Genomic DNA, 141,050 nt, shown 5'->3' with positions numbered 1-141,050 from the left:
AGCACCATTCACACTGTAGCCTGTAGGAGGGCACCCCTCGGATTGTGCAGTGCACAGCCAGGGAGACCTTATGTGGTGGCCCTGACCCAGGTGGGTGTCTAATGAGCCAGAGCAAACAACCACCAGCCCCTCCTCCATTTTGGGCCCTCTATTTCTATTAATGCTTTCAAGCACTCTCTTGATTCCTGTTTGGTGTGTACTTAGAGAAGACCTTAAGAGTTTTTCTTGGGTGGGTTGCCACATCTGGTCTTCTGGAGTCTATCTGTGCCACTTGTTTTTTTGGATTCAAGGTTGGAAACTGACTTTCTGAATTCTATCTTGTCAGATTAAGACCACTGGCTGGATAGGGTATGTGAGTGTCACCCAAGAGTTACCTGGACCTTGGATATCGGCCCTGGGATGGGGCACCCTGACTGTAAGGCCTGGTTGCAGAGGCCAGGGTTTGAGGCAGGCAGGCGAGGGAGGGATAAAGGGAGGGGGATTGTTCTTACCCCCTGATTCCAGGCCTTCTGCAGGGCAGCCTCAGCCTCAGCCAGGGTGTAGTCCGTCACGATCTTGCCATTGATGGCCATGACCTCATCCCCTTTCACAATGCCACCTGCAGGAAGATAAGGCTGACTGACCAACTGGGCTGTACACGGAAAACGGGGAGTGACTGTAGGGCTGCAGAAGGGGCCTGACTTGGATTCTGAAAGCTCATATGGGCTCAGAAAGCACAAGGGAAACAATCGACCAGGTTGCTCAAGGGGCACTTCCTTCCCACCCCAACCACACACCCTCACCCCAGCTCAGTAGAATCGGGACACCAGTGATGAATTATTGCCACCCCAGCTTTTGTATGGGCCTCTGATTGCAGAGGGAAGCAGACCTGCATTTCCAGGGAGGTTACCAGAAACACAAGCTAGTTCTATGAGCCGTCGTCCCTCTCTGTGCTCTAGCCGTGCTGGTCGGCTTTAGGTCCCTGAGCAGACTGAGCTCTTTCCTGCCTCAGCGCTTTCACATGCTGTCCCATCTGGTGCACCTGCCCTCGCTCTTTCCCTCTTCTTCCAAGTCTGAGATAAAACTCTGAGAGGACTTCTCTGACTGCCCACTCAATCTCAAGAACTTTCCTGTTATTCTATTAAAGTATCCTGTTTTTTTTCTGCACAGCATTTTTCACAATTTGTAACCATATAATCTATTTATTGACTGGTGGTCCCTCCTACCAGACTGTCAGCTCCATAAGGGCAGGGATTGTCTTTTTAGTTCACCACTATATCTCCAGCACTTAACAAAATACCTAGCACAAAATAGGAATTCAATAGATATTTCTTGAATAAATGAGTGATGAGTGATGTTGAAGGTGCTCCTGGATAAGCGGACCTGTGATCTAATAAGTAGTTTGAGAAAAGCTGACGTTATAAGCTTAAACAGAGCTACTCACTGCAGGACTTGTCAGAACCTTGAATATGCTAATATGCCTTGTGGCTCTCTGAGAAGTAGATCTAACACACATCTTCAACTTCAGAACCCTTTCTTCTTTTTTTTTTTTTTTTGGAGCAATTTCTCCCAGTTCTGGTGTCCACAGAACGTTCTGTGCTATGCTGAAATAGTTTACTCAGGAGCCTTGCAGGCATGAAGGTCCACAGGATTATGATGTGTGTTGCTGAAGATGGTGGCTAGGGTGGCTTAAAACACATGTGCTTAGGGAGGGTGGGAGGGAGGGAGACGAAAGAGGGAAGAGATATGGGAACATATGTATATGTATAGCTGATTCACTTTGTTATGGAGCAGAAACTAACACACCATTGTAAAGCAATTGTACCCCAATAAAGATGTTAAAAAAAAAAAAACAAAAAAAAACACATGTGCTCCTGGAGAACTTTCACCAGCTGCTTGTATGTCCAAAGTAGTGTGGAACCGAACTGTAGACAGCAGTTTCCTCTGGACAGTGGGCCTGGGGAGAGGTAGCTTCCTCATTTTCACTTTGTACAAACCCAAGATGCAGCCTCAGGGCCAATAAGGCAGTGGTTGGGCTGGGGCTTTGTAAGGTGGGGAGGGCCCAGGAAGCCACCCGTCCATCCTGGTCCTCTTTCCCTGCTAGACATGGCAGATAGGTGGGGCCAGCATCAGCCCTTCCCTCAGCTGGCACAAGAAATGAGGACAGAGGTGGAGCGCACTGGCCAGGTGGGCAGCGGTGGGCCATGGCAGCTGCCTAGCTGAGCAGGCCCCCCTTCTACGGCGGAAATGAAGGCTCAAGTGTGGCTGTGAGGAGCCGAGGTCACCAAGGCCCGGGGTGGCAGAGCTGGACTCGCCCTAGCAACCCACAGAAGCCTGGCTGCCAGTGTGCCCAGGTGACTGGCATCACTCCACCTCCTGCCTCAGGCCCACACCCACCCTCCATTCTACCACCTTGGCTTGTGGGAGAGACTCCAGCCTAGCGCTGCAGAGAAGGGATCTGACTCTGGGATTCCCTGCTCTGGCCTGCAAAGGTGAGGGGCTCCTCCTTCAAGGGCACCTATTCCTCCACAAAGGACTCAGGAGTACTGAAAAGCTGCCCAGACTTGGAAGAAGGAATCACTAACGGTGGAGTTTCAGACAGTGTCAGGTGAATGGGTTGATCGTTTGAGGCACAAGTCTGTGCTGGGTCCACAAAGGCTTCACTCATCAGCAGGGGTGTTTTTGTTGGTAAGGGGATCAAAGCCAAGCAAGAAGATCATGCCACAGGAGAGACACAGGGTGGGAGGGGGCAGGGCTGCAGAAGGTCCCAAGCAGGGGTGGCACTGGTGCTGGGCAGTAAAGCGAAGGACCAAGCTGCTTGGGTTCAAGCCCTGCCTCCATCCCTTACTGGCTGTGGGTCCTGAACAAGTATTATACTTAACCTTTCTGTGCCTCAGTTTCCTAAGATGGGAAATGAGAGTACTAACGGTATCTATTGTAAGAATTAAATGAGTTAATACACATGATTACTCAGACACAGGTAATGTGCAGGTACTTAGAATAACATCTGGCACGAGGTTAGTTCTTGACAGATGTTGCCTCTTATCATTATGAAAAGGACGGGTAACGTTTTGATGGTTTCTCTCTGCCTTTACTTGTGCTGTCCTCTCTGCCTGGAAAGCCCTTTCCCTCCTTTGCAAGGCTAGCATCAACTTATCTTTAAAGGCTCAGCTCAGTATCACCCTTGTAGGGAGCCCTCCCAGCAGCCCTGTTTCCCTTGATAGGTTAGGGCCCTCAGAGTTCCCACAGCATCCCTCCACCCTCTCAGTCCTCTGCCAGCCCACAGCAGACCACACTGTTATCGTCAGCACCTGGCAATTCTGAGGATGTTTTCACCACTAGATGGGGAGCCCCCGGAGGGCAAAGTGGTGTCTGGTTTGCCGTGTGCCTGCAGATCCTGGCACTGTCATATGCCTGCAGGTAACATGTGGGACTGATGCATGAGTGGGCGGACCCAGGTGGGGGGCATTCCTCAGAATGGTCAGCCCACTCCCAGAAGGCTGCTCTTTGCTTTCCTGGAGGATCCTGTATAACCATAGCACCATCCCCAAACTGGGGCTTGGCTGGTTCCCACTCACCGTGCCGCTCAGCGGCTCCGCCCTCGTAAACAGCTGAGACGACCACCTTCCCGATCGGGGAGTCCACACCGCCTTCCAGGGCCAGGTCTAAGGCTCCCTCCTGGTCAGAAGAAAACAGGCCTTTGGAGCCAAGCAGACAACAGGTTGTGGGCACCTGGGCGCCCAGGAGCCTCTTGTCGGGGCCACAGACAGGGCGGGAGAAGCCATGGGGCAATGGCAGTGCCGTCAGGGAGGAAATGGGGCATGGATGCCAAGCGGGGCCTGGGGGTGTGGTCTTACAATAGCAAGGGGTGTTCCTAAGGGGAAAGAGGAGAGTGGGAATCTGAGGGGTCCTCCAGGAGTCACCTTGAAAGTAGGAGAAACAAGGGACCAAGATGGGAGGGGGCAGGGACAAAGAAGCGTGGTCCCCGCCTGAGCTCCATGTGCCCGGGTACCTTCTTAATGCGCAGGAGCCGGACATCCTTTCCTACGATCTGCTCCGGGGTGAACTAGAGGGAAAAGACAGCGGGGATGAAGGATGCCTGCCTGAAGGATGCAGGTGGGGGCAGGGGTGGGAGGGAAAGCCAGGCACCTGTGGGACATTGGGCCCCACAGAACACACGGTCAAGGGGAACTTGCACAGCCTCATCCCCATCAGTCTTCAGCTGGAGGTCCCAGGCCCCATGGGGGCCCCATGGACACACACACACAGAGATCGTTTTTCCCTGGGATTGTGAGGGCTGGGCGAGAGCATGCCTTGTAAGTACACAGCACAGTGTCTGGTATGTAGTTAGTGCTCAGCAAGTGTAACTGTTGTTGCAAACCACCCCCCCCCCCACACACACACACTCGAGTTCACAATGGAATGCTGTTTGAAAGGAGCCTACAAGGGAAGAGCAGCTGGGGCCTCCTTGGGGCTGTTCACACGCCCTGCCTCATCCCCAGGGCCCTCAGAACCCACAGTGCACCCGCACCAAACACACCGTAATCCCCCACCCCCCACTCCCGGGGTTACTCCCCAGGGGAGGAGAGCTATCTCTCACCATGGAGTAGGGGTCAAAGCCTTCCTCGTATTTCCGGAAATCCTGGAAGCAAAGGGAGGGTGTTAGGGCTTCAGAGCAGAGGCCCTTGAGAGTCACTGCAGGAAAGAAGCTTAGGGCGGAGGAAGACGGTGAATGGCTAGGAGGTAGGGGAGAGAGTGGTGAGGTGAGGGGGCAGTTGTGGACTGCATGGGGGATTCGGGGGGGGAGGCTGGCAGCCCTGACACCCAGAGCACCCCTGCTCGGGAGAAGCGGGAAGCTACGGGAAGCATTTGAAGGACCCTGGCCCTGGATCCTGCACTGTTCCAGAGGGGTGGGCATCTGTGGCTGGCAGGGGCATCTGCTGACATCTAGGTGGTCTGGGCAGCCTTGCTGAAGGTCTCATTGCCCACAGCTTCAGGTCTTTTAGGCCCTTTCTCAGCTCCTCCAAGTGCCCACCTGAGGCCAGGTCCAGGCTTTGGGGGTGAAGCCCAGCTTTTCTCCACCCAGTGCTCTGATCCCCAAAGAAGGACAATACTGCTCAAGAGACTCCCTGGGGAAACCAGTCACAACATAATGGGCATGGGGAAGGGACATCAGGCACCCAGAGGCAAAGGACGGCTGTCTGTGCTTGCCCAGCGCCTGCACTGTTCTTAATGTAATGCTTATCTAGAAGGTAAGGCTCCCCCCAGAACCTAGCCAGGGGAGGAGGAGGGGGACGCTCAGCTCTGGGGACCTGGCTTGGTGGGAGCTGTGGGAACAATATCCCTAATAATATGCCCTTCTCACCAAGCGAGGTGCTGAGAAGGGAGAAGGGGGAGCAGAGTCGGAAAAGCACTGTCTTCCCAGGAGTCACACACAGAGAGCAGGAGCCTGGGGTCCATGGATTGAGGGGCCAGGCATGCTAAGCCTGAGGGCAGCAAAGCCTCAGTTAGTCCCCACGGGAAGGTGGGAGCAAAGGGGAAGCCCTGTGACAGGTGCCCATGCAGCCTCGCTGGACTGAGTGGAGTCACCCGCCAGCACCAGTCACCTGGGCCACACCAAGTGTCCCCTGGGGCCTGTGGTTGGCATCACGGGGAGGTCACAGCCTCCTCTGTGCCCAGCATGCAGCAACCAAGCTCTGGGCTCAAGATGGGGGCCAGATATCCGCAGATGGATCCCCGGGCATCTGCCTGCCCTGCCTCCTCACTCGCCTTCATCTCCCGGGCTCAACCCCGAAAAGCCTGGGGGTCTCCAGCCTGGCCCAGCTCTGAGGCCACCCCAGGTTGGTGTGTGGGTGTCAGGGCAGCAGACAGAGGAAGGGTTGCAGCAAATCCACGGGCAAGGGGAGTCGTTAGGCAGGATGTGGAGTCAATTCTCTTTCACGGAGAGAACCCTGCCTACCCCTGGCTGTATCTTCTGGAAAAGTGAGCAGGGCTGGCTATGGGCCTCCCTCTCTCCTTCCCTCTGAGAATCTGCTCTCAGCGACAGGCCGGATGGCAAGGACTTGTGTCTTATGTGAATTTAGATTAGAGACCTATAAGCCGCTATCGTGGGTCGGCCCTTGAAGAGGGAGTCCAGCCCTTCGTCCAACAGATGGAGACACTGGGACCCAGAGAGGTGACGTTCATGCTCAAGTCACCCCGTCAGTGGGCAGTGAGGTGAAGGTCTGACTCCCAGTCTGGGCCCTTGGATTCCTCACCTTCCTGCCTCTCTCTCCTCGAGACCTATTTGTGCCTTGAATAACCAAACCCTTAAATGTCTATTTCATCCTGAGAGGCAGGATGGCATAGGACTTAGGAGCCCAACTATGGAGGCTGACCTCCTGGGTCAAATTCAAAGCCAGGGTCTGACACTAGCTGTGCCATCAAGGGCATGATTCCTAATCTCTCCGCATTGTTTTCTCATCTATAAAATGGGGGTGATAAAAGCACTTCCCTCCTAGGTTCTGGTAAAGATGAAAAGAATTAAAGTACATAAAGTATTTAGAAACAGTGCTTGAGTGTCATGATATACTTAAAGTGATGAAACGGAAGAACCTACAACCAAGATTACTCTACCCAGCGAGGATCTCATTCAGATTTGATGGAGGAATCAAAAGCTTTACAGACAAGCAAAAGCTAAGAGAATTCACCACCACAAACCAGTTCTACAACAAATGCTAAAGGAACTTCTCTAAGTGGGAAACACAAGAGAAGAAAAGGACCTACAAAAACAAACCCAAAACAATTAAGAAAATGGTCATAGGAACATACATATAAATAATTACCTTAAACATGAATGGATTAAATGCTCCAACCAAAAGACATAGACTGGCTGAATGGATACAAAAACAAGACCCATATATATGCTGTCTACAAGAGACCCACTTCAGACCTAGGGACACATACAGACTGAAAGTGAGGGGTTAGAAAAAGATATTCCATGCAACTGGAAATCAAAAGAAAGCTGGAGTAGCAACACTCATATCAGATAAAATAGACTTTAAAATAAAGAATGTTATAAGAGACAAGGAAGGACACTATATAATGATCAAGGGACCAATCCAAGAAGAAGATATAACAATTATAAATATATATGCACCCAACATAGGAGCACGTCAATACATAAGGCAACTGCTAACAGCTCTAAAAGAGGAAATTGACAGTAACACAATAATAGTGGGGGACTATAACACCTCACTTACACCAATGGACAGATCATCCAAAATGAAAATAAATAAGGAAACAGAAGCTTTAAATGACACAACAGACCAGATAGATTTAATTGATATTTATAGGACATTCCATCCAAAAACAGCAGATTACACTTTCTTCTCAAGTCCACACGGAACACTCTCCAGGACTGATCACATCTTGAGTCACAAATCAAGCCTCAGTAAATTTAAGAAAATTGAAATCATATCAAGCATCTTTTCTGGCCACAATGCTCTGGGATTAGAAATGAATTACAGGGGAAAAAAGGTAAAAAACACAAATACATGGAGGCTAAACAGTACGTTACTAAATAACCAAGAGATCACTGAAGAAATCAAAGAGGAAATCAAAAAATACCTAGAGACAAATGACAATGAAAACACGATGATCCAACACCTATGCGATGCAGCAAAAGCAGTTCTAAGAGGGAAGTTTATAGCTATACAAGCCTACCTCAAGAAACAAGAAAAATCTCAAATAAACAACCTAACCTTACACCTAAAGGAACTAGAGAAAGAAGAACAAACAAAACCCAAAGTTAGCAGAAGGAAAGAAATAAAGATCAGAGCAGAAATAAATGAAATAGAAACAAAGAAAACAATAGCAAAGAGCAATAAAACTAAAAGCTGGTTCTTTGAAAAGATAAACAAAATTGATAAACCATTAGCCAGACTCATCAAGAAAAAGAGGGAGAGGACTCAAATCAATAAAATTAGAAATGAAAAAGGAGAAGTTACAACAGACACCGCAGAAATACAAAGCATCCTAAGAGACTACTACAAGCAACTCTATGCCAACAAAATGGACAACCTGGAAGAAATGGACAAATTCTTAGAAAGGTATAACCTTCCAAGACTGAGCCAGGAAGAAATTGAAAACATGAACAGACCAATCACAAGTAATGAAATTGAAACTGTGGTTAAAAATCTTCCAACAAACAAAAGTCCAGGACCAGATGGCTTCACAGGTGAATTCTATCAAACATTTAGAGAAGAGCTAACACCCATCCTTCTCAAACTCTTCCAAAAAACTGCAGAGGAAGGAACACTCCCAAACTCATTCTATGAGGCCACCATCACCCTGACAACCACAACCAGACAAAGATATTATAAAAAAAGAAAATTACAGACCACTATCACTGATGAATATAGATGCAAAAATCCTCAACAAAAAACTAGCAAACAGAATCCAACAACACATTAAAAGGATCATACACCGTGATCAAGGGGAGTTTATCCCAGGGATGCAAGGATTCTTCAATATACACAAATCAATCAATATGATAAAACATATTAACAAATTGAAGAATAAAAACCATATGATCATCTCAATAGATGCAGAAAAAGCTTTTGACAAAATTCAACACCCATTTATGATAAAAACTCTCCAGAAAGTGGGCACAGAGGGAAACTACCTCAACATAATAAAGGCCATATATGACAAACCCACAGCAAACATCATTCTCAATGGTGAAAAACTGAAAGCATGTCCTCTAAGATCAGGAACAAGAGAAGGACGTCCACTCTCACCACTATTATTCAACATAGTTTTGGAAGTCCTAGCCATGGCAATCAGAGAAGAAAAAGAAATACAAATTGGAAAAGAAGAAGTAAAACTGTCACTGTTTGCAGATGACATGATACTATACATAGAGAATCCTAAAAATGCCACCAGAAAACTACTAGAGCTAATCAATGAATTTGGTAAAGTTGCAGGATACAAAATGAATGCACAGAAATCTCTTGCATTCCTATACACTAATGATGAAAAATCTGAAAGGGAAATTAAGGAAACACTCCCATTTACCATTGCAACAAAAAGAATAAAATACCTAGGAAGAAACCTACCTCGGGAGACAAAAGACCTGCATGCAGAAAACTATAATAAGACACTGATGAAAGTAAAGATGATACCAGCAGATGGAGAGATATACCATGTTCTTGGATTGGAAGAATCAATATTGTGAAAATGACTATACGATCCAAAGCAATCTACAGATTCAATGCAATCCTTATCAAATTACCAATGGAATTTTTTACAGAACTAGAACAAAAAATCTTAAAATTTGTATGAAGACACAGAAGACCCAGAATAGCCAAAGCAGTCTTGAGGGAAAAAAACTGAGCGTAGGAATCAGACTCCCTGACTTCAGACTATACTACAAAGCTACAGTAATCAAGACAATATGGTACTGGCGCAAAAACAGAAACATAGATCAATGGAAAAAGACAGAAAGCCCAGAGATAAACCCACGCACCTATGGTCAACTAATCTATGACACAGGAGGCAAGGATATACAATGGAGAAAAGACAGTCTCTTAATAAGTAGTACTGGGAAAACTGGATAGCTACATGTAAAAGAATGAAATTAGAACATTCCCTAACACCATACACAAAAATAAACTCAAAATGGATTAAGGACCTAAATGTAAGACCAGAAACTATCAAACTCTTAGAGGAAAACATCGGAAGAACACCCTTTGACATAAATCACAGCAAGATCTTTTTTGATCCACCTCCTAGAGTAATGGAAATAAAACCAAAAATAAACAAATGGGACCTAATGAAACTTAAAAGCTTTTGCACAGCAAAGGAAACCATAAACAAGATGAAAAGACAACCCTCAGAATGGGAGAAAATATTTGCAAGCGAATCAACAGACAAAGGATTAATCTCCAAAATACATAAACAGCTCATGCAGCTCAATATTAAAGAAACAAACAACCCAATCTAAAAATGGGCAGAACACCTAAATAGACATTTCTCCAAAGAAGATATACAGATGGCCAAAAAGCACATGAATAGCTGCTCAACATCACTAATTATTAGAGAAATACAAATCAAAATGACAATGAGGTATCACCTCACACCAGTTAGAATGGGCATCATCAGAAAATCTATAAACAACAAATGCTGGAGAGGATATGGAGAAAAGGGAACCCTCTTGCACTGTTGGTGGGAATGTAAATTAATACAGCCCCTATGGAGAACAGTATGGAGGTTCCTTAAAAAACTAAAAATAGAATTACCATATGATCCAGCAATCCCACTACTGGTCATATACCCGGAGAAAACCATAATTCAAAAAGACACATGCACTCCAATGTTCACTGCAGCACTATTTACAGTAGCCAGGTCATGGAAGCAATCTAAATGCCCATCGACAGAGGAATGGATAAAGAAGTTGTGGTACGTATATACAATGGAATATTACTCAGCCATAAAAAGAAACGAAATTGAGTCATTTGTTGAGATGTGGATGGATCTAGAGACTGTCATACAGAATGAAGTAAGTCAGAAAGAGAAAAACAAATATCGTATACTAACCGCATGTATGTGGAAAAATGGTACAGATGAAGCGGTTTGCAGGGCACAAGTTGAGACACAGATGTAGAGAACAAATGTATGGACACCAAGGGGGGAAAGCCACAGGGGGGTGGGGATGGTGGTGTGCTGAATTGGGTGATTGGGATTGACATGTATACACTGATGTGTATAAAATTGATGACTAATAGGAACCTGCTGTATAAAAAATAAATTAAATAAAATTCAAAAATTAAAAAAAATAAGTAAATAAAATTTAAAAATTAGTTTGAAATTTTAGATTCAAAAATAAAAGAAACACTTAAAAAAAAAAAAAGAAACAGTGCTTGGCATACCACAGCTAAGTGTCAGCTGTCACCTGTCACTGCTCAGTCCTCGTTGGGGGCAGCTTCCTTTGCAGACCCTCCTATCTCACTGTACAGCTGACACCTCCCCTTTGTTCCCTGACTGCAGTCAAATCAGCCTGTAGTCAGATATTCGGTTATTGGTGAGGATGTTGGCTGCAAGATCTCCATCTTGGGGTCTCTTTCATCAGCAATGAGACAGTCAATCCAATGGCTGGCTCTGAGGATATAAGCCCCAGGAGGTGGGAGGATAAGTGGCTGCCTGCCTGAATCCACTCATGGACCTGCAAGGACTTCTGTGGGGCCCTGTGCACAGGAGCGTCCCCTGCAGATGGAGGACCTGGGCCACCACTTCCTCCCTGATGGTGGTTTGGGGCCAAGTGCGGTTTGGTGAAGCTATGATCTGCCTTGAGGAGGCAAGACATGGGAAGGGGCAGGGAAACACCTCAGGCAGCCCCTTTTTCTCTCCTAGAGCTGCAGCAACCACCTATCTTGGCCTCTGTGACCCTCTGAGGGGTCCCTCTGCTGCTCCTCTATGAACAAACAGCAGCAAAAGAGGCCAGCCCCCAGGGACCCTGCTGCCTTCTCAGCTTGGCCATGGGGTCTCACAAGCCCAGGATCCCCACCTGATATGAGACAGACAGACACACACACACCCCAAACCCCTGGCCACAGGTAACAGGACACAGTTTTGGCCTGAGGCTCCTGGAAGATGGCGCTTGGGGCCACCTCCAAGCTGACAGGCACTCCCAGAGAGGTCAGAGTGGGAGGGGCAGAGGGTGGTGGGGAGGACCACAGACACACGACGGGTATCATTTTACTTGTCGGAACGCTGTCTGATAAACCACCATCCTCTTCAACATCTCCTGTGGCTGCCAGAAAAAAAAAAAAAGTTCCACGCTGGATGTTACCAATAGGTCTCTTCTGCCCCCTGGTGCCAAACCCTGGGCCTGCCAGCCTGGGGTTGCTTGGCCAACATCCCTCCCCAGACAGACACAGCCTGATTTATGTGAGGGGCCCCTCAATGCCCCCAGATGCATCAGCTACCTAGTCCTAGTCAAGAAGACACCACCCCTTGTCATCAGCCTGAAAACACATTGCGGAGGCATCAGCAGGCTGTCCCAGGAGCGTGAACTGTGCTTTTTGGAGAGCTAAAGCTCAAAAGAAGTATCTGAGCTACTCCACCCTAACAGTTGGATAGGGTTTCCTTGAAAGGGGAATATAAACTCTGGCATGACTGCTCCCTCTGTGGGTGGGAGGCCTGTCAGGGGCCGGCACCCTTGCAGGGGGTGCACCTGAGTCCCAGCTTGCTCAGCCGTGGGCGACTGGGGGTGGGCAGACCCTCCCCCCGCTCAGGGCCACACCCCACATTCCCAGCCTTAGTGAGGAGTGAGACAGGAAGTGGAGAAGGGAAGTGGATCTGCTTTGGCCAGTTCCCCATCTGAGGGTGACACACGACAGGCCTTAGGGGCGCAGGCCAGGGCAACTGGAATCCCTGTGGGTTTTGGCAAAATGGCAAGTACTTAGGAGTTTGGGCTTTGGAGTCTGAAAGACTGAGTAAATTGTCAGTCCTGGCTCTGCCTTGGACAACCTACTTAACCCCTCTAAGCTCAGTTTCCTCAAGTGTTAAACAGGGCTAACGATAGGAACCATATTATTACTTCTAGATGGCGCTCTAAGCTGTTTGGTCAAGTGAGAAACAGGCATTTCTCTGGCTGTGGCAACATCCACTTATACCTATGTGAATTCACCTCTTGGCTAATGAGAAGGTGACAAGATGGCATCTGATGTGAGTTTGTATCCCACCTCGCTCTAGAGGCAGTAGCAGCTAGGGGAGACAGTCCATGTCTGCTCCTCTGGAGATGGCCTGGAGGGGACCCAAGGGGCTTACCAGGACCTCGGATTTCACAGTTGGCCTGTAGACGAAGTTGGGCTCCTGGTGGACCATGACAGGTTTGGAGATGGTGGACACGCCAGGGCCTCGTGGAGGCTGTGGGCTTGGGCAAAATGTCTATGGGGTTAGTTTAAAGAGAGACCCATGTGAGGTCATGGCCCGGGTGGCCCAGGCCAACCACAGCACTTTGACACACAGACAAATTCACACCATGCACTGAGCTGGCCTGGTCCGTTCACCCTGCCGGATGTCCTAGGGATGGGGACAAGAAGTCCATTGGCCACAGTGTGTCCTGAGGCCACAGAAAGTATTGGGTGGTTCTGAGGAATCAGGGACTTGAGCCAGAGCTTGCTATGGGGGCACCAGCAGGCACTGTCAGTCAGAGGATACTTTCAAGGCTCTCTCTCAGTGGCCACGGCTGCCATCCAGCTTCCTCTCTCCCAAGGGAGACAGTTGCAGTTCCCGGACTGCGCATGCAGCATCTGCTGTTCCTGGTGGGTGGGCACAGAGGTGGGGGTTTGGGAGGGAGGACCAGTAAGCGCGGCATCCAGGAGAGCTGATGCAACACGTCTGCTTTGCTCTAACCCACTTGATCATCTTGGGCAAGACAAATCGGGTCACAGCCCTGCCCCAAACCCTTCACGGGTCCCCACTGACCACTAAACTCCTTGGCTCGACCCCCATGGGCTTCTCTACTTTCCTTGGCAGCCTCATCCCCCACTCCTCGCCCTTCTCACACTGCCTAACTTGAGCCTCCAAAATGCCCGGTTTTCTTGCCTTCAGGGTTTTTTACCTGCCCAGGTGTTAGCTTGGGTATCACCACCTTTGGGGACCATTCCCTGAGCTTTTCCTCTCCACCCCCTCCCCTCAACATAGCACCTGTGCTTCCCTCATCTGCCCTGGTAGTGTGGGAGTTTCCTGCTTACTTGTCTGTCCTTCCACCAGACAGTCTCAGACAGGGACTGGGCTGCCTATTTTGTGGTGGTTCTCTGGTGCCCAGCACGGTGTCTGGCATATAGTAGGTGCTCATTAAACATGATACCTGAGTAAACGAATGACTCAGTATTATGGTGGATGTATGGGGCAGTGCCTGGGAGTACACGTGGCTCTGAAAACCTTCCCCTGGCAGGTGCCTGTGTGGCAGGCACAGGTGCCGACCTGACACAGGTGTTTGTTTCCACCACCTGAGGCCTGCTGGCGGCGGGGCTGACTGTGCAGATGTGTGATGGTCCACACGTCCTACTGCAGCACTGATGACCACTCGCCAGTAGCATGCAGGGAGGAGAAGGTTGGGCAGGGTCAGTGGTGCATGGGCCAAAGTGCTGACGCGAGCAGGATGAAGCTAACCAAAAGAGCTGACCCCTGGCCTCCGCATCAGGGACAACACTGGCTTTGATGTCACTTAAGAGATTTAGGGTCCAGTTCTTCAGGGGCTCCTTGTGTGGGGAGAGTCTCTTTTAACCTTCTCTCTGCTCTGATCAGGAACTAACAGTGGGAACTTTGTGATGCCTGGAGAAATCCAAGAAAGTTGGACCCTGTTTTTGAATCTTGAACCTGACTCAAAAGGTTGCAGTTTTCCTCCGATTTCACATTTGCAGCTTCACCCAAATTGTCTTGTACCCTGATCTGTCACTGAGCGTAGGTAATGTCTGTTGAGCACCTCCTACGTGCCTGCCACTCTCCCAAGTATTAACTTAGAATGAATTCATGTACTAACTCATTTGATCCATGTCATAAGTAGGTGCCGTCAGCATTCCCATTTTATGGACAAGGGTACCTAGGTTCGGAGAGATGAAATAACGCATGCCCAAAGTCATCTAGCCAGTGACTGAGCCAGGATTCAAACCTGGGTAGTTCCTTCCTGTCATCGTTATGTCCCCTGCACCTGCAATGCCCTTCTCCCATCCTCCATGTATCACCATCCCTCAAGGCTCAGCTCTACAGAGGCACCTTCAACTTCCCATTAGAATGAATCTCTCCCACAGCACCTAGCCTCTCACAATTTTATAGCTGAATCCTGCCTGGTCAGCTGCTAATCCTTCAGATAGCAAAGTCCTGGAGAGCACAGGTGGGCCAATTGCCTCTGTGTCCACTTCAGGACAGCTCCCCAGTCCCACACACGGAAGCACAAGGAAGGTGCTCAACTGATTACTGAGTTGAATTTGTTGAGGGAAAGCTGCTGCCCCTCTTGGTGGGGGCCACTCACAAGAAGCATGTGGGCCTCTTTGCCAGGCTAACTCAGCCCCTGCAAACTGCGCTGCCTGGGCTCTGGGGCAAGACATCCTTGGAACAGACAGACTTCTCTCTGCCAGAGCTCAGGGCTCAGGACCCCACCGGGAGTCCCTCTGAGAGTGCCCTGCTGGCAGCTGCAGCCTCGTCAGCGTCCGGCACTTCCTTCATTCCCACATTCCTTCCCCCAAGCGCCCCTGAATGCCCTGAGATGCTTATTCTGCACTTCATGCAGGAACTCAAATCCATGCAGGAAAGGTTAATAAAAACAACTGATCGGGAACCACTGACTAGCCTCCCCCCAAATCCCCACTCTTAGCTGACATGCGCTGCTGTAGTTCTGACTAGAGTCTTAGCCTCACAGCTACTGGAGCAGAGAAATATTTTGTTTTTCCTTCCAAAGGATCAAAGCTCCATCTCTTCCTTGGGGATCGCCTCTTAGGCTTTGGGTTAAGAACAATTAATGAGAAACACGTCTTTTTGAGAATGATCACTGTTCTCCCTGCTGACATCCAGGAAAAAGATCCCTAATCTTTTAGTAGTAAATTTGGAGCTTTCTAGGAACTATCCATTTTCATTTTTTCTGTAGCTGGAAGCTGGCCAGAAATTTATGGGCATTGTGCTTCGAGCGAACGCAGTTGGCTGGTGCCACAGAAAATGGCACAGTGATGCCCTAATTACTGGACAGTGTTATCACCTCATTTACAGAGCCTAATACTGCTCCCCTGCTTCCCATCCCCCAGAGAATTCATTTCCCATGTTCAAGGCTTTCTGAGCTAATATCAAGAAACAACTGGCTGTCATATAAGTAGAGCTTTGGCTCTTCATTAACACAGCCTTGCAAATACTACATTGAATGTTACCAGCCCATACTAGCCAAGTGGAGCAAAGAGAGGGCAATCGACACTGATACAGTGTTGCTCATCCCCACTATCACAGGCAATTCACCACACAATACAGCGCTGCAAAATCAGCAGAAACCACACACATGCAGGACATCCATGACATGCAGGCTGGGGAGCTTGTTCTTGGAAAATGGGGTGGGGGGGATGCTTCTTCCCGTCTCCTCACAGGAACAGAGGAGGACGTGGGAAACAGAAGCCCGGCCCACTCTTCCTGCTTCCCAGCATAGCATGCAGAACAGAGGTAGTACCTTTGGGGTGGGTGGGAAGCTCCGTTCAGGGACGGGAGAGCTGGCCGGCTTCCCACTGTGGTTCTTTGCCTCCCAGTCCTCTGCTGGATTGCCTGTCTCCCCAGCGCGGAAGGGGTGGTTGCCTAGTGCCTCTTCCAGTGCCGAGGGCAGTGGGCGGGTAGGAGTGAGGTCTTGCGTAGGAATGGATGGTGGGGGAGGGATGGGAATGGGGGGTGGAGTGCGTTGCACCCAGGGTGAGGATGAGGCACTCACGTGGCCTGATGAGGGAAGGACAGGGGGTGCGGGGACCTTGGGGGGTGGGTTGCAGGGTGGAGGGTGGGGCATCACAGGCAAGGCAGAAGCAGTCTTGGGGGGATAGTGGAACATGTCCAAGGGGATGTCATCCAGGTCAGTGGTGTGGAGGTGCAGCCCACCTGCGAAGCGTCTCAGGGGTGGGGCCAGGGGAGACACAGAAGGCAGGGAAGGCGGGAGCCCTGTGGTCATCTGGGGGGTTGCAAGGAAGTTCTGTAACTGCTTAGTGCCCCACTTCACAATACATCGAGTATAATGCTCATCTATTTATTTCTCTTGCTGCTGAAGACCCACCACCCTCAAGCCAGAACCATGGGGGTGTCACTTCTCTGCCACCTGGGTGCCCAGCTGATCCCATACGAGGTGGCCAGTAGGGAGTGCCCAAATGCAGGGGAGCCCCAAGTTATGTGGGTGGTAAGAAGGCGACCATATAATCCATTAGATGACCAATAGTCATCTAAACTGGAACACACTTGACAGTGAAAAGGACATCTGAGTAGTTATGCCAGGACAACAGGCCTAACCGGGATCATCTCAGATGAGCTGGGACTTAGTGGTCACTCTGGAAATAATCCCAGAAATACAGATATGCCCCCCTCCTCAAGAGAGGAAGGGGGAGTGGGCTGGTTGGCGGCCCTGGACAGTGAAGCTTGCCAGTGGCCATCTTGCCTCCCGCTGTCCCCAGGGTGGGTCTATGTGGAAAGAAGGGCTGTTACCTCTGAAATCTCAGTATCAGCAGAGGAAATCTGCTCAAGGCGCGTCTGACAGAGCCTTTCCACCCAATATTGAATCTTTTCCGATTCCTCAAGGTCTTCCCGCTCTGTCTCCGATACCTGGGACCCAAGGCCGGCGCAAAATGGAGAGGACAGAGGGCACACTTGAGTCACATGTGGGCGGCACACTCAAATCAGTAGAACAGAAGCACTTCTCAAAAAAACCCAGAGAATTGTTGGGTGTGTCAATTACCTAGAAAAAGCCCCAGGCTTGTTCCACCTGGCCCCAGAGGAGGTGGAGATAAGGGGGAGGGGGTGTTAGGGTGTTGGGCTAGCTAACGGCAGGTGTAGGCAAAATCGGAGAAGGAGCTCGTGCATTGCGTGGGCTTAGCTGGCCCCTAGGATCCCCACCAACCCTGAGGCTCTTATGATTCCCCAAGTATGGTCCTTTTATAGGCTCTCAGCACCTCCCAAGAGTTCAACTCTTTTTCATCTCCCCTCCAGGCCGCCTTGTCCTCAGGAGCACAAGCTCAATTTTATCTTTAATCTTTTAGCTAATTTGCTCCTAATGAGAGATCTAATGCACTTCACATTTTTCAGGACTTCTCTGGATTTGTAATCTAATCAGTTTGGCTTCTGATTCATGGAAGCATTAAAGAGAAGCGAAACCAGTTAATATCTCCAACAGCTAGGGAGTTACCTAGGAAATAGGAATATGCTGGAAGACTACTTTTGACATGTCTTGAAGGGGACAGCCTTAGATATATTCCTGGGTTGAAGAGGTCTAGAGGTTTCAGACACATCTCATGTTGATGGGAGCAGCCTCAAACTCACAGCCTGATTAATTGGGGGATAACCTCAGACCCCCCACCTGCCTAAAGGGGTTAGCTTCAGACCCATACCCTCAGACACAAGGCAGACTGGGGAAAACGGGTCTTGGATTCATAACCTGGGTTGGGGAGGGGGTTGTCAAACTGTCAAACTGACACAGATCTAATGACAGGTGGGTAGAAGGCTAACTTCAGATCTACAGCTGAACAGAGGGTTAGCCTCCGACTCAAACCCTGAGCAGGGAGGGCAGCCTCACAGCCACACGGAGGGTGGAGTGGCCTAGCCTTGGGCTCATACTCTGGTTGGGGGTGATGGGAGTAGAGGACAGACTCAAATCTCTAACCACATGTATAGAGGCTAACCCGAGACCTACAATCTGGGCAGAGAGGCCAGCCCCTGAGCAAGCGGGCCCGTCTCGATCCCAAACATACACTAAGCCAGAGGCTAGTCTCAGATGACTCTGGGTAGGTAGGAAGATGTCACTCTCCAGCCTGGGGAGGAGGCCAGGCTCACTCCATCCTTGGACTGCATTTGGGAAGAGCAACTCCATCTGGTTCCCTGAGAGCGTGGTGGGGACCAACCAAACTGCCCCAGGAAAGCTCACCAGGCCTGGGAGCAGGACACATACCTCCTGGGCCAGCCGGTTGATCTTCAGTTGCTTTTCCTTCTCTAGCATTTCCTCTTTCTCTTTGTAAAGCTTTTGCTCAAATTCCAGTTCCTTCTTATTCTTTCTCAACTCCTGAAGGCTATCATACTTGGCTTTCTTCTTATCCTTTCCTTTCTGAGCAGATGTGGCATTGTTTATAAGACAAGGGTTACAAGGTAGTGTTGACACTGGCACAGCACAGCAAACAGGGCATTCAGTCTTCAGACAACAGCAGGCAACCACCCCACGGTGAGCCCCTCCCCTAGCTCTGCCCCACCACACTGGGCATTGGACTTAAGGTTAAGGACAGGCAGGACGCTGCTACCCATCACAGAGTGAGACACATTTCCCTGTGCCAGCCAGAAGAACTGGCTTACTAGTTCACTAACAAGCTGTGTGACCTTGGTTAAGTTCCTTAACCTCTCTGGGCCTGGTTTATCTCATCTCCAAAATGGGGGAAATACCTACCCCACAGGTTTGCCATTCAGAGCCAATGAAATAACATCTATGAAAGAGCTTCGTGAGCTTCAAAGCGCTGTATTTTAAAAAGCATTGTATTTATTTCTTAGTATCTGGGCATATGCCTTCTCCAACAACTGGATGTTCAGACATCACAGGTGCATCTTGGTAGATTCTAGAGAAAATCTGGGACAGATCCCCGGTCCTGAGCTAGAGGAGAAGGGTGTCAGCCTCCGACCTGGGAGCCCAGAGCCAGGGACATCAGATTTTGTCCTGATGCTTAAACTCCAGACCATTTCATCCTGGAGAGTCCAAATCCACTGTTCCCTCTGAACTAGTCTCCTGAACTGAGGACTAGACAGAAACTACAGGACTGGGAGATGGTGGGCAGGAGAAGGTAGGGAGGATGGCCTAACTGCTCTTCACTGGCCATCAGGGTTGAAGAGGACTGGGGGAAGGAGATGCAGGGCAAACAGACTTCTTTTTCCCGTTTGAATGAGACCACAACGTCTGCCTTCCTGGTTGCTTCTCCCATGGGCTTGCAGGGAAGCCAGGGAGTAAGGAATGAAGAAAATTAAGATTTATGGACTACCTATGTGCTAAGGGATTAAAAGCTGATTATCTCATAAATACGTATTATCCCCCTTCTGATGAAAGAGCCGAGGTTCAGAAAGGTGAAGGCCCTTGCTGGACGTCAAACATCTAGTAAGTGGTGGCGCCAGAGTTTGGACCTGAGTTTCCCCACGGTGCTCTGATGAGCTGGGGGCAATGGAGCACGGTAGGAGGGAGCGTCAGACCCCATCACACAGCATGGAGGACAGGGGCCAGCAGACAGAGTCAACACTCTGGGGAAGGAGGAAGCCTGCACGTTCACTGAGCTCACCCCCAAACCCACAAGGCTTCCTGGGGCCTGCTCTCAGAATTCCTGAATCATCCCAGCATCCAAGGCCAGGAAGGAGGAATTGAGTTTCCCAGCAATGGACACACAACTTTGTCCACAGCTGGAGGGGCGTGATGGGTCATTATGGACATGTGACCGAGTCATTCTGCCTCCCCTCCTAAAGACTACCCCCACCTCTGTGCACAGGTTCCCCATCTAGGATATGGGGACTCACCCCCAGAGCAGTCTGTGAGCCACTTGAGAAAATGGTTTTCACTACTTCAGAGTTCTGCTTGATTCCTTCCTACCCCGTTCACTAGATTCTCAGCTCAGTTGATAGATGAATCCCTACTATCATATTATCAATTCAGACAATTCCCCAAGAGGAGCCAGAAACATTCTACCCAATGGCAGTTTGCTAGACTAAGGGCATGGCCTCTCACAGGGACCATCATAATAGGCATGGCCATTCTACTAGTTTAAAAAAAACCACCAGTGTTAAGATTTTAGAGCTAGGGCTCCTGGGTGGGGCAGGCAGATATGAGTTTCTGTCCCATTCCCAAGAAAAAAGTACCTGCTTACTGAAGCAGAAAGGCAAGCTGCCCCACAGCACTGCCTACTGATCACACACTAGCCTTCTCCATACGTGTTACTTAGCTGTGTGTGAATCGGCCTGCCCTGCCAGATGGCGGGCTCCTACAAGTAGGGTTGGTCTCTGTGATTTACTCAAGCCGTCCTGGGGAAAGGATTCGGTCAGAAACATGAATCCTTCAGGCGCTGGAATGGACTTTGTGAGGTCACAGGCCTGGGCGCCTTGAGACCCAGAGGGCTCAAGAAGACACTGAATAGTTATCTTTTCAAATAAGGGGAATTTTTTGCATTGCTGATCAAGGCCATAGAGGGCCACTTGTATTACCTGGGGACTTCGCTCCAGCTGCTGGGAGACAAAGCATCTCACATGACTCTAGAAAAAATGTCAATGGATTTTCAGAGCCAGCATGAGGGACATGATTCTGTTGTCCTTTAGCTGTCAGTTAAATTCATGGCAGATATTCCTTCTGGTCCAGACTGAGAGGAGAGGCAGATGGGGTGGATGCGCTCTTGCTTCTACCTAGATGCAATTTTTCTCTCTTTTGGAAATGAAATGAAAACCAAAACACCAGCTATTTCTGGAATGACTGGACTAATGAATAGAGGAAAATAAGCTTTCCTATTCACCAAGAGTGATTTTCGAGTGACATGATTTCTGATGGGAGGTGTGTGTGGAGGAGATGCTAGTTCTTTTACATTTATCTAGTTATTAGTGCCTGGAAAAGATTTTACCTGTACATCTCCTTTTATTATTTTTTCAAATAAAATCCTCTGTGTGCGTGTCTCATAACCTGCACCCAACTTGATTTTTCACTGTCTGACCTTGGCTTCTGGTCTTGGCCTCTGGTTCTACTTGACAGAGAAACAAAGCAGAAGTTTCCTGCCATGGTTCTGTCCTGTCCCGTGCCCAGTGGGGCTGGTGCCGACCCAGCAGTGCCTGATGGTACCTGGGAAGGTCTCAGCCCATGAATACCTCCCCCACGATGCCGCTGTGACAGCGCCCTGCCATCTGACATCAGTCTGACAGAGAGGCACAGACAGGGTTAGCCCCCCCCAGAGAACAGGCGGTCACACTGTTGAGAGACGACAGGAGAAGAAACAATGTTTGGAAAAGGTCAAAACCAACGGCAAACTCAGCAGCAAACAGCACCCAGTCCTGGCCTACCTTCCGGATGGTTGGGAATTTGCCATCGTAGCGATAAAACCATCCAAAGGCTATAAGAACACAGAGAACAAAGCAATGAGATGCAGTTCAGCTCAGCCAGAGCATCCGTGGGCAGCAGCCAGGAGGAGTTGGGTTCCCAAGGAACTCGCGGCTTTGTGAGATGAAGAGCAGCCTCGGCAAATTCAACAGCAGAACCACACCCTCTATCTGACTCTCCACTTACCTGGCCTCACCTGGGTTGTAAAGCAGGCCCAAGACCACCTGAGAAAGGGCCCGATTCCCAGGCCCCGGGCCACTGTCAGCTGCCTCCCCCAGGACACTGGCTTCAGCAGTCAGTGCCAGAAAGTCAAAGAGAAAGCCCCTTGTAGAAGGATGCGCTTTTCCCCATCACAGCCACAGTCTGCAAACACAAAGTCCCATTGAACAAGGCCTCTCCTGACTGGCGTCAGGTTCCTCCATCCAAGAAACAACCCGAAACAAAAGGGAGCCTGGGTCTCTGCCTAGAACGACTGTCAGACAGAACAAAACTGTCTTGTCTCACAGAGCAGGCCACGTCCTCTGCTTTCAACGGCGAAAGAGAAGGCTCTGGCAGGGTCAGCTCGGGGAAGGACGCTCAAGCAGCAGTGGGCAGGAGATCTGCCCCCAGAAAAGCATATCCCCACCCAGGCCAGATCACCAGCCCCCTGCCTTCCCCAGGCAACAGCATGACGGATGGGCTAATACCTCAAGGCTGAAGCTCCCTGGCCAGAAGTGATGGCTTAATTACCCACCCTTGACCAGCCTGAGCTCTGGAACGGGATCTAGAAAGCCCCCGCTAGACCCAGCACTATCCTCTTAGTTGCTGGATGTTGGGGAGGTCTAGGGAGTCTTGGGGGAGAGGCCAGAGCAGCAGAGAAAGAACTTAGGCTTGGGTAGTATTAAATATTTGAACCAGCAGTTCCAGCTGACATTTCAGCCTGGCCGTGAGTCTTGTCCTTAAGGTATTGTATGCAGTGCTTGGACCAAGCCGGGGCTTGGAGGAGCTTCCCGGACTCCAGGAGTCCCTACCACATATTGGACCCTCAGAGCTGGGTGTCTGCAGGGCTGGCAGGAGGAGGCGGGCAGGGCAGAGCAGCAAGGCCAGGGAGCGAAGCGGGGGCCGCAAACCTGCTCTCCCTGCTTTTCCGTGCCTCCGTCCAGGTCATCTGCTGGGTCAAACTCGGGGTCCACTCCCAGATCATCTACCCAGGAAAAGAGGAGGAAGCTGGTGAACCAAGAAGGACTTGGGAGATCAAGAGGCCAGAGGTGCTTGGGTGTGCCTGGGGGCCTGTGACCAGCTTACTCCATGGGAGAGCTGGGAGGTCAGGGGCGAGAACAGGGCTCAGGAATCCAGAGCAAAGGTTTCTTGCTCTGGGATGGTGCATGCAGTGCTTTCAACCTCGGTAGTTCTCATTTCTCCATCTGTAAAATGGGCTCACAACAGGGGCCTCTGATCTGACAGCAGCATGAGAACCATTTTGCAGGGGGTTTGGTTGAAACAGGAGGTGCAGTACTGATGACAGGAATATCTGAGTACTATACACGTTTGATGCCAAGGGCTTGCAATGGGAAACAGATCCTCCCAGCTTCTTCTCATCACCCTTGGAGCTCTGGGTCCCCAGGGAATGTCAGAACTGTGTGTGTGGGCAGCAGACAGAAGTTTGGGATCCTGAGGAGGTGAGGAGGTCCCAAGGGGTAAAAGGGGCACGTGTGCTTAGAAAGACATGAATTCTGACCTAATGTGGAGAATAGCAAACTGTCCTTTCCAGTGATTTCTAACCTGGACTCTGGCCTCCCTGGTGCCCTGGAAAGTAGTGTTTGAGTCTGCTATGAGCTGCTTATTAATATTTCAGAATATTAATTAGAAGAGCTGGCCTATTAACCTATGAAAAGGCTATACGTAAGTTCCTTTGCTTTTGGCTCAGTTTATATTTACTCAACAATGGAACACTGATGCTTTCTTGCTAACAAGAGGGACTACTTAATAAAACAGTGAATACAAATGATTACTTAATAGTGTAGTAGGAAAAAACTCAACTTCCAAACCATGGGGTCTAATGGGATTGGGGGCTAATAGATGGGGTCCTCGATGAGAAGGCTGGAAAGCTCTTATTTAAACTTCTTATCTTTCAAGCCTCCTTCCAGCTCTGGGAACCTTAATTACCCCTCTGCCCCCTTTTGCTTTTGCTAAGGAAAGCTATTCTGGGGCCTCTGTGACTGTACGTCCTGGCTTTGAGGGCTCAGTGCAATGTTGAGGTTCTGCTCAACATTGAGGTCGGTCGTGGGTAGGCAGGCAGAGCCCCTGGGAAGCAGGCGGGGAGGGGAGCAGTCAGTTCCCCCTGATCATTAGGATGAGTGGCTTCGTTTTCCAGGCAAGAGATGCTTCACACTCTTTCCTGTCTGTTCAAAAATGCTGGCTCCACACAGGCACAAGACACCTGAGTCAGGTAGAACCTGTCAGCTGACTGGACCCCCAGATTGACGAGTGGTCAGGGAGGGGCTGGCTGCAGCCTGGCCTGTCGGCTAAAAGGCAGAGACCATTCCAGCCTCCGAGGAATGGGGGAAAGGTGGGAACTGAGCTGGCCCAGAGGCCTTCCTGCACTTCCTGCCTAATCTCCAAAGTAAAATTAAACTGCCGATGCAGATGCAAATGGATGGCGGTGGCCTGGCTGCCTCAGCTCAGGCCGGCAGAGCCTGGTCCTCAATCACTTGCTTCCTCCCGTTCCCTTAGAAGACATTTACATCTCCAGCAAAGGGAAAGCTTTTGCTCCTTTTATTCAAGAAGCTTGATTTGGTCGAAAAGCACTGAATAAATAGCTAGAGAAAGGGCTTTTATTTTTCACAGTTCCTGAGAGGGTGTGTTTGCTTTGAGGCCAAGACCCAATTTCTAGGAAGGTACTAAATTGACTGGGATTACTTTCATGAGAAGCAATTAAAATCGATTTCTCCCTTTCAGAAGCTCCTATTTCACTCCAAAGAACAAATTAGCTACCTGTCTAAGGCACAGATTATTCGCCGGGAATCTAGCTCTGGCCACATCCTCAACTCATACCGAATGTCATGGGGGCGGCTGATGAGAAAGTGCTTTGTCCTTCGGAGAGGATCCGAGATGACATTGCCCCGGTTCCAGCAAGAAATGTGCTGGGAGATGCTTGCCCTGCACCAGGGAGGGGTGACGTGGAACCATCCAGATGCCCTGCGCCTCTTGTTGACCCCAGTGGCCTGGGTTGGCAAGTTGATGTCCCTCTAGGGCTCGAGTATGATTCAAAGTTGGGGCCAAAGCTGTCCGGACCCCATCACAGGATCCCAAATGGCTGCTGCACAGGGGAAGTGGGGGAACCTTGGTGCTTAGGTGCAGACTTGCCTCATACTGGGAGGGTCCAAGGTCGGCTGAGCACAGTCAGCTGGAGTAGAATCTGCCTTGTGTCAAGTACAAATCGAAACAGCTGTCAAGTCAGCGAGTAAAGGCCCAACCAGGCATCCTGGACCTGTGACTGCCACGGCCCCCCAAGCTGCCTGGCTCCTGGCTCCCCACCACTACCCCACTGAAGAAGCACTGAGACTGAGCCCCCAACCCTGCCCTGGTGGTGTGAGCTGCCCCTTGTAGAGACGTGACATCCTGGGAGTTGGGGTGGAGAGCAGGTGGACGGGGGAGCACGTGGTGGGGGCCTGGACTGCAAGTGGACATGGGAACACAGGACAGAGGAAGAAAGGAGATGGGAAGGGCAGAGGTTGCTGAGGCCCAAGGATGGCTGCAGTTTGGTGCCTGGGAGTGTCACACAGTTCTCTCCCCGGCTCCATCCTCGGAGTGGCATGACTGCAGTCCACACACAGGGATGCAGGTGGTAGGGGCACTTCGGTAAGCTCCTCCTGCAATTGCTCACCAGCCTTGGACCACCAGAGTCCTTCTCTCATGTGAGCCCCTTCCCCTCTTTCTTGCTGTTTTACCCCAGCCCCAATTCAGAACCGGGCAAGAGGAGGACACAACACCTGACACACTAGGATGATAATCCCATCAGCAGTTCGCTTTTGCCACAGCTCTCCAGCCCTTCTTCAGAAGTCCAAGGGCACATGCCTGAGTCTGTGTCATGGGGGAGAGCCTGGCAGCAGGCCCCCAGGACAAGGAAGGCAGGCAGATCCCAGCCATCCCAATGCCCTGGCAGACAGCTCCTGGCAGCTGGCTGCCCCTCCATGAAGAGAGAGCCATGGCCTGTTCACCTGGGCAGGTGGTGGTGAGTGGCGGGAGAGCTCTATCTTTGTCTAGACATCCCCAGCCCCAGAAGGAAGCCCCCTCTCCCCTGGCACATGATACATACACTTTGGCTTGCGAAGGGGTACTGGGTGCAACTCGGTGGTGATGGTTTTAGACGACAGGAGCTGTTCCTTTGAGCCCCAGTCTTCTTCCCACTGCTTCTTAAAATTCTCTTCCTCCTCCACGATCCTGAAATAAGACGCCTGTGACTGGAGTCAGAACCTTTGCAGGCCTGCCTTCTGCCTATTGGGGAACGCCAACCAGCCTGGGGAGAAGCCACGTGGTTGTAGCTGTGAGGAAAACGAGTCCCTGGCACTTGTATTCTAAATCAGGTGTGAATGCCACCCTGACAGTTACAAGACTGTATTCCAGTTACCCTAATATGATGGGTTTTACTAGGATTATGGAATGACCACAAATAAAGGACGGTCCACAAGGGGACAAGAGGGCCAGGTAAACTGGGCCTGGGGGTGGCCTCTGGGGCCGCACTCCCGCGAGTACACTCACGTCCACGCACAGACATGTGTGTGCAGACACATGGGGCCAAGGCACTCACTGTTCCATCTCCTTCCGGTATCTCTCATTTTCCTCTGCTGCCTTCTGGGCAATTTCCTTTTTCCTTCTGAAACACAAATGCAAGTTGGCATGTTGGAGTCTATGTCAGAGAAGTTAACTCTTCCTTGCAGCTAACCTCTGATTTGAGAAAAGTTTTAAATATTCCTTCCAGGCTCCTTTCCAAGGATGCCTGGACCAAATTTGGATGCTGGGAAAGAGGATCCAGAAAAGTCTGGATCCTGTGCTCTTGTGTGGTTTCGTCTGGCACTGCTGAGCAGAGATTCTGCACTGCGGGAGACTGGAGGCAGTTCAGTGCAGGCCACATGCCATGCAGCCACCTCTAAACACCAGCATAAAGTGACTGACTGAGTGAGGTCCTCCCAGAGGAGGGCCCCAGACCCCAGGGGCAAAGCCGGGGCTGCTAAGCAAGGCCAGAGTAATGGGCAGAGGTACCACCCAGGATGGTTCTTCAGGCAAATTCTGTGAAGGGAGAGGTGGAAAGATCCTGTCCACTTTCCTTTCCCAAATTCTTATTATGCTCATAGAATGTATCTGGATTGGGATTTTGACAATAGTTTTTGACTTATGAATTCTCTCAGTCATCATCCCAGCCACTCTGGGGTTGGTGGGGGGTAGTTCTGATCACCATAGATGGGGCAGCCAAACTGCCTGGGTATGAATTCCACAGCTTAGCCATGTCTGACTTTGTACACAAGTGGTGTAACCTCTCTGAGTCTCAGTCTCCTCACCTATAAAATGGGTTAATACTATCTATCTCCCAGGGCTATTATGGGAATTCAGTTGAGGAACGTAAACAAGGCCCTAATACAATGCCAGCCACATGGCTGGCACTTGACAAATGTTAGTTATTGCTAGTAGCATCCTATTTTCCATATTCCTGGGTCTTGGAAATCAAGGGCTTTCCTTGGCAAGGAGGGAGGAGCCTCATGGTCTGGAGGAAGGGGATGCTTCCACTGAGCATCACTGAACCCATCCGGTCTGAAGACAGGCCTCGAGGGAGACAATAAAGTCAGCTCAGGATGCAGTGGGCAGGAAGAAAGGCAGGTGGGATGGTACAGTGGTCTGGGAGGGCAGGGCAGGGGCCTCCTGGCTGGCCACACTCACTGCCGCTCCATCTCCTGCTGCTCCCGGAGGATCTTGTTGGATTCCATCGCCAGCCGCTTCTGCATCAGAAGCTCCTGTCGCTGCAGCTCGCGCTGCCGGAACTCTTCCAGCCGCTCCCGGTCTGTCATGAACAGCTCCCGGCCCTCATGGGGAGAAAAGAGGCGCCTTGCTCAGTCCCCTGGGAACCTAGAAGTCCACTGCCAGAGTTTGAGGGCCAAGATTTGGGTTGCCTTCTCATCTCCGTGCCCCCCATGTCAGGCATTGTGGCTCCTGCTCTGTCTGACCCAAGCTTCTGGCTGGGCAGAAATCCTCCCCAGCTGCTATCAGAGCTTCAGGGAAGGAGACCCCTTGGCCTTTCCCACGAGTGTGTGTCAGAGATCAGGGGTCTGAGCAGCTGGGCTGCAGGTCAGGGGTCACGGGGCCCCCACCAGCTCGTTCTGGACTTACAGCTCCGGCTACGATGGAGATGGTCAGGCTGCGGCTACTCTTCAGCACGTTCACGGCCTGTGGGGACAGGCAGATAGTCAGCTGAGACCTGACAGATCAGAGTAGTTGAGGCCTCTGGAGAGCACAGAAGGTTTCAGACATTGTGGCAAGGGGGACGTAGGTGAGAAGAGGACAGCAGAGAGGATCGCAGCCAGAAGGTGAAAAACCCACATCTCACCTCCTTGTGGTCCAGGTTGGAGAAGTCGATGCCATTGACTTCGACAATCTGGTCCCCCGGCTGGTGGAGAAATGGAGAGGGATCAGCATGTTTGTATTATCTGTACGCTCAGTCTGTTGGAAGAGCTCCCCCTGGAGGCCAGCATCAGACGTTGGGTCTTCAAGTAGCTGTACCTCAACTCTTCCCGAAAGAGCAGAGTTCCAATAGGGTCCTCCCAGGGCTCCTCCACCCCATATCTCTTTCATCAGTTGTCAAATATTACACCTTTATAAGTTCATTACTTTGGCTGAATTTACGACATTTGCTTTAAAAACTCAGTTTGTAGACTTACGAGCCTTTAAGCTTCTCATATAGTAGATTCTGTGTGGAGTCATAATAATAATTAGTATAATAGCTAACGTTAATCGATCCCTCAGTAGGTACCAGACACAGTTCTAAGCACATGTATTAATACATTTAATCTACACAATGACCCCAGAAGGAAGGCTAGTACCCCCATTTTACAGGATAGGAAACTGAAGCAGAGAAAGAGGAAATAACTTGTCCAAAGAAGAGGTTAAGAGTTCTATCTAGCTCTGGAATCAGACCACCTAGGTTTGAATCCCAGCCCTGCCATACTACGTACATGATCTTGGAAAGATCTTTCTCTGGCTCTCAGTTTCCTCATCTGTAAAATGAGGCTAACGATAGTACCTAATTTTCAGAGTTCTTATACATTTTAAAGGGCTTAGAACAATGTCCAATCCAGTTAACGCTCAATGAATGTCAATTCTGATTATTATTACTACATCCCAAGCTCAGGACCAAAGGCTCTCAGAGCTGGAGAAGGGCTGGAGAAAGGCTCAAATGTCACCCGCTCTGTGAAGCCTTCCCTTTGGGGGTTAGTAGGAATCATCAGCCAGTGAGTGTTGAGAGAGGGCTGTGTGGGAAAGCACGTGCTCCATCCCTGTGCGATCACAGTCTGACCCTGCACCCCACAGGGGCCCCACTGGGGCAGGCCCAGGGTCACTCACCTCCAGCCCCACCTCAGCAGACAGGGAGCCAGGCTTCACGTGGCTGATGAAGATGCCAGGTTTCTGGATGGGGCCGCTGGAAATGCTGTGGGAGATTCGGGAGATGAGGTGAGCCTCTGCTCCTCAGTGCTTGCTCATTTGCAATGACCGGCCCCCATGCCTGTGTGTCCAGGTCACGCATGAGCTCAGTACCCAAGCCCTCTGTCATCTACCTGCTCAGCCTCTGTCTACCTGTCCAGCCTCATTTCCCTGTGGCAACTACCAACAGAAAGCTACGTCTAATTCCCCCTACCCAACCTCTCATCCAACCTATTGCATATGCTGTTTCTTCTCTCTTTCTAGCATTTTCCTATGCATTCCTCAACACTCAAATGTTATCTCCTCTCCAAGGTTTTAACCAATCTCCTTATTCTATCCCCTGACTAAGCTGGTTGCTCCCTTCCCCGTGCTCCTAAAACACCTACAGCAAGGATGGCACTTGTACTGTTTGTTAATCTCCCCTCCCAGATCTGTGGCAGATATCACTAATCAATCGCAACACTCTTTTCCACCTACGCCTAGATACAGCATTAAAGTTTTTTTCAAAATAGTACGCCAGGGCAGCCACCACTAACTGACTAGAGAGAGCACAGGACGGAAAACTTATTTGCCACGCCTGACCCAGAATGCAGCTCCGTGACAGAGTCCCTCAATACTGGAACTATTTATGTGGTTGGCTTCTATATTAAGCTATAATTTCTTAGAAAGGAGGGACTTTTTTTTTTTTTAATCACTTATGCTTGTCAGAAAGGTGATGGAATGGAAATAAGAAGAATAACTTAGGGAATTCTCTGGTGGTCCAGTGGTTAGGACTCTGCGCTTTCGCTGCCGAGGGCCCAGATTCAATCTCTGGTCGGGGAACTAGGATCGCACAAGCCTCGTGGTGCGGTCAAAAAAAAAAAAGACAGATAATAATAGCTAATATTTATGAACTGCTTACTACCTGTCAGGCACTAAGCTTGGTACTTCATTCTGTCATCTCACTCTTCCCCCTTGTGATATGGGGACTACTGCTGCTGATTTATAGAGAAAGAAACTGAGGGGACTTCCCTGGTGGCACAGTGGTTAAGACTCTGTGCTCCCAATGCAGGGAGCCCGGATTTGATCCCTGGTCAGGGAACTAGATCCCACATGCATGCCGCAACTAAGAATTCGCATGCCACAACTAAGGAGTCCACGTGACGCAACTAAGGAGCTGGCGAGCTGCAACTAAGGAGCCCACCTGCAGCAACTAAGACCTGATGCAACCAAAACAAACAAACAAATAAATAAATAAATAAACTGAGGGTCAGGGTGGTTAAGTAGCTAGTCCAAGATTCTAGAGCTCATAGGTGGCACAGCAGGGCCTAGATCTCTAACTGCAGTACCCGTGTGCTTAACAAGAATGCCCCATGAGACTCAATGCCTGTTTGCAACTCCCTGGCTGCCTCCTAAGGAAGCCACAAGGTAATAAGTGAGAAGGGAACTGTGACAGAGATGATCAGCTTGACAGGTTCCTTTTGCATGACTTGAGGGCCCACCAAAGGAACATGGCTCTGCCTTTGGGCCTCAGTTTCCTCCTCTGTAAAATGGGCCTGTTAGAGCTGTCCCTCTGGCCCTACAGGGCTGTTGTGAAGCTCAGAGGGGAAATCAAGCACCAAGAAGTGTCATCACTAGTGGACAAAAGTCTCCTCAGAAGCAGCAGTGAGAAAGGGGAGTGGTGTGAGGGACCTATTGGGGTCTGCTGGCCATGAGTGAGCCCCAGGGCGTACCTGCCACCCACCTGCAGCCAAGGCCCCGGGAGCCCACCAGGCTGATGAAGACCTTCTTCTCCTTGTTTTCCTGACTGCTGGGGGAGCCCAGGCTGGTCTGCCCACCCTGAGGGAGGGAGATGATAAGGTCACCGGGTGTCCGCATTGTGCAAGGGGCCTCTTGTGCTCATAAGGCCTTCGGGGCAAGCCATGCTGTCCCCACGTGAGCCCGACTGCCGTTTTGTCCCTGGGAGTGTGCGTCTATACCAGCTGGGCCACCACCCACAGGGGCATTCTGGATGTGCTGGGGGCCTATATGAAGCCCCTGAGGACACATCCCTAGAGAAGGCCTTCCTTCAGGACCAGCTACCCCATCCAGCCCCCACCACCGGCGGTCCTGACCCTTACCCCAGATTCCGACACAAACTGATCCACATACTGCCATTTGAGGGGCTCATCGGGAGAGCTGATGGCAGGGGAGAGTAGAAGGCGCGTCATTAGGGAGAGATGTTTGAGGCACCAGGCCCCAAATCCAAATCTTCCTCATCTGAAGCCTGCACCATCACTGGCCCAGGGGCAGTGCTGGCCAGACCCCAGGCTGATCCAGGACCCTGAGCCCATAGGGAGGAGTCTGCCTGCAGAGGAGGGTCCTGCTCACCTCTTCACAGGGATCAGGCCGATGTCTGTGGGAGAAAGGCATGGGGGTTAGGATGGCTCCTCTGCCCTCCCTTCCTCCCCTAGGAGCTGGGTACCACCAGGTGCCCCACCCTGCCCCACCGTCAGCACCCCCGTGCTCTGGCCTCACTCACGTCTCACTTTGATGGACACAGTCTTCTTGGTGCGGATGAGGTTGATGACCTCCTCATGGGTGCAGGAGGCGATGGAATACCCATTGATCCGGACGATCTCATCCCCTACCTTAACCACAGGCAGAGAGAAGACGCACCGGGGTGAGGAAGCATCGGGCAGCTGGGCAGGCTCATGGCCAGATACTCCTGGCCTGCTCTCCAGAAGTCTTTCTGCCCATTTTACAGATGGGGGAACCAAGATGGGGGCGAGGGGCACAGAGAGCGGGTAGCAGAGCTGGGAGGAGAAGTCAGGATTCTGTACCCTCACTCTGTCCCTTCCACCCACTGGGGCACCATCAGGTTCTGTAATTCATGCGAAGGGCGACCCTCCAACAAGATTCAAGCAGCTCTTCCCTGGCCTTTGTCCTCTGAGCACCTTGGCCCTGGGGATCAGTCCTGAAGCTCCCCATTTAATAACTACGGGGCTGGAAGGATCCTCAGACATCAGTTGAAACTGAGGCCCAGGAGGTGATGTTTTGTCCACAGTCACAATCATTAGCTACAGAGCAGGGACTGGATCGTGGACGACCCGACCCTCTCCAGCCTGAGGCCAGGGCAGGTCAGCTGGCGGACTACCTCACACCACACATGCTGACCCTTTAGAGACTTGTTAGTAAGTGTAGGGGACGCAGCTTGACTCTCAGTGAGGTCTGGGGGCTGGGTGGGCACATAGCCTCTGAGGGGTCCTCCAGGCCAACACCTACCCTTTACAACAACCCCCAGAGTCACCTTCTCCCTACTGTCACCCGAACACTTCCCTTCCACACCTGGGCCCAGACCCCCGTCTTCTCAGTGGTCTGGCAAGGGGCTCAAAGAGGTGCCACAGGGGCGGGGGGGGCGGTCACTAAGAACCCCTCTAGGTTTCTGGGGCCTTCTCATGGAAGGAGGATGGCTGGATGGCCTCCTTGCAGCAGTTCTGCACAACAACTCTGCGTGTCTGTTAATCAGATGAGGAAACTGAGGCTCAGAGAGGTGAGGTGACTTGCTCAAGGTCACCCAGCTAGTGAACAGTGCTGCTGAGATTTGACATCAGGGCTCCCTGACAGACAAGTGTTGTCTCTTGGGTGTCTGGAAGCAGAAGAGAAGGGACTCTGGCCAAGCTTGGCTGCGGTTCCCTGTGTCCTGTCCTCTCTGGATCCTTGCCACCTGACAGAGCCCTCAAGTCCCATAGGAAAGGCAGGGATAACTCTGTCCATTTTACAGCTGGGACAACCAAGGCACACAGAATTATTCTCTAGCCTTGGACTATACAGCAAGTCGTGCAGGGCAGAGGACGTAGGTTCAGACAGGATACACTTGGACAAAAATCTAAAATAACTCCAGTAGGGGGACAAGTGCAGAGATGGAGGAGTCCCAGGGCTGGGTCCAAGGCCCCCACTCGGGGCCCAGCCTCACAGGTCAAATCAACGGGACCTTCAGTTGAGCCAGGCTGTATCTGAACATGCCCCTCCCCCGCCCTCAGACATGCGATCTCCCCAGAAACATGAACCCCACCCAGACAGGTGAATAGATGCAGATGTTTTCCCCAAGCTGCTCTGAGTGAAGCTCCCTGTGTTGTTCCAAAAGGGAACCTGCCCGGGACCCCAGTGGAACGATTCCCACACAACCCCCGGCTCAGCTTGCAGGATTGACTTTCCTCTCCCTCTCGCTCCCGCGTGGAGCCCTGCAAAAGGCCCTTTGTGCAAGGGCAACAGTGAAATGACGATCTGAGGGACAGCGGCACAAAGGAGAGATGAGCCCGTTAACCCGAGAAAGGGTTGATAATTCATAAGCCTGAGAAACAGGCAGGAAGGTAAAAGTCTACGTTTCATTAAAACGCCCTGAGGCCCCCAATCATGGAGGAATCGTTGAGAAGTGCTTGTCCTAGGAGGAGACCTCACCCTGGAAAAAAAAGAGGGCTCAGCTGACGCCAAGAGAAGAGCTCATTATGTTTTTTCTCTGGCTGTGTTTCTGGGCTGGAAAATGTGTGGCACAGGAGAGGAATAATGAAGGGGCTGAAATTTCAGACGCTACCAGTGAGCCGTGAGACAGGGATTTAGAACAAAGCGATGTCTGTCAGCTCCCAGTTTCCACCTCCCACTCCACGGTGTCTTGTACCATTAGCCGTCAGGGCCCCTGAAGCCCCTGGCTTGGCAGCCCAGATTGGGATGCTGGTAACAAACATGCTGGAAGCCCTGGGCGGGGGTGGGAGGGCCTCTTCTGTCTGGACAGATAAAAACACAGCTCTGGGCTCTGGCAGGAGCGAGACCTGGAGGTCTGCCCATCTCTGCCCAGACACTGAGGCGTGGCGACCCCAAGGGAGGGGACCCTGGGGTGCTGAAGAGAGATCCCTGGACTTGGCAGTCAGGAGACCCAGGTTCAAATCCTGGCTTTGCCATTTACTGGCTGTGTGACTCTAGTCAAGTCCCTGATCTTCTATCAACTCTGTAAAATGGGGATGAGAAAGCCCAGGCATACAGTGAGAACTGGCTGTCAACATGTTACCTGGCACATCATAGGTGTTTATTAAATCTCCCTCTCTGCTTGCTTAACAAATACACAGCGTTAACTGGTATATATAGAATGGATAAACAACAAGGTTCTATGGTACAGCACAGGGAATATATTCAATATCCGGTGATAAACCATAATGGAAAAGAATATGGAAAAGAATGTATATATGTTTATGACTGAGTCACTTTGCTGTACAGCAGTAATTAACACATCAATCAACTATACTTCAATAAAAAGAATTTAGAAAACAATAGTACATTCATATGATTCAAAAGCCAAATAATATTAAAAGACGCAGCCTTAAAAGACTCCATCTCACCTTATCCCCCATCCACTCCAGTTCCCCCCCAACAAGTAACTGCTTTGCAGTGTGTGTGTGTGTGTGTGTGTGTGTGTGTGTGTTTCCTTAAGCAAACACAAACAAATCATATATATTCTGGGAGCGTAAAATGCACGTTGTTTTCTGCAAACTAACACACAGCATTTATGTGCCAGATACTGATACAAGTACTTTGTAATATGAATTCATTTATTCCGGCCTAACAACCTGATGAGGTAAGTAGTAGTATCATCATCCCATTTTACAGATGAGGAAACTGAGGCAGGGGGTTAAGTAATTTCACCAAAGTCACACAGCTAATGAATAGCAAAGCCAGGACATTCCAGCTCCAGAGTCTATGCTCTGAAGCACTGCACTATGCCAGTATTTCCTTTCCCCTTCCAGGGAGAAGGCTATGTGTCCAGAACTTCAGGTGTCAGGACATAATTATGCTCTTCCTTCAGACATAAGGGAGGTGGGGTGCAGTGCAGCAGGGGCAGCAACAGCTGGGAGCCAGGTTCTCAGCTCCACTCAAGAAAACAGGCAACACACTACTATATACAAAATAGATAAGGACATACTGTACAGCACAGGGAACTCTACCCAATACTCTATAATGGCCTATATGGGAAAAGAATCTAAAAAAGAGTGGATATATGTATATGTGTAACTGATTCACTTTGCTGTACACCTGAAGCTAAGACAACACTGTAAATCAACTCTACGCCAATAAAAACTGAAAGAAGAAAAAGAAAACAGGCAAGTACCTGCAGCCACACTTGTAGAGGCCCACGGACACTCTGCCAGGATATGTCACCCTTTCCCTCTCCCAAAGGCTCAGAAGGGCGAGGTGACCATGTTACACCACACAGCCTAGTGAGTGAATGAGGCGGAGGCAGGAAGCCTGAGGGCTTGGTCCCCACATCCCCCGAGCTCTGCTCACTCACCTGGAGCCCGACGCTGTCTGCCTGGCCACCTTTGATGAGGTGGGAGATGAAGAGCCCGCAGCCGAACTCGAGGCCACCACGCACGCTGAGGCCGAGGCCTTCGGGGTGCAGCCGGTCCAGACGCACCTCCTTCAGCTTCCTGCCAAGGGAGGAGGGACTGGTGACGGCCCAGCTCTGGCCTGATGGCCAGCGCTGCCCCATCCACTCGTGAGTGACCCTGTCCATCCCAGGGTGACCTCTCCCCCGCCCCGCCTCCGGCCTGTGGCTCCCTCCGCACCTGGAGCGCCGGGGGGTTAGCTGGTCGTACTCCACCTGGTGCTTCAGCGGGATCAGGGGCCGGATGGCGTCAAACAGGGGCAGGCGGCTGGGCTCGTTGATGACCAGCTTCAGGTCTCCCACAAGCACGGCCACGTCCATGGTTCTGCAGAGACACAGGGACCCTGAAGCCTCCCCCTTAGCCATGACCTCTGAGACCCCAGGATTCCCAGAGGAAGCAGTCCTGGGCTGGGTCCCCACCCACTGGGCCCAGGCCTTGGAATTGAGGAGAACTCTCCTGAAATGCCCAGAGCCCCTAACGATGGGTCGGGTGCCTCAGAAGAGTTCGTTCTCCCATGTAAGTATCTCAAGGAAACCATCGAAGTAGGGGTTGTTCGCTCATCCTGCGGATGAAATCAAGCCAGGATTCAAAGTCAGCTCTGCCTACTTCTGAAGCCCAGCATCCTTCCAGACAGGAAACCTCTGTGAGATGGCGGTGAGCTCTCTCATCCCCTTGTTTCCTGCTCTGAGCTGCAGCCTCATACTATCTCTCACAAGCTTCCACCTCAGACCGTTCAGACCCTCAACGTCTGGGGCCAGCACCTCTCCAGCTGCCAGCTGACTGGCTCACTCTCAGCCCATCTTTTTTTAAAATGTAAATTGCTCCCCTTCTCAAAACCCTTCGATGGCTCCCCACTGCCCAGAGGACACAGTCCATCCTTCTTGGTAGGCTCAGGGCCTCCATGACCTGTTTCTGTGGAACTGCCCAGGCTGGTGGCTGTTATGGTCTCTGTCACAACCTGTGCTTTCACATCTCTGAACCGTTGCTTATGTTGATCTCTCACCCTGGAATGTCCTTCCCTGATATTTCCACCCAGCAAAATCCTTCTTACCCTTCAAAAACCTAGCTCAAGCCTTCTTGATCCTCCCTCCACAGTTAGAACTGAGAACTCCTTTCTGTACATTCCTGCTTTCCTGCTTTCCTCTCCTCAGCAGTTATTTCACTGGAACTTGTATTACAGTTCCTTGTGTTGCTAGTGTCTGTCCATCTCCCCCAACTAAGCCACAAGTTAGTTGAGGAAAGGAAGTAGATATTCATTTCCACATTCTGCATGGTGCCCGGCCAGTGGCAGGAGCTTATAAATGTTGCTGAATGAATCAAAAAGCGGGTGAGCGATAACAGGCATCTGATGCCGGCACTGGGACCAGCTGGCATTTCCTGTCCTATCCTAGCAATCACACTCTGTTGAACCTATCTGGTTACCTGACAGCCTCCCCCATCAGACTGTAAGCAACTAGGTGGCAGCAACCAGTCTGTCTTGCTTATACGTGTACCCCTATCCGCTAGCACAGAGCCATACACAGTGTATTTGTGTAAATATTTGCTGAGACAAGTGAGTGGCGTGTCTATTTGATTCCCAGGAACACCGAGCATGAGCCTCCCTGAGCCCCCCAGGATAAGAGGGGGAGGTCCTCCTGTCTCAGAACAATCCATCCCAGGTTTCCCTGAAGACAGAGGTACCCGGGGTGGCCCACAGGAGCTGGACCCAGTACACTTACTGGTGGTACATCCGCAACACATCGTAGAGATAGTCCTTTTCTGCATCATTTTCAATCAGAAAATCCACCTGGAAAACCCAAAGGCAGAATTACAACTCCAGGCCCAGCACCCTGATAGCAGATCCCCCCTGCTGGGGGACCTCCTCCACATCTCCTCAGGGTTGTGAGAAGAGGAAGGAAGCCAGAGCCAGGGTGGCCCCCCGACTCCAACACATCAGACTGTGCAGACCACCCCGATGTGGCCCCAGGAGTACCTCTAAGCATCCGATGTGGTCAGGCTGAGCCTCGTCCCCAGGTGGAGTGATGCGTGTGCACACAGGGACGCACACAAATATCATACACGTGAACCCCCATGTGACAGCAATGCACCCCCATGGCAGCCATGCTGCCGGTCACCTCCATGGCTATGTCACCTGTGTCCAGTGTGGCAACACCAATGTCAGCTCCCCGCTCTGGAAGAAGCCCACTGTCTTACCTGATGGTGGCTGTGGTGCCAGATAGCTGCTTTCAGAAAGGATTTAGGCCACTCGCTCATAGAGCACATCCCACCGGCCGGGAGCGCCCTACCACTGGATTCTTCCTTGTCCAGTCCTGGCCTAAGCTGGGTCGGCCCTGACTTCTGGTCAGTCCTTCCCCTTCCCAGGCCCCTGTATGCCTCCCCCGCCACCCCAAGGGGAGAATCGGGTTACATTATTTCAACTTCACTGACGTCAATGGCTGGGAGTCCAAGGTCAGGGTCAAGAGCTGTTTCATTAGCACCTCAGTCCCAGGGGAGCTGGTGGGCCAGGAGCCCCAGATTCCACTCCCTGGGACAGCTCAGTGTGAATCTCTGTGCACTATATCCTTAGCTCTCTCTTCAGCCCAGGACTGAGTAAGAGGGCAGGGTGGAGGCTCGAGGGGTCCTTGGGCCCCTCCCTCCTCCAGCCTCCAGGCCCAACAGCATGGTCCAGGGCCTCAGCCCACAGAGGGAGAAGCTGCTGCTGGAAGCTGGAAGCTCCCACCTGATTGGTCCTCAGAGGAGGGCCAGGGCATCTTTGCCTTTTTCTACGGGCATCTTAAGGACTCTGGAAGGTTGGGGGAAATCTGTCTGTCCCGACACAGAGAGGACGTACTGGGCCCAGCCCTTGGGATTTCTGGACTGAACAGGAGGGGTACAGAATACAGATTTCTTGTCTCCACCTAGCTGTACCCCCATCCCCTAGAATTAGGCTGAGCATTTCATTAAAGATGAGAATAACCTAGGAGGCTTGCCCTGCACTCACTGACTCACAGCTGGGCTTCAGCAGCTACAGAAGTTTATATCCCCCCTGCTCCAAGAAGGGTACTGCTGCTTTCTCCCACTTCACTGCCCCTCTCCTCCAGGCCAGGGGCTCCCAGCTAGCCAGAGATGGGGGACAGAAGCATCAGCTACAGTGGGTGGTACTGAACCTTAGGTGGTAGCCCGGGCCTTTACACACACCACAGAAGTGGGTACCTCCAAAAGCTCATCTCTACGAGGGGCCAGCCTGGACTCGCTCTCCCTGCTCTGCCTGGGCCTGCAAGAGAGGGGTGGGGAACAGTGTCAAGATAGGCCTGGGCTGCCCACATGCGGCTGTGGAAGAGGAGTCTGAGCAGAGAAAAATTCTGAATTTCCCTAGGATCAGGGGCCAGAAATACTTAAATAAATTGGATCATATCACTTGAGTACTTAATAGCTTCTCATTGTACTCAAAACAAAATTCAGATCCAAATTCTTTACCTTAACTTATCAAAGCCCAACTTCAGCTCCTGACTGGTTGCATGGGCCTCCTTTCAGTGCTTCCCACGGGCCACACTCGCTCTAGCCTCAGGGCCATCGCATGTGCTGCTTTCTCTTTCTGGACTGCTTCCCCTCTTCCCTGCATGGCTGGCCTCCTCCCCAGGGAGGTCTCCCTGCTCACCTACCTAAACAGAACGCACTCCCACACCCCAGAGATGCTTCAATTCCTTCACTGTAACAGTCACAATTTGTAATGAAAGGCTTGCTTTTTTGTGAATTGCTCTGTTTCCTTCATCAGACAGAAAACCCCATGAGGGAAAGATGAGGTCTGTGTGTTCCAAATCTCTTGTGACTAATGCATAGTAAGTGGTCAATAAATCAGCATCAAATGGATTTGTCCATCCCCCTGCCTCCTGGTACGTCCACAATCAGATGGGAGAAAGGGAATCGCTGGAAAAGAAGGGGAAGGGAAATAATATTTGCACCATGGGATGGCACCAGGAGCTTTTCTAGGCTTTATTCCATGTGTTTATCTCACCAGCCCTACAAGGCCGATGTTCTCACACCATTTTGCAGATGAGGAAACTGAAGACCAGAGAGGTTCAGCCATCTCACTCAAGGTCCCACAGCTAATAAGAGACAGAGCTAAGGTTTGAACCTTGGTCTATATGATTCCAAAGCCTATGCTCTTCCTGCTGGCACCACTGCGTGGGTGAGTCAGGCCTTCCAGAGGAAAAAATTCCAGGGCCTCCTTAGGCCAAAATTTCAAACGCTCTGCTCTCAGGAGGACCTCCCTTATCTCTAATCCCCACCACTCTCCTCTGCACTATTAAGAAAACCCTTTGGGTTTGGTTCATAACAAGAAAGAAAACACAACATCTTTTGGGTGACTCTTGGAACCGCAGATGTTCTGTTCTCTAAGGAAGCATAAAAATCCCATCTGCTCTGATTGCAGTGAGGAGAGCCCAACCAAAGGGCTTCTAGCTCAATTCCAGCCATGGGTGGTGACATAAGACAAAGTAGAGGAGAGGGAAATCTCTTATTCACTGAGGCCTTAAGACTGAAGCTCTCTCCCACCCCTCCTTGCAGAAATGCCTCCTGCTGCATCATTAAATGTAAGAAGTGAGGCACTGTTCCTGGTAGACAGCATTTAGGCACTGGGTGGACAGTGGGAATGGAAGACAAAGGCAATTTCCAATGTTAAAGTCTAGGGTTCTGCTTTTCTGCCCTCCTGGGCCAAGCATAGAACACCTGGAGATGCTCTTTGTGGAAAGAGCCTATTCCCGGGGGTCCCAGGTTCCTGGTCCTTGTGGGCAGCCCTCCAATGCTGACCACTGCATCCAGAGGCCCCACTGAGAAACCACGTCCTACCAGTCTCCTTCTGAGGCAGCCCACAAAGTTCAGCTCCTTAGCCTGATGTCCATCCACTCTCACCGCTTAGGTCACTCCCATCCTGGCCTTCAGTTCTGCCCTTACCTGCTCCTCCAGGGTCATCTCCTTGGGGATCTCCATCATTCCCCAAGTGGGACTCAGGCTGCAGCTGAACAGACCCTTCCCCCAACATATTGGAACCTTCCCATCCTCACTCAGAATGTTTCATCGACCCCCAGAAATTCAACTCGTCCATTTAAAAAATTATCCACACACCATTATATCTGGGAAAACATACCCGGTTTCTGTAGAATGCTCTTTAAGTACAAATGTAAGTGATAAATCAAAATGGTGGTACTCTGGTGACCCTGACCATTCTCCACCGGGGAATGTCTCCAGAGAGACTCAGGGATAACAGCACTGCTTTGTTCTCTGACCACACCCGAGTGAAAACACACAGTCACACCTCAGCCTCTGGGCTTTAAAAGGAACCGAGAAAGACAACCGAGAAGCATGGAACTTTCTCTAGAAGCTCAAACATGCAGTAACCTCACCACCGTAATTCAAATTTCACTTTTTAAATATTTAAAAAATGTATATGGTATCTCCTCCTCCTGGAATCTGGGTTCAAGCAAACTCCCCGGGGGTGGGGGGGCGCTGCCCAGCACCAGTCCAAGGATCAGCTTCAGTGAACCCTGCCCTTGGGCCCTTGGTACCATTCTCCTGAAACCTTGAGCTCAGGTACCTGTAACCCACCTGGCACAAAGTAGGTCTTCAACAGCACCGTGCCATGCACACGGGTGCACAGTGCTCAGTGTGTCTGCTGAATGACGAGTGAACTCCTTTAGCCTTAGACTAGAGCCTTCCTTCCTTCCTCTCCGCCCAGTCCAGTCACCTTCCCATGGCTTCTTAGTACACAGCCTCCTGGATCTGGCTCCTCTCAGCTCAGTTCCCGCTGCTCACAAAGAGTAGGTCCCAGACCCAAGCAAGAGGGATTGCCCTCCCTCCTCCCACCTGACCCCTGCCTTCATTTAAGGGGAGTCCAAGCCCCCTCTTCTAGAGTCTTTCCTGACCGTGCCCAGCCCAGAGCCTCCTTACAGGCCTCCCAGCCTGAGGCCCTTCTTGCCCGGCTCCCTCATTCAGTACAGACTCTGCTTACAGACTGGCCATCATGTCTGAAGAACTTTACTTGCATTATCTTTAACCTCCCAACAACCCTCTAAGTGGATGGATATTATTATCCCCATTAGACAGATGAGGAAATCGAGGCTCAGAGAAGTGGGAGAGATGAGATGCCTGCTGGCTCCAAAACCCCTGCTTGTTTTCTAACTCCCGCATGATATCCACTTACCAGACAGAACTTTCTTGTTTGCATTTGTCCAATACACATTTACTGAGCACCTACTGTGTGCAAGACCATGTCTTCTTTCTATAGCTAGATTTAGAAAGCTTTTCCTTTTCTTGGATCCCCCTTGATGATGGGCACAGAAGCCCTAATGAGGCCACCATCTACAAAAAACTGTGTGGGGGTCTCTATCACATCAATCCCCCATTCCCACCCAACTTGTGTCTGGTCCCCTCCATCCAGCATGGGCATTCTCTGACAGGTGCTCAGCTGGCTCAGTGTTATTGGCCTGCATGGTGTGTGGGGGAAGTGCATCTCCCCCCTCATAAGGTTCAGGCCCCATGTCTGGGGCAGTGGAGGCAAATTCTGGCTTTGGGCTTGAGCCCTCTCCAGCCTCATCTCCCTGCCTTCCTGCATATGGACTGGCCTTTCAGAACAGCCGCACAGCGGAAGCACACAACCTTCAACTTATGCAAATTCAACTCCATGCATGCACCCAGCCAAAGATGGAGAAAGAGAGCAAGAAGCAAGTTAAATAATGCACGTTGTTCCGCTGGGTGACATTTGCCCTCCTGGGGCTGTGGTGGGGATTAAATGAATGAATGTATATAAAGTACTTAGGACAGTGCCCAGGGCTCCAAAATTTCAAGGGCTCTAAAACGTGCGCTGGATCTCTTCCTTTTTGCCTCCAGACCCACAACCCAGCCTCCTCCACCCAGTTTTATGTCCCAGGAAGCTTTGCATGGGCCCCCTGCCCTCTGCTTCCTGCTGTGTTCAGCCAGGGGGTGGTGAGAGGGCCTGGGGAGAAAGGGAGTGGGGTTCTGATTCCCCGGCTCCCTCCACGCTGGACCACCACGAGGCAGGTGCCCCCAGCTGAGGCTGCAGCGTCTGACTGGGCGTCTCCCTCGCAGTCATGCTCTCCCTTGCTCTGGAACCCCCTTCCGTTGCCCCTTCAGGAGCCCCTGGCCTCCAGCTGCTGCTCCTGCCAGGCTGTGTTACCACGCCTTGTCAGCTCAGCCATCCCTGCCCTTCCCCTTATGCAGTCCCTTCATAAAACGCTTCAGTTTCCCATTCGGATGAGCCACCTGCTTCCTGCTGCGACCATGGCTGGTGTGAAACCTTAGCTATTAGTACTGGTGGTACCAGCAGTTCTTCTCTGGAGCTCTTCCTCCACCTGCAAGTCTCCTCAAATACCAGCTCTCCTCGGTCAAGCCTTTCCTCAGGCTCCGCCACAAAGCCTGTCCTGTCATTCTCCGTGCACAGGATGGCACTTTGTCCCCACCTCTGCCACGGGACTCACCAAGCTGTGTCGGACTTCCTTTCTTCACCTGACTGTCTCTCACTAATCTGTATCTGGTCCCGACACAGGCCTAGGGGAAGGTGGGGAGTGAGGCCACAAGTCCCTTCCCCATCTGAGTTTGCACATCTCTGTGCTTCAGTTTCCTCATCTGTAAAATGGGGATAAAAGTATCTCATAGGACTTCATCATTCTATGAGAGATTAAAAATTGTTTTTTAAATTATTCCTTGAGTTAATAGTTGTTGAATACTTAGAACAGTGCCTGGAAAGTAGCAAGTTCTAAGTGTTTGTTAATTAAACTAAGTAAGAATAAATGAACACAAATTCCATGTTCTCAGCAGCTGGCAGAGAGTGGACCCTCCATAAATGTTGCTGGGGTGAATGGATCTAGCTCTGCTTCTGCCCAGGCCTTCACATTGTGCATCCCAGATAGTACTGGATTTATCTGACCCATGTTTTATTGTCCTTCATCTTTTCAAGAGACTCGTTTCATGCTACCTAGTTGGTAGCATCTGACCCAGTGCTGGGCACAGCCAATCACTCCCTCCTTCTGCTGGTTCTCCTGCCTTCCTTGCTGTTTCTTCTCCTCTTCCTCTCCTCTACAGATTGGGGTGCTCCGGGCTCTGTTCTGGGTCTTCTTTCCATCTACACTGTGTCCCTAAGTGACCTCATCAGTCTCTGGGGTTTAAGTACCAACTATTCTCCGGGGATTCACTGAGGCTTATCCTAGCACAGACCTCTCCCCTGATTTTCACACTCCTACAGCTACTGGCCTTCTTTTTTTTTAAAATATATATATATAGATATATTTTTTTAAACATCTTTATTGGAGTATAATTGCTTTACAATGGTGTGTTAGTTTCTGCTTTATAACAAAGTGAATCAGCTATACATATACATATATCCCAATATCTCCTCCCTCTTGCGTCTCCCTCCCACCCTCCCTATCCCACTCCTCTAGGTGGTCACAAAGCACCGAGCTGATCTCCCTGTGCTATGTGGCTGCTTCCCACTAGCTATCTATTTTACGTTTGGCAGTGTATATATGTCCGTGCCACTCTCTCACTTCGTCCCAGCTTACCCTTCCCCCTCCCTGTGTCCTCAAGTCCATTCTCTACATCTGTGTCTTTATTCATGTCCTGCTCCTAGGTTCTTCAGAACTATCTTTTTTTTTTTTTTTTTTAGATTCCATATATATGTGTTAGCATACGGTATTTGTTTTTCTCTTTCTGACTTACTTCACTCTGTATGACAGACTCTAGATCCATCCACCTCACTACAAATAACTCAATTTCGTTTCTTTTTATGGCTGAGTAATATTCCATTGTGTATATGTGCCACTCATCTTTATCCATTCATCTGTCGATGGACACTTAGGTTGCTTCCATGTCCTGGCTATTGTAAATAGAGCTGCAATGAACATTGTGGTACATGACTCTTTTTGAATTATGGTTTTCTCAGGGTATATGCCCAGGAGTGGGACTGCTGGGTCATATGGTAGTTCTGTTTTTAGTTTGTAAAGGAACCTCCATACTGTTCTCCATAGTGGCTGTATCAATTTACATTCCCACCAACAGTGCAAGAGGGCATTCTTAGTCACCTCTGTACTTGGGAGATCTAAAAGGCATCTCAAACATAAAACATTCAAAATGGAGCTCTTGGTTTCCACCACCTCCCGCTCTGTCCCCACCAACCTGCTCCTCCTCCCAGCACATAGTCTCACCCTTGATACCTTTTTCTCGACACCCACAGCCAATCCCATCAGCAAAGCCTGTCAGGTCTACCTTGAACATGTATCCTGGCTACTCCACCTGGTCCAACGCCCCCCTCCCCTCCCTGTGCCCTGGGCTACTTCAGAAGCCTCCTAAGTGAGGGTCCCTTTTCTACCCTTGGCCCTCTCAGTCTGTTCTCTACCAGCAGTCAGAGCAATTCTTTTAAAATGTAATTCAGTCATGTCACTCCCCAGCTGGCTTCTCTCACTTAGAACAAAACCCAAAATCCTGAGTATGGCCTATCAGGACTCCACCACCCCTCTGATCCAGCCCCTAGCACTCTTCATTCCATAATTCTTCTCGGAAACACCATCCTACTTGCTGTTCCTAAAGAAGGCAAGCAAATGCCTGCCTCAGGGCCTTTGTACTTGCTGTTCCCTCTTCCTGGAATGCTCTTCTACATATATCCCCATGGCTCCTTCCCTCATTTCTTTTATGTCTTTCCTCAAATATCACTTCTTCAGAGAGGTTTCCCTGACTATCCTATAAAAAGTACTATCTCGTCACTCTTTATCCCCTCACCCCAGTTTATTTTTTTCATAGCATTCATTACTACTTGGCATTATATGATACTTTCATATATGATACTTTGGTTTACTTGTCTGTCTTCCCCACTAGAAAGTGCTCTCTAAGAGGGCAGAGACTTTGTTTTCTTATTCAATGGTTAGAGTACTGCCCAGCATATATTAGTAGCTCAGTCAATATTTATTGCAGGCATGAATGAATGACTGATTAGCAAATCCCTAGAATGCAGAGGCTCTTTCTGACCTTCTTATTTATTCCCCCAGCCTCTTCGGCCAGATTCCTAGCTTTGGGCAGGGTACAGTGTAGATGCCCATAAATGTATGATTGCTGAACAGTCAATAAATACTTTTTGAGCAAATGAGTTACCAAGTTCTTGCAACATGCAGATGCAGTGAGCACAGGGGTAGCCCTCTTTTGAAAAGCTGGTTCTCTCGGGTAGAAGTCTTAGTCTCTGTTGCTCCCTCCCCTCACCTTGGTATCCTGACTCCAAGGCTGTGACCGGGAAGGACATGCAAGTACTGCTGGTCTGCTGGTGGCCTTGGGGAAACTGCACAAGCCCAACAGTCCCTGCTCAGTGGCCTGGAGACTGTTGGCTCATCCAACAGGATGCTCTGCAGGTATCAGCTGGGAACAGTGTGGTCATTTACCAAATGGTTACCAAATGACCAGAGAAGCCAGTGTTTGAATTCCTATTTAATCCTAACTGTCCTGTGGGGTAAGCACTATGAACCTCATCGCAAAGTTAAGGAAACTAAAGCTCAGCGAGACTGCTTGCCCAAGGTCTCACTGGCAGTGAGTGACAGGATTGAGATTTGACCCCAGTTCTACCTAACTTCAGACAACAGACAACAGTGGACATTTGTTGAGGCTTCACTAAGTAAAAGGGTCTATTTAAGCTTCCTACACATCTGTAGATCTCATCTGGTACTAACAATAAACACACTAGTTAAATATTATTGTTATCCCTATTTAACAAATTGGAGAACTGAGGCACAGAGAGGTTAATAACTTGCTCCAGGTCACACAGCACTTTCCATGACAACACACTACCTTTAAAATGTTACCTCCAATGACTAAGAATTTATTTAGGTTACAAACCATTCCCAAGGGGTGAATTTGCTCTGAAACGCTAAGGAAGGGACATCTTAGAAAGCAGTAAACAGGCAAGGTCTCTCCTCTGCTGCTTCATCTTCTCTCCACAGTTCCTAGATGATCTCCACCCTGGGAGGGGAAGGTTGCTGCTGCCTCCACCCTGGGAGGGTAAGGTTGCTGCTGCCTCCGAAGCAACAGGGCACAAAGTCCAGCCCCGGCCTTGCCCAGCATGCCCTGCCTGCTCACACAGGGGCATTAATAGGTAATGACTTTCGTGATGCGGAAGAGCAGGGCAGTGGAAACACAGAGGCTTGAGGCCCTTTGGAGCCCATGGGGCCTGTGGAAGAGGAATAGGGGCTAACCCAGGGGCTGAGTCAGACACCAGGGACTCCAGATATAATTCTCTCAAAGAGGCAGAGAAAAGTACCCCATGAGGAGAAGACAAAAGAGGACCTGACATTATTTTCAGCCCAGGGGCAGGAAACTGAAATTCAAGCCTGAGTCATCTTGGGGTGGGGGACGGGCAGTTGTGCTCTTTCAACGTGGGTTGCCTGAAATCTACACTCACCAAACGGCCTCAGCGGCTGAAATTTCTCCCAAGTCCCTTTGCAACAGGATGCACTGGTGAACACTGTCTCACACTCCCCTTGCTATCTGCCAGCCCCCAAACTCCTGCTTGAACTTCCGGTTACCTCTCACCCTTGGGATCCCAAGGCCTCATTTCCAGAAGACTTGCACCAGTATGAGCTGCTCTCTCTGTCCCCCCACCAAACCTTGATTCCAACACTCAGCACCCAGTTGTGGGTAGTTATTAGTGTAGGGTCTGCCTCCCACCCACATGACCAGCCATTTGAGGGCACAGCCTGGGTCTGGCACGGAGTGGGTGCTCAAAACATGTTTCTTAAATGGATAACTGACTGTCGGCCCCTAGCCCCAAGCCCCTGGCTTTTAGCCCCTGTGGCCTCCACACAGGCTGGCTCCTTGGGCTCCCCTGGGCCTCTGTGTGGCGAGAGAGGGGCTAAGCATCCTGACCTTGACTACCTGACCTCTGCCCCCTCAGGCCTGGGAAGGGGGTTGGCTTGGTCTAAAGACACTGCCCCTCTGGGCAGGCCTCAAGGTACTGTCACCCGTCCCTCAGGCAGGGCCTGTGGGTAGCTCCAGACACCCCTGCCTTTATCCTTGGGCTCTGAGGCATCCTCAGGCCTGGTGGGGTGGTCCACTGGGTCCCTTCAAATGGTCCTCTTTGACCTCAGGGCTTCAGTGACTCCTGCACAGCTCTGCAAACAGTTCTGGAAAGCCTGGGTGAAATCCAGTAGCTTTCCGTGATGGTCTCTGAGGATCCCGGGCCACCAATGAGGCCCCTCACTGGGACACACCAGGGGAGAGCCCGAAGGCTCTGGCCGACTGCCTGAGCCTCCTCCCTTCCTCCCACTGCCCCCTGGCCAGCCCCAGGTCCTCAGCTACTTCTCAGGCCGCCAGAAATGCCCTTAAGTGGGGAGGGGCCTGCCTGGAGTGCTTCGAACTGGAATTTTGAGGTCAAAAGACAGAAGGAAGCATCCACTTCCCCTCTCTACCAGTCCTCACCTCTCAGACACTACCCCAAACCCTCTCCACACGTTCCAACAGCCCAGAGCTGGAAGCGCCGGGAGGGAGGGGGTTTGCCCACTATGGGCTATCTCAGAGAAGTATCCTGTCTCAGACCAAGACTGGAAGGAATCCTAACCCCAGACAAATCCCAAACCTGGAGCGCAGAAAGAGAAAGGACACTTTAAGGAGATCAGTTTAGTGGTTCCTATACCTGGAGTCCCAGTGCACCTCCCTCATTTTACTGGGGATCCCTGCTGGCAACCAAATGACCCTCGGGGTCCCAGCCCACCCAAAGCCCCAGGCCCTGCTGGGAAAGCAAGGGGTGGTGCCGAGGGTGTCCACTTCCCACCCACTCCGCCCCGGACTCCGGGGTCCGGGGCGCTTGAGGGGCCCCTAGCAGCTCTGACCTTGTGACGGAATTCTCGGGCCACCTTCCGGTCCATGGCTGAGCCAGATAGAACCGCTTGCTACACAACTAGCTCCTTCGGGTGCCGGTGCTTGGTTGCCCCGGGCCGGCAGAGGCGGAGACCCTGACAGGCGGGGCCTGGGAGGGAGGGGGCGGGACCTGGGACGGGCGGGGCGGGGCCGCGGGGAGACGGGAGGCCAATGTCCTGAATCGCGTCGTCTCTCACTGACGCCCTAGAGCAAACGGGCTGGAGTGTGTGTCAGTGATGGTGGCACCAGTGGTTGGACCTGAGGCTGGCGCTGCTCTTGGAATGGCTCCCAAACACACGCAGTTGAGGGAAAGGATCTCAGGAAACTGTCTGTCACCCTCTGCCAGGCATCTCACCTTCAGTGTGCATTCCTCTGTGGGTTTTTCCCACTTGGAAGACATCTTCTTTTTGTGAATTCCTTGGTGAACCAGTGGGTGGGAGTGCCCCGTCTTAACTGACTTCCCCTCCCACGTTCCCTAGCTCCCCTCCAATCACACACGCACACACACACACACACACACACACTGAAGCATAGAAGGGCCTGGCAATGACATCCTGATTTACAGCTGACCTTTACCCAGGGCCCAGGCCCCATCTGGTTCATTTGATTCAATTCAACCAAAGTTTGCTCGACTCCTAGGTCTAGGGCTGGGGTGCAAAGATAATGATGAACCGACCCTGGGACAGACTGAGAGGAAAGAGGGGGCCAGGAGAGGGGTGATAAAAACAGACGTGAATGGAAAGAGTGGGCACTTTTAATTATGGGGCTTGTTCTTGGATTTAACTCAGGGTCAGGGCCTGCCCTGTTTGCACCATGTCAAGGGACAGGGGACAGGAGGTGGACAGCAGCCCAAATCAGTGAACAACTGTAACTTCAGAGGCACCTAAAGACCCCCTCCTTTGCAGCCCACCACCAACAGCTGAAGTTTTGTCAGCAGACTATTTTTATTTGGGCTAAATTATTGCCTAGTTTAAGATATAAATCCTTCCTGGAGAAGAACCTTAAAATATCATCCATGTTCTCCCCTTCATATTAATTAGTTAAGGTCAGAGATAAAAGAATTGTGAGATTTTCAGAGGCCCAGGAAAGACACACAAAATATATTCCCCTCCAACTTGCCTTGTTGATTTTCTGCATTTCGTAACTATGTCATATGGCTGTTTATTTCGTATATAGAATCCAGGCCGAGCAGCAAATGCCCTTATGAGGGGAATGCCATCCACTGGCACCCCAATCCTTCTTTTACATGACCACTGCCTCCTGCAGACTCTCTCCTTTAAATGCTTCCCTCTTGGTTTTAGGGATAAAACTGAATCCTGGTTCTCCTCTCCCATTGTTACTGAGTCCAAGTTCGAACTGCTCACTGCACAACAGACCAATAAATTGCGAGACGAGTTGTTGGGGCAAGGAACAGCAACTTTTTTATTTTATTATTTAAACATCTTTATCAGAGTATAATTGCTTTTATAGTGTTGTGTTAGTTTCTGCTGTATAACAAAGTGAATAAACTATATGCATACACATATCCCCATATTCCCTCCCTCTTGCACCTGCCTCCCACCCTCCCTATCCCACCCCTCTAGGTGGACACAAAGCACCAACCTGATCTCCCTGGGCTATGCAGCTGCTTCCCACTAGCTATCTGTTTTACATTTGTTAGTGTATATATGTCCATGCCACTTTCTCACTTCGTCCCAGCTTACCCTTCCCCCTCCCCAGCAACTTTATTTTTAAAGCCAGCAGACCAAGAACATGATGGACTAGTATCCCAAAGAACCATCTTCCCCAAGTTAGAATTCAGGCTTCTTTTATACTGAAAGGGGTAGGGGTGAGGTTGCAAATTTCTTGGTGCTGGAATTCTTTGTTCTTATAGCCCTCCAGGTAGGTCTGGGTCACAATGTTCCTATAAAGGTCCAACAAGACAAATGTTTTTCTCTGTTCTGAAACTTTTTATTTCTATATGAATGGGAAAGTGTTACACCTTTAAAGGTCAGAGGCTTGAGAATGGGCTATCCTGTATATTTCAGGCAATTGGCAACATTCTTAACTTGTAGCAAAAGCAATAGAATACAAAGGTTAAAGTAAAAGAAACAGCTTCAATATGGAGTCAGATTTGTCCTTCCCTATTACATCATGAATGTTCCTTTTCAAGCTTCCTCTAAGACAGCCCTGCCTTCACCCATTCCTTAACCAGTGTTCTTTAAGGCTCCATCCTTTGCTCTTTCCTCTTCATCTTCGCATCTAACCCTACGGCTTCAAATACCCTGTGTGGGGATTGTAGAGCCCTGCAACAAGGACACCCTACATCAAGGACATAGGATAAAAACTTGAAATTAACCGAGCCCCCATAGCAATTGTTGACATGGGCTCTCCTAATCTAAACCGGACAGTCCCCCTCACCGCCGCCCCCCCGCCCCCCCCTCCCCCGCCCGCCCAACTCCATATTAGGTAAAATATTCACCAGGTAGCAACCTTGTAGCACCCTGGCCAATCACCTAATGCCATCCTGTGAGCAGGAATTTTCTTTGTCTTCAGGCTATAAAAGTTGACTACTAGCGCACAAAGGGGGTTGCCTCTCCCTGGTCTATCAGGAAGTTGACCTGCTGTATTTGCAGCGCCCCTCACTAACTCTGCTCTTTGCTCTCCATAAACTGACTATTTTCTAAAATACTTTGTGTCTGGAAATTCTTCTTCCAACCTGCGCACGGACCACAATAGGGATAGCTATGTGTGCTTTGTTTACCACTTTATTCCCAGAACAGTGTGTGGCGAGGAGTAGATGCTCAACAAATTGGTTGAATAGATGAATGCATGAATGTACCCCAAATGTATACCGCTGCCCAGGGGCCTATGAAGGCCAACACTATCGTCATTATCATCATCATCATCATCTATACGGCCTGGCATCTAGTTGGTGTTCTAGCACTTAGTTGGCCAAGTGAATGATACAAAGTTTCCCAAGGCTCTCAGTCCTACATTTCTACCATTTTAAAATTCCCCCTGGACAGAGAGGGTATCTTGTTCACAAAATTAAAGTTGTTTTGTCAAAGTATGGCCTTGATGGGAGCAATAATATGGGAATGTGAGGCACTTCTGTCACTCAGTCAACATTCCCCAAGCTGGGGCCTGAGCTAGTGCTGGACATACAGAGGATTAAGCCATGATCCATTCTCCAGAGGTGTTCAAAACTGGGGGACTTGGGGACTCAGGAGGCTGTAGTGGGGAGTGGTGGGAGCACAGGCTAGGACTGCACAGGCCTGAGCCCTGGTCTGCCACTGACCACGGAGTAGCATGTCCCGGGACCTTTGTAAAAGGAGTGCATAGGACCAGACTCATACCGGCATCTTGGGTCTCTGGTGTTAGGGGCTTCGGAAACCCAGGTTCCAGAGCCAGGGATCTCTGAGGAGCAAGGGATGTTGGAAGTTGCACAGACTGCCTCCTTGCTCCCCCAAGGGACTTAGGGCTGAGTGATCTGAATCCAGCCTCCCCTGGGGAGGTGCAGCCTAACGCCAAGAAGGGCAAAGGCGGGGCCACGGGCAGGCGCCTAAATTATGGTAATGAGCTGGGCAGTCCTGTCACTCTAGCTCAGGGCGGAGCCAAGAGCCTGGGAGGCGGGGCGAAGGGAAGCCCAAGGCAAGAGAGCGAGAGGGACGGCGGCCTCCTAAGAGTAGGTGTTACCCTGCCTTCTTGGGAGAGGCACTCGGGACCCTGGCCGTTCGCTCAGGCTTCCTAGTCCCCGCGTGCCCCTATGGGGGCCCCGGCGCCCGCGTTCTGCCTGCTAGTCGCTTGCGTCTGGCTGCCCCGGAGTGAGCCGGCAGGGGAGTCCCTGCCGCTACAGTCTCTCGGTGAGACAGGTGTGGACTAGGGGACCCCAGGGGGCTGGGGGAACGTTTAGGGGGACGGGCCTGAGCAAGTTGGAGAGAGGCAGGAAAGAAAGAAGGTTTGAGGGAGGGCAGGGGGACAGCCAGGGAGTGGGTCGGGGGAGAGGGACCGCAGAAGGAAAGAAAGGTCAGCCACAACCAGGGGAATGGCTCTCAAGCTGGGCAGGGTGGAAGAGACCCAAGTGGGGGGAACCAGAGAGAACTGGGGCACAGAGAGTGGGAAGGAGGAGGGAGACCCTTGTTGGAGAAGAGTCGCCAGGGAGGGGGAGAAAGGATTTGAGAAGGCTGCAGGGAGAGAGAATGGGGTGTGAGAGAGGCTTCCTAGCAGGTGGGGAGCGGGTGGTGGGAGGCGTCGCTTGAGTAGAGAGTAATCCCCCTCCCCAGCCGCAGCACCCACACCCTGGGGCAATGCAGAGCTGCAGCCTGAGCCAGCCCAGGATCCCAGGTGAGTAGGCAAGAGCTTGTGCTGCCCGACTCACTGGTTCCATCTTTATTCCTGGCGTGGGTGACCCCAGGGGTTAGCACAGAGGGTGGGATGGGCCTGGGGGTGGTGGGGAGGCATGGCCCACTCCTATCCCCTCACCCATGCCAGGCTTGTTTCTCATCTAGCCACAGCCGTCAGGAGGCGATCCTTGCCATAGGGGATGCTACAACAGTGATGGGAGGCCAGGTAAGGGGAGGCCTGGGGAAGGGAGGCTTCACTGGGCAGGGGCTTATTTCTCTCTGGGTTGGAGGCTGGCAGGGAGCTCTGTAGGTTGCAGGAAGGGTGCCTTTGCAGTTATTCAGAGGGAACAAACAAGATTCCTAGAATGTGTTTGAAGTATGCAAATTTATAGGATGCCTCTACTCCCACTTTCCTAATCTCTTGGGGCCCTGTAGCCAGTTTATCTATTTATTGATTTAAAAATTGTTTTTTAGAGGAGGAGGGCACAAAGGTGCTATCAGGAGACAGCTGAGCTCTTTCCTTCCCTTGGTGAAAGTAGGAAGGTGAGAGCTTGGGAGAGTGTAGTCTCTTTTCCCTGCCTGGTCTAAACCCTGTCAGAGGCCCTTCTTCATCCCTGAGCAGTGCCCCAGGAGTGCTGCCTTGAGAGGAGAGAGAAAAACCGGGCCACCTGGTGGGGTTTGCAAGGAAGGGTTGGTTGAGAAACAGATCCCTGACTACCATCCTCTGAGTCTTGACCATTCACTGTTGCCTACCCTCCCCAGCTCCTCCGTGCATTAGGGAGAGGTGGTGCTTTGTTCTCTCTCCTTGCCAAACTTCTTCGGTCTCTGGATCAGGTGACTCAATTTTTCTTTCTAATCCTGGCCTGCATTCGTCTCCTTTCTACAACCACGGACACGTTACAAATTCAGCCCACCCGAAGCCAGGTCCCCCAGAGAATCTCGAGCCTCAGTTCACGCACCCTGGCTCTGGGGATCAGCTGTGGGGAGCTCCTTGTGCCAGTAGGATGGGAGCATCATTTATAAAAGAAAACAGTGTCCCAAATACCTGCCCTTTGGAAATAGATATGAAGACCCCAAGGTAGGAGGGGGCATACTTCTTTTCTTTTCTTTTCTTTTTTAATTGAAGTATAGTTGATTTACAATGTTGTGTTAATTTCTGCTGTACAGCAAAGAGACTCAGTTATACATATGTATACATTCTTTTTTATATTCTTTTCCATTATGGTTTATCTCAGGATGTTGAATATAGTTCCCTGTCCTACACAGTAGGACCTTGTTATCTATTCTGTATCTAATGGTTTGCATCTACTAAGGGCATGCTTATTTTCTAATGTCTGGATTGTATGGGTTTTTTTTTCTCTTTTGCCCATTTCCTCAGACCCCAAGTTTTAGAATCACAGTCAGGTACAGTTTGAATTGAAAGATAATGTCATCACTCTTTTTATTTATTTTTATTTTATTTAAAAAATTTTTTATCATTCTTTTTATAGATGGGGAAATTGAGGTAGGTGAATGATTTGCCGGGGCCCTCAGGGCACAGCAGAGCAAGGTCTCCGGATGGAGCCAGCCTGTTCCCCCGTATCATGAATGCCCGTCCAGACCCCAGGAATCCCTGTATTTTAGTGGGGTAACAATCCTTCCCCAAGCATCTCATTCCCCTAGTGGGCTTCTTTCCTTGCTGGATTCCAGGGTAGGCCTCTCCTTCTTTTCCTTGGGGAAGCATCTAGACCAACCTACTGGCAACCCCAGTAGGTTTCTCACGTTACTCCTTAGAGCAAACAAGGGGTTAGAATGGCCCTCCTTTAACGCTGCTGGAGTGGGGGGAGGGTGGGGAGGAATGAGGCTACTAGTTAGTAAGTGAACCTGGGGATCCTTTGAGGGCTTCTGCCTGGAATGCCCTCTTCACTGAGGGAGGGGGGTCTCAGACCGGTAGACCACCACCCTTCATTTCAGTGCTGCCTCACTCTATAGAGCTCAGCCATTCTCCGGGGAATTGATGGTGTAGACCAGGAGTCCATGAACTTGGATGGGGGAAAAATGCATTTGTTCCTCAATGGAACTGAAATTTAGCCTTCCCTTTAATTATTACTAGAGGCTACAGACCACAGCATAATAGCAGTGTCTGTGACTGTCACCGGTAGAAATCACAGATATTTTCCTATTGTCTTGCAATCATTGTTGCTATCTCCAGATCTCTTTTATGGCTCACTGCCCCCAGATTCTGGCAGTGATACGGCCTGCTGCTTGGTCTTGTGATTTAACGTATTAATAAAGAAGCACAAATATTACTGTCACCCAGTTTTATAAAATATTTGATAATGCATTGCAGTATGTTTGATTTCCTTTGTAATCTCATGTCTTATATTATGTATTTAGAAACATTTATTCCAAGAAGGGGCCCATAAGCCTCACTAGATTGTCAGAGGGGTTCATTGCATAAAAATGATTAAGAACTCTTGATCTATACTGAAGATGAATCATTTGGACGGGATTTAAAATTCTTCTCCAGAAAATGGCCTCGACTTTTTGCAGCACAGGCTGTCTTACCCTCACAAGGCCGATCTCAGGGGCCACATCTGGGGGAAAGGAGGGCGAGGAGGGGAGAGGCACAGGGACCAAGTTGAAGTAAGCTCTGCAGGCCTGGGGGATGTTGGTGATGAGCCTTTCCCCGGCTGCTCTCTTCCATTGCCAGTGGTCTTTGAGGCCCTGTGAGACCGACTGCTACCAGGGTGGGAAGCCTGACTCCTTGGGCTCAGCCTGGATCTACAGAGTAAGGAAAGCTGGGAGGACCCAGGAACCAGGGAGTGAGAACACTGATACCTGGTCGAGGAGGGCCAGTGACCTCCGAGGGGGTCAGCAGGACAGTGAAGGGGGAGGGGGTGGGTGCCTGCAGGAGGTGCAAAGAGCTGGGGTTGGGCTCCAGGGATCAGGTGCTCTGCATACTTCCTGTGCTCCAAGTCCTTTGCTAGAGGCTGGGAATTCAGCCTGGGGATGCAGAGGTGACAGTGAGGGAGAAAACATGTGAGACAAGCACCCTCAGTGTGGTTTGTGCCTCACTGGCCCTGTGAGCAAGAACACGTGCTCCCGTTCACCATCCCTGGGCCAGACCGGGCACCCAGTCCGGGAAGTTGTACAAATGAGGGGGCTGAGGTCCTGAGAGGGAGGAGCCTGCTGTGCCCAGTGTCCCAGTCCCAGGTGACGTCACGTTAGACACCTCGGGCTGGAGTCCTGAGAGGGTGGCTAGCCGTGTGGTGACTGAACACACGTGATGTTCGGGCAGTCCTGATTTCAGATGCTTTGTATCTCTGGAGACCGTGCATTGGGGCTTCTGGTCTGGGATATAGGGTCTCACAGGGCTTTGCCTGTGTCCTCGGATGTGTGCTATCAGGGAGAGTCCTGACTCAGAGCTGAGTTCTGAGGACAGCCGGTGGTGATGTGTGAGGCACTGTGTTTGCTGTTAGAAGAGTCCAAAATGTTAGGTGGGGGGATGGGGGGATGCCCCCCTGCCCTGGGGTGAGGGGCTGCCTTTGTTTCTTAGCTCTGCCCCATGTGGTTTCTGTGGTGAGGAGGTGTCGTGTTTGTTCTCCAGACAAGGGGGTTTTGTTCCAGGCTGTGGAGGACACAGAGGTTTACTAGGGAGGGAAGGCGTTGGGGAGGGGGGGCGGGGGCGGGGAACGACACACTGGAGCATGGAGGGCAGCGGGTGTGTTCAGGCTACAGGCCTCCCGAGCCTGCCACCGCGACGCCACTTGGGAGGGTGTAAACCAGGCCTCCCTCTTCCGGACCTAGGGCAGGCCTGAAAATCCTGCCTTGCAGACCTCTCAGAGGGGGGTCTGGGGAAGTGGGGTGACGGAGGCACCTAGCGGCAAAGGGCCTGCCTCCCTCCAGCTGAGGGGCAGGAAGGGCTGTGACCGCCGGGAAGGCTGCGCTCCCTGAGGTCAGCCCTTGACTGTGTTCTCTTCGTCTCCTGTCTTTAAAAGGAGGCTGAAGCCCTGGACTCCTTGGCCATGTCTTCCTGGGAAAGGCGACTCCATCGCGCCAAATGTGCACCATCTTGTAAGTGCCCCTCCCTGTGGCCCGTGGGAGGCCCTGGCCTGCGGAAAGCCCTGTGAGCGCAGGCCCAGGCTCCTCTCGGGGCCTCCTGGGACCTCTTTTCCCTGCATGGGGTGTCTTTCCACCGTCCCCAGCCCCAGCCTCCAGCTCCACTCTGCTTTCTCCTTCCTGGCTGAGGAAGTATCCTGTCCTGATGACCGTGGCTCTGCGTCTGTCTGCCTCACACTGTCTGATTCCAGAGAGACCGAGCTTCTTGTTTAGAGGTTGTTTTTCCCTCTCTACGTCACCCTGTGTCTGTAGCCTCTTTCTACTTTCTGTGGCCTCTCCCCTTGCCCTGTCCTATGCCCATGGCCTCTCCCTTCGCCTGTCCTGTGTCCATGGCCTCTCCCCTCATCTGGCCTCTGTCTGTGGCCCCTCTTCTCACATCATGGCTCCTTCCTTCATTACACTCTGCTTTGTCCTCTCATCCTCTGTGGCCTTCCTTTCCGCTACATTCCACATGTGCGGCCCCTCCCCTTCCCTTGGTTTACGCCCTGGACTCTTTCCTGGAGCTTATGGGACAGCGAGGAAGAGCAGTACATGAAGATCTCTGGGCAGTCTCCCTGCTCACCCCACATGCTGCATGTTCGTAGTTCTGCCTGCCCTGCCTGGTGGCCAAGAACTTTTAGCTTAGGAAGCTGAAGGCCTAGGTGGGGCTGGCCTGGGGGCCACTTGGTACATACGGAAGGCAGGTACTCTGAGACCCCACCCCACAGCCTGCTAGGGATGGGGCGGGGCAGCCACCTGAGGTGCCCTACTCCTGCCGCCATTAAAGCTAGCTACTGAGGAAAGCTGGGGCTACCTGTGATGGGGATTTGAGTTCCGTGTAGATCTGGGAGGGCTGGGGCCTGGGGTCCCAGCCTGAGGGAGGTGCTGCCTCGATGGGTTCTGCCAATCTTGGCTTGACGGGAAGGTGCCTTCTGTCTCCCTTGCAGACTTGTTCTCCTGCTTCAACGGGGGTGAGTGTGTGCACCCGGCCTTCTGCGACTGCAGACGCTTCAATGCCACTGGGCCGCGCTGCCAGATGGGTGGGTCTGGGCTCCATCCCACCTCCAAGAGGGGCCATGGGTACAGGGAAATCTGCGGGCCTGAGACGTGGGGCTCTGGGCTGGAGGGGAGTGGGGGTGGCCCCGCCAGGGCTGGAACCCACCGGCCTCTGGCTCGGTGCCGACTGCTGCTACACAGACAGCTTCTTTTTTCTCTGGCTCAGTGTACAATGTCGGCCCTGAGCGGGACAGCATCTGCCGGGCGTGGGGACAGCATCACGTGGAGACATTTGACGGCCTCTACTACTACCTGTCTGGGAAGGGCAGCTACACCCTGGTGGGGCGCCATGAACCCGAGGGGCAGACCTTCTCAGTCCAGGTGAGGCGTTCCCTACCCTGCCTGTCTAGGAAGGTTCCACTAGGCCCTGAAGGCTGGGCTGGCTTGGGATCTACTTGTCATGGTTAGAGAGGCTGGCACCTTCTTTTCCCCTCCCAGCTCCCGCCCAGGGCATCTGCACCTGGAGTGAGCTGAGGGCTCCACGGTTCTCACTCACCCACCCATTACTGGTTGCCCCTGGCCATTCATTCACTTAGTCTCTCACTCACCAAGTATTTATTAAGTGCGTAATTATACTCTTTTCCTGCCACAAGGCCTGTTGCTGGCTCTGTGAACAAAGACACAGATGTGGTCTCTGTCCTTATGGAACTTATAGTCTAATGGGGAAAACAGACATCAAGTCAAATGAATCATTTCAAGTGCAACTGAGTGCAATAGAGAAGTTCCGAATGCTAGAAGAGCATGTGACGGAAAACCTAACCTTGCTTATTGGGAAGGATGGTGATCAGGGAGGGCTTCCTGGAGGAAGTGATATTTAAGTTGGGATTTGAAGAATGAATTGGAGCTAGCCAAGTGAAGGGGTTGGGGTGGGGGCGGATGTGAGAACATTCTAGGCCAACAGAACATTGGGTGCTACGGACCTTAGATAGGAAAGAGCATGGTGCCACAGAGGAAATGGTAGAGGTCCTGGATGACTCACTTTAGGGTGATCTCCTCTAAGAAGGCTTTCTGCATGCTCTGACCTCCTGAGTGGGCTCAGGGGCTCCTTTCTGTGGAACCAAAGTTCTGCATCATTACCCTGTCATTGTGTTTCTCTTACAAAGGTCTGTTTCTGGTCCTACTCTCCAGATATAAGCTTTCTAAGCAGGAAGTGTGTTTTTCAACTGCTGTTCCCAGTACCTAGATTAATGCTCAGTAAAAGTTGTCTGGTATATGAACACGTGTGAGACTCACTGTCAGGCAGACCTGATTTTCACGTTCACCCTGTGTGTCAGGTGGGCAGTCACCTTCAGGCACAGCTCTCTACCTGGAGTAGAGTTTACCTGGGGAGCCAGCTCTGCTGGAGGGCACCTTGGCCAGTGCGGAGTTAAGGCCAAGGGGTTGGGAGATAGGGGAGATCCCGGTGCTCAGTGTCATTCCTCTGCCAGCTGGGTGTGCCCCTTCTGTCTCAGGCATAGACCTGCCAAGAGGCTGCCTGGGGGCTATGCCCCGGATGCACTGGGAACCCTGACCAACTCTCCCCGCTTTGCCTCGGGGTATCATGGATATCACACATCATGACTGTGTCATTTCGTGCTGGATATGTCACAATTACTTAGACCAATGGGATGCCACACATTCATGGGTTATGAAATGAACTTAACGAGTCATAACCAGCCTAAAAAGAAAAAAGAAAAAAGAAAGAAAGAAAAAAGAGACTATAAATAGAAAATATCATAAGGATGCATTACACATTAATAGTGGTAATATTATTTTGTAAAACTTTTGTTTTATTTATATGTGTATATATTTCTCACTATGGGTCATGGTCACAAAAGTTTGAAAAATATTTAGACTATGGAATGGCTTTCACAGGTCCCACTTTTAGTTGAAATGGCTCCAGGCTGCTTAACCACATTTAATGATAATCTAGTGGAAGGTTTGTTTGTTTGTTTGTTTGTTTATTTATGGCTGCATTGGGTCTTTGTTGCTGTGCGCAGGCTTTCTCTACTTGCAGCGAGCGGGGGCTACTCTTCATTGCGGTGCGCGGGCTTCTCATTGCAGTGGCTTCTCTTGTTGCGGAGCACAGGCTCTAGGTGCGCGGGCTTCAGTAGTTGTGGTAGGCAGGCACAGTAGTTGTGGCTCGTGAACTCTAGAGCACAGGTTCAGTAGCTGTGGGGCATGGGCTTAGTTGCTCCGCAGCATGTGGGATCTTCCCGGACCAGGGCTCGAACCCTTGTCCCCTGCACTGACAGGTGGATTCCGAACCACTGCACGACCAGGGAAGCCCCTAGTGGAAGGTTTGCTCACTCATGGGACGGGTTTCCACATTTGACAGATTGACATTTTCAGAGTTTTCCCTAAACTCTGGGAACCCCATCCCTCCCCTCCTTGGGTCCTATGACCTTGGATGTATAGGTTCTGTCTGAGCAGGGGGCAGAGGAGACATGTATGTGACAGGCAGCACAGGAGTGACATGTGTGCCTGTGTGTGCAGGGGAGGGCTAGGCTGTATCTGCCAGGGTTGTGGTAGGAGTGTGTGTTTATAGTGTGTGCTTTGAGAGTGCCCTGTGATATACATATGAGATGTGTGTGTGTGTGTGGTTTGTATGAGTGTGAGATGGTGTGAGCGTGTAACTGGGCTTTCAATCCAATGGGATAACCTGGGATGGATAAACAGAAAAGTCTGGAAATAGGAAGACAGCGCACTTGGATTAGAATCCTGGCTGTGTGTGTCCCTTCACCTCTCTGAGCACCAGTTGCCTCCTCTCTGAAATGCAGATGATAAGAGCTCTGACCTTCCTGTGGTATTGTGGGGACTGGGAGAGATCACAGAGGAAACGAGCTTGGCACGCAGCAGGCAGGCTGTTGGAATTAATGGAAGATCAATAGGGTGCCCCTGGGCCCACAACCGAAGCTTGGGGCCAGGTGTATGGCAGGAACCTGCACACTGGCCTCCGAACCGCCCCTTCTCCCCCACCAGGTGCACAACGACCCGCAGTGTGGCTCTTTCCCCTACACCTGCTCCAGGTCTGTCAGCCTCCTCTTAGCGGGTGAGCAGGAGATCCATCTGGCCAAGGAGGTCACCCATGGAGGCATAAGGTAACTGTAACATCTTCTGCCCTGAGCTCCCCTACTCCCTGGCATGGGTGGTGGTGGATGGGTAAGCATCTTCCCTTCTCAAACCTCAAGGAAATTGTTTTCAGGGGGCAAACAGCAGCACACCAGGGCAGAAGCATACTGGCAGGCCAGCTGGGTTTCTAGTCAGCTGGGTTTGCAGAAAGAGTCCCTCACAATTTTCTGGAACTGTCAGGATTTCTAGACAGTGGGTTTTCAGGCAAATAGTAGAGTTTCCCAGATAGCTGAGAATTTACCACTATAAGCATGCTTAATTTTCTTTTCTTTCACAAGTTGAAGGAAATCTTCCTGAGTGTATCATACATAGTTGAAGCATCCTCAGAGCAGATTCTGAGCACACTTTCACCCTTTTCTGATGGCCTCGGCTCATTTTGAATGTCACTTACCTTGTTGGGACATCAGGGATGCCTGAGGGACCACTCGAGGGGTGAAGTCCCAGCTTCCTACCCCAAAAGGCCCCAGACTGTGGTCCTTCCTGAAATCTTTCTTTTTCTTTTTTTTTTGTGCGGTACGCGGGCCTCTCACTGTTGTAGCCTCTCCCGTTGCGGAGCACAGGCTCCGGACGCGCAGGCTTAGCGGCCATGGCTCACGGGCCCAGCCGCTCCGCAGCATGTGGGATCCTCCTGGACCGAGGCACGAACCCGTGTCCCCTGCATCGGCAGGCGGACTCTCAACCACTGCGCCACCAGGGAAGCCCCCTGAAATCTTTCTTGCATTTCTTCTTCACTGACCTTTCCTTCCCTTGCTGTCCACTGCCACTTCATGTTGTTGTCAGGGGGACCTTCCTGCACTGACCCTTCTCCCCTTTTTTATTTCCTGCTTCAGACCTGGACGCTGGGTAACCGGGCTTTCTGGGGCTGAGTGTAGAAGTGAAGGCTCAGGGGTTTCTCCTGTGAAAGAAGCATTGGTACATGGATCTTTTGGTACCAGCTTTGGCTGGTTAGACACTTCATTTGTCTTCCTCCTAATTTCCAGCCGGGTGAAAGTTGCCAAATTCCAGATTGGCTAGGCGAGCCTGTGCCGGTAAAATGGGGAAGGTGTCAAGATTGCTGTAGCCCTGCATCTTTTCTTTCATTCCCTGTTTGTCTTCTCTCTTGCCTTTTTCTTTTTCTCTTCCTACTCCTTTCTTGCTCCCCACCAAAAATATAAGCAAAATAGATATCTGTTTATACCACCTCTCCTGTCTAGGAGAAAGGAACTGGCAAATTCAGTCACTCTAAGATTTATCCCTGCCAGGGAAATTGCAATTTTATTTTATTTTTTTTTTTCACTTTACTAACTGCACTTTGTTTATTGAAGCACCGTCAATAAAAGATACATCAATAATTTTGGTATAAAAAGCCACCACTATTAGTGCTCAGAATCTCATGATTGCCCTCATTGTGATTCCAGATAGCAAGGGAAATTGCAATTTTGTTTTATTAAAAAAAAAATATATATATATATATATATTTATTTTGGCTGCACTGGATCTTAGTTGCAGCATGTAGGATCTTTAGTTGCGGTACGTGGGCTCTTAGTTGTGGCATACGAACTCTTAGTTGCAGCATGCATGTGGGATCTAGTTCCCTGACCAGGGATCGAACCTGGGCCCCCTGCATTGGGAGCATGGAGTCTTACCCACTGGACCACCAGGGAAGTCCCAGAAGATTGCAATTTTAAAAAGCAACTTTAAAACTCTGAAAACAAAAGAACCCCTTTCTGATGGTGGACTTCCAGGCACCCAAGAAGTCAGGGGCAGGGAAAATAAGGACCTCACACCCTGTGGTACCAGTGGCCGTGGGGTGAGGCAGGTCCTGTGTACGTGGTGGGTCCTTCAGGTAGGGGATGGTGGGTCCTCTGGTGAAGGGACTGGGCTCGTGGGGGTGGTGTGGACGCCCTGAAGCTCTGGCTTTGCCCTGCAGGGTCCAGCTGCCCCATGTGATGGGGAGCATGCGCCTGCAGCGGCTTGCTGGCTACATCCTCGTGCGGCATCAGTCGGCCTTCACGCTGGCCTGGGATGGCACCTCGGCTGTCTACATTAAGATGAGCCCAGAGCTCCTGGGCTGGACCCATGGGCTGTGTGGGAACAACAACGCCGACCCCCAGGACGACCTGGTGACCAGCTATGGTGAGGTGCAGGGCAGGTGGCCTCCAAGGGATTTTGGTGGGGATGGAGGATAGGTCAGGCTGGAAGGGGTGGAAAGGGACTTGAGACCGAACCCTGGGGTCATGGCACTAAAGACCCATTGGGAGGCCAGGGGCCCCTTCCAAGTGTGTGGCCTCAGGCATCTTCTAACCTCTCTGGACCTCAGTTTCCTCATCTGTAAAACAGCCATGATGAGAATGTCTACTAGGGTTGTGTGAGGCTCTAATTGGCACTTTGCTAGGTGGCACTGACCCTGCAAGGTGAGTGGGGGATGGAGGGGGCTGGGGTGGCAGCAGGGCACAGGGGGCTAGAGGGAGCCCAGAAGAGAAAGGCTCCAGCAGGAGTGGCAAGAAGTTAAAGTGGGGCTTCCCTGGTGGCGCAGTGGTTGAGAGTCCGCCTGCCGATGCAGGGGACACGGGTTTGTGCCCCGGTCCGGGAGGATCCCACATGCCGCGGAGCGGCTGGGCCCGTGAGCCATGGCCGCTGAGCCTGTGCGTCCGGAGCCTGTGCTCCGCAACGGGAGAGGCCACAACAGTGAGAGGCCCGCGTACCGAAAAAAAAAAAAGAAGTTAAAGCGAAGGGTTCAGGCCACATCATGGTGACTCTGGCCAGGAGGGAAGTGACACCTTTGAGCTGCCACGACACACTGAACACTTTACCCACATGGTCTCATATAGTCCTTGCAGTCAGTTCACAAGGGGACCCTTTGCCCTGTTTCACATGTGGGGAAACTCGGGCTCAGAGCGGTACGGAGCTTGTTCAGGCTCACACGTTCATTCTCTTTCGATTGCATGGTGTTGCTTTCCAGAGTTTAGAGCAGCAGGGATCTACTCCAGGGAACTCACAGGGTCTTGAGCATTCTTGACTATTCTTACCACACGGATTTTTCAGGAGAACGGCTCCGTAGGGAAATGCAGGTTGGGATGGGAGCTCGAGGCTGGGTTCTACAACTCCTTGCCTTCCTCTTGGTGTCTCTTGGGCTCCATCTGCCTCCCCTCGGACTCCCCGCCTGTGGTCATGCTGGTTCTCCCCTACAGGGAAGCTGACGGAAGATGTGGCTGAATTTGTGCACAGCTGGCAGGAGCGGGCCCCCAACCAGCCCCCAGGGCCCACGACCTCCTCCCTGCCTCGCCCTCCGTGCCTGCAGCAGAGCCTGGGAACCATGCAGGTCTGGATCCTGGGGAGAAACCCCACTCCAGCCTCTACCCCCACCCCAGTGTCTGGCTTAGGTTGGTTTCCTTCTGCTTCTTGGGAAGTCATTGGCTGCAGGGGCCCAGGGTTGTTGGTGCCCATGCCCCTTCTGTCTGCTCTCTACCCGGCCCTTTCTCTCCCTCGGGCTCAAGTTGGGGTGCTGTATGGGACTGGCAAAGTCAGAGGGCTTTACCTGGCCCTGCCAGCCCCCAGCTCTGGCTCCTGGCCCTTGCCCCAGGGTGTGTATGACCGCTGTGAGGCACTGCTGCGGCCCCCCTTTGATGCCTGCCATTCCTATGTCAGCCCTCTGCCCTTCACGGCCAGCTGTACCAGCGATCTCTGCCAGTGAGTGGGGAGCCGGGGGGGCGGGGGGTACTGGGTTGAAGGGAGACCTCTCCCAGTCTGGGGTGGGAGTTCATCAGGTGGGCCACTGAGCTTGATGATCCCAGACCCTAACAGATATGCTTTCCAAAGCTCTGATACTCTTATCTGCATAGGACAGACCTTCCCCATTCAGCTGAGGCCCAGAAATGGGGCCTGACCCGCTCAGGGTCACGTAAATCAGGGGCAATGTTGAGACTAGAGCCCAGGTTTCCTGCCTCCAGCTTAGGGGTCTGTATACCTAGCTGCCTTCCCTGGCTCCCTTTCCCAGCTGCGTGGCGAGGAAGGGTGCCCTGAGCCCTGGCGGTCTCTATCGGGTGCTGGTGGGCTGGCTACAGGGTGGATCTCACTCCAGTGTGACCCTCGGTTTCCCTGCACAGATCAGCGGGTGATGAAGCCACCTGGTGCCGGGCGCTGGCAGAGTATGCCCGGGCATGTGCCCAGGCAGGTCAGCCCCTGCAGGGGTGGAGGAACCAGCTCCGGCCATGCGGTAGGTGCAGCCTGGTGGTGGGCAGGGAGGGATTCCAACAAGTTCTGTCCTGGGGCTGTGGGTGGCATTCCCAGGCCTCAGCTCAATGTCCTGTCCTGCTGAGAACCACAGTTACCAGGGCGTTAAGCCCTAAGGTTGCATCTGCATGTGATAGATGGGAAAACTGAGACTCAGAGACGGAGGGACTGGCCTGGGGCCACCGAGTGAGATGAGGGTGGCTCTCGGCATCTCCCAGGCTCTCACTAATTTCCTGGTCACCTGGTGCTCCCACTGGAACTAGGGGAATCAGGAAAATCAAAGCCCTCCCACACCCGCTCCCCAGGGCTTGGGGTGGGTCCTGGGTGGGTCCTGGCAGAGCTGGGGCCAGAAGGGAGCTGTCAGGCCATACTGCTCCCTTCCTTGCAAGCGGTGCACTGCAAGGAGAAGGCCTTTATCTACAACGAGTGCATCGCCTGCTGCCCCGCCTCCTGCCAGCCCCGGGCATCCTGCGTGGACAGCGAGATAACCTGTGTGGATGGCTGCTATTGCCCCGACGGTATGCGAGGGGTGGTGTGGGTGCCTGGCAGCCTCTTCCTGGCCTGACACGGATGGGCATGGAGCAAGGGCTCAGAGGATGCTTGTTTGCAGAATGAATGAAGGAACGAGCAATAAGTGAATAAATGAATGAATGGATGGCTTAAGGGAGGTGAGGGTAGGGGCAGAACTGTGGCTCTTGAGAGGTTCATCAGGGTGTTTAATTTCATTGGGACTGAGCTTTTTAAGGTGTGTAGATGAGGACAAGTCATTCAGTCATTCATTTATCACACATGCATTTGTTTAAACATTCATCCACATACTGTTTTCATGGTGTACACATTTGCAGCACATCTATAGTGTGCAGCTCACGTGGCTAGGCTGGGGGTTAGGATAAAAAATATAAAGATACAGTCATTGACTTTAGGGATCAAAATCAGGTTGCTGTGATAAGACACTTACACACGTGACTCTAGTCTGAGGCATAATCTGGTGAGGACCAGCTCAGCGGTTCAGACAAGAAGAGATATAGGGATTCATTTCAAGAAGAGAGAATGTCAGGGAAGGCTTCCTGGAGGAGGTGGCACCTAAGCTGGTTCTAGATGCAGTGACAGGCTTTCGAGAGGTGGGGAGGAGAAGCTAGTCAGTATGCATTTTGTTTGGGGTGGGTTGTTCTCTGAGAAAGGTCTGGAAGTGGGGTTATTTGCTCAGAGGGGATTAATCATTTATGCAGGAGAAAGTTTGAAAGTGAGCTGGATGGTGAAAGAGTGTGGATGAGGTGCTGTTTTTCACAGGCCCTGGAGAGCCACGAAAGGGTTGTGAACAAGAATGGAGGTAAGTTAAGTGGGCCTTTGCTGTCACCCTAGGGCTGATCTTCGAGGATGGGGGCTGCATGGCACCAGCTGAGTGTCCCTGTGAGTTCCACGGGACCCTGTACCCAACTGGTTCTGTGGTGAAAGAAGACTGCAACACCTGGTCTGTGTCCACTGTTGGGGAGAGGGGAAGGGGGAGGCGGTGACTTCTGGGGCTTTCCCTCAGGGCTGCCCCTCCAGGATCTGGGAGCCTGACCACATGGGAGCGCACACTCAGCATCTCTGAGTCAGGAGATCTCATTATATCCACTCTATGGGTGGAATCTCCATCACCCATTTTAGAGCTGGGAAAACTGAGGGCGGGGAGGAGCTCTGCGGACCCTGCAACCCTCCGACGTCTATCCTAGTCCTGGAGGGGTGAGCCCCTGTCCCCCTGGTCTCTGTGTTTCAGCACATGCACTGCGGGCAAGTGGCTGTGCAGCACATCTGTCTGCCCAGGTATGTCTGGCCCCATCTTGGACCTTACCCCCTACCAGTCCCACAGCTTTTAGGGCAAGGAAGCGCTGGGGGCCAGGCCTGCTGCTGGCGTGGGGTGGTCACTCAGTTCCATCGGCTCAGCACGCCCCTCTTCATTTCCTCAGAGCTGCTTTGCCTGATTAAGGGGTTTTGCTCCACCCCTGTTAGGGAGGGTTTTTCATGGGCTCCTTCCTGAGCGTGGGGGGCCTGGACCGAGACTGGTCTCCATGCTCGGGGCCTGGTCTCCTGTCAGAGGGAGATGCTCGGGGCAGGGCTGCATCTCCCTTCAGACAGGCCTGGGCGGGGGGCGGGCAGGGCTCCAGACACTGCCCTCATACCCGAGGACAGGGTGCCGTCTTCTCTTCATGCTCAGAGCTGCAGGGCAAGGCACTCCCCGTGGGGCAGCTCCCCTGGGTTAGCTGCCTTTCTCTGCCCCTCAGCCGAGTGTTCAGTGACTGGCGACATCCACTTCACGACCTTTGATGGCCGCCGCTACACGTTCCCTGCCACGTGTCAGTACATCCTCGCCAAGAGCCGCTCCTCGGGCACCTTCACAGTGACACTGCAGAATGCCCCATGTGGCCTGGTAAGGGCTGGGACCCCAGACCTGAACCAGCCAGCCAGCCCTGGCTGCCGCCCCCTAGAGAGGCTGGGGATTTAGAGCAGGGCCTCAGGTCCTTCCACAGCCCACTCATCCTGCTGTCTATTCTTTCTGGGCAGAGCCAGGGGGCAGCAGACTGGGTTCTGGCTCCAGAACATCTGCTAGCTGAGAGTCACTTCCCTGTCCTGGGCCTCATTGTTTTTTATTTTTTTAATTTTATTGGAATATAGCTGATTTACAATGTTGTGTCATTTTCAGGTGTACAGCATAGTGATTCAGGTATACATATATATATATATATTCATTCTTTTTCAGATTCTTTTCCCATATAGGTTATTACAGAATGTTGAGTAGAGTTCCCTGTGCTGTACAGTAGGTACTTGTTGGTTATCTATTTTATATATAATAGTGTGTGTATGTTAATCCCAAGCTCCTAATTTATCCCTCCCCGCCCCCCGCCACATTTCCCCTTTGGTAACCATAAGTTTTCAAAATCTGTGAGTCAGTTGCTGTTTTGTAAATAAGTTCATTTATATCATTTAAAAAAATTAGATTCTACATATGAGTGATAGCATATGATATTTGTCTTTCTCTGTCTGACTTACTTCACCTAGTATGATAATCTCTAGGTCCATCCAGTGTTGCTGCAAATGGCATTATTTCGTTCTTTTTTATGGCTGAGTAATATTCCATTGTATATATGTACCACATCTTCTTTATCCATTCCTCTGTTGATGGACATTTAGGTTGCTTCCATGTCTTGGCTGTTGTGAATAGTGCTGCAATGAACATTGGGGTGCATGTATCTTTTCAAATTATGGTTTTCTCCAGGGATATGCCCAGGAGTAGGATTCCTGGATCATATGGTAGTTCTATTTTTAGTTTTTTTAAGGAACCTCCATACTGTTCTCCATAGTGGTTGTACCAATTTACATTCCCACCAACAGTGTAGGAGGGTTCCCTTTTCTCCACACCCACTCCAGCATTTACTGTTTGTGGACTTTTTCATGATGGCCATTTTGACTGGTGTGAGGTGATACCTCATTGTAGTTTTGATTTGCATTTGTCTGATAATTAGTGATATTGAGCACATTTTCATGTGTTTTTTTGTCCATCTGTATGTCTTCTTTGGAGAAATGTCTATTTAGATCTTCTGCCCATTTTTTGATTGTTTTTTTTTTTTTGACAGAGGGCTGCATGAGCTGTTTATATATTTTGGAGATTAATCCCTTGTCAGTTGCTTCATTTGCAAATATATTCTCCCATTCTGTGGGTTGTCTTTTCATTTTGTTTATGGTTTCCTTTGCTGTGCAAAAGCTTTTAAGTTTAATTAGTCCCATTTGTTTATTTTTGTTTTTATTTTCATTACTCCAGAAGGTGGGTCAAAAAATATATTGCTGAAATTTATGTCAAAGAGTGTTCTGCCTACGTTTTCCTCTAAGAGTTTTATAGTGTCCACTGTACCATACTGTTTTGATTACTGGAACTTTGTAGTATAGTCTGAAGTCAGGGAGCCTGATTCCTCCAGCTCTATTTTTCTTTTTTTAAATTAATTAATTTTTGGATGTATTGGGTCTTCATTGATGCACACGGGCTTTCTCTAGTTGTGGCGAGTGGGGGCTACTCTTTGTTGTGGTGCGCGGGCTTCTCATTGCAGTGGCTTTTCTTGTTGTGAAGCATGGGCTCTGGGCACGCGGGCTTCAGTAGTTGTGGCACACAAGCTCAGCAGTTGTGGCACATGGGCTTAGTTGCTCCACGGTATGTGGGATCTTCCTGGAGCAGGGCTCGAAACCGTGTCCCCTGCATTGGCAGGAGGATTCTTAACCACTGCACCACCAGGGAAATCCCTAGCTCCATTTTTCTTTCTCAGGATTGCTTTGGCTATTTGGGTTCTTTTGCATTTCCATACAAATTTAAAATTTTTTGTTCTAGTTCTGTGAAAAATGCCATTGGTAATTTGATAGGGATTGCATTGAATCTGTAGATTGCCTTGGGTAGTATAGTCATTTTGACGGTATTGATTCTTCCAATCCAAGAACATGGTATATCTTTCCATCTGTTTGTGTCATCTTTGATTTCTTTCATCAGCATCTTATAGCTTTTAGAATACAGGTATTTTGTCTCCTTAGGTAGGTTTATTCCTAGGTATTTTATTCTTTTTGATGCGATGGTAAAAAAAAATCTCTAAAATTGGTCTAATTCAACTTAATCTCTGCTTCCTTGGATTGTACCTTCAGCATCTCTATTCATTTATTCATTCCTTCATTCAGCATATACTGAACATCTATGTCTTCCAGAAGCTGTGTTGAGTCTTTGGGACTGGGATGAATTAGACCTGGCTCTGCCCTCCTGGACCTTACAGTTTGGTGCGTGAGGCAGACAAGTGACCCCCATAACCTACTATGTTACAGGAGCTGTGACAACATGGACAGTACGGAGTAGATCTGCATGGAGGAACTTTTCCCTGTTATTGTTTCACCCAGATGTCAGGTGGGAGGAGGAGGTGGATCAGGAAAGGCTTCCTAGAGGAGGTGAACCCTGAGCTGTGTCAACCACTTGTGAACATAACTGAGCAAAAGGCCAACCTGCAGGTCTGGGGTAGATGCGAGCTTGTTTGTCTCTCAGTAGTGACTGCACTGTCCCTGAGCTGACCATGCTAGCCAACCTCACCAGTCCTGGTCTGGTGGCACTGGAGCCCCTCCTAGCATAGAGGAGCAGGGGCTCACACCCCTAGCCAGCGGGGCCACCCCCAGTCCCTCCTCCCTGCTGGCTTCTGCAGCCCCAGCACTGAGGGCCCTGAGTGTGAGCAGGCATCAGCTGGACATGCCCCTCGCTGGCCCTGGGGACCCATGCTGAGCTGTGGACTAGGTGGAGGGCTGGGCTTTCTCCCTCTTTAGGCCTCAGTGACCCCCACCCCTTTCTCTGCCAGAGGATGGCCTGGCCCTGACCTTGGCTGCTATCTGAGTCAAGAGAATACTTGTCCTCAAAAGTTGGGTCACTCTCATCACATCCTGAGGGTGGCAAAAGGCAAGGCAGACAGACACAGCCCAGCTGGGCTCCTTCCCACTTATGGAGGTCTGGCGTCTTAGAATACCTGAGGGCTGTGGGACCTCGGGGGGTACCTTACTCAGCCCTCTCTCTAACGTGTCCCTGACTGGCTGGCCAGCCTCAGCCTGAGGTAACCTGCTTCAGTGCTGGATGGCGCCTCTTGATAGCACGTTCTTTTTACCATGAGCAGGGTCTCCCCCTTGTGACGTCATCCATGCTGATGAACTGATGGAGGGCCAGCTTTGGGCCAGTCCTGGGCTGGGCACGGTGAGGGTTACACAGATGAATCTGACCTGGTCTTACCTGCCAGGAGCTCACAGCCTGATGTGGGAGGTCCGTCACGTCCTCAGGTCGGTTGCTTCAGTACGAGATACAACACCATCAGTGCTGTAAGAGGGGAGTTCTGTGAAGGAAGAAATACCCCTGTGGGGTAGAAGAAAGGAAGAGGGAAAGCCTCATGGCAGAGGTGGCATTTGAGCTGAGTGACCTAAAAAGTGGGCCTGGAAAGAGAAACAGAAATAAAATGTGTATATTTGAGGATGGGGAGGAAGGGCAATCCAGGAGGATTAGAGTACATGAGAAAGGCAGTGAGGTTGGAATGTTCTAGAATGCATTAACACAGAAGCAGAAGGACTTGGCAACTGGCTGACTGTGGCTGGTAAAGTTGGGGGGATGTGGGAGAGAAGCAGGAAAAGTCAAAGAGGAAGCTGTGAGTTCAGTCTGGGTGAACAGAATGGGGTGGGGTGAGGACAGTAACAGAGAGGATGATGAAAAATACTGGCACAGTGCTAGGAACTTCAATCACTTTTGCATACAGCATCTAGTTTAAGGCTCAAAATACCCCCACTTGGTAGTTATTAGTATTCTCCCTATTTTCAATATGATGAGACAAGCTTACAGAGGCTTGGGGCATTTCTGACAACCCACAGCCAGCAGGAGGAAGAGCTGAGCCCGATCCAAGGCTGGGTGTTGTCCAGAAAGCCTGTCACAACCTATTATTAACATCTTACGTTAATTACAAATAATGAGCCAGTATGGATACATCAGTAACTAAAGCCATACCTTATTGAGATTTCCTTAGTTTTTCACCTAATGTCATTTTTCTGTTCTAGGATACTACATTACATTTAGTCATCACATCTCCTTAGGCTCTTCTTGGCTGTTATAGTTTCTCACACTTCATTTTTGATGACCTTGAAAGTTTTGAGGAATACTGGTCACTTACTTTGTAGAATGCCCCTCTTTTGGAATTTGTATGATGTTTTTCTCATGCTTAGAGTGGGGTTGTGGGTTTTGGGGAGGAAGATCGGAGGTAAGGTGTCCTTTTCATCACATCTTACCAAGGGTACACACTATCAACGTGGTTTATTATTGTTGATATGGACCTTGACCATCTAGCTGAGGTCGTGTTTGCCACCGAGAAGTTACTCTTTTTTCCCCCTTTCCATACTGTTCTTCTCTTTGGAAGAAAAGTCGTTATGTTCAGCCCACACTTGAAGAATGGGGAGTTATGCTCCCCTCCCTGAAGGTACAGAATTTACGCAAGTTTTTCTGCAGATTCGTTTTTTTCTCCCTGATATATTTATTCAGTCATTTATATCAGCATGCGCTCGTGGATATTTATTTTATTTTATTTTATTTATTTATTTATTTGCGGTACGCGGGCCTCTCACTGTTGTGGCCTCTCCCATTGCGGAGCACAGGCTCCGGATGCGCAGGCCCAGCGGCCATGGCTCACGGGCCCAGCCGCTCCGTGGCATGTGGGATCTTCCCGGACCGGGGCACGAACCCACGTCCCCTGCATCGGCAGGCGGACTCTCAGCCACTGCGCCACCAGGGAAGCCCTCATGGATACTTATTTTATAATTTGGTTTATAATCCAATACTTTTTAATTTTGTTACTCAGATTGTTCAGCTTTGGCCATTGGGCAGTCTTTCACGTGGCTCCTGTGTCCCTTTGACACACCTCCATCACTGTGTGTGTGTACGTACTTCCTTAACCTTTCGGCCCTACAACATGTACCAGGCTCATCTCGTATATTTCCTGTCCCAGTCCTAGAATCAGCCATTTCTGCAAAAATATTACCAGGCTTTCTTGGTTCCTTTTATTAGAGAATGGTGTCAGAAACCAAGACCTGGGCACACACTAGGTATGCTCATTGCTACTGGGGTATCATTTCTTTTAGGCCATTTCAGCTGACAGAGAAAGGAAATATATGAATAACCCATGCATATCCTTGTCTAACCAACATATATACACATATCGATAAATATTTCTATAAATAACCATATGATGTGTGCTAATCAGGAGTTCATACTCACGTTCCAACTCTAAGGTGCTGCCATATGGATCATTCTAGCCTCCTCCCCTCGCTTATCTCTAAACACCCACTCCAACAGTAAGAAACCTGGCTTCCATTATTCACCTGTTCATTTACCTAACTGTTCAATTCCAGTATACATGTAGGAGTATCAGAATTATTATCCTGTATCTCCATGGGAAATAACTTCATCAAGTAGAGTACAGTGCTTAGGCACAATTCCTTTTGCTCTTAGTCTTACAAACTCCATTTATTTCCAAAGTAACTTAGGTCAACAGCTTTCCCCAAAACCCCTTTAGTGAGGTTGCTTCATATATTTGTAATATATTAGATGCTTCTGTCACAGTCTGCATTCCATTCTGGGATCCCCTGACCTCCTACATGATTTTTTTAGGTTGCACACATTAGCGTTCACTCTTTATGCTGTAAAGTTCTGTGGCTTTGACAAATGCAACCCCAAAGTATTTCATGCACTTTTCTTATATGTATCCAATAGGGAGGACCAACCACATGTTGTATCTCTATTTTGCAGAGGAGAGAACAGAGGTTTGTAGAAGTTAAGTGTGTTCTTTAGGGTCTTATGGTTTTCAGTGACATCAGGATTTGAACCTAAGACTGACTAAAGGTGCAGGCTTTCTTCCTGCACCAGTGACATGTCCAGGGGGGACCAGAGGATAAGTGGGTTTGACAAAGAAGGTGATGTTTTAGGCACGATGATTTTGAGCCGTTTCAGGGATTGTCCCCTTGGGCAGGAACTGAAAAGAAAGGTCATAACTGGTTGTACAATGTCTTTCTGAAAAATTTCAAGCTCTGATCAGTTCATTTCAGTGCTCGATTGTATTACTTTCCTGTTACACTTTCTCTGGCTGTCTTTGAACTTAGGATAAAGTCCAAAAATATTACAAAGCTCTGCCTAAGCTGGCCCCTGCCTACCTCGTTTTTTTTTTTTTTTTTTTTAATGAATATGTTGAAGTCCTAACTCTTAATTAATTAACTTATTTTTGCTGTGTTGCGTCTTCGTTTCTGTGCGAGGGCTTTCTCTAGTTGTGGCAAGCGGGGGCCACTCTTCATCGCGGTGCGTAGGCCTCTCACTATCGTGGCCTCTCGTTGCGGAGCACAGGCTCCAGACGCGCAGGCTCAGTAGTTGTGGCTCACGGGCCTAGCTGCTCCGCGGCACGCGGGATCCTCCCAGACCAGGGCTCGAACCTGTGTTCCCTGCATTAGCAGGCAGATTCTCAACCACTGCGCCACCAGGGAAGCCCTCTGCCTACCTCTTGAACCTTAAACCACTTTGCCCAGTGGGCTCTGACCCCTCTGGTCTTCTTTTACATCCTTGAATACAGTAAAAGCCTTCCTGTCAGGGATTTTGTACAGGTTGTTCCTTCTGCCTAGATGTCTTCCCCATTGCCTTCTTCCGTTACCCAGCCAGTTTCTGTTGCATCCTTCTGATCTCAGCTCAAATGGCTCTTGAGCTTTTTTCCCATGCCTCAGTTTTCTGATCTGCATAATGGAGTAGTTAGTAGTACTTACTGAATAGGATTGCTATGATGATTAGGTGGGTAAATATGTTTAAAAATATATCAGAATGGTACTTAAACATAACTCTAAAGTTAGCTGTTATTATTATGTTATAATAATATTGTAGTATAACTGTTATATTATTGTTACATTACTATTATCATTCCCTAGGATGACCTTTCCTATCTCTGCAGGCTAAGTCTCGTTCCCTCACTATATGCTTTCCTAGCACCCTACACCTCTTTTCAGCACTGATCAAAATAATAATTAACCAACCTTGTAATTACTTATTTAATGTCTGTATCCCGCACGAATATCCATTCTTCTGGAGGGCAGGGACTATATCATTTTCATCATGTATGACTGTGTGACCATCTTCTGTGGAAGGGAGGTATGAATGGGCCCAATGTGTACTACCCATTTCAGAGATGAGAACCTGAGGCCTAGAGAATATTAGCTCATTTCCTGCCTGCTTATGAGTGGAGCTTGATACTCTGCAAGATGTGACACATAGAAAGAGCTACATAAACACCCATAAAAGGATGAAATTAAAGTCCTGGATTGCAGTCAAGTGGGGAGGCCAGTGTTTCTGGGGCTGGACTCTGGGTCATCTGGGGTCCATCTCTGCTCTGTGTCATAGCCTGAGGGTTGACTATCATTTTTATTTGTATTTTCCCAGTTCTGCCACTAACCTTCTCCAGTCTGTGCCTCTGCCTTACCATTCCCCAGATGAAAGCATTTGGTTAGAGGACCCCTAATGTCCTGTGGGCCTCTGTCACTGTGGGGAGGCTTCCCCTAGCCTCAGACTGTGCTGAAATCCCTGCCTTTGGAGGGCTCTGTTGGGACCAGCAGGCAAGACAGACTAACTCTGCCCCTCTGGCCTTCCTTTCTCTCTAGAACCAGGATGGAGTCTGTGTCCAGTCAGTGTCAGTGATTCTGCATCAGGACCCTCGGAGGCAGGTGACCCTGACCCAAGCAGGGGATGTCCTTCTGTTTGACCAGTACAAGGTCACCCCACCCTACACAGACGGTACGGCCCTGATGGATGAGAGCTAGCTGAAAGGTGGTGGCCCAGGCTCTTCTGGCCAAAGGCACTGCCACACGGGCAACAGCTCACATTCTAATACTGGGTGAATCAGGCCAGGGGGACACCTTGGTCCCAGGAACATGGACTCTGGACTTATAAAATTGTCTTTGTCCCCATCCCAACATGACAGTGGGCTTCATGGCAGTATGATGGCTTCTCCTAACATTAGGATATTAATGGAGCTGTCTTCCATCCCTACTCTCACTATCTATTAATTATTATCCTTTCTGATTTCACAAGGTATTTGTGATAGCTCGTAGGAAGCACATCTAACAAAAATGGCAAAACTATTAAGAAATAAAATGGCACCAGAAAAAAATTAAAAAAGAAAAAAGGATAAGGGCTCAAGATTGAGAAAAGGGGAGATGGAAGAGTGTAAAGAGCCCTGCCCCCCGAAAAAAAGGCAAGCCACAAAATGTGTAAAATTCACTACAACTGAATCTAAAACTTAAAATTGCTACAATTGAATCAGAAATCATATTGTGAGCTTCCTGGTAGTCAGTGTGGGGAAAAAAAAAGGGTAGTTAACAGAATTCTCCTTTGCTAGAAAAGGAAACACACGACTTAGGGAGGCAAAGCTTTAATTGGCACTCGATGCTAGAAGAAATTTCTCAGCGGGAGTTGCCATGGTAGGTTATTCCTGGGTCCTGACTTAATCATTGAATAGGATTTTCTCAAGGCTCCCCAAACCAACCCCCAGGCAGAGCCTCACTGTGTGTGAAGACTGGGCTGGGTATGGGGGTCAGCGTGGGCCATGCAGGTGGTGGCGGTGGATGGGGTGATACTGTCTGAACCTCCTACATCCCCGCTCCGGTTCTGTGCCCAGACGCCTTTGAAATCCGGAGGCTCTCGTCCGTGTTCCTGCGCGTGAGGACCAACGTGGGTGTGCGGGTGCTCTACGACCGCGAAGGACCGCGGCTGTACCTGCAGGTGGACCAGCGATGGGTAGAAGACACTGTGGGCCTCTGCGGCACCTTCAACGGCAACACGCAGGACGACTTCCTGTACGTGCCCTGACCCGGAACTGGAAGGAGAGGGGGAGGCAGGCCCCTTAAGAGTGTGTGCGGGCTGGCGCTGCCTAGGAACGTTTCTCCCAGGCTGCCGTGGGCTCTCAGTGTTCCCAACGTGCACCATTGATTATTTAGTCCTCTACATTTAAATTTAAGTATGTTTCTTTAAAGCAGTGGTTCACAGTCTTTCTTGCACCAAAGAATCATCCCGGGAGCTTGTTAAAATGCTGATTCCTGGGCCCCACTCCTCAAGATTCTGATTTAGGGTACTGCCCGGGAATCTAATTTTTAATAAGCACCTCTGTGATTTTAGTCTGTGAGGTCTAGAGAGATACCTTGAGAAATACTGTCTTACAGTGAGGTCTTAATATGGGTGGACCTCAGGCTGAGTTTCATCTGGCTCACGGTTTTGTCTGTTTTAACTGGTTGTGAACACTTTTAGATGAGTGTGAGCCCCCAGTAAACCAATGATGCCCAAACCCTTGCTTTCTATCCCACCAGGCCATTTTAACTCACATACCTTTCCTGCCTGGTTTGCATCCTGTGAGCCTCCCAGTATTCTGGGGAGGGCTATTTCCCATGGACTGACAGAGAGTTGAGAGAAAAGTCTATCTAGGCATGGACACAGTTGAGGAATTTGAGAGAGGACGAGAGTCTGACCTTCCAGAAGGGAGAACAAAGGGTTGATCTTGACGGCTGAAGGTTCTGGCCAGTCCTTCAAGTTACATGCGTTGGGTGATGCAGAAGGAAACATGAGAGGCTTTCTGCAGACAGAAATGAGAATTTGTTTGGAAAAGCAAGAACAGGAAAAACCTGGGAGCTTTTCCATGCATGTACATTTTAAAATGTAGCACCCGACTCTGCCTTGCCTGGTGGAGCTGATGTTAGCGCAGCTGGTTAGAATGGTGAGGGCAGACCTTGTTTAGTGTGGGCTGCTTGCCATGCTGCTAACTGTGAACTCTGGGTGGCAATACTGCTCTGTGTAACTTGCGTGTTCTCACTGCTCTGGAGCAATAATGTGCCTGTGGTGGGCGCCAGGCAGAACCTGCCCCTCGTGGACACTATGATCTCTCTCCATTCTACCATCTACACCCAGTTCGGTGACCTTTGGAGACTGGTGTTGTCTAGGAAACATGCTTCTCCCCTTCCCCCCTTTATTGCCCCTCATGTGACTATTTCCCACCTGGAAAGAGAGGGAGGGCAAAGGAGTTTGGGGGAACTGCCCTTGGGGAAGGGAAGAGGAAGTCTTGATGTGGTGAAGTTCGGTTGATGGTGTCCCTGTTTATCTCTTTCTGACATGAAGAACTGGGGTGGGTGGAGAGGGTGGGACAGTGTGTGGCCTCAAGCCCGTTAGGAGCCTGTTGAACGTGATGGGTGTGTGTATGCACGCACATTTGTAATTGTATGTGTTTGAATGTGTCTGTGGAGATCCCCTTGGCTGTTTGCGTGTCTGGCATATATTTGTGTTCTGTGGGTGTGTGTGCGTGTGTGTACATGGGCAGGTGGATGCTTACCTGGGTGTATGCTGTACGTTCACTTGGGTGCACGTGGGCCAGTGTGTGAATGTGGCTCTGCCGTGGCTGCAGGTCCCCAGTGGGTGTGCCTGAGAGCACCCCACAACTCTTTGGCAATTCTTGGAAAACACTGTCCTCCTGCTTCCCGCTGGTCTCTGGCTCCCCGGTGGACCCCTGTGATGTGCACCTGCAAGCCGGTGAGGTGATCGGGGAGGGGAGGGAGGATGGGTGTGACTGGTTTGAGAGAGATGAGATGGGAAGCTGGGCATGAGGATGTTGACCACATCGGGTAGGAGTGATCAGAAAGGAGAAGGTGCGGGGAGGGGACTGGGCTTCCCTTCTGGTGAGGGGCAGGCAGAAGGGAACCTCACATCCTATCCCTGTCACCTACACATACATTTGTACCAGCTCCCCCATCCCAGGGCAAGAGTCCGAGGTCTCACAGTGGCCCCACCAGGCTCTACGCTCTCCTCCCATCCCCCTTATCTCACCTCCTCCCCCATCCACCTCCCACCCTCCCCCTTCCTCCAGCTACACTGGCCTCCTTGCTCTCTTCCTACACAGCCTGGTCCTTCTCTCCAGGTCTTTGCACTTGCTGTTCCCTTCACCTGGAATGTTTTTCCCTCATAAACACATGCCTCACTCTCTCACCTCTTTCGAGTTTTTGGTCAAACATCTTTCCACTGAGGGCTTCGGACCACTGGGTTTAAAATCACAATTCCCCTCCCGCCCCAACTTGCAATCCCCATTCTCCTTCCTAGCTTTCTCTCTCTCCTTAGATTCTTCCCCTTTAATTTACTATGTAAGTCGTCTAGTGATGGTCTCCTCCAACCAGAATGTCTGCTGTATGAGGGCAGGGACTTTTGTCTGTTTCGTTTGCTCCCTTGACTCCTTCTGGCATATGGATTCATGCCTGGCATGAGGAGTGCATTGCACGAGTGCCTGTGCATGCGCACACACATACACACACACTCCCGTGAACAGAGTCCCCTGAGCTGTGGGGAAGGAGGGAGGGAGAGACTGGGGCCTGGGGCACCAGGCAAACTAGACCTCTGACCCTCGGCCCATTTGTCTGTCTCCAGCCTCCTATGCCCTGCAGTCCTGCAGCGTGCTCACTGGGGAGCTGTTTGCGCCCTGCTCCACGTACCTGAGCCCTGTGCCCTACTTTGAGCAGTGCCGCCGGGACACTTGCCGCTGTGGGCAGCCCTGCCTGTGTGCCACGCTAGCCCACTATGCCCGCCTGTGCCAGCGCCATGGGCTCCCCGTCGACTTCCGTGCCCACCTGCCAGCCTGTGGTGAGCGCCCCACGCTTGTGTGCCCATGTGAGGACGGCTGGAGGAGCCGGAGCTCCAGATCCGAGTGTCCACCTGCCCCCCTGAACTCTCCCCTGGGACGTCCTACAGTCTCCTCCAGCCTAACACCCCTTCCTCCCAAACTGCTTCTCCTTCTGTGCTCTCCTTCTCTGCCGAGGGCCCCCATCCATGGATTACCCAGGCCTGACACCTGGGCACGTGTCACCTCCAGTCCACCTCCAAGTCCTGTAAGTCTGGTCAACTGCAAATTCAGCCAGTCCTCACCACCGCCATTGCCACCACCCTAGTCACAGCTACCTAACAGGTGTCCCTATAGCCTCTTCTCACTGCAGCCAGAGTGAACTTTCTAAAGATCACTGGCTGTGTGGCCCTCAGGTTTGAGTGCACACGTGGCTCAATGGGCCTGGGCTGGCCCGTACCCACCCCCACTCCCACCCCAGGCCACACACCTCTCCATGTCTTGGTCATCTCTGTGCCCCCAGCCCCAGCACAGGGCCTCACTCTCAGTAAGCTTTTAGCAAATGTTTGTTGAATAAATGGAAAAGGCACAGTACAGTAAGTCTCCTACGTATGAATGAGTTCCGCTCCTAGAGCATGTGCGTAAGTTCGGTTTGCTCGTAAGTCAAAGTTAGCCTAAGGTGCCCAACTAACACAATCGGCTGTATAGTACTGTACTATAATAGGTTTATAATACGTTCGCATCTTTGAAAGTTCATAACTCGAAGGTTCGTATGTAGGGGGCTTACTGTACTGGGAGTCAGGAGACCTGAGTTTTATTCCAGCTCTGCAGGTAACTTTCTGTGTGTCTGTGACAAGGCCCTGCCCGTCTCTGAGTCAAAGTTTCTCCAGAGCTGGTTGGATAGGACCACATTAGAATCATCATGGGAACTTTTAAAAAATGCACCTGTCTGAGCCATATCCAGTATCAATTAAAACAATGTATCTGGCAGTGAGGGGCAGGGGTCAGCATTTTTAAAAGCTCCCAGGTGGCTTTGATGTGCAGCCAGGGTGAGAACAACTGGGCTTGGCAGTCTAGGTGGCTCTACTGGCCCTGACAGACTGTGGGAGACCCCAGGGGAGTGGGATGGTGTCCAGATGAGGAGAGGGCAACCCTGAGTCTTGGACAAAGGGCCCCTGGAGGGAGCACAATTGATCTTCATGACCCATGGAAGCGAGAGAGGCAGAAGTGTGTGTGTATTTACAAACCTGTGCTTGTGTGTCTGTGGGCGAGTGCAGGGCTGTCAGGGGGCAGTGATTTCCACTCCTTCCCCAGTATCACTACCTAAGAGGAACGCCCTGCAGAGAAAAGGAAATACCAATGGCAGGGTCCAGGCTGAACTTGGGAGGTGGGACCCACCTCTGTGGCTCTGCCATTCTGGTGTAGTGGGAGGCAGGCTGGGTTCAGATCTCAGCTGTGACCTTGACCTGCTGTGTGACCTTGGACAAATGTCTTAACTTCTCTGGTTCTCAGTTCTCCTCTTTATGATGATGACTCCACCCCACACAGTTGTGATTAAGAGAGAAACAAAGCACAGTTACATTCCTCACTACAGCACTGTCCTGTGAGGCTACCAAGGAGTACAGCCCCTGTGTGGCTCCGTGTGGACAAACGTGCCAGGACCTAGCCGGCCCTGAGGCCTGTGGAGTTGAGGGTGACGGCGACCTCCGCGGGGACGAGTGTGTGGAGGGCTGTGCCTGCCCACCAGACACCTATCTGGACACCCAGGCTGACCTCTGTGTTCCCAGGTGAGCGGGCTGGCTTGAGCTCTGTGTCAGGTGGTGATGAGGCTGGGGGTCTCCAGAGCATATGAAACTGGGGTGCCTGACTGGGCCTCTCATGTCCCTACTTCATCTCACAATCTCGGGGCAGAGCTTGGAGGGTAAGCTGGGTCAGTGGTCGGGTGGGCTTCCTCTTCTAGACACCCCTCCCCCTTCCCTGGCCTCTCTTCTCAGCTCTGGCTCTGCTCCAGCCCAGAACAACCCCACAGAGCCAACAGGGTCTCTGCCCTCATCTCTCCTCCCCTTCCACAAATCTTTACTGACCATGTATGTTCCAGACATTTCTAGGCCCCGGGAATTCAGCAACGAACAAAACAGAGTCCTGCCCTCACAGAGCTCACATTCTGGGTGGTGAGACAGATAATAAGCAAATAAACAGATCCTTCATGGGTCTGGTGGTGACAAGAGCTGTAAAGCCAAATACAGCAGAGTGAGAACAGAGGGTCCTGGGACAGGGAGGGGTTACTGTTATGTCATATGAAGTGAGCATGGGAGGAAGGCCTTTCTGATGAGGTGACATTTGAGCAGAGATTTGAGTGAAGAGTGCTGTAGGCGGAGGGGCACAAGGGGAAGGCCCTGAGACCTGCCTGTGGGCATTCTCGGTGTGGCTAGAGGGCAGAGTTGTGGGGGAGGTGGGAGGTGGTGACCTCACCTCACAGGATCCTGGGGCTGACTGCCAAGGTCCTTGTTCCCCTCCAGGCCTATTTCTCCATCTGTAAAATGGTATCACATTCAACTGAATAATGGGGGAGCTGGAGAGAAGCCCCTTTAGGGAGCATATTTGATTCACTCACTCAGAGACCTTTTGTAGCTACAGTCCTCCCTTGAGATCCAGATGTGTGCCCTGCCCCGACCCCTTGAGTTTGAGCATTGCCAGGGAAGGGAGCCTCTGAGGGTTATATGGGGTGGAGGAGGATTTAGAGGGAGAAGGTGGTGAGAAGCACTGGGGTTCGATGAGTTCAGACATCCCTTCCAGCCCTCGACTGCTCTGCTTCAAGGCCTGCACTTGGCCGTAACCGGCAGGTGCCATGGGAGGTATGTGAGAAGGCAACACGGCCTTTGGCCTCAGATGACCTACAAAGAGGAGGCTGCAGAGACGGTAGCATAAGGTTCTCCGCCGTATGCTAGAAAGATGACGTATTTGGAGGGCCTAGCCTGGTGTTCACAGTATTTTAACAACCTGTGTGGTATAGGCACTGAGCCATCAGAACGGATGCTGGGTCTGAATGCCCCTGGCTGGCTGAGGGGTGGGGCCCCTGTCCTTGGCTGTTCCTGCCCCAGCTCCTGAGCTGGCCCACCTTTCTCTGTTCCCGGCTTGTATAGGAACCAGTGCTCCTGCCACTTCCAAGGAATGGATTATCCCCCTGGAGACAGTGACATCCCATCTCTAGGCCACTGGTGAGCTCCCTAGACAGCAGCACTATTATCTTCTCTTTATTATTATTATTTTTTAATTTTATTTAAAATTTTTTTTTGCGGTACGTGGGCCTCTCACTGCTGGGGCCTCTCCCGTTGCGGAGCACAGGCTCCGGACGCGCAGGCTCAGCGGCCATGGCTCACGGGCCCAGCCACTCCGTGGCATGTGGGATCTTCCCGGACCGGGGCACGAACCCGTGTCCCCTGCATCGGCAGGCGGACTCTCAACCACTGCGCCACCAGGGAAGCCCTATTATTATTATTTTTAATCTTAGTCTGGCTGCGCCGCAGGGCATGTGGGAACTTCCCAGACCAGGGATCGAACCCGCGCCCCCTGCAGTGGAAGCATGGAGTCTTAACCACTGGACCACCAGGGAAGTCCTATTATCCTCTCTTTAAATGGAAGTTGCTGACTAAAGAAAATTCAGCAGTGCAAAACTTTCCATGAAGCGACACCCACCCTCCCCCTCTGCACAGGGAGCCAGGGACAGAAGTGGGCATGTCCTTCTGAATCCTGCAGTAACCTGAGTACAGTAACTCGAGGTCTCCGGGCCCTGCAGTGACTGGGTGGGCTGATCCCAGTGCCTCTCTCTCTCTCTGCAGCCACTGCAAAGATGGGGTCATGAGCTGTGGTAGCAGAGCCCCAGGTAAGGGTGACAGGGAGGGTGGGGCCTCCTTCATGGTAGTGGGGTTGTGGAGAGGGGCGTGGAGAGCTCGAGGACAGACCAGGACAGGGACACCCCACCCCAGGTCTTGTGCCACACCGAGCCTTCTGTGTTCTTTGCCCTCTCGGGAAAGGTTCCAACTTGGAGGGTGGCATTGTGAAATCCTGTCCCAACCTCAGCCCCACTCAAGTGGCTGTCCCTCCTGCTTCTCGAGAAGATGCTGAGACCCCATCTCCCTCAGGGGTAACCAGCTGGGGTATCTGGACAGTCCCTTGACCTCCCCTGGGTCCTGGATTTCCTCTGTCTGAACCATCACATGTCTACTGAGGCTGACTCTGTGTCCAGTGCGGGATGTGGGATCACAGCAGTGGGGAGGATAGGCTGAGCCTTTGAGACGCTCACAGGCGGTAGAGATGGGGGCATCAAGGTGGCACCCTGGTGGATCAGCCTGTGAGGGCCTTGGAGGTGGTAGGGCAAGGAGGCTGGAGCCTTCAGGGAGGACCTCCTGGGGTGGATGGTGCCACTAAGTATGGAGGTTGGCACAGAGGAGATCAGAGAATAATCATATGGCAGGTGGCAAAGAGCAGGGCGTCCAAACTCAGGTAGCCCTGGGTTCAAATCCTGCCCAGCACACTACCTGTGCAGCCCTGGGTAACTCACTTCACCTCTCTGAACCTTCACTTCCTCTTTTGTATATAACCTAGATTCCTATGTTCTCCCCACGTTTCGTGTATGTCCCTGAGAGTGTTTTTCTTTTTGTTGTTTCTGGCTTCAGGTTTCTGCCCTTTAGGCCTTTTATTTCATCTCCTGTAGCTATCCCTTCCTCTCTGTTCCATCCCAGGGTGGGCATAGAACTCAGACCCCCTTTATTGATTTTCCTAAAAAAGATTGCTCACATGGTATAAGTGTATACGGCCGACACGACTGAAGGCTCTGGGAGAGAGAGTGGGTTTATGTCACAGAAATACAGGTAAATGGGAAGTTGATTTCCATGTTGTTAAAAGTCCCCTGGCCACCTGCCACACTGCATGGCTATCCTCTTTCTGGCTCCTCTTCTGGTCCCTCTGGGGCACTTCCTCTCACCTTATCATGCCTTTGAAAGCAGAAGTGACTTCTCTCCGTTATATGGGAAAATAGGGGATAGTAATACCTCACAGAGTTGTTGCAGGATTGAATAAGAAAATGCACATGAGGGGCCTGGAACAGTACCTGGTGGAAAGGACACGTCCAGTAATTGGTACTGGTGGTGGTTGTCCTATTGTGGGACAGCACATACCCCTCCCGCCCACTGTGATGTGCGCTTGGGAACCCAAGGAATGCCTCGGGGGCAGCAAAGGCATGAGAAAGCATCAGAGCCCCATCTCTGCCTGCATCCTCCAGATGCTGGTCCCCAGGTCTCCCTGGCGCCCCCTGCCGCCCAGGAACCCACCCCAGGCCCAGGTGTTCCAAGCATCCTGCTGAGTGTCCAGGCTCTTGCCAGCACCACCCTCTCCTCTTCCAGCTGCTGCCTGTCCAGCAGGCCAGGTCTTCGTGAACTGCAGTGACCTGCACACCGACCCTGAGCTGAGCAGAGAGAGGACGTGTGAGCAGCAGCTGCTGAACCTGAGCCTGAGCGTGCCAGCCCGTGGCCCCTGCCTCTCAGGATGCGCCTGTCCCCAAGGGTATGTATCTGTGTTGCAATGGGTTACCACTCCCGAAGGCTGGCAGAACCAGGGACCATAACATGGAGTGAGGGGCAGGGAAAACCTCACACAGCCTTGCAGGGAGGCACCAGCCCACAGCTGACCAGTGACAGTATAATGACTAGCGAGAATCTGAGAAAGAGCAGGAGGGTGGGGAGCCGAGCCGGAGGGGGGTCCACCTGCCTCTGCTTCTCACCAGCATGTGGCCTTGGACAAGGAAGGGGCCTAGCTCCTTTGAGGCTCAGTTTTTCATCTGTAAAATGGGAATAATAATAATTCCTACCACCTCAAGAGATTGTTGGATGATTAAGTGAGGTGCCAACCACTGGGTGGGTGCCGGGCATACCCTAGAGGCCTCATGGGCTGAAGACTATGAGAGAGGAAACCCGTGTTTAGCTCTCAACCTTCATCCCTGCAAAATTCTGACCAGGTGGAGGGCTCAGGCCCCTGTAATACTTGAAAAAGAAAGGCCCCTCCCTGTGGAAGTAGTCTCCCTCCTGGGTGCCCGAGATGCTACCATCACAGCTGGGTGATCTGCATGAGCTGAGTTTTGTAGGTCGCCTCATTGATGCTCTGCATGCCGAGGTGGCTGCAGGGGCCCAGCGCCCCGCTCTGCCAGTTCTCGTTCCTGATGTTGGTCTTGCTTCAGGTCTAGGCTGAGAAGACAGTTGGGCACCTCGTCCCATGACTTGGCAGCACTGGGCTGTGTCCTCAGCCTGTGCGGAGAACAGGGCTAAACTGGAGTCCCAGCCCAGGCCTGGCAGCCAAAGGACGTGAGAAGGGGGTCAGAGCTTCTAGGGTGGGAAAGGGAGGGAATAGTCAGTTGGAGTTTTGCTGTTTATAAAACACCTTGATAGAATGATCTCCTTCAATCTCAGAGCATCCTCGGGAGAAAGGAGGGGTGGATCATTATTCCCATTTTGCAGGTGAAGACACTGAGGCCAAGGGTGGGGTGCAGGGAAGTGGTCTGCCCAGAGATCCATGACTCAAACCCAACTCTGCTTACTGCAAACCCTGCCCTTTGGCCAGAGCGTGCTGGCTCTGTGAGGCCTGGAGCCTGGTCCCCTACACAGAGGTCATGATGTGGTTTATGAGCCTGCCCTTTCCCAGGCAAGGACATCCACAAGGGAGCCCTGTGAGGTTTGGAGAACTCGCACAGGACCCTAGGCCCAAGACTCTGCATTTCTAACAAGCTCCCAGGGGTTGCTGATGCTGCTGGTCTAGGAGCCACACTTTGAGTAGCAAGGTTCTAAAGCAATGTCCAACATCAGGGATTAGTTTAACTCAGAAGATCCCGAAGCCAGAGTGGGGCTCCCTTTCAGTCCCCAGGCTCCAAAGGGTAGGATAGGATGTGAAGATTTCTAAGGGCTCGGTGACTTTTGACAAGTTACATGACCTCTTGGGCCACAGTTTTCTTGTCTGTGAGGCCCGGCTGGCTGTTTGCAGGACCAGTCTGAGCAGGACAGTACCTGAATCCTCTTCCTCTGCTTCTGGCCTCCCAAAGTTCAATCCAGGTCCTGGCGCTGTGCCAAGAGCATCCACGGTCCAGAGGACTTAATGTTTGTCACTAGCTGTGTGATGTCGGACAGGTCACTTAATGTTTATGAGCCTGAGTTTGCTCACCTGTGAATTGAGGACAGTAACACCTACGGTGCAGGATTCTTGTGAGATTTAAAGAAGACAGCGGCTGCAAGGAGCCGGGCACAGTAAGTGCTCCAGAGAAACTCGTCCTCTTCCCCTTCTTAGCGTTGAACCCCCATCACCTCTTGGGGTATTTGCCCTAGTGGCTCACGTGTTGTATCAAATGCCCTATGAGGAGCTTATACACACTCCATAGGGGCTTGTCAAAGGGCAATTGACAGTCTCAACTTTTAAAGGAAGGACAGGCATTTCCTGCCATAGTGGAACATTCTCCTGGGAGCTGGGGTAGGGCTCCCAGGGATACCTAACAACCCCTGCCTGGGGCCCTCTGGGCCTCTGGTCCCTGTGCCCCTCCCCATGGTGTTTCTTAGACTCTCTGGGTGTGTGTCATCCTCCTGGGCCACTGCAGGGATCTGGGGCTGTCTGTGCTGCTCCAAGTTCCTTTGCATGTTGGTGCTGAGCCAAGGGCTCTGGGGCCACTAAGTAGTGTAGCCCAGTGGTTAGGAGCATGAACTCTGGAGTCAGGCTTGAGTTCTGATTACACCACTTACTGGGTGAGTCAGTTAACTTCCCTGAGGCTCAGTTTCCTCACCTGTAAAATGGCACTGAATAAGCACTCTATGTGAGTGATGGCATTGTCTTCCTTCACCTGGATCCCATGCATGTGCAGATGCTCCCTGAGGGGGGTCTGGAACAAGAGGGTCCCTTAACAGTTAAGGAGAGGGTGCTCCACAAATTGAGGGCACCTTGAAGACAGAGGCCAGAGCTTCCCTCTGCATGCTCCTGTCTGTGGTGGGCACACAGAAGGTGCTAGGGATGCAGGCAGGTCTGCAAAAGGCCAGGAGGGAGCAGTGGATGGTAGGCGGCAGGAAAGGTCCCCTCCCCGGGTGGATGGTGGGGGCCAGGGAAGGGCCTGGGGGTGAAGATGGAAGGCGGTGAGCCAGCCCATCACTGGTGTCTGATGCAATTATGGAGAAAGGAAGGGTAAGAAACCAATATTTATTGTGTATCTACTAAGTGCTAGGCAGTGCGCCCAGGTCTATAATTAAATTCTCGTAATGACCTTGGGAAGAAGGCGTCGTTATCCCCGTTTCACACATGAAAAACTGGAGGCTTAGAAAGGTTAAGCGGCTTCAGGTAGAGCACTGTGGATTAAGCACATGCTTTTTTATTATTTTCCTGCTTCCTCTGACAATCGCGATGAAATGTTGGTAATGGAGTAAAAAGTATAAATCACCAGGGACAAAGGGAGCAGGGATGGGATGACAGTGGCATGAGATGGGTCAATAGTTTTTGAAGAAGGAGCGAGGGTGGCTATGTAGAAACTGACCTTGCAGAGCAGAGGATGACAGCTGATGCTTGTAGAGAAGGAAGGCCAAGGAGAAACAGCCTACATGGTGTTGACGGCTTGAGGAACAGGAGGCTCCAGGCATCTCAGAAAGAGGGGTGGTGGGAGCAAGACAGGAGGATGAGGTGCAAGTCTGGGTAAGGAGCAGTTAAGCTCCTGGATTCCCTGACCCCATCCAGCAGAGAAAGGTGGTAAGAGTTTCTAGAAATGTCAAGTTAGAGGCTTTGATCTCAGGGACACAGGCAGGGGTGAGCTGTAGAGTGAAAATAGGGAGATGACTTAAAGCCTGCTGGGACCCAGCCTTCCTCCCCAGCTTGGTTCCCAGGATGGTGGCATCAAAGTTTTTGCCTCCCAGGCCAGAAATGAAAGATGATTCTTCTCCTGCAAATTGGCTGGGCCAAGAGAAAAAAAACTCTAGAAACTGACATTTTGGGAGTTCCACAACAAAAATGATGCCCCCCCCTTAAATATGGAGCTTCCAATCAATGTTTCATGTTTCACTCTATTTCCTTTTAATTTTTTAAAAGTGAGGCATAATTTATATACAGTAAAACACACAGATTATAAGTATACAGTTTGTTAAGCTTTGATAAATTTATACCCTCTTGTAACCCACACCTCCATCAAGATAGAGAACACTTCTTTCCCCTCAAAAAATTCGTTCGAGCCTTATGCTTTTTCCTAGTTAGTGCCTCCCCCATCCCTCCACCATAGTTCTTTATTTTGGCATAGATAGTCTCTGCCAGTTCTAAAACTTCATGAAAGTAGAATCATGCAGTATCTACCCTTTGATGTCTGGCTGCTTCTCCTTAGCTTATGTCTTTGAGGTTGATCCATGTTGTTGCATTTTCCAGTAGTTTGTTTCTTTTTATTGCTCAGTAGTATTCCATTGTATGAATATACAATAGTTAATTTATCCACTCAAATGTTGATGCATATTTGGGTTATTTGCAGTTTGGGCTATTTTAAATAAGGCTGCTTTCTCTTGGATGAACGCTTCAGCATGGAATTGAGTCCTAGGGTAGATGTATGTTTAACTACGTAAGAAATTGCCAGATTACTTTCTAAAACATTTGTACGACTTCACCTTCTCATTGCGTGAGAGTTCTGCCTGCACCATATTCTCACTAACACTTGATGTTTTCAGTCTTTCTCATTTTTGTTATTTTAGTGAGAACATAGCCGAATAGCATTATGGTTTTAATTTGTATTTCCCTAATGACTAATGATGAGTACTTTTTCATGTGTTGTTTGGCCATTTGTATATCTTCCTTTGTAAAGTGTCCATTCGAGTCTTTTGCCTACTTTTTATTTAGCTGATGTTTTAAAAAATTGAGTTGTAGGGACTTCCCTGGAGGTGCAGTGGTTAAGACTCCACACTTCCAATGCAGGGGGCCCAGGTTTGATCCCTGGTTGGGGAACTAGATCCCGCATGTATGCTGCAACTAAGAAGTCCGCATGCTGCAACTAAAGATCCCACGTGCCACAACTAAGACCTGGTGCAGCCTAAATGAATAAGTAAATAACTTTGCTTATAAAAAAAAATTGAGTTGCAGAAGTTATAGATTCTGGATGCAAGTCCCTTGTCAGACATCTGTATTGCAAATATTTTCTCCCAGTCTGTGGTTTGCCTATCCATTTACTTACAGTGTCATAATATGTCTAAAAACTTCTGATGAGCAGAAGGTTAAAATATTGGTGATGTTTACCTTATCACTTTTTTCTTTATGATTAGTGCTCTTTGTGTCCTAAGAAATCTTTGACACAGTTCCAAAGATATTCCTCTATGTTTTCCTCTAGGAGCTTTATAAATTTTGCTTTTACATTTGGACCTATAATCTATCTAAAATTATTGTATTTTGTATATGCTGTAAAATGGAGTTGTTTCATTTTATTTTTTCTGATGGATATCCAGTGGTTCTAGCCGCATTTAAGAAAAGACTCTACTTTCCCTATTGAATTAAAAACCTTAAAAAAAAATCAATTGACTATATAAATGTCGGTCTATTTCAGGACTCTTTATTCTTTTTTTTTTTTAACATCTTTATTGGAGTATAATTGCTTTACAATGGTTTGTTAGTTTCTGCTTTATAACAAAGTGAATCAGTTATACATATACATATATTCCTATATCTCCTCCCTCTTGCATCTCCCTCCCACCCTCCCTATCCCACCCCTCTAGGTGGTCACGAAGCACCGAGCTGACCTCCCTGTGCTGCTTCCCACTAGCTATCTATTTTACGTTTGGTAGTGTATATATGTCCATGCCACTCTCTCACTTCGTCCCAGCTTACCCTTCCCCCTCCCCACGTCCTCAAGTCCATTCTCTACCTCTGTGTCTTTATTCCTAGGACTCTTTATTCTGTTCCATTGATCTATTTGTCTATCTTTAGGCCAATATCACACTGTCTTGATTTTTGAAGGTTTATAGTAAGTCCTGAAATCAGAAATTGATAGTGTTCCGACTTTGTTCCTTTTCAAAGCTTTTTTTGGCACTTTTAGGTCTTTGAATTTCCATGTAAATTTAGGACCAGCTTGTCAATTTCTACAAAACAGCCTCTGGGATTTTGATTGGGATTGTGCTGAATCTATAGGTCACTTTGGGAGAACTGACATCTTCATACTAGTGAGTCCTCCGATCTGCAAATACGTCATTATTGCTCCATTTACTGGGCCTTCTTTAATTTCTCTCAGCAGTGGTTCATAGTTTTCACCTAAAGTTTTGCACATTTGTCATTGAATTTATTTATAGATATTTGGTGTTTTTGTCTTTCATTCCATCTAAGTTGTCAAATTTATAGGCCCATCTATGATGATTTTTCGCCTAGTCTATCAGTAATGGAGAAGAACGTTGAAATCTCCAACTATAATTGTGCTTTTGTCTCTTTTCTCCTTTTAGTTCTATGAGTTTTTGCTTCTGTTTTTGAAGCTCTCATACTTGGTGCATGCCCATTTAGGATTCTTATGTTCTCTTGATAAATTGACTCTTTTGTTATTATGAAATAGCCCTCGTTATTGCTGTTAATACTACTTATCTTGAAGTCTACTTTGTCTAATGTTAATATAGCCACTCTGTCTTGTGACTAGTGTTTGCATGGTATCTTTCCCCATCATTTTACTCTTAGCTTATCTGTGCCTTTATATTTCAACTGTGGCTTTTGTAAACAAAATATAGTTGGGTCTTGCTTTTTTCACCAGTGTTAGGGTTTCTCCCTTGTAATTAGAGGGTTTATGCATTTGCCTTTAATGTAATTGGACTGAGTTTAATACTACCATCTTGTTCTCTGTTATCGGTTTGTCCTGTCTTTCTTTGTTTTTTCTTCTTTTGGGTTAAGTATTTTTTAGTGTTCTATTTTTTTCTCCTTTATTTCATTTCTCCTTTATTTCATTTCAAGTATATATCCTGGTATTTTTTATTTTTGTGGTTCTCTAGAGATTACAATATGTATCTTTCATTTATCACAGTCTACCATGAATTAATGTTTCACCACTTTAGGTAGAATACTTGTAACAGTCTGCTTTCATTTACTTCCTTCTTGTCCTTTGTACTATTATTGTCATACATTTTACTTCTACGTGTGTTATAAACCCCACAATTCATTGACATTAATCTTGTTCTAAATGCTCAGTTATCTCTTAAATTAAAAATAATTAAAAAAATATTTACCAACATATTTTCTACTTTTGGAGCTCTTCATTCCATGTGAATCTGAGTTTCCATCTTCCTGAAAAATTCCCTTTAACATTTCTTTTCAGTGCAATCTACTAGTTACTCTGTGAGCCACCTGGGTAGGGAGGGTCAATGCCCATGTCCATGGTCTGTTCATTAGTATACATCTAGTGCCTACAGGACAACTGGCATCCAGCCTGGCTGGCGGGTGGGGGGCAGCATGTGGCTGGTAGAGCTGAGCCTTGCTTCCTGATGTATGGCAGAGACTTCTGAGCTGGGCCAAGTCTGTCTCTGGTTTTTCCAGTTACCGAGGTACCTCTGAACCCCACTGGGCAGCAGCAGGATGCTGGTGGGTACATGGTCACTCTCTTCCAGGGTAAATGCTGAGAGCCACTCCGGGGCATCCGTGTGGATACAGGGTCCTCCACAGGTGACAGAGATGGGAAGGGTGCTCTCCTGACCACTTGCTTGCTGTGTCCTTTTAGCCTGCTCAGACACGGGGATGCCTGTTTCCTGCCAGAGGAGTGCCCATGCACTTGGAAGGGGAAGGAGTACTTCCCTGGGGACCAGGTCATGTCTCCCTGCCATTCCTGGTAAGTGAGGGCCCCATCCAGCCTCTGCTTTTTGCTGGGAGTGAGGATGGATATGGGACGCATGATCATGAGTACAGTCTAGCATCCCCCCTCAACCATGTTCATATTCACGTTGTGTGTTTCTGTGCTATGTAGGGGTTTGTGTATATATACAAGTGTACACATAGAAAGAATTTTGGGGAGTGTTTTTGTGAGTATTTACACGAATGTGAGTTTGATCAAACATGTATATGAATGTGTGTAGATGTGTATTTGTAATCATGAGGGTGTGTTTGCATATGTATATGGATGTGCAAGTGTGGGCACGTGTCCAAAATGCATAGACTGCATATGTGAATGTATATGCACGTGCATATATGAAAAGCTGGGCATTCATAATCCTGAATATGTTAGTGAATACATACAGTTATGAATTTGTGTATGTGTACAGCTATATTTATATACATTTGTGTGCATCTCCATCCATTTAGTATGTGGGGACATGTATGTGCAAAGTGTGTGAACATGTGCATGCACTGGGTGTGCGTATTTGTATTTACATGTAAGTGAACAATATGTAAAATGTGCATTTGTGATTTCCTATGAATATGTACGTGTTTATATGTGAGAGTAAGTTTACATGTGAATATATTTGCACACTGTATATCTGTTAATATAGGTATGCATACGTGAGAGTGTGTGTACCTGGATTGAATTCTTTGAAAATGGGCTTGAGGCCAGTTCTGTAGAGCCTGCCCTGGGCCAAGCAGCGGGGAATGGAAGTGGGTAGAGACTCAACTTCCTAAATATCCTCCCAGGCTCCCGCTGCTGCTGTGCCTAACTCATGTTAATTCACTTTCCAAAGGCTTGGCTCCTGGAAGTGTCTATGGTGATTCTTTTTTTAATTAACTTGTTTTCCCACTCTCCACCTGTCCTCTGCTTCTGGGAGAGCTGAGCATCTCTCCCACCTTGTAACCACCTAAATCTTGAGGTTCCCCAATGACCGCCCCCCCCAGCCCCTCCGCAAAGGCCTTATAATTACCCGAACAGCTAATGAGGCCTTTCAACCCATGCCTTCCAGGCTGGGCGGCCTCTGTTGTGGCCTCCTTTGCCAGATGTCCTCGTGTTCCTGGCACACAGAGGCATGTGGAGCCTCCCTGACATTCCCCCTGTGCCCTTGTGCTCCTGCAGAGGGCCCGACCTGGGCTTTCCAGGGCTCTGAGAGTCCAAGTGCCGCTCCAGCCCTGATGTGTCTGCAGGATCAAGGTGGCCCTGCCACTGCCCCAGGGTGTCAGGGGACACATCAGGGACCCCTGAGCCCTGGCTCCTACAGCTCTCTGGAAAATGGCCAAAGCACATCAGCTAGACTAGTGGGGCTAGGATGAAGAGGGGAAGGAAACAGGACGAGGACCCCTCAAAGAGGTCTGGCCAGCTCATACCAGTGGGGGTCCCCACCCATTGGAACCTATTCCTTCTTAGCCCCACATCAGATTCCAGTGACTGTCCAAGGGGTTGGGCTGGGCACAAGACCCTGTGTAAAGTAACTTCAGGTCAGGCTTGGTGTATTGATTCCTGGTCTGGTGTTTCGGAGATGGGTGTGTTCTGTATGAGCCCTTTCCAGCCACTCAGCTCCCCTGAACCCTACGTCTCTTGTAGGCTGAGGAAGGTCTCCTAGACTTCGGGATTCATCTTGCATTAATGAGTGTGTGCTCCATCTCTCTGCTCCCTTTTTATTGCAGAACTTCTCAAAACAGTTGTCTATATTTGCTGCTTTCAATTCCTCTTCTCCCATTCTCCCTTCTACTCCACGAAAACTATCCCTACCAAGGTCACTGATAATCTCCATGGTGTTATATCCAGTGTTTATCACTTGGTCCACATCTTCCTAGACCTATTAGCAGCATTTGACACAGTCAGTCATTTGTTATCATTCTCTACCGTCATACCTTTCTTCATGTGACTCTGGGATTCCCCACCCTCTTGATTTTTCCTCCTGCCTCTCTTTTTTTCTTTTGCGGTACGTGGGCGTCTCACTGTTGTGGCCTCTCCTGTTGCGGAGCACAGGCTCCGGACGCGCAGGCTCAGCGGCCATGGCTCACGGGGCCCAGCCGCTCCGCGGCATGTGAGATCCTCCCGGACCGGGGCACGAACCCATGTCCCCTGCATCGACAGGCGGACTCTCAACACTGCGCCACCAGGGAAGCCCCCCCCAATCCCCTTTATCTTGCTTCTTCCCCCCCATAGCACTCACCACCTTCTTACCCACTCTGTTACCTACTCATGCTTACTTATTTAGTGTGTAGCTTCCTCCTCTGGAATATAAGCTTCACAAGGGCAGAGGTTTTTTGCTGTTTTGTTCACTGATGTATCTGAAACTCCTAGAATAATGCCTGGGATATGGTAGATGCTTATGACTTGTTGAATGAATGAGTGAATGAATGAACAATTGGAGTGGTAAAGAGAGTGTGGACGTTGGAGTCAAATAGATCTGGATTCAGTCTTGGCTCTGTTATTTGTTGGCTTAACCTCTCTGAGCCCCAGTGTGTCCTACATAAAATGGGGACCCACCCTGCCACCCTTTGGGCATCTGTTGGAGGTCAATGATGTTTGTTGACCTCTGGCCCAGGGGCACACAGTGGGCGCTCGATGGGCAGTGGTTCCATCTTGGACATTCAGGGTGGGGGCAGGGCATGCCCTGTTAGGGGTCTGGGCACGTGTGTTTCAGTGTGTGCCAGCACGGCTCGTTCCAGTGCGCCCTCCACCCGTGTGCCTCCACCTGCACCGCCTATGGCGACCGGCATTACCGCACGTTTGATGGGCTCCCATTTGACTTCGTGGGAGCGTGCAAAGTGCACCTGGTCAAGGTTAGTGCCTGGGTGTGTACCAGCTGGCTCTACAGGGACCCAGAGCAGCTGGTACATAATTAGGTGGGTGGGAGGATCTAAGCCCTGGTGTGTGGCAATTTTGAGACGCAAGATTGGGGCTGGACAGAGCCCACCAGTCTGCCTGTCCTCCTGCCTGTCACCGTTATAACCTTGCCCCCTTGGGTGCCAGTGGTTTTTCTGTCTGTAATAGTAAAAGCAAATGCTTTCTGGACTTTTATTATATCCCTGGTGGTCTACCAAGCCATTTTAAAGCATTGTTTCACTTAACTCTTACAGCAAGACAGAGTTTATTGAGCCCATGTTATAGCTGGAATAACTTGGGCTTAGGGAAGTTGGTATCTCACCCAAGACCACACAACTAGTCAGGGACAGAATTGGGGTCAGGTTGGAACCAAGAAATCTGACTGGAGAGTTGGTGTGCAGGCAGGATCCCCTCCAGAAGGAGAAAAGGGTACCAACAGGGGGGGGTGGGAGAGTGCCTCAGACACATTCAGGGACCTTGGTTTTGCTAAGGGCCTGTCCATCTCATTATATGATAGTAAAAGTAACAGTAATAATAATAATAATAATGACAAACCTTCTATGGAATAAGTCCTATCTATGGGGCAGGCACTGTGCTGGGGTCTTCCACATAATTTCAATAACTCCACAAGACAAAGATTATAGACCTTGTTTTATTTTTTAAATTTCAAAGGTTTTGCATGCTCTTCACTAACATTTAAAACAATATAGAAGCATATATTAAAAACAAATATTCCTCTTCACATCTCTTCTGTTCCTATTCCCTGCTGAATAAGCACTCATAACAGCTAGGTGTGAATCCTGCAAGATCATTTTCCATAAGACAGACAGACAGACAGACAGACAGACACACACACACACACACACACACACGTTTTGTTTAATTTCTATGAATAGAATCCCGCAATTTGGTTTTATCACTTAATAGTATATTTTGGACATTATCTCATAGAGTCAGTAAATTTTTCTTCTTCTTTTTGCAGAATTCCACAGAAAAGATGTACTCTAGTTTGTTTTGTAATTCGCCATTGATGGACATTTCTGTTGTTGTCAATATTTAAATGCTCAATGAATACTTGTGTGGATGTGTCTCTAGACGCTTAGAAGTAGAATGGCTATAAAAGTTATACGTTTAGAAATGTTGTCCAGTGCCTGCAAATTGCCCTCCAAAAAGGCTTACATTACCATCATCAGTGTGTGTAAGACGGTTCCCCTTCCCCTACACCCCTGTCAACACCAGTCATCCCTATTATATATTCATTCATTCATTCATCAGACACTTTTTGGAGAATCCCTACATGCTAAACACTGCACCAGGCACCCAAAACAAAACTGAGCTTCAGAGAACTGAAGTAAGTTGCCCAGAGTCACAGCTCATATGAAGTAGAAGTGGGTTGAAAACTATTTCAGAGTCTGTGTCCCCCTACCCCATGCCTCTCATCAGAATCTCTTCTCTCCCTGGTTTATTGCACTAACTTATTTCTCCTCAGAGCACATCAGATTTCAGCTTCTCTGTGATTGTAGAAAACGTAAACTGCTACAGCTCTGGCATCATCTGCAGGAAATTTATTTCCATCAACGTTGGGAACTCACTCATCATCTTCGATGACGACTCAGGAAATCCCGTAAGGCCTGGTGCAGGTGAAGGTTGTATGGACAATTGGCTGGTTAATAGAGGGCAGAAGAGGGCTAAGGACTGGTCTCCTACCACAGCACTTCCTCTTGGAGCCACTGAGTCCGCAGCCCAGATTGAATTCCTTGGCCACGGCCAGGAGCCCAGAGGTCAATGTCAGGGCATGAGGGAGGCAGAGGAATTGGTGAACTCCTGGGGCCGGGCAGTGACTTGTAGCCAGGCCCAGCTGACCCAGGTGTTGGGGGACACTCTGGCCTCAGGAATGGCCACCTCTGTCCCCCTAGAGTCCGGAGAGCTTCCTGGATGAGAAGCAGGAGGTCCACACGTGGCGAGCAGGGTTTTTCACGCTGGTGCATTTCCCACGGGAACACATCACCCTCTTATGGGACCAGAGAACCACGGTGCACATTCAGGCGGGGCCACAGTGGCAGGTAGTCATGTGATCAGTGACCCTCACGGGCCCTGTGCTCCTTCCTAGAGCCAAGCCAGCCCACTGGGTGTCCTTGCATGAGCTGTACCCTCGCCAGAGAGCCAGGAGCCTCATGCCTGCTGTCCTATCTGCCCCGCCCGACTCTGGGCCCCTTCTCCTCTGACTCTTCTCTCTGCACACTGTGACCCCAGTAGTTGCTTCTGGGCCCACGACAGACTCCTAGGGTCAGGGCGACCCCTCTGCCTGTGGCTCACCCTCGGAATGCCTGAGACTGACCATTCTCTCTTCTTTCAGGGCCAGCTGGCAGGACTCTGTGGGAACTTTGACTTAAAGACCATCAATGAGATGAGGACCCCAGAGAAGTTAGAGTTAACTAACCCCCAGGAGTTTGGTGGCAGTTGGGCTACAGTTGAGGTAAAACCTCTCCAACCTGGCTCACTCCTCTCACCCAAATGGACCCTGGTCACACTGAGAGAAACTGGCCACAGGTCAGGGGAGAGGGACATTGGTGCAGGGCTGCTCCTGCAACCTCTCTCTCAGCTTCTGACCCAGCATCCTCAGCCCTGGACTCTGTCCTGTGGCCTGAGGACATGCACCATCCCATCTCACACATCAGACCCCAGACCAAGCCCTGGTAGGAGGGCTGAGGCTGGGAAGGAGACAAAGTCTCTGTCCTAGGAGAGATGACCACCTAGTAGGGAAGATGAGTCTTGTTGAAGCATTACCATCTTACCCATCTCTGTGCCCCGGTGCCTGGCGATAGGTCTGGCACACAGGAGAGACCAAGAGAGACCCGCATGGGTTGGGGCAATTAGAGAAGGCTTCCTGAAGGTGGTGGCACTAGTGTGGTACTTAAATGATAGACCATATTTGGATGGAGGAATGTATCAGAGAGAGGGAGGACAATATTAGCAGAGGCAGAAATGATAGGGGATGTCTCTGAGGTTTGGGAGATGTCTGAGGCTGCCAAGCTGTGAGCGATGGGGGGAGACATCACTGAGCTGACAGCAGGAGATCTGGGTTCTTGTCTTATTCTTTTACTTAAAAAATTATTTTATTTTGTTTTTCTTTTGTTTTATTATTTGGGGTTCTTGTGTTAGATCATCCAGTGACTTGCTGGGTGACCTTGAGTAAGTCCCATCTTCTCTGTGGTCCTCTGTGAAGTGAAGGGGCTGGGAGAGGGATAATGGATAGATTTCACTTCATGTGACAAATCTGATCAGTCAGATGAGGCTGCCTGGGCAGCTATGTTGAGAAATACCAACACTTGTGTCAGGCTCAGCTGGAAGAACTGTGAGTGATTAGTTATGTCTGCTATGGGTGCTGCATTAGAGAGTGGTGATATGAGTGTTAGATATTTGCCTTTCCTGGACCGAGTGATCTTAGGTTCCTAGTTCTCTGTTGGGGAGAAGGTGGAGATAAACCTATGTAGACTGGTGTCAGGGGAGCAGTTAGTCATGGCCTGGAGCTAAATGTAATCCTGAGGTGGGGCAAGGCTGTTCTCACAGCCTCAAAAAAGTATGCTCTAACCCATTCCATTTTAGAGAAGCTGAGTGGGTGACTCACCTTTATTGCTTCCCTCCTCTCACCCTTCACTGTCATTTCTCTCTCAATAATCCGCTTAGGCATACCCTGGGGGGCTCTAGTGACAACGTAGGCCAGGGGAGGAGGTTCAGCAGACATCAGGGAAATCTGTATTAGTTTTCTATGGCTGTGTAACACCATAACTGCAGACTTAGCAGTATCCAACCACACACATGTATTATCTCGCAGTTTCTGTGGGTCAGGAGTCAGGGCACAGCTTGATTCGGTTCTCTGCATACAGTGTCACAGGCTACAGCCAAAGGTGTCAGCCAGGGCTGGGCTCTTATCTGAAGGTTCGACTGGAGAGGGATCTGTTTCGCTGACCACTCACTCATGTGGTGTTGACAGCCATTCCTTGTAGTCATAGAACTGAGAGCTTTAGTTTTTTTGCGAGCTGTTGGCCCAGGACAACCCTCAGCTCCTAGAGACCACCCACCATTCCTGCCACGTGCCATTCACAGCCAGCAAGGGAGAGACTCCAGCCAGATGGGCTCTGCACTCTTACGTAACATGACAATGCAGTCACTGGCACATAACCACATCCATGTGTCACCTTTGCCGTCTTTTGTCGACTTGTCAGTTTGGTCCCTCCCACATTCAAGGGCAGGGGGTTATACAAGGATGTGAACACAGGAGGCCGGGATCAAGGGAGCCACTCTAAGAGTCTCCACCACATCAGGCAACAGGCATTTGAGGGGTAGGGAGATCAACAGCGCTGCCTTTGCCCCCTCAGTGCCCAGACACCCTCGACCCCCGAGACACATGTGTCCTGAATCCTCTCCGAGAACCCTTTGCCAAAAAGGAGTGCAGCGTCCTGCTCAGCGAGGTGTTTGAGACCTGCCACCCTGTGGTGAGTGGACTCCAGGCTTGGCTACTCCTGGGCCCCCTTCCCACCTCCCTGGAATCCCTTCTGCTCTCAGACCCTCCATGCCTTGGAGAGACACCTCAGGTCTAGAGGAAAGATTCACCTCTGCCATTCCCTTGCCTCTGGTCTGCTCGGATGAGTCTGCCCTGTTTCCCTGGGACAGACACAGTCAAAACAGCTTCTGTGCCCTTTTCAAGCCTATCTCAATCTGGCTCTTCCTCCCAATCAGGAAGTTCTTCTGACTGGTGAACACAGACCCCTCACGCTGTGGCATCAGCCCTCAGTGGAGACAGAGGAGAGCTGGTGCTCAGCTCTGCATGGCCCCCTCCAGGGCCTCGAAGGCTGCCGTCAGATGGGCTTTGGCTATCTCTGGCCCTGGCTGGGGGTTCACGCCCCACGTCTGTTTCTCAGCCACACCCTAAGCCCTTGGATCCAATAGCCTAGGCCCGAGGAAGGAGAAAGCTTAGTTCTCAAAAGCAGGGTCTACCTGGGTCACGGAGTTAACGTTTCCCTCTCAGCTGCCTGCCTTTCTGTCCTCACCCCACATGGGCAGCTCGCCCCATCCTGTGGTCCCTTCATGTTTATGCTGCTCCCTGAGGCTGAGTGGCATCAGCCCAGAAGCTGAAGGGCTGACATTCAGGGTCTGTCCTCTGACATCTGACTTCTGACCTCCTCTAGGTCGATGTCACTTGGTTTTACTCAAACTGCCTGACAGACACATGTGGGTGCAGCCGGGGCGGTGACTGTGAGTGCTTCTGTGCCAGCGTGTCTGCCTATGCCCACCAGTGCTGCCAGCACGGGGTGGCCGTCGATTGGAGGACCCCGCACCTTTGCCGTGAGTGTCCAGACCAGTCACCCGAGGGGGAGGGTGGGCCCCTTCTGTGGGCAGGCCTGTGGGATCCCATCACTCTGGCTTGTGCTCATCATTCATTGAATTCCTATAACTACCCTGTGAAGTAGGACTGTTTATTCCTGTTTTACAGTTGGAGAAATGGGCTAGAAAGAGAGAGATTAAGTAACATGCTCAAGGTCACACAGGTTGGTGGAGGAGCCAGGGCTCATCTCCATTGCAGGTGGTCTGGCTGCAAACCCATGCTCTTAACCACTTTACCAGAGGAGTCAGGAGCCCCGGGTTCCAGACCCAGAGCTGCCATTTGCAAGCTGTGTGACCTCAAACAAGTCCCCCAACCTCTCTGGGGCTCCATTTTCTCATCTGAAAAATAGGAATAGTTGTGTCCCACCAGGTTTATTGTGAGGGTCAAACGAGATAGTGAATGTGAAAACCCTTTGTCAGGAGAGACTCATGGGGCCCATCAGAGGCACCACAAGATAGCAGTTTTTCTGGAGCACTGGTGGTCTGCAAATGCTTTTGGTTGTACACTCCTATCAAGTGAAAACATTTTGAGCACACACAACATGTGTGTGTGTATATATATATATATATACACACACATACACATAGATGCATGTACGTATATATGTACTATTAGTAGTTAAATGTATGTCACAAAACAGATACAAAAATATTAAAAAGATGAAATAAAATGCATAGAAATTTAAATGATTAATTAATTGATGATTATTTGTTTCTGCATACCAAACATCTTCCTGGTGCAAGACGCCTCACTTTGTGGTGCAGTGGTTATTATACAGGTGCTGGGGCCACACTGTCTGGGTTCAGACTCCAGTTCCACCAAGCAGGGTGACCTGGGGCATGTTCCTTAGACTCTGACTAGTAATTGAGGGTTAAGAGAACTGTACCTTCCTTGCAGGGAGCTGTGAGATTTACATGAGAAAATGCAGGTAAAGCACTTGGCACAGGGCTTGTGCCGGAGCCGAGGTTGCTGTCATTTTTCGTGGGGACGTGGGTGCTGGCACGAGAGCTCCAGGCAGGATGACCTCAGGAAGAAGATGGAGCAGAATCTGCCTTTGGCTTCCTTTTTCTTTGCCCATTTTACCGTGAGCCTCTTCTGTCACAGAAGCCTTGGGTCCTCATGCAGTCTGCTTCTCCTACTTCTCTGATAAAAATCCTTCAGGAAGGAGAAGGGAACACACGTTTACTGAGAATCTACTGTGTGCCAGGCCCTGTGCCTTCTGTGCATTAACTCACTTAATATTCAGGCCTAGGGTGAAGCAAGTGAGGCCAGTTCCTGGAGCACAAGATTTAAGGGGGTACCAAAAAAGGCAATTTTTTTTTTTTTTTTTGCGATACGTGGGCCTCTCACTGTTGTGGCCTCTCCCGTTGTGGAGCACAGGCTCCGGACGCGCAGGCTCAGTGGCCATGGCTCACGGGCCCAGCCACTCCACGGCATGTGGGATCTTCCCGGACCGGGGCACGAACCCGTGTCCCCTGCATCTTCAGGCGGACTCTCAACCACTGCGCCACCAGGGAAGCCCCAAGGCAATATTTTAAGGCAATATTAAAAAAAAAAGAAATCAAAACTAATGCAGAAACATCTCTGATGAACAAAATATCACAATTTTAAGTAATGACAGCCTCAATATTATTGATTTTTCCTTTTGCCTCAGGCTCCAGTATGGCTCAGCAAGGTGCTGTCACTGATCTTGTCTATTTTAAAATTTTGATATTTTGTCCATCATGGATATTTTGCATTAATTTTGCAATTAAAAAGTTGTATTAAAATATTACATATCCTGATTACTGAGATTTTTTAGGTCCCCCTAAATTTTGCACCTGAGGTGAGCACTTGCCTTACCCCAGTCCAGGCCTCACAAGTCTGTGGGGCAGATGGTAGTGGTAGTCCCCATCCTACAGAGGAGGGCACTAAATTTCAGAGAGCTTGAGAAACTTGTCTCAGTATGCACAGCTGATGAGTGAGAGAGATGGGATTTCAGTCCAGGTCTGCGGGTCTCTAGAGAGCTGGCTTTTGACGACTTCTCTGGGCAACCTCCCATTAACCTGGTACACACTTGAAACCAGGTACTTGGAGATCTTTTAATTTTCGAGTTCAATCTTCTGAGTCCACAAGTGAGGAAAAGCACATACTTACCCATAGCCACGTGGTGGGTCAGTCTACTGATTCCTGGTGCTGTTTCCAGAGGGCAATGCCAAATGCAAAGGAATAGTGTTCATCATGGGGCTTTGGGGTGTGGGGTGGAGTTGGTGGCTGTCTTCAGACCATGCCTGTGAGTGAGGGAGACCCCTCCTCAGCCTTTGTCCCAGATCTGCTCGGTCAACTGGCTTCTCATGGTCTTGCTCCTGGCTTCAGGTGCCCCCTGCAAAATCCCCAGCTTATCCCAGCGGACTAAGGAATCCGTGGCCTACGTGCCAGGGGAACAAGCTGTGGTGCTGTGCTGCGCCACTAGGGGGCGTATGGAGCACATACTTGGAGGAGCTTATCAAAACTTGATGGAGACTGCACCCAGGGGCCTGAAAAAGGCTTGGATTCTGGAGGCGCTGGGTCCCTTCCTACTCAAAGCTGTTGAAAGACCGACTTCTATCTTGTGCTTCCATTCCTCCAGGACCTTCCACAACATTTCCGATTGGAGCTTCTGTTCCTTGGTTCAATTCTTGCCCTTTGAGGTCACACAAAACATACTCTTCTGTCCCAGCATTCATTCATTCATTCATTCATTTGGTACATGCCGAATGCCTACTCTGGGCCAGGCTTTGAGCTTTGTGTTAGGGGCACAGAGAGGGAGCCATTGTATTTCCTGCACCTTAAGATATCTGGATCTAATGACCATGTCTGAATCTTGGCGTTTGGGAGACAGGCCAGGTCCAGCCCTTGGGGAAGGAGAGAGAGCTGGGATGGGGCTTTGGCCCTGCGCATCTGTTCCAGGCTTCTCAAGAAGTCTCTGTTCTCTCTCTTTCAGCATATGACTGTGACTTCTTTAACAAAGGTAAGCTCATCCTCCCCAGGTGGAGCCTTGAAAGCTGGGGCACTGCCATCCCTGCCCTGGGGCCACAACAGTAGCAGCCATCCTGAGGCCCTGCTGGCCCTGGAGGAGCAGTCATGGAGACAGAGCCCTGATAGTGCAGGGCCCAGGGATACCCCGGAACTCTGCCTCCAGCAGCTCCTGCAGCCTCTGTCCAGAGCCCAGGCCAGGCTAGCTTCCCGGGGATGTGCTCATGCAGGGCAGCTTCACCAGGAAGTGAAAACCCCATTTGCACCAACGTGCTGCCCCATAGCTTTCATAATCTAGCTCATCAGGCCCACAGGACATTGTCTTGGGTTTCCTGAAGTTTTGAGTTGGCAAAGGCAAATGCAAACTGCTCTTCCTTTGCTGGGGCGAAACTTACAGTCTGGCACAGCCTGTCAGATTCATCTTTAAGTTTAGCCAGTGTTGCAGAGCACCAGATTATGCTCCAACTTCTGCATTAACCAGGTCATGACTAAAGACCCCAGGGAGGTTAATGACCAGTGTTAGAATCCATGAGTCAGTTTAATCACTGGGGTTGGGTGGGATTGGAGGGCTGCCCAGGAGTAGTTTTCAGCACTGATCTTTGTGCGGTGGGGCCAGGTTGGCAGAATTAGATACTCATCAAGTCCCTGGTGCCATTCACCTTTGACTTCTGAGGTCCCCTCTGCCGCCACTTCCAGGCACCATCCTGCCAGGAGCAGGCCTGTACAGGTAAAGGCCCAAGGCTCCGTCCTCACATAACTGCATTATCAGATTTGGTTTGAGAAACGTCCTCTGGCGAGAGTATAGTGGGTGAAATAGTGGGGGGACTGACTAGAGAGACAAGGATGCCACTTAGGGGATCCGTGAGATGAGGGCTGGACCAGGGTACAACGTGGTCATTCACAGTGCCTGCAGTCCCACCAACATGCTAGCCTCAAGGGGCTCCTGCTGGCCCAAACCTTTAACCCCTGACGGCAGGAATCTGCAATGGGAGGATTGCAGTCCCTGCACAGGCGGGGTCTGTCTGACACCAGGCAAGACATTTCAGCAAGACAGCTCTGAGCAGAGTTTTCTCCCTTCTGTGGCATTTTGAGTGGCAGTAACTGGCAAAGGACAAGCTGTTTCTAGCATCCTGCACCCGCCCACCCACCCTCCTACCCATTCTTACTCTGCTCTTCTACCAACATTTTCTTTGGTCCAGGCCTTTGCCGGGCGCTGGGGATTCACCAGTTAATGAGACCTGTCCCAGTGGTGCTCTGGAGCCGGCCCACCCTGGCTTTCTAGAACCCACTGCGTGTTCTTCTCTCCACATTCAGTCGGTAGTTTGAAGTTGACCACTGGTGGGAGTATTTATTCACGGAAATCAGCAAACATTACCAAATGGGGTTTTGTTTGCTTGTTCATTTTGTGAGAGCTGATTGTTAAGCCAGCACAGCACTGCCTTTGTCCTGTCTGGTAGGGAAGACAGACGTGGACCCCCGATCGAGACCCTCCTCATAAGAGCTGTGATCGGCATTAGCCATGCTCCGAGACCGCTGGAGCACAGGGGAGGGAGGACACTTGCATGCGGTGGGAGAGGGTGCCGGGAGAGCTTCACCACGAAGGTGACATTTGAGCTGGGCCCCAGAGATTGAGGAGGCGTTGGCCCCGGGCACAGAACGGGGTGTGGGGGGGGACTGCGCTGAGTGGGTGGGACAGCGCGAGTGAGACAGGAGGTAGGACACAGCACAGCTCTTACAAGGAAGAGCGAGAGAAATTCAGTGTGGCAGTGGCCGGGGTTGGGGCGTGAAGGGCCCTTGAATCAAGCTGGGCTCTTGGAGTCTATCCTGAGGACAAAGGGGGAGCCACTGAGGAGTCGCCGAAGGGAGTGTGGCTAGGAGGGTGACTGGAGGGCGGGCCACACCAGAGGCTGAGAGGTCAGTTATGAGGCTGTTGCAGTGGTCTAGGAAACCCATGCCCCTGTCCAGCTTACTGACAACCGACCACCGCAGGAACCCAAGAGACACAGAGGTGACACATGTTTGAAATAAATAGATAAACACTAATGCTGAGCCCAAGGCTTCCAGGCCTTTACCCTTCAGACCTCAGGTGGGGAGAGACCAGGTCTGGCATCTTCTCCCAGAGGCGACTCTGAATAGCGCAGCAGCTGGAATGGTAGAGTCTGAGGCAGGGGGAAAGGCCCATGGAGAGACGTTTGGGGGGCCCAGATGCCCCCCAGGGGTGGCCTTGTTTCCAGGCTTCCTGTGAAGTGATCTAGGTGCTGTGCAGAGGGTCAGTTCCCATCAGGGGCTGGCAGCCTGGGGCTCCCGTCCCTTCCCTTTCATGGGAATCAAGGTCCCCGGGGCCGGGGGTGAGGGACGTGACCAAGAGGAGCTCTTTAGCATCCTCTCTCCTCCCGCTTCTGGCAGGGCTGGGCAGGTAGTGACGGGAGGCGGGCACAGTCCCAGGGCGGCAGGGCTTATGACCGGACCCGCTCTCTCCAGCACTAGGTAAGGGCCCCTACCAGCTGGCCAGCTTGGCAGCCAGAGGTGCCCTGGTGGCCATGAAGGTGGCAGGCAGTGCCATAGTCCTAGTGAGAGCAGAGGATGTGGCGCCGGGGGACATTGTGGACTTCCTGCTGACGGCTGCCCTCTACAAGGCCAAGGCCCACGGTAAGGCCCACCCTCTGGCCCCACTCCAGCACTTGGTGGAGGGAAGCAGGTGCTGGAGGAGGGGAGGATGCTACGACCCTAAGCCAACTATCGTAGCTGGAGAAATGTGGGGCTCCAACAGGCACCCCTTTCCCAGTTGAGACAGGGTTCTGGGTCAGCCTCTTAGCCTCTTTCAAGAAACACCTTCTGTCTTCTTCTTGAAAAAACCAGAGGGGCCAAGGTCCAGATGTCCCTTTGGACCTTGCTTCACACAGCAGCTGTATTCCAGAAAAGCTAGGTGGCAATAACTACTACTTCCCATCCTCCCCCTAAATTTCCTTCTTATTCTCCCTCTTCCTACCCCCCTCCCCACTTCTCCTCTCTATTTTTAAGACTAGATAGACTGTAAATACCAGAGGGGAACTGGCTGATATATTAACTCCAGTGGGACCTGCTCCTGTGAATGGAGGAGTGGGCTCTTGATTTGCTCAGGTTATGGTCCTGAGTCCTGATCTGGTGGGTTACACAGACTGAGGCACACCTGGAACCAGCCAGCTTCCTGGGTCTCAGACTGCCAGCAGACCTAAAGGGCTTAGCTGTATGGGCACCATCTTCTCTTCAGAGTTCAGTAGTGCCTGAGGGGTGGCAGGACCTTGCCCGGTGGGGAGTGACCGCCGGTGGTGTTTGTGTTGGGCGCTGGGCCAGCCAAGGCCTCAGTTCGCCAGTGCTAGGAAGCCTTCTCTTCTGTGGCCATTTGTGTGTGTCCCAGTGTGTGGTCACTGTGATCACTGATCAGGGTTTCTCCCTGCAAATCCTGTTGGTCCCATCTAGTCAGTATCTCCCTAATCACAGGGATGGTCCGTGAAGCCAATCCCAGCATCGACCGGAATCTTGAACCAACACACATCTCAGTTCATTCCAGCCTAAGAATTTAAGTTCTCAGATTCTCAGGTCTGTGGTTTATCTAGTTACGAGGATCATCCTGTCTTTCTCTCTCTTCCTCCCCTCCTCCTCCCCTTCTTCTCTCCTTGCCTCCTTCCCTTTCATTGAGCCCTGTTCCCATGCAGGCACCAAGCTGGGCACTGGGGAATCAGTGGCATCAGAGACACGACCCCTGCCCACCAGAAGTCCACAGTCCCATCCAGGGGACAGACACGTCAAAGGCAGTTACAGTGCCTGTGGGAAGGAGGCGCCCCTAACTCAGTCCTGGGGAGTCAGCAGAGGCTTCTTAGAATAAATGTTGTCCCTTGAAGGTTGAAAGGAGCCAGGAAGGGACTTGTAAGCCAAGCTCAGGAAGTGGATCTTTATCCTGAGGGCAGTGGGGAGCCAGGGAAGGGCTTTAAGGAGGGGAGGGACGCCCCAGGCACAGCTAAGGAACAGTGCCTGTCCATGGTGGGGTGAGCCGGGGGTACAGTAGGAGGTGCCAGGAGGAATCACGTCACTGCACGAGGTAACCTGGGAGTGAGGAGCCAGGGACTAGGCCACAGGAGGGCCAGGAGCATCCCCACTGCCCCAAAAGGGAACACTTCCTCCCTAGACGTTCCTGACCCCCAGATCTGTGTGGTCCTGCTTGAAGAAGGAAGGGTGTCTTATAACCTTCCAGATGTAATGGACCATCTGCTTAGTGGGAATTTTCTGTTCTCCATTCAGTATTTTAGCCCAGTAAGTAAGGTCTAGTCTAGAGGGGGTGTTGAGTTTCCAGTGGTTTTATGGCATGTTAAGCAAACCCTAGAGAAGCCTGGGCCTGGAGAATGTCACTGTGGATGGGATGCCCAGAGGCTGTGAAGGCCAGCCTCCATCTCAGACCTGGGTCTCCTGGGCAGCTGGGGGCAGGGCCCAGTGAGGACCCAGGCTCCCACTCCCACCCCATCCTGTGTTCCTTCCCTGTGCTGTGCCCAGAGTACTGGACAGCAGAAGAGAACATACCTTCCAGGTAAGATTTGGGGTGGCTACGTGGGGGAGGTGTCCCTTGAATTTGGCCTTGAAGGATGCGTAAGATTGTGATGGGAAGAAATGGAGAGCAGAAGATGTCACGGAGAGGAAGTTTCAGCAGTCATTTAGGCCTGAGCCTCTCACTCTCATGGTCTTGATGTCCTATAGGATGTACTAAAGGGACACAAGCCACAACCTGGTGCATCTCCCTGGAGTATCAATTTTACTTAAAGATTTTTGGAGGAGGTTACTGATTTATTATAAATAATACCTCACTCTTCTGTAGCACCTGCTGTGTGCTAGGCACTGTTCTAAGTGCTTCATAAATAATAAGTCATTTAACCCTCACAACAATCTTAGGAGGTAGGTGCTATTATTTTCCCAATTTACAGATGTGAGAACTGAGGCCCCGAGAGGTTAGGTAACTTACCCAAGGGGACATCACTAGCAAGTGACAGCAACCAGGCTGTCACTTTTGGCAGCCTCCTCCCAAACAGAGATATTAAAAGAGAAATAAAATTTAGAAAATGGAAGGTGAAAAATCATTTGATTATTTAAAGTAAAACACAAGACTTTGTACAGTCAGTCCTCTGTATCCACGGTTCCACATCTACGAGTTCAGCCAGTCGCGGGTGGAATTTCAGATGGAAACCCACGAATACAGTTGGATGACTGTACTGGGCCATTTCATGTAAAGGACTTGAGCATCCTTGGATTTTGGTACCAGGGCAGGTGTACCGAGGAACAGCTGTACCTCTAGGTCTGGCACTCAGCCTCTCCCCCATTAGGAGGACTTCAGGACAAATGGTTGAGAACCTTGATCTAGGCCAACTCCAGTCTTCACAAACAAGAAAGCCGAGACCCAGAGAGGGGAAGTGAGTTGCCTGAGGTCACCCAGCGAGGGACTCAGCACTCTACCTGCCTGGGCTGCCCCATGCCCACTCCTGGATCCCATCCCTGGGGCTGACTGCACAGTGGTTAAGAGCCTGGGCTCCAATCCTGCCTCCTTTTTCTCCACCGTCAGTGTGACTCTAGGCCTCACCGCCCTCATCTGTAAAATGGGGATGACAATGTCATCACCTTCTAACCTGTTATAGAATTTGCTTGTTCATTATGTTTACTCCCCACCCACCACTCGCTACTTGAATGTCAGCTCCGTGAGGACAGGGGTTTTGTCGTTTTGTCCCCTATTGTGTCCCCAGTGCCTGGAACAGTGCCTGGCCCCTGGTGGGGGCCTCAGTAGTGTTAGCCGCTGAATGAATGAATTCGCCACCTCACAGGGCTCTCTTGAAATTTACTACCAGCAGCGGGTAGAGAGCTTGCTCATCACTGTGCCCGGCACAGAGTTAAGTCCTGATCGATAGCAGTTGTTGTTGACATGAAGAATTAATTCTTCCCCCAGTTACCTCATTTCTTCTCACAGCTGCCCAGGGAGGTCTAACAGGAACTCTGTGCAGTATCTCCTGGGGCCACGAGGTGGAGGGGTGATGGGGGGAGGGGGAGACACACCAGGCCCTGTGCTGGGCCTTTCACACACCGTTTGTCCCTCACAGCCTGGAGGCGTGAATTCACTTGCCCACAGCACAGCCAGCCATGGCAGGCCGGGACTCCGGACACCTGCTTGTGCATTTGGACCCTGACCCTGCAGGGCCCCTGTGGTGGGGGGCAGGGGAGATCCACCCAGCAGTGTGGAGACAGGAGAGAGGACAGCGGAGCCCAGCTCTTAGGCCTCTGGGCAGGCCCCTTCCCACCTCTGGGGCAGTCTCCCTGCCGTGGGTTGGGCTCAGCCTCAGGTCCCCCAGCTCTGACCCTCTGGGATTCTGTGAGGAGTGGGACCAAGAAAACTGACAAATCAGCAAACCCCAGCTTGTCTAGTACGTCCCATAGAACAGAACTCCACCAGGACAGCCGTTTCTGTCTGTCCTACTCACTGCTGTATCCCTAGCATCTAGACTAGCACATGGTACACGGAGGGGCCTCAGAGATGTTTGCAGGAGGGAGGGAAGGTGGAGAGAGGGAAAGAAGGAGGAAGAAAGGAAGGAGGGAATGGAAGGAAGGAGAGAGGGAGGGAGGCTCTGTAGTTGGGGCTTTAACCCCCAACCTTCCCTCCCTCGGGTAGAGGTGGTATGTGCCGAGGGGCAGCCAGCAGGCAGAGGTGGGTGGGCTGAGGGGAGGCGGGCAGGCTGGGAGGAGCAGGACCCAGTGCTGAGCCGCTGAGACTGCAGACGGTGCCTGGGTGTCTGCCCCCTCCCCGCATCCAGACCTCTCTCTGCTGACCTCACCCTCATGGCTCTTTGCAGACCCAGATGTGATATCCTTGGAGGCAGCGGACAGACCCAACTTCTTCCTCCACGTCATGGCCAACGGGTCTCTGGAGCTGGCCAAGTGGCAGGCCAGCGATGCCTTCCACCACCATGCCTCTTTCTCGCTGCACTCGTGGCGTGCGGGCCTGGTGGCCCTCGAGTCCCTGGCGGAGCCTGGGGCCTTCCTTTACGTGTTGGGCCCAGTGCTGGCCCTCCGGCTGTACGAGCACACGGAGGCCTTCCGCCGGGGCACGCTGTTCCGCCTTCTGGGTAGGTGTCCACCCTGCATCGCCCTCAACTCCTCCGCCCCTGACTCAGCTTCCCTCCCACCTCATCCTTCCAGTTGCCTCCAAGAGACGAGATCCTCACTCTCCTGACACAGGGAAGCCACATGGGTGCCACCCCTGAGATGGGAGGGGGCCCGGCCTCCTTGTTGGTGGCCTAGGGAGCCTTGGGCATTGTGACTTGGGGCCCAGCCAGCTTCCTGGGTCCTGCCTACTCCCACAGGCCATTTACAAGGCCTGTGGGAGTAGGCCTTTTAATAGGGCGGCCTTTGTGGAAGCGAGAAGAGTGATCATTGTGGCCGCAGCTTGACAGCCCTCAGGCTCAGGTTTCTTGCTGATCGGGGCGCATGCCTGCCCTGTGAGCTCAAAGACTGCCCCCTGGGGCACAGCCTGAGGAGGCCACAGCCCCCCTGGCTCCCACGAGAGGCCCAAGAACCTGGGCGGTGATGGGGCAGCTTCGTGCCCTTTCCAGCTGAGACCAGTGGGTTCCAGGGCTTTGCCATCTCCCTGCCAGGTGGGTGAGCCCCAAAAGTAGTCCTCTGCCTAAACCCTGGAGACAGTGATCACAGTTTCCTTACTGCTCCAGGCTGGCCTCTCTGTCCTGCACGTGCACATGTATGTTTGTGCCTGTGAGGGCCCCCGTGCTGTATGAATGGATCCATTTACATGTACACATGTGTAAATATGTCCCCAGTCAGCCTTTCATTTATCATCTCCCACTGCTCCCAGCCCAGGGCTGGGCCAGCTCACTCTCACATTCAGTGGTCACCTATCAAGTCCACCAGTGAACCCCACCCAGGACAGATTCATCACTGGCTATGATGGCAGGACTTGTGTCCCTTGCTGGAAGACACCCAGGCTCTGAAGGCAGAGAGTCCTGATCCCGGTCCTTGGCACTTGGAGGAGCCCCAGCCCCCCTCTCCTTGACCCTGTTTCTTCATCTGTGCAATGGGGATATTTGCCTCAGAAGGTTGTTGTGAGGATTGACTGTATCTCCCGGGCTTTGCTCTGGGCCTGGCTCATAGCAGGTGCTCCCCAGATGGAAGTTCCTAGTTCTGGTCTCAAGGATCTTATAAAAGCAGGCTTCTTCACAGTCAGCAGCAGTTTGGGGACTGGGGATGGGGCTTCGTTAGGATGGGGCTGCCCGGGTGGGATTGCTCCCTCCAGGCTGCTGCTCCCTCCTCCCAGCTCAGGCCATGGTTTCAGAGACTGATCACTCGTGCCAGCATGGTCTGGGGTCTTGTCTACCTCGAAGCCCCCCACGGGCTCCAGACTTTCCCTGAGGATCCTTCACTTGTCAAGGCACTGGCCACAAGGCCTTTTTTGAGGAAATCTCCTTTGGGAAAGTTTAATATTCCCGGCATCTTCTGTGCTCAGTTTCCTCTTCTGTAAAATGGGGATAATAATAGTGCTACTTCATAGAATTATTGTGAGGATTAATGAGTAAATACTTGTGAAATGTTGAGTGTAGTGCTTGGTGTTAAGAGTTGGCTGTTGTTGTTATTATTATTGTTAGCTACCAACAAGGGGGCAAGCCTGGCCACCAAGGTCCCAGAAGGTCAGGGTGACAAGGCAGCCTTATGGAAAGATCAGGGGTCCCAGCCTCTTCTTTGGCCGCCTCTGAAAGCCCAACTCCAACTGCCCATTCCATAGTCCCACCCCACCCCCGGTCCTCAGCCCCTCCACCAAGTTCCCAGAGTCCCGACCCAAAGATCCCCCAGCCACCGACCTCAACTCTCAGGAATATGGTTTCCCCTCAGGTTGGATTTGATCTGATTTGATTTTGTTTTGTTTCATTTCATCTCATTTCAGTCTTCACTTTTCTTGCACGAGTCCATTTATCTCTTCCACGGAGCAGGGTGGGCATGGGCTGAGGTGGGATTACCTCTGTGCCCTGGCACCTGATCAGGAGCTGGGGCTCAGTCTCACTGTCTTGGGTTGGGGCACCTTTCCAGATGCCAAGCGCTCAGGGGCTCCCTACCCCACCTGTGAGTGGCACTACGATGCCTGTGCCAGCCCCTGCTTCCAAACCTGCCAGGACCCACCGGCAGCCAGCTGCCAGGATGTGCCCAGGTGAGGTGGCATGGATTCAAGGTGTGTACCTCAGTGTATACCTGAGTGAATGGGTTTATATGCAGTCTGAGGGTTTAGGCATGAGCATGTACTGTGGTGTGTGTGTATTCACGTGTACTTGTGTAGGTATGTTTTGTGTACTGGGTATGGGGATGTGTGTGAACCAGAGTGAACCTGCCTGATGTGGGCATATGTGAATGTCAATTTGTGCACACGTGTGTATAGCTGAGCCTTGTGGGTGTACAAAGGGTAGCTGTGGGTGCACAGCTGTACACAGCTGTGTGTATGTGCACGCGTATGAGCTGCATGTACGGGTGTTGGTGCAGCTGGGTGTGTGTGCACGCGTATGAGCTGCATGCATCTGGGTGTTGGTGCAGCTGGGCGTGTGTGCAGAAGGTACACTGATGTTTTGGCGGACCGTGTGGACGTATGTGTATCCACGTGGATGGCTTTGAGTCCTGCAGGTGTGGAGGAGGAACGTGAGAATGCGCCTAAATGGAGACACGTGTGCCTGTTGTGAGTGTGGGCACAAGTGCGCACATAACCAGACTTTGTTCGTGTTTTCCTCTCAGTCTGAGGGCAGGAGTGTGCGGCATGCGTGTTTGGGTATGTGTGCTCCTGTACATGCTGTCTCCATGGAGGTTCATGTGAGTGTGTACATGAGATGCACACACACACACGTGTGTCATGAGAAAGGATGAGGTCTGTGCTCCGTCCAGGTGAAAGGCGGTGGCCCTCCTGGTGCTCCAGACCGCTGACTGGCCCCCTGCTCTGTCCTCAGGGTGGAAGGCTGTGTGCCTGTGTGCCCCACCCCCAGGGTCCTGGATCAAGTCACACAGAGATGCGTCTACTTGGAGGACTGTGAGTGGCCTGGACTTCTCATCCCTCTTTGGACCTGTAAACCCCCCGGGTCCCTGGTGAAACAGGGTCAGCACAGGGGCCTCTGGAAGGAGAGCACTCTAGAGCAGGCAGGGACCTCATCTGGTCCATTCCCCCCAGTTCACAGAAAAAATGAGGCCCATGTGGGGAAGGGACTGGCTTGGGTCACGTGTTGAGAATGCGGCCAGACTTAGACCTGAGGTCTCTGGGCTCTGGGCTCAGGGTTTGAGGTGTGGGACAGGGTCCAGACCTGCTGACTTCTCTGGGCCATCTAACACCACGTGACAGAGTCCCTGACCAGCTGTCAGAAGCTGCCTACCCCCCTCACCAAGGGTGCCAGCCCAGGAGCCCCACATCACAGCCCTGCCCAGTGATGACCCCTGCGGCAGCAGTCGCCCCACTGGCTGAGCCTCTTCTCTGGTCTGCCCCAGGTGTGGAGCCTATGGTTTTGGTTCCCACGGAGGCCTTTGGCAACGAGACCCTGCCTCCCGGTCAAGAGCTGCCCACCCCCAGTGACGAGGAGCTGCAGTTTCCACAGGAAGCTCCCGGGGCCCCATCCCACAGGCCAGCACCCACACCAGCTATCCCGCTCACCACGGCCCTGAACCCACCCGTGGCAGCCACTGAGGGGCCAGCTCTGTCTCCACGCCCCACCCAGACCACTCAGAAGCAGCCACCGGGGGTCACTGCATCCAACGTCCCTGAGCACCCCACAGAGGCCCCAGCCAGCACGGGAGTGACCGCCAGCCACCTGGCCACCCCTCGTGTCCCAGAGCCCTCATCCCTTCCCCTTTCACAGCAGATGCCCACATCAGGCATGGGGGCGGGTGCCATGGAGACGACCAGGGTGACTGTGATCTTTGCGGGAAGCGTCAACATCACAGTCTCCTCCCTGTCACCCCCTGCACCTCGCTTCCCTCTCGTGACCAAAGCCGTGACGGTCCTAGGCCTTGGCTCCTTGCCTGTTAAGACGACACCCCTCCAGCCCTCCCCGAGCCTGGAGTTGCCCGCAAGTCCCTCCTCCAGGCCTGTGGCTTCCCCTGCAGTGACCTCCAGGCCTCCCACTTCCTCAGGATCCCACGAGGCTTTGCCGACACCATCAATAACGGAGGTCGTGACGGGGACAGGGATCCCCCGTCCCGTACAGTCCCAGAGCATTTCCAGTCCCAGCAGCCCCCCAGCTGAGTCTAGAACAGCCGCAGAACAGATTCCTGCCAGTCCCCTGGTGACTGAGATGGTGGAGACAGCGCCATCCACAGAGAAGTTTCAACCTGGGCCCAGCCAGGCCACGGGCCCACCAGCATCCCCACTGCCAAGCCCATTCCCCACGGCCCTGCCCCACCCCACTTTGGTTGCCACCGCAGCCGCCAGGCCTCCCGCTCTGCCCTCGGGGCCTGCAACTGCCGCCAGCCTGTCCACAGTCGCTCGTGGGCTGGGGGCCACACCCTTTGCATCTCTGGAGTCAACTCGGCAGCCCCAGCTCCTCTCTGGTCTGCCTCCCGACACCAGCCTGCCCCTGGCCAAGGTGGGCACGTCCGCCCCAGTGGCCACGCCCGGCCCCAGCGTCTCTGCCATCCCCCCTCCACTGCAGCAACAGGCCGCATCTCCCGCCGTGGCCACGACTCTGCCTGCTCGGACACTCAGCCCCGCACTGCCTCTCACCCAGGCTGTCCTGGCCCAGGTGCACCCGCCCAGTCATGTGGTCCCTCAGGCACCAGGCACAGCTCCAGACCTGCTTCTGGGGGCCACGCTGCCAGCCTCTGGGGTCGTGGCTGTGGCTCTGGCTGGCGGGGCGGCCTCCACAGTATCTGCTGGCCCACGGAAGAGCACCACGGAGAAGATGGCCATCCTGTCCGAGCAAGTGTCTCAGCCCACCTGGATATATGGCTCTGCCCAGGGGGGCCCCACAGAGCTCACGCCTGCTGTGGCCCACACTGCTGCTACCTTGGTGACGGAGGCTGAGGGCCCCTGGGCTGGCACAGTACCACTGGTGCCCACGTCCTACCTGCTGAGCAGAGTCTCAGCCAGGACGGCCTCCCGAGAGAGCTCGCTGGTTCTGCTCCCCCAGCTGGCTGAGGTGCATGGCACCTCGGCAGGACCTCAGCCCCAAGCAGAGCCGGAGGGAGAGGCCACCACCGAGCAGTCTGGGCGCTCGGCTCCAGCCCAGAGCATCTCGGCAGGTCCGGCCGTGTCCTTGGCCACCACCACTGAAGTCAGGACACCTGAAATCTGTGTCGTGAGTGACTTGTCTGGGTTCTGCCCCTGTATGTGAACCCTCCATGCCTTCCCTCCTCCTGTGCCCCGGGGCTTGGACACCATCGTGCTCTCACATCCCCAAGGTCGGCGGCGGCGTCTCCTTAGCCAGCTTCCAGGCTGCCAGATGGCCGTTTAGTCACCATCCTGACCCCTGCCCCAAGCTCCTGGAGCCTGCAAATTCTCCAAGCTCCTCTGGGCCTCTGATGCCATAGCAGATCCCTCCATGCCCCACCTGGGACCCAGGGGCCCATTGGACGGCTTGGTGTGACAGCATGGTGTGCTGTTGTGTGCATTGCATGTATGTGTGTACCCATATGGGACTGTGTGTGAACTCGTTTGTGTTTACGTGTATGGGACTCCGTGTGAATGCTTATCTGTCTGTGTGTGTGTTCTTGTGCATGTGATGTGTGGTGTCGCAAGGTGGTATATGTCTGTGCGTTTGTAAGAAAAGAGATAAACTGTGTGTGCATGCGTGTGCTTGGGTTTCTACGAGTCTGAGCTGGCGGACCTGCTATGTACCTAGAACTCTTTGCAGGGCCAGGTGGATGTGCAGACTCTCTGGGACTCAGTCCCCTGACCCCAGTCTCGCTTTTAGCCCAGCCCTAGGCCCCCAGTGGTGTGTTGGGTGGGTGGAGGGAGGATGAAGGCACCATTCCCTTGTCGTTGTACCTCAGGGTCCCCTACCTGCCAGAACCTATGGGGTAAGGATCTGTGCCCTCACGGCTTGGGGGTAGGTGGGGCAGGGGAATGCGTGACCGTGGTCCCAAGGGGATCGCTCAGGCTGTTCCTCCACCCTGTGCCCCAGCCAATCGCCGAGGAGGACTGCGTCCGCCACATCTGCCTGGAGGGTCAACTGATCCGAGTGAACCAGTCCCAGCACTGTCCCCAGGGCACTGCGCCTCCTAGCTGTGGGGTCCTGGGCCTCGCAGTGAGGGTGGGCGGTGACCGCTGCTGCCCCTTCTGGGAGTGTGCCTGTGAGTCGTGGGGTCCACGGGCGCCTCCCATGTCTTTCTCGTACCCTGAACCCGGCACAATCTCTGCCCCTCTCCTGTGTGCTTTCCAGCCTCAGGGTAACCCTGACATGAACCCCCTGTGGGACCTCTGACCTGGCAGATTTCCTACCCTTGTGACCTCTGATCTCTGTGTGACCGTCCAGCCCCCCAAGGCCTCTGGATCACCCAGGAGAAGGCCTCATGTTCCTGGGTGGCCTTGGCCCCAGGGGCATCTGTTTATTCTTCTCGTCCCTGCCCTCCCCAGGCCGGTGCTCAATCTTCCCTGATCTGAGCTTTGTCACCTTCGACGGGAGCTATGTAGCCCTGTTCAAGGAGGCCATCTACATCCTCAGCCAGAGCCCCGATGAAATGGTCACTGTTCACGTCCTCGACTGCAAAAGTGCCAACCTGGTGACTGTCCCCGGCTTCCCTTCCTGCTGGGGCCTTGGGACCTGACTAGGTTTGGAGGGGAGATTGAGCAGTGAGTTGGGTTTTGAGGGTTATCAGAGGTGAGGACAGATGAAGAGGCCCCTGCAGCAGCTCTGTCTGTCTCAGTCATGGGGCTCTTCTGGAACCAGCGCCTGGGGAAAGAGTGAGTGGAGCGCCACCTCCTGGCCCTTCCTGGGGCCTGCACCGTTCCCAGCTGCCTAGGCCCCTGTGAGAGGCACTGAAATGCAGAGGAGCTGGGGTGCCACCCCTAGGATATGGCCTGTGGTCAAGGGTGCTGGCTGCAGGGAACCGCCTACTAGGATGCTCCCATGAGCCAGGTGAAAGGAGGCAGCTTTCTGGGGGGCTTGCAGGAGGTCAGGTGGAAGCAGAATGTTCCGTGGGACTCTGTGCACCATCTGCACAACCCCAGTGGGTGCCCCTAGCATATTGAGGCAAGGTTGGGTTGGGGGGGAAGAGTTGCTCCCCAGGAGGAGGCGGCAGCAGGGCTCCAGGTAGATGAGGGCTGGGTTCTCTCTGCAGGGGCACCTGAACTGGCCGCCATTCTGCCTGGTGATGCTGAATGTGACTCACCTGACCCATCAGGTCACCATTGACCGCTTCAACCGGAAGGTGAGTGCATCAAAGAGCAAGCCCCCAGGGAAGGGCAGCAGTCAGGCGAGGGGCGGGGCATCGGGGGAGGAGGGGCTTTGAGGCTTATTCACAACTGGGAGTAAGGGAAGGGAGGGATCCTCTAAAAGAAAAATAATGCAAAATGAGGTATATTTGGAGGTGATTTTAATTAGAATATTTGTGGCCACTCTTAATGTCAGGGGAGGAAGTGTACCAGGAGGAATATTGCGACCGAAAAGAAGTTAAATGGCAAGAGACAGTAGCCTTAAATGATTGTGGTTAAAATATCTCACTTCTGCAATTTTTACAAAAATATAAGGCCATGTGAACACACTAAGCTGCATCGGCTTCACATCAGGCCCACCTCTGTCAAGGAGGCTGGTGCCCAGCCACAGCCCTCCCTCTGTGGGGTACCCACCCCGAAGGCTCTGCCTCAGCTCTTCCCAGGGGGAGGGTGAGTAGGGCTGACTCATCTCTTCCTCAGGTCCCAAAGTGTCGGCTCTCCCCACCTATTCCTGAGCTCAGACCTGCAGCCCTGTTACTAGAATCTGCCCTTGAACATTGGACACAAGGGCCACACCTTGTGAGACTCCCAGGAACAAGGCCTAGGGCAGTGGGTTTTCCATGAGATGGAGGCTTAAGCATAAAACTCCCTGGGTTTCATCCCAGGTGCTCCAGCATTGTGGAGCCCATGGCCCTGTCTGTACAGCTCAGAAGGCTAGATTGAGAGAGCCAGGGACTTGCCCAAGGTCAAAGTTTTCCGACTACTGGGCTAGGGCTTCCTCTATTCAACACAGTAGTTTATGCACTGGGTAATTTGCAAAGTGATTAATAAAACAGTGATTCTTGGATGGGAGGGTAGAAAGTCATTATAAATATTTAAAAATCCTAATATTTTCATCTCCCATTTCCACATAGTAAAACTAATAATACATACAAATTTAACCTTGTCTGTAAGTAGCAGGGGTTGTAGCTTTGAGTTTAAAGTGTTGCATATTTAACAAACATTGCTTGAGCCCCCAATTCATGTCGGGCCCAAAGGCAGGTGCCGGGGCTTCAAAGGTGAGTGAGACACAGTTTCTGCCCTTAAGAGACTCACAGCCCATGGAGGGCCTTGATGAGGGAACAAATCTGTCTTAAAGGACAGCACAGAGCTGGGGAGACCCCAGAGAAAGGGGTACCCAACCCAGCGGCTGGGGATTTAGGGTCAGTCTCCCAGAAGAAATGATCTGAGCAGAATCAGAAAAAAAGAGAGTGATCAGAAGGGCTCAGGATTCTTTGGGCACGTAGATGTCGCCTGCCTCCAGCTGTTGCATTTCTTGTTTCATTGTTTTGTGCTCATAACATGTTTTTAGAACTTTTCCATGCCACCTTGGACTGTGTCTTGGGTGCGTGTGCCTGAAACAGAGCCTGCCATGTAGCAGATGCTTAATAACTGCTAGTTGCATAAATGGATGGATGGAGGGAGGGAGGGACGGATGGACAGGCAGACAAGCTGTGCTCACATTGAACACCCTCCCCCACAAGGTGTTTGTGGACTTGCAGCCTGTGTGGCCCCCTGTGAGCAGGTACGGGTTCACAATTGAGGACACAGGCCACATGTATGTGATCCGGACACCATCACACATCCAGATCCAGTGGCTCCACAGCTCAGGACTCATGATCCTGGAGGCCAGCAAAGCCAGCAAACCCCAGGGCCGTGGACTCTGCGGTGAGGTGGGACCCAGCTGGGGGGGAGGGGGATGCTTCCTGGATCCACCTCTGCCCCCAGACACAGGTTCCCCTGGAACAGGGAAAGCTGGGACAGAGTGCTGGGCCAGAGGTGGGACCAGCAGAGCTGCCAGGGCAGAGACCTAATGTCTTGTGTTCTAGGGCTGAAGCTGCCAGTTGTCACTTCAGCCGAGATTGTCAGCTTCCCTGATCGCTTCCTAACACCAGATAATCTTCCCTGTCTGCATATGCCTGGGCATTTCACAAAACACTTCTACACTCTGATCTCGCTTATTCCAGGTCATCCACACAATAGCCCTGAGGGATGGCCATCGAACTAAAGAAGAAAGGAGGCTCAGAGAGGTTAAGTGGCTTGCCTAAGATCACACAGCAGAGCTGTGCTCTTCAGACCACAGCATGGTTGCAGAGAGCATGCCTTAAGGGCCTGGATGTATTTTCATAAGAACAAGGAGTACAGGAGGAGTCTAAGTGTGGACTGCTGCTCCTTGCAGGTGCAGAAGGATGTGGGCCCCCATAAGGTGCTCCATGACAAACTGTTGTGATTATGATGATGGATGACATAGGAATACTTACACACACATACTTGCATGCCCTCCATCCGTAAATCTGCACCCATTTTATTCACTCACACTCATGCCTCTGTGTTCAAAATGCCTTCTACACATGAGCTAACACGTGTGAGCCTGCTCCCTGCTCATTCTTTCATTTGTGCAACACATAAACACATATTTACTATGTACCAGTCACTAGGGACAGAACAGTAGGCAAAAAAGACAAAATGTGTCTTATGAAGCTTCCATTCCTACTGGCACAAACATCTCTCCTTACACACACACACACACACAAAACCACCACCATCCCCACCTCCTCTGCTATCCCTTTCTCACCATTTTTTCCTTCTATTTGTGCCTGATGCAGAGTGCTGTGGTCAGCCTCTGGTGGCCAGCTCCTCCCTAGGATGCCTTTGTGACACCCTTCAGTGACTCAATGCCAAGACCAAAAATCTGACCATTGGGACTGTTGATAAAAATCTGAGGATTTTGTAGTAACTCATGCTTTATATTCACGAAATTGGTGCCTGGAGGTGTCAGAGCAGAAGTCAGCGAATTTACTTCTATTTTATCCAGACTAACATTGGTATCTTGGGCACCTGCTAGGCAACTTGGGGGAATATTGAGAGAGTGAGACTATAAGGGAAAATGAATCTTTGCACTCAGAGAGCAAACCAGACCTGCAAACTGAACCTGTTACACAGAATTGGGACAGTCATGGACGGTGCATCTGAGGGGCCCGTGAAGGAAGGACTTCTGAGAAAGTGTTTCAGACAGAAGGAGCAGCATAAGCAAAGTCAAGGGCAGGGAAGTGTGTGTTTGGAGCCTAGAGTGTGAGAGATGAAGCTGGAGGTTAAGGTCATGTTAGAAGCTGTGACAGATAAACTTCAGCCCTGCCCCCGTCTCAGTGCCTTAACACAATAGAAGTTTATTCCTTGCACACGTTAAGTTCCCAAATGGAGATTCCTTCCATCCTGTGGCTCTGCCATTTTCAACACAAGCTTCCAACTGCCCAGAAGGGGAAAGAGCTGGGCAGGTTTTACGGATCCAACCTGGAAGTGGTGCCCATCACCTTCACTCACGTTCCATTGGTGGGGACTTACCACATGGTCTCACCAACCACAGGAGAGCCTGGGAGAAATAGGCTAGTGGACCGCCTAGGAAGAAGAGGAAACAGGTGTTATAATTAGCTAGCAATCTCTGCTAAAGCAGATTTTTTGGAGTAACTTTTAATTTTGATATAACGTTAAACTTAAAAGTTGCAAAAATAGTATAAGGAACTCCTGTGTACTTTTGACCCAGATTTACCAAGTGTTCACGGTTTGCCTGTTTGCTTCTCTTTCTCTCTCTCTCCATGTATATATATATGTATATATTATATATATACATATGCATGTATATATGCATTTATATACGTATATATGCCTTTTTATATATTCACTTTTCTATGCATATGCCTTTTACATAAATGCATTTTTTCTGAACCATTTGAAAGTATGTTTGAGACATTGTGTTCCTTTATCCTTAGATACTTTGGTGTGTATTTCCTAAACAAAGACAGTTTCTTACACAGTGCATTTCTTAGCTTCTCTGTACCTTATTTCTCTCATCTATAAAATGGGGATAACAGTGATACCAGTCTCAAAGAATTATTGTGAGGAATATTCAGTGTGACAGCTGGGGACCTGGGAGTGGTGATTATTATGGCCACTGGGGTAATTCTGCCCCTTTCAGGTATCTGTGATGGGGACGCAGCCAATGACCTCACCCTGGAGGATGGCTCTGTGATGGGTGAGGCCGAGGACCCTGCTCCCTTTCTGGACAGCTGGCAGGTGCCCAGCTCCCTGACCTCGGTGGGCCAGACCCGCTTCCGCCCAGACAGCTGTGCCACGGCCGACTGCTCTCCCTGCCTTCGCATGGTGTCCAACCACACATTCAGCGTCTGCCACAGCTTTGTAGGTGTCACCTGGGTCCAGCATGGGGGGACCTCCTGGGCTGAGAATGGCAGCATCTACCTGCAGGGGGCAAGCTCCCTAGAGGTGTTGATCTTGGGACAGATTGGGAGCCTGCCAAAGTCCGTGTTGTCCCTGGGCCGGGCTGGGAGGAGCTGAGCCCTGAGATATGGGGGATGTGGGTAGGCAGCACCATCTGATGCACGGCCCAGGTCACCCCGGAGTCATTCTGTGAGCTGTGGATCCGGGACACCAAGTACTTGCAGCAGCCCTGCGTGGCACTGACCGTGTACGTGGCCATGTGCCACAAGTTCCATGTGTGCATCAAGTGGCGACGCTCCGACTACTGCCGTGAGTTGCAGGGGTGCAGAGGGGGAGGGGGAGGAGAGGGGAGGGGGAGGGGGAGGAGAGGGGAAGGGGGGGGTCTCCTCCATGGCTGCTGTAACTGTCACCCCTCACCCCTGTTAGATTGGGAGAAGGGCTCACAGACCTGAGTCCAGGTCTAGGCTTTCCCAGATTTAATTAGTCATTCACTCACTAATGGATATTAATTAATAAATTTATAAATATTTTCTAAATAAATCTATAAACATACTAACAAATTAAAAATTTTAACTTTTATTATACTTTATATAAATACATCAAATACATGTTTTATGTTGATTATTTAGTTTCTTTGAGTCTCCTCTGTAAAATGGGGGCGGTCATAGCACTTTTTTGAGGGTCGTTTTGAAGATGACATGAGATAATGTGTACAGAGTGCCGCACAGAGGCCCATCACACATTACTATCCAGTAAATATTAGTTCCTTTCTCTTAACTTTTAGTTATGTTTCTCTTTTCGTCTCTCCTCTCCTCTGTTGAGGATGGACGTGAGAGTCATTCCTCCCCACCCCCATTAGGTTTGCACTAGTCGGGTAGGCAGGGGTGGACCAGCCTAGAGTATTTTGATTTATAAATGTGAACACATCCAGAAAGGCTGGAAACAGCTCAAAGGAAGGCCACACCTATAATAAGACAGATAGAAGATGAAAAGACAAAATCATCTAGAGTAGTGTTTTTCAAACTGTAAATCCCAACTCAGTGGGTATGAAATCAGCATACCCACTGATCTGGGTGTCAGCATCAGCATTTTTAAAATGCAATAGAATAAAAAATACTCGTATGTTCTGCACCTAGAATGATTAAGTGTTGTCTTGTGAAAAGGTTTTTTGTTTCAATGTATCAGTGATTCTCAATCCCAGCTACCCTTTGAAATCACCCAGGGAACTTCAAAAAGTACTCATGCTTGGACCCCACAATCAGAAATGCTAATTCAGTTGGTCCGAGGTGGGATCCCAGCCATGGTGTTGCAAAAGCTCTCAGTGATTCTTTTATAGTGGCTTGAGGAGCACTGTTTACATGCACGTGTATATTGGACCACAACGTGAGATCTAGTTTTTACAATCAAGAAAGTTTGGAGGGCTTCCCTGGTGGCGCAGTGGTTGAGAGTCCGCCTGCCGATGCAGGGGACACGGGTTCGTGCCCCGGTCCAGGAAGATCCCACATGCCGCGGAGCGGCTGGGCCCGTGAGCCATGGCCACTGAGCCTGCGCGTCCGGAGCCTGTGCTCCGCAGTGGGAGAGGCCACACCAGTGAGAGGCCCGCGTACCGCAAAAAAAAAAAAAAAAAAGTTTGGAAACACTGATCTATAGCAAGGGCTTGGCAAATGTTTTCTGTAAAGGACCAGATAGTAAATATTTGAGGCTTTTGGGACCATATGGTCTCTGTCACAATTACTCAGCTCTGCTCTTGTAGTACAAAAGCAGCCAGATACAAGAGGTAAATGAATGGGTGTGGCTGTGTTTCAATAAAACTTTATTTGCAGAAACAGGCAGCAGGCTGGATTTGGGCTGTGGGCTGTGCTTTGCTGGGTCCTGATCTAGAGGAAGGAGGCAATGACACTAAAACCCTTTGCACTCTCTGCTGAGGCACAGATGATGCTCTGAGCCCCCTCCTCACTCTGCCTGGGGTCTGAGCTCAGGCTGGTGCCCGCTGCTGTGCCCCTGCAGCCTTCCTGTGCCCCAGCGACTCCACATACCAGGCATGTGTGGCAGCCTGTGAGCCCCCTGAGACGTGCCAGGATGGGTTGCTGGGCCCGCTGGACCCAGAGCAGTGCCAGGTGCTGGGCGAGGCCTGTGTCTGCTCTGAGGGCACTATCCTGCACAGGCGCCGCTCGGGGTTCTGCATCCCCGAGGAGAAGTGCGGTAGGTTCCTGCCCTCCCTGGGCAGGGCCCTCTCCTCAACCTAGGGTCTCCTTCACCCTCCTGCTACCCATGGCTGAGGCCCCCTGCAACCTCCAGGTCTACTCTGGGGGTGGTCAGTTTCCCAGGGAGGGTCTGGCCTGGGACAGTCTGGGTCTCCCCACCTTCCTCAGTCCTCTGCACCCCACCATGCCCACCGCAGCCTGCACGGACAGCACGGGGGTGCCGCGGGCCCTGGGGGAGACCTGGAACAGCTCCCTCAGTGGCTGCTCTCAGCACCAGTGCCAAGCTCCAGACACCATCGTCCCAGTGGGACCAGGCTGCCCAGAGCCCCGCCCTGAAATCTGCCCGCGCTTCGGGGAGGTGGCTCTGCTCCTGCCCACCGAGGATCCCTGCTGCCTGGGGACTGTTTGCGGTGAGTCCCACCCTGCACTTCCCTAGACCTCAACTGTAAGATGGTTAAAAGGCTCCAGCTCTGCCTCTTAACCTTGATGGATAGGATAAGACCTGGAGAAATGAAAATGTCTTATGGGGGTGTGTTGGGGGGAGTGGAGGACCTGCGGTGGGGTAGGGGAGCTGTGCCCTATGAGTCAGCGTGGGGCACGGCTTAAAGGCACGGGCTCTGGAGCCAGGCAGCCTGGTGGATGCTCCCCCCACCACTTTGCAGCCTTGTGACCTCAGGAGATCATTTAACATCCTCCGTGCCTCGGTCAATTCTGTAACATGAGGCTGATAATAGTACCCACCTTCTGGGTCGTTATGAGAATGACAGAAGTTGATACTGATCTAGTAGAACAGCAGTGGGCATATGGCCCAGCTCAATGAATGTTAACTCTGATTGCTCTTCTGTCTCAGTCCTGGACCCTGTGTGACCCTCAGAGGCCGCCTCCAAGAACATGGGTCCTGGAGGCTAGGGGAAGTACTGGGGGCCAGGTGTCCAGGGGCTGGGCATTGCTGGAGGCTGAGGGAGTCCCAGCCTCCAGGTGACAGTCCCTGTGGCCCCTGGGCCAGTGTGTAACCAGACTCTGTGTGAGGGCCTCGCCCCCACCTGCAGCCCAGGCCACCGACTCCTCACCCACTTCCAGGAGGACTCCTGCTGCCCCAGCTACAGCTGTGGTGAGAGGTCCCAGCGTGGGGGATAGGGGAGGATACCTACCACCCAGGGGCAGGGAAGCCCTGCAGCCGGACGAGGGGAGCAAGGACAGCTCTGGGGACTGGGTTCTGGCTGGAGATTAAAGCAGAGCTAGGGTGGGGGTCCAGGTGCGGCCATGCAGGGTCTGCTCCCAGTGCCAAAATTCTGTCTTTTCCCCAGAGTGTGACCCAGACCTATGTGAGGTAGAGCCGGTCCCCAGCTGTCGCCAGGACCAGACCCTGATTGCGGGCCGCCTGGGGGATTCGTGCTGCATCTTCCACTTCTGTGGTGGGTCGATATGCCATCAGAGGTTAACATGCATGCCTGGATCACAGCCACCTCCTTCCTCACCCCTGTTTCCCTGGGTGGCTGGGAGGAAAGGGTGGGGATCTTCTGGTGGAGTGGGCATGGGGAGAAGGGTGAGATCTCTGTCCAAAAGGAAGTGTAGGAAGAAGAGGAAACCACCACCGCTTCACCCCATACATTACTGAGCACAAGAAAATTGGTGCTTGTTCAGTGTAAAAGTTTAGGTGGTTGTGAGAGAGAACTTCCAGGTTCTGCCTCCAGGACAGGTCACACAGGACTGTGGAACATTGCTAGTGTTACCGAACCAAACTTGCATCCTCTCATCTGCATGCAGTACAGCCAATCTACTGACACTGGGATGGGATGAAGGAAAGTGCAGCGCTTATTGCAGGTGCCAAGGAAGGAGAACAGGTGGCTAATGCTCAAAAGACCCAAATTCCTTGCTCGACGCCTGCAATAAACGCTGCCCTTTCCTTCATCCCATGCCAGTGTCAGGAGATTGGCGGTACTGCACACAGGTGAGCAGACCCAAGTTTGGTTCGGTAATGCTATGAGTCTGGCTCCTGTCACACCTGGGGTTTAGGTGCCTCCCCCAGCAACCTGCTCTGTACCATGTTCCCCAGGAGAGGTACTTCCTTTGACAGCGGTGCCCTTCTCTCCCCTCAGTCTGTGGCGACTGTCCAGATCCCATCCCCGAGTGTCAGGAAGGGGAGGCGCTCACCGTGGACAGGAACACCACGGAGCTCTGCTGCCCTCTGTACCAGTGTGGTGAGTCCTGCTGGATGTGGGGGCCAGGGCCGGAAGGGGCTCCAGGGACCTTCACAGAGTCCTCACCCTAGGACCAATGGGAGTTCAACAGGGGGCAACAGGGAGCCCCCAGGTGGCGAGCTCTGGGGAAGCAATGGAAGGAGGCCCCACCCAAGGAAGCTGGGCCAGGCCCTGGGAGCTGGATGGCAGGGGTACAGGCTGTCACATAGGTGGCTCTGAGGCTTCCTAAGGAAAGTCCCTGCTCCCTCCATGGAGGCTCCCAGGGGCCAGGGGGAGGCCTGGGTTGAGGGACAAATGCTTAGTCTACTCTCATTCTCCCGGCCTGGATCCACAGTCCTCATTCACTGACTGACCCAAGGCCCCTGCCTCGGGTTCCCTTTCGCCACTGTTACCATAGTAGTTGCACGCGGCTGTATTTTAAAGCCTCTGAAGCTCTTTTATTTTGCAATGATGACTAAAAGTGAGCCCTTTCTGATAGTTTTACAGGACATGACACCTGTGTGTAGGATGTACCTTAACATAGTTCTGTATACTGTGTACAGTGTACTGTACCTTAATTGTGCCTAATAAGCATAGTACAGCCAGCATCGTGGACTTTAAGCAAATCTAATGGATGAAAATTAACAAAATGTTTAAATTTCAATATGACTTAATTTACAAAAATTCCTTTCCCTACCGACTGTAGGAAAGATGTGAGGTAGACTGCACTGGCACAGAGCAGTGTAGGGCGTGGCCTCCTCCAGGATACCCCAAGGGCAACCCCGACTGGTTCAATGTCAAGAACCAACTTTGAAACAATGTAGGCTCCCACTGAGAGTTCCCCAAAGGGCTTGATACCCAACCAAGTAGCTCCACCTGGGGGCTCAGAGGCCGCTTGTCATAAAGTGTTTACAAAGCTCATCTGAGGAGAGGATCGGTGTCCTTCCTCTCCAGCCTCTCTCCTCATCTCTCCTCCTCAGCCTCCCTCTTCCTGTTTCTCAGAAAGTACTCCGGCAACGTGGAGTGAGTACAGGCATATGGAGTCAGTCAGCGTTTTGAGCCCCAGCCATTTACTAGCTGTGTGGCCTGGGGCAGTGTACAACCTCTCTGAGCCAAGCTTCCTCATTTGTGTAATGGTGATAATAGTATGTACCTCGAGGGGCTGTTGTGAAGGTTAGAGATAATATATGTAAAGTGTGTGCTGTGTACATAGTACCTTAATATAACAGTGCTTGGCATACAGTAGGTGCTCAATAAACAGAGGCCATCGATATTATTACCTTGTCCCAGTCTTCATTATACTTTTCTTACAAAAGCACTACCAAAGCCTTGTAGAAAGTACAGAATCCAAGTAAATACAAGAAAATGAAAACACTATTTTCCCACCTCCCAGCCATTTCATTGTCAGTATCGTCCAATTCAGTACAGATCCTTCTAGATATTCTCCCCCTTTAGGTAAGTCTGTTTTACCAAAATGAGGTCATACTGTACATGCTCTTTTTTAGCCAGGTATTTTCAGTTAATGACGTTTACCTTTCATGTTGATACATTTGCAAGTCATAGCATACCAGTCCATGGTTTTTCTGGTCTGTTCAATCCAGGATTCCGTCCAGATCCACACATTAACATTATGTCTCTTAAATGTCTTTTAATCTAGCACATGTTCTTTCTTCTGTATGATACTAAATTATAGAGTTTGGGCTATGGTCCTGCAGAAGGTCTCATGTTCTGGATTTATCTCGTTTCTTCCTCTTGGAACCATTTACCTTGCTCTTCTGTCCACTGTGCTTCCTGTAAACTGGAAATTAGATCCAAGACTTGGTGGCTTCAAATTAAAAATCTTTGGCTACACTGTCCTCGAGCTTCATAGGACATCACACCAGGAGACACGTGCTCTGTGGTTGAGCCACTCTAACCGAGGTTCACGTTGGCCCTGGATTAGGGTGGTAGCTGTCTGATCTGTCCATCTTACATTTACAAATTTCCTCTTTCAACCGGAAAGTAACCGGTTATTTGGACATTATACAAATGTCCTTCTCCCTCTAACTCTTATGTTTTTGAAACACTGATTGATACTCCTTACCTGTGCCAGTAATTTTTTTTTGTAAATCAAATAAGTTTTACAATCTTTCACCTTCAGCGTTGACCCTGGCACCTCCCCTCTCCACCAAAAAGGTGTGTCCAGGGATTCCTTGCTCCTTGCCTTGGTCTCTCAATAAATGAGAATGGCCGAGGAATCCTAAACTAAGAGGGGACTGGCTGGAGAGCAGGAAGAAGGGAAGTGTGAGCCCTAGAGTGTAGCATCTGCTGTAGCAGAGCAGGCTCCAGGTGGGCTACAAGAGAATGACGTCTCCACAGCGCAGGAGAAGCCGTGTTCTTCTTAGAGAGAAACTGTCCCATCAGCGGAGCTTCACCTGGTCACCGGCTCCCCTCTGACCACTTCTCTCAGGGTGACACAGCATCCAAGGGAGGGAGGCCCAGCTGAGTGAATTTAAGGTTCTGACACTGTCAGGTCGCTACTGCCTCCCAGGGCAGAACGAGGGCCTCCTGATGTAGTTCTATGGGGAGACTTCAGTAGCCCAGTCTTCTCCTCTGGACCTCAGAGGGTGTCTGAGGACATTGGGGGGACCTCGGAGGAGCTAGGAGGTACCCCTCCTTAGCCAGTGTGTTTCTGAGGATTCCAGCTCCAAGGTGTCTGTGGCTGACGTGTCCCCTGCCTCCCTGCCCATGCAGTGTGTGAGAGCTTCCGCTGTCCCCACATACAGTGTGTCATGGGCACTGTCCTGGTGGAGGTGTGGAGCCCAGACCGCTGCTGCCCCTACAAGTCCTGTGGTAAGTCCCCGCACAGGGAAACCCCTCCCCAAAGGCGGAGATCCAGGCCCCTGGGGGGAGGGGGAGCCGGGCCACCACTGTCCACTCGGCTCAGATTCGACCCCTCCAGAGTCCCCAGAGGGAAGCCGCCAAAATGGCCCTCCCGCTGCACCCGCTCCCTGAGTGCTGAACATTCTTTGCCTCCCCAGGATAAAAGAAGGAAAAAAACAATTTCCTGTTCCAAAAAGGAACTTCTCCACCTTGAAAAGTCTTTATTGCAACGATCTGATAGTAAATATGATTTTGTTCAAATTCGCCTCAAATCCTTTTGAGAAGCAGGCAGGGAGTGGCAGTGATCAGTAATGAACACCTGCGAGCTTTGTATAAAAACGTTTTTCAGGGACCTCCCTGGCAGTCCAATGGTTAGGAGGACTTCGCCTTCCAATGCAGGTGGTGCAGGTTCAGTCCCTGGTCGGGGAGCTAAGATCCCACATGCCTCGGGGCCAAAAAACCAAAACATAAAACAGAAGCAATATTGTAACAAATTCAATAAAGACTTTAAAAATGGTCCACATCAAAAAAATCTTTTTAAAAAGATGTTTTTCGAAAAGAAGTTGAGAAACTCTGTTTCTCAGCTTGCTTTTTCAGCGCCTCACTAGAATGTAAACTTCACGAGGGCAGGAATTTTAGTCTGTTTTATCCATGGCTTTGTCCCCAGAACAGAGAAAAATCTCGGCATATAGGCACCTAAAACTATTTGCTGCATGAATAGGTGACTCCCAAGTGTGTTTCACAGCCACTGTGACCTTGACTTCTCCTCCTCCTGAAGCTAGAACTGCTGGAGCCCTTAAGTTAGTCAGCGGTGCCTCGGCAATCAGCTCCCTCGCAGCTTAGAACTGGACCTGCTCACGGGCGAAGCCTTGGAGTAGAGCTCAGCTGGCTGAGCATATATATATTTAGGAAATGCAGATGGTCAGAAATTCCACCCTTGCCTTGTTCCTTCCTGGAGAGGCCCCATTCTGCTCTAGAATGTGCTCCGGAGCACAGGGAAGGATGAAGCCCAGGTGATGGAAGGGAACCTGGTATTGATCCATCTACCTGTTTATCCTCCCTGCACATTCTATGTGGAGCTCGGCATTTGGACCCATCACGCCCCACCTGCCCAACCAGGGGAGCTGCAGCCCCTATGCGGGACGGAGGGCAGCTAGAGGAGGAGCTGCACCTGCAGTGAGGGGTCTGGGAGGCTCAGGGGGACTCCCACCTGGACACCTCTGGTGAGGTGGGTCCTGTCCCCTCCTGTTTTTCAGAGTGTGACTGCGACACAATCCCAGTGCCCCGGTGCCATCTGGTATGAAGACCCTGCTCCTCCCCACTCCCCCTGGTCTGCCTCCCCCTTTTTCTTTCCTTCTCTTTCCCTTCTCTTGGAGACCCTATTCCTTTAATCTAGTGCAATGAGCCTTGAATTGCAAGTCAGCATTCTCATCCCGAGCTCTGCTGTCTGGGCACAGTGCCCTCGCTAGTAAAGTGGGCCTGATCATGCTTCAGAGTTGTGGTGAGGATTAAGTGCTATGATGACGCTGATGCTGATGCTGGTGGTGATGCTGGTGGGGATGCTGATGCTGATGCTGGTGATGATGCTGGTGGTGATGCTGGTGATGGTGCTGGTGATGATGCTGGTGGGGATGCTGGTGGGGATGCTGGTGATGATGCTGATGATGATGCTGGTGGGGATGCTGGTGGGGATGCTGGTGGGGATGGTGCGGGTGGTGGGGATGGTGGGAATGATGATGATGGTGATGTAATGGTGATGGTGGGGATGGGGGTGGTGGTGGTGATGGTGGGAATGATGATGATGGTGATGATGTAATGGTGATGGTGGGGATGGTGGTGGTGGTGGTGAAGAAGATGCTGCTGCTGCTGGGGATGGCAGGGATGATGGTGACGGTGATACTCATGACGGTAGCTAATGTTTACCTAGAGCTAACTATATGCCAGGAACTTTCCTAGGCCTTTTATGTCTATTATCATATTAATTCTCACAACAGCCCAATGAGATTGCGTCTATGTTTATCTCAATTATACAAACAAGAAAACTAAGGTTAAGGTCATGTAGCTAGTAAGTCACAGCGCCAGGATTGCAACCAAGATATCTGACTCCAGAGAACATGCCCTTAACCACCAGGCTGCATGGCCACTGAGAGAAGTGAAAATACTTTAAGAAATGGAAAGTTATGCTTAAAGTTACATTTTCTACATGATTTTTTGGATTATAAGTCTTCCCTCTTTCCCACCTAGCCCACATTTTCTCTCATTTTGTCCCCCATCCCATCCTCTTCTCCTTTTAACTGGTGAGAAGGAAGGGAAGCGTATGAGCCGGGCAGGGCCGGCAGCCATGCAGGGGGCCCTCGCTGATGTGGCCAGTGGGTGCTCAGAATGACAGGGGAGTCCTGAGGCCCGGGAGAGGACACGCGGGGAGGCTCGGGAGCCACATGGGCATCCTCGAGGGAGGGTGACTGAGCTCACAGGGTACCAAGGGCCCCCCTGGCTAACAGGCCTGCCAGCCCCTCCCCGCCGCCGACTCCCGCCCACTGCAAGGAGACGACTGACAAGAGAGGGCCCCAGGTGGCAGGCTGCTCCCGACGGTGGGGCTGGGTCTCCTCACCTGGGGTGCTAACAGCCTCTGCCCACCCAGTGGGAGATGTCCCAGCTGGACGAGGCTTTCATGCAGAGCTCGGAGAACGTGTGTGGCTGCACCAAATACGAGTGCGGTGAGTGGGGAGGGGGAGCCGGGGAGGTGGGGCAAGCTGAGTGAGCCGGGGGGGCGCCAGCCGGCCTGGGGCCAGTGTGGGCGCTGGGCTCTCGGTGACTGTCGCCGCCCTGCTTGCCCATCCAGTGAATGCCCCCGTGTGTCTGAGCCACGAGCTGGGGGTGATGCAGCTGGGCCAGACGGTGGTGGAGGTCTCGGCAGAAGGCGTGTGCCACACATCCCGCTGCACCACCGTGCTCGACCCTCTTACCGGCTTCTACCAGATCAATACCACCTCCGTGCTGTGTGACGTCCACTGCGAGGCGGTAGGGGGCAGCGGCACAGGACGGGCTGTGGGGGGCCATGGGGAGCTGGCCTGCAGACCCTTGGTGCTCTGGGAATCAGAGGGGCCCTTCAAGCTCCACCAAGCTCTTCGGATGAGTCTAGAGAGTGGGCATTGGGGGGACCTCTGAGACCTCTGTGGAAAGTGCTGAGGCCAGGAGGGGAACAGCAAGAGTGAAGGCCTGGCAAGGGTGAGCATTTGACAGAGAAAACTCACATTTATTGAGCACCTACTTATGCCTGGCGCGGTCCCTATCCTCTTGGTTTGTACTGCTACCGTTTGCTGAGTGCTTCTATTGATATGTGCCCAGTACTTAGGGCAGTGACTGGCTTCTGTTAAGGGCTAAATAAGTATGAGTTGAATAAAAGGGATTGGAATTATTCCCATTTTTCAGATGAGAAAACTGAGGTTTAGGGAAGTCCCGCCATTTGTCAAAATTGCCACAGGAACTGGCACTCAAACTAAAGTCTATCTGGAATCAAAACTGCCATCCTTAATTACCAGCAAGGCCATCTCTTTGTCCACTGGGGCTGGGTTTAGGACCTGCTGTCTACCCTTATATCTACCCTGAGGCTCAGGGTAGATATAAGGATGACCTTCCTGCCTGAGATGCAAGGAGGCTGGGAATTTCCTTTCAGAGCATCTACAGGGGGCCTTTCTCTGGGTTCTGGGCTCAGGGACAAGCAGACAGTGGGAGAGGCAGGAGGGTGGAGATGGGTATGTGGCTGAGGCCCGTCACGACTCTCCCTATCCTGCAGAACCAGGAGTATGAGCACCCGAGGGACCTGGCGACCTGCTGTGGCTCCTGCAGGAACGTGTCCTGCCTCTTCACTTTCCCCAATGACACCACCTCCCTGTTCTTGGTATGCAGCCCCTTAACTGCGCATCCCGGGAGGGAACACCTAGGACCAGGGCCCAGGGCTGGGAACAGATGGGGTCCTGGGCAGTGCCAGGTCCTGGGCTGCACCTGTCTTCGGAGCTGTGCCCTATCAGTTCACTAGGGCCACCGGCCACAGGTCCCCATTGGCTACCTCTGTGCCCTCTAGCCCGGGGCATCCTGGATCGCAGACTGCACCCGCCACCACTGCAGCAGCACACCCCTGGGTGCCGTGCTCGTCCGCTCGCCCATCACCTGCCCACCACTCAACGAGACCGAGTGTGCCAAGGTCAGTGCTGGCCGCCTCCCGCGCAGCGTGGCCTAAAGCCAGGCGCAGCAGCTGTCTTAGTGGTGGCGGTGGGTAGGGGCAGGGGTGTCTTGTGGTGTGGGGGGCTGTGGAAGGAGGGCTCCCTTGGAGCCTGGACCTGCCCTGCCACCCCAACTCCACATCTTTCCGTGTATCTTTGCTCTGACCACATCGCACCACATCCTCACGCATCACACCACATCCTCACACCTCACAGGGCCATGCCCAGATGCACGCAAACATACACTGTCGCATGTTCTAGGCACACTCACATACACACCAACACGGGCAGTCAGCTGCTCACAGGCACCACACACTCCACAGGGACGTTAACACCTCGGCAAGCCAGTACACATACCATGCACTGTCGCACGCCAAGGCACGCTTGCACGCACACACCACGCAGACGTGGTGTGTGCAGCTGGGCCAGACGTCCTGGGCCAGTCCTGCGACGGGCTAACAGGGGTCCAGCACTAGCATGGACAGCTGTCACTATGGGCACGCCTCAAGGAAAATGATTTCCTGGAGGGTTTGGGGTTATTGTTGAATTATTAGAGTTCTTGACGTTAATATTGGGCATTTAAAGATTTCTGGTCTCACTTAGAAAACAATTACACACATCCAAGCATTCTCTCCACACAGACACACACATGCAAAATCACACATGTACACACATGTGTGTGCTCACAAAACCACACATATATACTTAGACCCACGCTCACACACACATACACACAGACACACACACTTATTTACAAAGAACTGTCACATCCATCATTTTATCAATTTCACAGTAGAGGAGGAGGGCTATCAGGAATCATTGCCCCTCTTTAGAGATGGGAAAACTAAGTCCAGAGCAAAGGGGTAGCTTATCCAGGGCTGAGATAGAGCCCAGACCACTGACCCAAGTGGGTAAGTCCCTAACCCCTTCCCTCCCTGACCCTCTGTGCAGGAAACACTAAGGCGGACGACAGTACTGGGTGGGGGCTGGTGCATAAGGAGAGCTGCCACTGGAAAAACAGGAGGCCCTGGCGCCCTGCACCATCTTTACCCAGCCTCCAGCCTCAGTGCCAGTGTCCCAACCAATTGTGTTAGCCCCTGTGGCTCTCAGTGGCCAGCTCAGGGGCCCCTTCCCCCTCTGGCCAGGGCCTGATGGGCAATGGGGCCTGGAACTCCTGCCCTGGAGCATCATGGGAGGAAAGGAGTCTAGACTCTAGCAGTCTTTTTGCCTCTTGCTGGGATTCTTGGCTCCTGGCCTAGTATGTGGTCTCCTACCCACCTCTCCTCCTCTCCCTCTAGGCTGGGGGCTCGGTGGTACCTTCCTTGGAAGGATGCTGCAGGACATGTGAGTGAGCATGGCGGAGGCCAGGGGTGAGGGGCTCTGGTGGGGGGGACAAGGTGTCATGTTGGGGCTCAGAGGGCCAGGTTCCTGGCCTGGCGCCCCCAGTGGTGGCTATTCAGGGGTGAGTAGTTGAAGGGATAACACCCCCGCCATGGGGCTCATGGCACAGACACAGATCTGCAGGTGGGCAGGGGCCATGCTCACATCCCTATCCCAACAAAAGGCCTCTGCTCCTGTTGGAGACAGGACATTGGGATGTTGGGTCCAGGAGGTCAGTAACTGACCAGCTGCTCTGCCACTCCTGCCGTGGCCTGCCGTAACCTCCAGCCGCGATGCCCCCACATGAATTCCCCCTGTGGTCAGGAGCCGTGTCATGGAGGTGGCTTCAGACCCACGGGCTCCCAGACTGAGTCTGAGTGAGAGCTCGGTGCGTCTGCCCTCACCCCTGGCCCCTGGAACCTGCAGCCCCAGCTGCATGTGCGTGCATGTTCCAATCAGCCTTAGGACCTTTGCCCGCATGCCTCCCATCCCCCAGGGCCTCAACCTTTCCTTGGAGAATTTTGGACCCTGTTACTTCACATAGTCCAAGGAAACTGGGCTCAGTGCCTCATTGGCTGATCTCTGACCCACACCTCAATGTTCCCTGAATGTCCCGTGTGCTCCCTGTGACCCGTGTCCCTCTCCCCAGGTTCCCCGGGGACCCTGTTTCCTGTGGTCCCCGTTAGCCCCGCCTCTCCTCCACGGGTTAGTGTCCACTGCCACCCAGGTACTCCTCTCGGAAGCCCGCGGGACTGGAGGCGTGTAGCCGCATTGCTATTTCTGCCAATGTCCCTTCTGCTAGGTGGCCCTGAGCTCTGGGGGTGGGGGAGGGGAGTGTGGTGCCCCTGCTCCTTGCCTCTGAAAGGCTGTAGGGCCAGCAGTGCATGCTGGGTAGCACGCTGCACCCCTGGGCTTGCATGGGAATGCTTCAGCAGTGCCCGCTCTCTTGGTGGCCAATGCCCAATGCAACCACTGCTTTGCTACTGCTGGTTACTCAGCTGGTCTCAGTCCAGGACCCTGAGGCCATGGCCAGGACAGTTCTCAGTTCTCCTGTCTCCTGGGAGCAGAGAGGGAGGAAAAAGTGAACTTAGCTCTGGCCAGGAGACCTCCAGCCGGTGTGGTCAGAAACCTACTTGGTGAAACCCAGAGGCCAGAAGAGGGGATTCCACCCCATTTCCCACAGGCACCCCGGTGTCACAGAGGGAGTCTATGCATCTGGCAAATATTTATTTAGCACCAGTACGTCAGGCCCTGTTCTAGGCACTGTAGACACAGCATAAATGACACAGCCCCATAGAGCTGACGTTCTAATAGGAGAGACAGAAGAGCAAGTGAAATTACAATAAGATGGGTGCATCTGGTTTTATGGGCGCTGAAATTTATGCAGTTAGTGGTGGTGGGGCTTCATTAAGAAAAAGAACACAAACTTACAAATCCATACTGAGGTAGGAAAGTGAAGATTTATTTAGAACGAGAGAACTCACAACAAATTGTGGAAGGAGGTTGTGCAAAGGAAGACCCTAAAGCTTACATGTCAAGAGCATCATTGCAAGGGTGTCTCTCAGGAAGGTGACAGTGCCCTGGATAGAAATAAGGAAGGGAGTGGTCAGGGAGGGAGGCTGGGTGGAGGGAGGATGTTGTAGTTTCAAGAAGATCAGGAAAGGCCTTGGTGAGGCAGTACTTGAGCAGGGGAGGGTGTAAACGAGCCATGTGATTGGCTGTCTTTGGGAGGCATGGTCCAGGCAGAAGAAACTGCGTGCTTATCGGTTTCCATCTCTGTAACAGCTGTGTGAGGTGGGTGACTCCCGGCCCTGTCCTGTTTGATAGCTGTGGAAACCGAGTGATCCTGCTATGTGCAGGCATCGTGCTAGGGACTGGGGTTTCCATTCACTCAGGCAATTGTGGGATCTTAATGCTTGAACTGAAGCTCAGAGCGGGGAGAGGATACATCCAGGGTCGCCAGTGGATTAGAGACAGGCTTTGGGGCTGGGGTGGGCAGGCAGCTTGCCTCGTCCCCAAATCCTCGTCTTCCCTAGCCCAGAGTCCCCAGGCCGTCCCTGGCATCCTTCCCTGTCTCACCCATCTCCCCTGCCTTGTCACCTCCACCTCCTTCCGGGGCACTGAGCTAAAAGGGAGGGGCTCTAATGCATGGGCACTAACTCTGGTAGAGGGACCCGCCAGCATGACACTAACTGCCCCAGTCTGGCCCAGCCTGCTGCCCCGGGAGCACTTCTCGGCCGCCAGCTGCCTCACCCACCCTGTCCCCCCAGGTAAAGAGGACGGACGCTCTTGCAAGAAGGTGACGATTCGCATGACCATCCGCAAGAATGACTGCAGGAGCAGCACCCCTGTGCGTGGCCCCCGCAAGGCGGTGGGGGGGCGGGGTGCAGCCGACGATGGGGATGGGGGGCTCTGGGGGATGGAAGCCACACAGGCTGCCTCACTGGGCTGCCCGTCTCCAGGTGAACCTAGTGTCCTGCGATGGGAGGTGTCCGTCTGCCAGCATCTACAACTACAACATCAACATCTTTGCCCGCTTCTGCAAGTGCTGCCGCGAGGTGGGCCTGCAGCGGCGTTCTGTGCAGCTCTTCTGTGCCGCCAACGCCACCTGGGTGCCCTACGTAGTGCAGGAGCCCACGGACTGTGCCTGCCAGTGGTCCTGAGGCCTGCGGGCTGGGGCGGGCTGGACCACTTTTTGCTTCCAGCTGACCCAGTGTAGGGTGGACGGGGGGCACTAAAGGTGTGGAGAGCTGGTACATGCTGAGCATGGAATGGCGGGCAGAGACACAGAGAGTGACTGAACGGGCCACACCGGCCCATCCTGGCTCCCTCTCTGGGCTCCCCCTCCTCCACATATGGGAGAGTGCCACAGCTTGGGGCTCAGGGAACTCAGCTCTGTCCCTGGCTTGAGGTCTGGGAAGGGCCCTCGGTCAGGGGCATCAGCCCCTGCACATCTGGGCCTCTGGCTGCAGTGCTTTGGTAGAGGGGGTAAGAGTTTTCCTGAGAAGTCGGGACCAGGGCTGGCCCCAAGACCCAGTGGAGGGGCCAGATGTGGTGGCCCATTCTCTTTCTTGGCCCTTTTGACCACAGAAGAACCACAGACTCAGTAAAAGGAAAGGGGGCTTAATTGAAACATCCAGGTCTGTGTATCGCTGCCCAGGAGGACTTCCCAGAAGCAAAGAGGGTGGGTTCCCAGGCGACGTGCTCTCACCAATGTCTGTGAGGTCAGTTCCGGAGACTGGGGAGTAGACTCAGTGAGCTTCAAGCCCCCTGTAGCCCCAAGAGGGATGCCCTGGTATTCTGTTATTGACCTTGCAATTCAGGAAAGGATTTAGAAGAGCAGGGCCACGGCTGCTCCATACCCACCTACTCCCATCCCTCAAAACCGGCCTCCCTGGCCGGTGGGCTGGCTCTGGTGAGGTGTGGTGGATGAGTTGTGCTGGACCCTCCTCAGTGAGGGTGCAACTCATCCCCATGTGGGTGGACAGCCCCCCCCTCTGAGGGCCCTAGGGTGTTTAATGATACCTTCAGCTTGCAAGGGCAGACCCTGGCTTTACAATGTGCCTCTTCTCCAAGAGCATAGCAGAGCTGGTCTCTGGAGGGGCCCGAGTGTGAGTTTTGTGGCTCAGCCAGTTCCCAGCTTTCTACTTCATGGCCTTGTCCAGCAGGAGAGCAATAGTCAGTGGAAAATGCAGGCCCTGTGCGTGTGCAGCCGCCTCTGAGCATTTCTCAGGGCCTTGTCTCTGAACGACTGTGTCCTTCCTAAAGCCAGCCTAGGGCCCCCTCCACACCCCACCCTGTAGCCCTCTGACCCTACATACCACTTTGTGCTGCTGGGTCCAAAGGGCATGAACATGAGGTTGTTCAGACGCCAGCACTGCCCTGTATGTCTGGAGATGTGTGGCTGCTCTGGTACCCCTAGGATTGGGGTTAGGGCCCTGTTCCAGGATGGGCCCCAGCTGTTCTTGCAGCCTCTTTGTTCCTGTATCTGTGTTCTGTTTATATATCCAATAAACCACAGGAAGACATCAGACCTCTGAGCATCTCTGAAGGTGTCAGGTTTGCTTTGAATCTGAAGGAATTTCAGCTGTGAAGACGAAATCCTATTTTATGTCTGTGGAGGTCACCCTGACTTCTCTTGCCCCACCCGTGCCCAGCACTGTGCGCCACTCAGAGCAGGTCCTCCACGGGCATCTGCTGGTTTGAATTGAACTGATAGGAGGCTGGCTCCTAGAGGAGGGGTGGGGAGAAGGAAGAGGACTTTGGGAGCTGGAAAACTGGCACCCAGGTGAGGGGCCTGAGGAGTGGTCTGAGCTCTGTGGGGCCAGGGACAGATGCCTCTCACACAAGATGTGGACGGGTCAGGCCCTGAGAGTACGCTTCATGTTGGCCTCTCAACATTTCTGTCTTTATTTCCCTGTTCTCTCATAGAGCTCGGTAAGCTTTGCAGCTACTGTTGACTGTACTAAGCTTAGGGAGAATCTAGGGATCGGGTTGTTAGTGACGCTTCAACTTTAAAGTACTGTTGGCACATCTAAGAGGCAAATGGGAGAATGCTTTCCTGGGTTGAACCATTTGAGAAGGACTAGGAGAGGGGCGGCCTGAGGAAGCACCGGCCAATAAGAGGGGGATACTACTAGGGCCTGGTTCAATGTTTGGATGCAAGGGCTCCACTCAGCCTGGAGGGGTAGAGCATTTCCTGTGAAGCTAACACTTGGAAAGCTTAGTTTTTATTTCACGAATATGTGTCTCCCCTCATGTTATATCTGTCTGCTAACATGAGCCCTGGGACTTTTCCTAATGAAAAGAAAGCTTTACAGCCTCTTAAGAAACACACTTCTAGATAAGCAGTGGATCAAAGAATAAGTCAGAGTAGAAATTAAACAATATTATGATCCTCATGATTATGAAATTACAACACATTAAACTTGTGAGATGCAGCGAAAGAAGTACTTAGAGGGACATTTATAGCCTTAAATGCATACTTTATACTTCTTAATTTCCTATCGTTATAGCCAGAGGTGGGGTGGGGCAAAGCTTCTCCATCACTGATGATAATTAAAGGTTTGTAATCAGTCATTTTCTCAGCACAACACACTCCCTAAGTCACATATCAACAGCTTTCAGAGAGAGTTTTGAACCCTGAGTTCAACAGAACATGACTTTAAACCAGCCTTTAAAACCAGCCTGATTTAAAATACTAATTCTATCATACAGCAAGATGTTTAGATTAAGACAAAGGTGGCTCTTTAGTCATTGCTGGAACCCCAGTGTTCCTGGCTGTTCAGCCCTCACCTCACTACTACTCCCATCTGTTTACATTCATGTATAAGCAGGCAGACTTTGAACAGGACCACTCCTTGTTAGCTGTTGTGTAAACAGGCAGAGGGCATCAGCTCAAGCCAGCCAGCCTCAGCCTAAACGTCTTCCTGCAGCCTTAGTTGGAAGGGTGGCCTCAGACTTTCAGAGGCCTGCTCTTCATAGCCTATCTATAACTGGTGACCCAGCTTTGCTGACTTGGTCCTCGTGGCTCCAGTTGGCAGCAGTTTCCAGGCTTCCTGCTCCACCCTCACTATATACTCACAGGTGGCCATAGATTCTGATGATCACACCAACTGCTGGAATCACAGTGTTTGTAGGTTTCCAACCCCCACCCAGGAACCCCCTCCTGCCTGCTTCTCCTGGAAGTCAACCTCACACACCAACC

General features: G+C 51.5%; 2 protein-coding genes across 3 annotated transcripts in view; one reads left to right on the top strand and one right to left on the bottom strand.

The window, feature by feature from the left end:
• Positions 1–48,800, bottom strand: part of USH1C (USH1 protein network component harmonin) — a 52,534-nt gene extending 3,734 nt beyond the window's left edge. For both annotated transcript variants that reach the window (XM_027115269.1, XM_027115268.1), the window contains exons 1-19: positions 48,705–48,800; positions 37,569–37,636; positions 36,031–36,174; positions 35,754–35,892; positions 31,956–32,064; positions 31,805–31,829; positions 31,555–31,612; positions 31,179–31,273; positions 29,378–29,462; positions 28,365–28,424; positions 28,148–28,204; positions 27,701–27,843; positions 26,577–26,642; positions 26,085–26,209; positions 22,897–22,970; positions 4,580–4,621; positions 3,992–4,045; positions 3,558–3,657; positions 492–598 (exon numbers count right to left, since the gene is read on the bottom strand). In XM_027115269.1, the coding sequence (XP_026971070.1) occupies positions 492–598; positions 3,558–3,657; positions 3,992–4,045; positions 4,580–4,621; positions 22,897–22,970; positions 26,085–26,209; positions 26,577–26,642; positions 27,701–27,843; positions 28,148–28,204; positions 28,365–28,424; positions 29,378–29,462; positions 31,179–31,273; positions 31,555–31,612; positions 31,805–31,829; positions 31,956–32,064; positions 35,754–35,892; positions 36,031–36,174; positions 37,569–37,636; positions 48,705–48,740 (1,587 nt within the window). In that variant the 5' untranslated portion in view covers positions 48,741–48,800. The remainder of the gene's footprint in view (positions 1–491; positions 599–3,557; positions 3,658–3,991; positions 4,046–4,579; positions 4,622–22,896; positions 22,971–26,084; positions 26,210–26,576; positions 26,643–27,700; positions 27,844–28,147; positions 28,205–28,364; positions 28,425–29,377; positions 29,463–31,178; positions 31,274–31,554; positions 31,613–31,804; positions 31,830–31,955; positions 32,065–35,753; positions 35,893–36,030; positions 36,175–37,568; positions 37,637–48,704) is intronic.
• Positions 48,801–52,428: 3,628 nt separating this feature from the next.
• On the top strand, positions 52,429–138,833 carry OTOG (otogelin). The gene is made up of 56 exons (XM_027115267.1): positions 52,429–52,577; positions 52,998–53,058; positions 53,223–53,283; positions 57,038–57,113; positions 58,085–58,177; positions 58,360–58,514; positions 61,155–61,273; positions 63,214–63,419; positions 64,475–64,605; positions 64,867–64,973; positions 65,390–65,499; positions 65,906–66,034; positions 66,879–66,987; positions 67,276–67,322; positions 67,781–67,926; positions 75,726–75,858; positions 76,742–76,919; positions 78,512–78,636; positions 79,522–79,734; positions 81,306–81,498; positions 82,855–82,929; positions 83,551–83,594; positions 85,114–85,273; positions 92,439–92,546; positions 95,251–95,389; positions 96,922–97,056; positions 97,349–97,495; positions 97,789–97,908; positions 99,812–99,928; positions 100,622–100,778; positions 103,781–103,807; positions 106,294–106,461; positions 110,673–110,945; positions 112,915–113,032; positions 113,814–113,893; positions 114,343–116,147; positions 116,973–117,141; positions 117,425–117,570; positions 118,129–118,218; positions 119,746–119,929; positions 122,235–122,455; positions 122,665–122,803; positions 124,502–124,696; positions 124,896–125,108; positions 125,705–125,809; positions 126,006–126,113; positions 126,798–126,899; positions 129,612–129,710; positions 130,997–131,037; positions 132,382–132,457; positions 132,583–132,761; positions 133,537–133,641; positions 133,825–133,944; positions 135,262–135,307; positions 137,614–137,693; positions 137,806–138,833. Exons 1-56 carry the CDS (start codon positions 52,481–52,483, stop codon positions 138,004–138,006), a joined length of 8,781 nt encoding a protein of 2,926 aa, XP_026971068.1. The 5' UTR covers positions 52,429–52,480; the 3' UTR covers positions 138,007–138,833.
• The last annotated feature ends 2,217 nt before the right edge of the window (positions 138,834–141,050 follow it).

The sequence above is a fragment of the Aethalodelphis obliquidens genome, unplaced genomic scaffold (genome assembly GCF_003676395.1).
Source record: "Aethalodelphis obliquidens isolate GAN/ISIS:26980383/991018 unplaced genomic scaffold, ASM367639v1 scaffold14, whole genome shotgun sequence".
NCBI classification, from domain to species: domain Eukaryota; kingdom Metazoa; phylum Chordata; class Mammalia; order Artiodactyla; family Delphinidae; genus Aethalodelphis; species Aethalodelphis obliquidens.
This window is presented reverse-complemented; position numbering and strand designations above follow the sequence as displayed.

Bases quoted from the DNA above. Each gene is read 5' to 3' on its own strand.
- OTOG (XM_027115267.1), top strand. From the start codon at position 52,481: ATGGGGGCCCCGGCGCCCGCGTTCTGCCTGCTAGTCGCTTGCGTCTGG. The intron at 83,595-85,113 runs GTAAGGGTGACA...CTCCTCTTCCAG, and splicing joins CTGTGGTAGCAGAGCCCCAG to CTGCTGCCTGTCCAGCAGGC. The intron at 131,038-132,381 runs GTATGAAGACCC...CTGCCCACCCAG, and splicing joins CAGTGCCCCGGTGCCATCTG to TGGGAGATGTCCCAGCTGGA.